We start from the raw sequence: 142,875 nt of genomic DNA on the forward strand, positions 1-142,875 counted from the left end.
AAGCCTAGGAACAGTCCCGATATCTTTTTTTAGAAAAAGTATTCTAAGGTCCATGACAAATATATTGACTTCCAATTTGAATATGAGCAAATACATTGTCATTTTAGGAAGGCTAACAAATGGACATTTGAAATCTGTACCCAACCCCACGGGGGCTAAGGCGATGGGGAGGCAGGAGGAAAGAGCTCTCTGTGGCAACATGAGTCAATTTGGAAATTCCATAGCACCAGAGGGCAAAGAAGCCCCAATTTATGCTGATCCATCAGGAGACTGAGCCGTGCAGGAAAAGATGGGGACCAGATAAGATGGGGACCAGGGTCCCTAGAGCCTCCTCCAGCACAGGACGGAGCAGAGGTTGGAGAGAAAAAACAGATGCAGAGGAGAACTGTGGCTTTCCAGAAACACAGATGGATTTTTATGTCTAACATGGGAACAAGATCGACAATTACAAACAGATTTTAGAAAACCATGAACTGGTTTATAGGGAGTGGGTTCGAACAGAGTTCAAAGAGGAAAATTCGGATTGCTTTCTCTGAGCTGGGCATTGTGGTTCAGAAGAGGTCTGGGGACGCCATCGAGACTCTCTGACACTCCTGGCAGATACAACCCCATGCCATCCAGATGTTTCCAAGTTTCCAAAATAAAATGTTTCCTGAGGAAGGAACTTGGATTCCTTCTTTGAATAAGTCATTTGTACTTCTGAGGTAAGTCCCCCCCCCCATCACTTCTTTCACCGGAGTAGTTGATGGTGCAAAATAAACCCAATGGTTTCTACTGGTTTACCTTAGCTGTATATAGTAATGTATTTATCAACTTCTATTCAATCATATTCTCCAAACGTATAAACAAGAGTTGCAGGCTTCCCGGGTGTCAGTGACTTACTCCTGTAATCTTAGCTACCCAGGAGGCTGAGATCTGAGGATTGTGGTTTGAAGCCAGCCTGGGCAGAAAAGTCCCCATGAGACCCTTATCTACAATAAACCACTCAAAAACTGGAAGTGGCACTATGGCTCAAGTGGTAGAGCGCTAGCCTTGAGCACAAAGAGGCTTAAGAACAGCACCCAAGCCATGAGTTCAAGCCCCACAACCAACACACACACACAAAAAGAGAGAGTTGCAAGCTTTGGATGACTCTTCAGCAAAGAGTGAGTTCACTTAACTACAAAATCAAAGGAAAAATAAAAAAGGACCCCAAAGCTGGGTATGGTAATATACACCCATAATCCCAGCTACTTGAGAAGCAGAGGTAGGAGGATCATGATTCAAGGTCATCCCCAGCAAAAAAATTCAAGGCCATTATCTGCAAAGAAAAAGAGGGAGGGAAGGAGGGAGGGAGGGAGGCAGGGAGGAAGGAAGGATGAAAGGAAGGAAGGAAGGAAGGAAGGAAGGAAGGAAGGAAGGAAGGAAGGAAGGCAGGCAGGCAGGCAAGCAGGCAAAAAGGGCTAGGACTGTGGTTTAAGTGGTAGAGTGCCTGCCTAGCAAGCCTAAGGCCCTGAAGTTAAACCTCCGTACAGCCATAAATGTAAAAACAAAAGGCCCACAATGAATAAGGCCCTCAGAAATCTCTGTCTTCCAGTGGGGAGAGAGGAACCTGGCCTGACCTGTGACAAAGTCCCCTCTTGTAGACACCCACCATCTCAAGCACTATTTTACTAGCCAGCCCCATTTGAGCCCTAGACATTATGATCTAACGTCTGACAAAGAGTTCCTAGTGAGAATTTACTACCTGTAGGAGACAATTTCAAAAGTATGGCAAATTATTTCTCTATATGCAAGTGATTAATCTAAGATACTGCTGGGGACCAGTGGCTCACGCCTATAATCTTGACTACTCAGGAGGCTGAGATTTGAGGATCACAGTTCAAAGCCAGCACAAGCAGGAAAGTCGCCCCGAGATTCTTATCTCTAATAAACCACCAGAAAACTGGAAGTGGTGCTGTGGCTCAAGTGGTAGAGCGCTAGCCTTGAGCTGAAGAGCTGAAGGACAGCGCTCAGGCATAGAGTTCAAGCCCCATGACTGATGAAAAAAATATATATATATGATACCTCTGTCCAAGAAATGATGCAGACAGGGGAGATGCTGCATGAGCTCTTATAGGAAGACAAGGTTGTTTGTAGGCTTGTACTATTACAAGTCTTCACTTGTTTGGGAATGTTTCTCTAAGATTTTTTGGGGGGGTCTGGTCGTGGGGCCTGAACTCTGGGCCTGGGCGCTGTCCCTCAGCTCTTCAGCTCAAGGCTAGCACTCTACCACTTGAGCCACAGAGCCATTTCCAGCTTTTTTTTTTCTTTTTGCTTATGTGGTGCTGAGGAATCGAACCCAGGGCCTCATGCATGCAAGGCAAGCGCTCTACCACTGAGCCACCTTCCCAGCCCTCTAAGAATTTTTTTTAACAAATAAACTTTGCCATGCATAATTTTTTAAACAGTTGCAGGTTTTTAATGGAATATGCCAAGACAGTGTACATTTTGGTTTTACATCCAACATGGCCTGCTTGAGAAAGGAAAGGTGGAAATTTCTAGCAGTTTTTATTTCTGGAGACACAAGAAGAAGATTGTAGCTCAGACCCATCTGCTTGTGAGACATTGTATGATTGTACCTGTGCATACTCCAGCAAAAACAGCAATTCAATCCAAGTGACAAAGGCTGCCATGGACTGCTGTTTGGATTGAACACTTCATGAAGAAACAAGTGGAGGACAGAAGGAAAGCCTGAGTTCTGTGTTCTGTTTGGAAGAAGGGGACCTTTGTCAAATAACACAAATGGACCTGTGAGCAAATGGCCACCTGGGTAAATTCCCTGACCCACGTTGGGCCATTTAAAAATGGCCAGGCTCCAGTGGCTTATACCTATAATCGTAGTTACTCAGGAGGCTGAGGTTTGAGGATTGCAGTTGAAGCAAAGCTTGGGAAGGAAAGTCTAGGAGACTCTATCTCAATTAACCACCAAAAACCTAGAAGTGAAGCTGTGGCTCAGATAGTAGAACACTAGCCCTGAGCTCAGGGATAGGGCCCAGGCCTTGAGTTCAACCTCAGGACTATAATTATGTAAGAGGATTGTGGCTCAGCGCCATCTGCTTGATAGATATTGTATAATTAAATTATAATAAATTTATATAATTAAATTCTCTTTTTCTTTCTCTTTCTCTCTCTCTCTCTCTCTCTCTCTCTCTCTCTCTCACACACACACACACACACACACACACACACACACACACACACACACGCGCACACACACAAGATTCTTAAGCTTTAAAACCACAAAGTCTGAGCTGGGTGCCAGTGGCTCACACCTAGCTACTCAGGAGGCTGAGATCTGAGGATTGCAGTTCAAACCCAGCCCAGGCAGGATACTCCATGGGACTCTTATCTCCAATAAATCACTAGAAAACCAGAAATGGTGCTGTGGCTCAAGTGGTAGAGTGCTAGCCTTGAGCTGAGTTGCTGAGGGACAGAGCTCACGCCCAGAGTTCAAGCCCTGCAACTGACAGAACACAAACACACACACACACACACACACACACACACACACACACACACACACACTGTGAAGTCTGGCCCTGTTAGAAAGAACAGATTTCACAGAGAGAAGGGGACAGGTGAAACAAGAAAACTACCCTGAAAGTCATGACACAGCTCTTGAGATGACTCTCTGGCTGTAATTCTGGACTAAAAACAACAACAACAACAAAAATGAGTTGGGATCCATGAGATACATCTGCCATCTCCAGATTCTCCTCCTTGGTGTCGGCTGAGTTGCTTCAAGTCTGTCTCTAGAGGTGCAACAAATGATGCTGGACAGAAGCAATGGTGTTGTGAGAAGTCACTTCCAGGTATTTTGATATGAGTCATCCAAGTTCTGTGCCTGCCCAGCATACTTTACTGCATACTCTTCTACTGATGGGGTCCCTGACCTACGGAAAGGGAGGGGGAGCTTACCAGTAGAACTTTTCCTCAGGAAGACTTGGCATTCATTACTATTTCCACAGATGATTCTTTCTCAACCAATTGGTTGGCTATCAAAAAACTTTGATGCCGAAGCCAGGCACTGGTGGCTCATGCCTGTAATCCTTGCTACTCAGGAGGCTGAAATCTGAGGATTGCAGTTTGAAGCCAGCCAGGGCAGGAAAATCTGTGAAACTCATCTCCAATTAAGTACCAGAAAATCAGAAGTAGCACTGTGGCTCAAAGTAGTAGAATGCTAGCCTTGAGCAAAAAAGCTCAGGTGCCCAGGCCCTGAGTTCAAGGCCCCCTATAACGAAAACAAACAAAAAACCTTTTATGGGGCTGAGAAGGTGGCTCAGTGGTAGAGCGCTTGCCTTGCATGCATGAGGCCCTGGGTTCAATTCCTCAGCACCACATAAGCAAAAAGAAAAAAGCCGGAAGTGGCGCTGTGGCTCAAGTGGTAGAGCGCTAGCCTTGAGCTGAAGAGCTGAGGGACAGCACCCAGGCCCAGAGTTCAGGCCCCATGATCAGACCCCCCCCCAAAAAAAAACCTTTTATGCTGTGGGGTGCAACTTGATGATAGAGCATTTGCTTGACACGTACAAGGCCTTAGGTTCTACTCCCATCATCAAAAGAAAAAGGAAGGAGAGAGAGAGAGAGAAAGAGAGAGAGAGAGAGAGAGAGAGAGAGAGAGAGAGAGAGAGAGAGAGAGAAAGTAAACATTTGTACAAAACTTCCCAACTAACTTTACAAAAGCACTGAATATGTCAAAACAATGTGCCATTATTTGTGGGATCTCTAATAATTGTAGACCTTTCTGGTTCTGGTTTTCTGTGTGTATATTCCTTGTTACACAGTAATAGTGTCTTCTGCGTATGAATTTTAAAATAGATGCATTAAAAAAATCCTTCTGTAATTCCACCACCTGGAGATAATCACTCTAACACATGGCAGTTTCTCATTTCTAGGGTTTTTTTTTTTCTCACATATCTAAAATATCTGGATGCTAACCAGCTTTTTGTTATGAGAATTGCCTTCTTGCAGAGCTTGCCTGCCTTGATGTTCCATTTTCATTAATAATAGTATTTAAAGCAAGGCTAAAAGCACTTGGGGCAAGTCGTAACGTACTGTTTGAGCAGCCATCAGGCACCAGGAAGGCACTGCATCCGCCTTGCGGGCAATGCTGGATCATTTTATTCTCTTGGTTGCCAGAATTTTGTCTAAACTAGTCCAAGTGCCAAACGATCCCCCTTAGAGTGTTAAATTGCTGCCTGCAAAGGAAAGAAGTGGAAAATAGTTGTCCCTTTCAAGAACACGTCTGCGTTTAGGAGAAAGAAAAAAAAATAAACCAGCAAGAATCACATCCTCAAACATAAAGCAAGAAATCAGTCCCTAGCCTGAAAAACTCAGTACCAATAGACAGCCTCAGAAAGGCCGTGGGTTTGTAATCAACTTTGGAAGTAAGCAGGGAGATGTGGCCCCCAAATGCGGAATGACTCAATATCCAGCAACTCAGATTAAATTGGCTGGTCTTAAATAACAGGAAAGTTGCAACTTAAATTTTAGCCTTGAGGGTTCAGAAGCAACAAGTGTTTTAAAGGAGCAGGCACAGCATGGCGGGGAAACAATGAATATCTAGAAGGGCCTTTGTCATCAAAGGAAGTGAAGGTGGAACCAAAAGGAACTTAATACCTGCTGGGCATTCAGACAGGAGCGGGGTCAATGGTGGGCTCTTGTTTTTCCCTTCCTACCTGTCTTAGTTCATCTCCTGTATCTACAACAAAATGGCCGAGGCTGAGAGGTTTATAAAGAAGGGAAGTGCACTTGATTCATAGTTCTGGAAGTTGAGAAGTCCAAGTCGGGAGGGTTTTTCTTGCCGTATCCTAAGAGCAAAGAAGACAGAGCAACTGTCTAATCTCTTCTCATAAAACTACTAATGCCATCACAGAGCCCCACCCTCACGGCCAAGTTCAATCCTAATTCCTTCCCAAAGGCTCTATTAACATACAAATTTGGAGTAAGTTTCCAACAGAGAAAAATATTTTTGGAAGGGGGGGGTGGGGAGAAACACATGTAAAAACTTAAAAGTACGCTCAAGGTTTTATACTTCTACTTATAATCTTTTCCTCCATCTGTCTCATGTGTACATGTGTCCCTCTTTCTTTTTTGTTTTTTCTTGGTTGTGGTGTAGGAGGGAAGGGTCTCCTAGACTGGTAAGGTCCCAGACTGTGTGAGAAAAACTAAGCCAAGAAATTGACCCTTTACTAAAAACAAAGAGAGGCCGTAAAGGGAGACCTTAAAACGTATTTCACCCGGACCTCAGCCCGATCTCATACCTGCCTAAAGAATGATGCCGGCCGTGTCTCCTCGCGTATCCCCCGTAGCTATCTTTGTAATAAGTCTCCTGTAGCTGTCTTTGTATCAAGGATGCAGGGGCATTTGACATTATGTTTCTGGAATATACAGCCCCCACAAGGAAGAATATCCGCCTGCTTTGTGTGGGGACCCCAAATTCACACGCCAATTCAAACCAAAACGATAGGTTAGTTCAAACAGTGACTATGAGACGGACTGTAACCCCATTGGCCACTGACATAAATATGCAATCTTTGTGTGTGTGTTACAATCCCATTGGCCACCTGCGTGTGGCTAGGCTTGACCACATGGATTTTGCCTTTTAAAAAAGCCTCGCTTGTGGGCCGTTCGGGGTCACAATTTCAGCTCCCGAGTCTGTACTGCGTGGTTGCTGGCCGGTCAGCTATCCACTTCCTCAATGCAGTCATCTTTTTACATGAGGCTGTCTCTGAGTGGTGGGCTCTTTTCCCCGTAACATTGGGGCCTGACCTCTAGGCCTGGGCGCTGTCCCTCAGTTCTTCAGCTCAAGGCTAGCACTCTACACTTGAGCCACAGCGCCACTTCCCGCTTTTTCTGCTTATGTGCTGAGGAATCAAACCCAGGGCCTCATGCATGCAAGGCTCTACCACTGAGCCACCTTCCCAACCCTCCCTCTTTCTTTTGTCCCAACCTCTTTTCTAGTCATGGATCTCTCTCGGATGGGAGGCTAAATCCCAGCAAATAAACACTGCATATATGCATGGAGCTTCCTTCAACCCCTACCCCTGCTTTGCTGTGCACAAGTCCTGTGGTCCCTGCTGGTTCTGCCCCACAGTCTATCTCCCCATTCCCTCTCAAGAGTCCCTGTAGAGCAGCATGCAGAGAAGACAGATGTCTTAAGACAAATCTGGAAGCAAATAAACCTTCTCCCCAGCTTTAGTCCATCATCTGGGGTAAAAGCAGCATGAGTCCATGCCCTCAGATACCTTTGTTCAAATACATCCATTCTCTTTTCCACTGAGGATGTTGGTGATGAGAACAGTAAGGGCCCCATTCTTCCCAGTGCAAGCTTCAATACCACAGGCGATGATGTGCCACTGGCTGGATATAAACTTGAAGTCACGCCTGCAAGTCACACAGTTGCCTCTCCACACACACCCTTGAAAGCATTTCTGCATTTGAATGTTAGCTATCTTCTGTTTTAAGAGAGACATGGGTCAGGCGCCGGTGGCTCACGCCTGTAATCCTAGTTACTCAGGCTGAGATCTGAGGATCCCAGCTCAAAGCCAGTCCAGACAGGATAGTCCATGAGATTTTTATCTCCAATAAACCACCAGAAAACCAGAAGTGGCACTGTGGCTCAAGTGGTAGAGCACTTGCTTTGAGCTGAAAAGCTGAGGGACAGCGCCCAGGCCCAGAGTTCAAGACCCACTACTGACAAAAGAGAGGGGGTGGGGGTAATTTATCAAAATGAACTCCAGGAAATGGAAACCAGGGGTTGTTTTCTTTGTTGCTGCTCTTGTTTTGTTTTTCTCTTGTTTATGCATTTTTATTTGGGAGGTATTTGTTCATTTGTCTTTGGGAGAGTAACGGGAGCACAGAAATGGAGGGACAAAGGATGAGCAAATGTCGGGTGGTACTCACTAGACACTATGTTGAAAAGGAACTATACAATTTGTGTATGGAAACAGGAAGGAAAAATAGAGAGATGGAGGAAAGGGGTAATAGTGTCCAAAAAGAAATGTACTCTTTACCTGGCTTACATAACAGTAACCCCTCTATGCATTGTCTTTATAATAACAATTAAAAAATTTAAAAACTGAACAAGGAAGGGGAGATAAGAAAGACCAAGAGAGTGTACAAACAGGATCAAAGTGCATTATATGCATGTATGGGAAGAAACCCCCATATAATTAATCTACTGAATGGAAGGGAGGGAGGGAGAGACAGAGAGAAGTCAAGTTTGGTGGCACACATCTGTAATCCCAGATATTCAGGAGGCTGAGGCAGGAAGAGCGTCAACCTTGGCTACACAGGGAGATTGTCACCTAAGAAGGGAATGATTTGGACTGTTCATTGGCGATATAGCTTTTTTTCTAATTTTATTTCTAGTCTTTCTTCAAACTGTGACATTGAGTAACATAATATCTCTCACCTTCCCTTTGTCTCAGCTCAGCCACCACACCTGGCTGAATCTTCTAAAGAACAGCAAACGTGTGGCAGAGTGCGAGTCCTCACAAACAGCATGCTGAATTTGGCACTGAGTCGAACTTTCTCTTCCTGGCTTATATGTGTGTTAGTAACACTTTCAATTAATTGGTACTTTCTTTAAAAAAAAATCCAAACAGAATCAAATATAAGGAAAAACCCCGAACTGAATGTTTTAGTTTAAAAAAAAAAGAAGTATTCTCACAACGTTAGCTGATATCACAAGAAGACAAAATGTCACTGTGCCAGGAAGGCAGCCCACTGGTGTGAAGCAGAGTTCATTAAGGTCTCATCCTCAATCAATGACTTCCATTGGAGTGATTTTAGTTTTACTTTGTTTGGGTTTTGTGGGAATTTTAGTAAAGAATAATTACTCAAATGATTACTCAGCCAGGAAACCCAAATCAATAGGTGGGCTAAGGGCAGCACAGGTCTCTGGTGTGGGTACTTGGAACAAGTTCTCAAATGTGGGGAGCTGCGGCTATGGTCTGCCCACTGCATCTGGCCTAGAATGCTCTTGACACTCAGAGTCAAGCACAGGTTTGGGAAATCCACTCATCTCCCATTTTGTCCAGTGACCTCACATTCCCCTACCTCCCAAAGCCAGTGGAGTTCAGTCAGCAGGAGAAGTGACAGCAGGGCAGATGTGTCCTGACCCCAGCCTGGCCCCCTCTGGCACTGGGGAAAACCATAGTTCACAAATCAATGTGGTGGAGGAAGACCTGGCTTGGAACCTTAACTCTGCCACTATTAACTATGTGATTTCTGGAACTAATCTGCTTTGCTCCCCCACAAAAAGTACCTGTACCGGTTAGGGTCCCTTGATCGCAAGCAACAGAATCTAGATCTAAGTAAATGAAGACCCAAGTAATGAGGAAAGGGGTAGGTAAGGAGGGAGGAAGAAAGGGAGAGAGGGAAGAGAAAGATTAGTGAGCGGATGAGTCAGCTGATAGAAGCAGGGCCGGCAGCTCTGAGATGTAAGGCCCAGGAGCTCGGAGGAATGGTTTGCATCAGTTAGCCCAGTTCTTCACTCTTCCCTGCTTCAAGGCCCTTTGCCACAGGACTTTGCAGCAATGCAGGAGAGGGTTGCCTTCCCAGCCCAGAACTGGATTCCGCATGGGAGTTGTTTCAGCCAATGGGATGGCAGCAGATGTGATACAAGTGGAGGCTCAAAAGGCTCTGCATTGGAACTTACTTGCACCTCTGCCTTTGCGATGAAAGGCTGTGCTCAGATGGACCAACTAGAGGATGAGAAGCACAAATAGCAAGTCCAGCAAAGAAATTACAGTACAACCATGTAAGGCAATGCTTTTACACACACACACACACACACACACACACACACACACACACACACACACACACACACCATCACCACCACCACCACCACACTAATTCAGTATCTACCTTCTCATTGTCCATGTGGGCACCTATTTGCTTGAAAGAGTTCTTTAACCAGAGGATAGTGGTCTGCCCTCTGCCCCTAGGCACAAGTAGCCTGGGCTGGTTGAAGAGTTAACTCCCACAGGAGTTCCCAACCGATGGCTGTGTGCTCCCTTGAGCCCTCTGGGGAACCAGGGTACTTCTGTGACCCCGAGTTCACAACTAAGACGGAGTCCCACTTGTCTGCAGTGGGAAAGAACACATTTATTCCATACCCTTCATGGGCAGTCTCCCCTTCCCCATCTCACTCTTTCATTCCTCTGATGGCACCCCCATGGTGGCTTTCCCAATAAGCCTGGTACACACAAATCTTCATTTTCAAGACCTGCTTTTGAAGGAACCCAACCAAAGACAGCCTAGGTCACCCGAGGAAGGGACACACAAGCCAGGATCACATTCTTTTACATTTAAACTTAGTCCCCTACCATAAAAAGGGCTTCCCCGCTCTTCACAGTGAGCACCAGCATCCGGTGGGGCTTTTGTGACCATGGAGCGTGTATTGAAAGTCCAGGCAACTGGAGTGACATCTGAGGAGCTGGAGCAAGAAGAACAGGCAGAAGCAGGCAGGGCTCAGGGAAGGGTGGCCCAGGAATGCTCAGTCACAAGACGTGAGCCAGAGAAGCTAAGTCTCAACATAGATCAGTGTGCAAGTTCATCCTTAGAAAACACAGCCCTTCCAAACTCCATCAAACAGGACTTCAGCGCCTTCAGGCTTTCTTTTGCGCAAGCACAACCAGCTCTCGTTCACCTGTTCTCTCAGTGAATGGGCCATTCCTGCAGAGAGGACTTTATCATCTCAGTTCTCCTTATGGAGCCCCGCAGTGAGCCTGCTTCCCATCAAAGCTTTCCACCCTTTCCTATACCACCTCCTCCAGGAATGCTGAAAGCAAGCCCAAATGCCCATCAAAATCTCCCTAGATTTTCTATACACTTTGTGTGTGTGTGTGTGTGTGTGTGTGTGTGTGTGTGTGTGTGTGTGTGTGTGTGTGTGTGTGTGTTTCTTATCACCGGAAATGTGGCTGGTGGGCACAAAAGTTGATATCTCACATCCAACTCTCACCTCCTTGGCACTAACCCTAGAGGCAAATGTATACCCCTCCTCTATAGAGCCCGGATGAATCAAGATGTGTTGGTGACCTCTTTCTTTTCTTTTCTTTTTTTGTCAGTTGTGGAGCTTGAACTCAGGGCCTGGGCATTCACCCTGGCTCTCTTTTGTCAAGACTAGTGCTCTACCACTTTGAGCCACAGCTCCATTTCTGGTGTTCTGAGTGATTTATTGGAGATAAGAGTCTCATAGACTCTCCTGCCCAGGCTGGCTTTAAACCAGGATCCTCAGACCTTAGCCTCCTGGGTAGCTAGGATTACAGGTGTGAGCCACCAGTGCCAGGCTAAAGGTAACATCTTCATGAGGCTCCTCCTTTGCCAACTGCAATTCACAGAGCTTAATTATATTTCATTTCAAGTCATTACAGCATTTACCTAACAATGTGGCGACAATCAGTAACAAGGATACATTCTTAATTTGATTATAAATGAGTTTGTGAGAGACAGCCAGACACAGAAAAATAACTTGAGGGAATTGTTATTTTTTTTAGAACAATGCTGTCTCTTTCTCATACTTTGAGTCACAAAAGGGACATCCTGAATTCAAGATAGAGGGGCCATAGTTGGAACTTGTGCTCTTAAATACTACCTCTTTCAGTTCAGCAGACATCTGGTTATTGATCCTGTGCTGTGCCCAGCCTCCACCTCCACACGCCAGAGGCTATGTAATGGCAGACTTTCTGGGAGCTTTGTGTGGCAGTATCTGTGTTGTTGTTTGTGCTGGTACTGGGGCTTGGACTCAAGGCCAAGACACTCTCCCTTAGATTGTTTCTGCTCAAGGCTGGTGCTCTACCCCTTGAACCACACCTCTGCTTCCACAAAGAATTCTCTATATAGAATACTACTTCTAGGAATTTATCATCCAAATGTATTTTCATATCACAAAGAAGGGTTATAGCAAGTAATTCACTTATGGATTACAATGTGCATATTATTTTATATGACAGCATTATACTAGGTAAGAATAGGAAATAATTCAATCTGTAGTGAAAGAGATATTTTGACATTGCTAAACCAGTATGTCCAGAAAAAAACAAAGAAAGCAGAAGAAATACCACAATGTAGTCACACAGTGGACTGGGCCACCACTGTAAAGGAATGAAACTGCTTTCTGGATAGTGTGGATAGAAACTTCTTAGAGGAGAATAACTGGGAATGCATTGTTGTTATCTGCAAAATGAAAGAAACACTGGAAGAAACAGAGCAAATAAAATAGATGGGTATGGGGACCACAATAATGCTTCCCAAGGCACAATTGTGTTTGATTGAATGGTTTGATTGTTGAATCATGTGAGTATTTTTATTGATTAATCTTAATGGCAGCATGGTGTTTCACAAAAAGACATTTTCAGCACATGGAAAGTTATAAGAAATTTAGGCTGTTTCCTATTCCTTCTTATCATAAACAATATTGCTACCAATATCTTTTTTTTTTTTTTTTTTTTTGGGTCCGGTCATGGGGCCTGAACTCTGGGCCTGGGCGCTGTCCCTCAGCTCTTCAGCTCAAGGCTAGCGCTCTACCACTTGAGCCACAGCGCCACTTCCGGCTTTTTCTTTTTGCTTATGTGGTGCTGGGGAATCGAACCCAGGGCCTCTGGCATGCAAGGCATGTGCTCTACCACTGAGCCACCTTCCCAGCCCTGCTACCAATATCTTTATAGTAAAGCTTTACCGGCTTCATTCATCACTATAGGATAAGGTCATAAAAACAGAATTTATACATGAATAGAGATATTTTCTTGGAAGGCTTTTTGTCTCTTTCTTTCTCTTTTATTCCCCTCCCCACCCCCTCTTGTCATGGGGCTTGAACTCAGGGCCTGGGCACTGTCCTGCAGCTTTTTGCTCAAGGCTAGTCCTCTACCACTTTGAGCCACAGCTTCACTTGTGGTTTCCTAGTTGTTAATTGGAGATAAGCATCTCAGAGACTTTTCTGCCCAGGCTGGCTTATGGACCACAATCCTCAGATCTCAGACTCCTGAGTAGCTAGGATTACAGGCATGAAACATCAGTACTTGGCATTTCTTTTCTTCATTGTACTGAGGATTAAACCCAGGATTTTATACCTGTGAGGTAAGTGCTCTCTCACACCTGAGCTATGCCCTAGCACTCAAGGCTCTGTGTGTGTGTGTGCGCACACACACACACACACACACACACACACACACACACACACACACACACACACATGTGCACAAATGTATGAATCAAGCTCCAGAGAATCTGTATCCATTTTGGTGATTTTTTTTAAGTTTACTTATATATAACCCTTACAAACCTGGAGAAATGAACCACTTTCAAAAAGCACAATTCAAATATCAAAAGTAATTTAAAAGAAATTATTAAAAATCTCAGCCAGGTGCCTGTGGCTCACACCTGTAATCCTAGCTACTCAGAAGGATGAGATCTGAGGATCATAATTCAAAGCCAGCCCGGGCAAGAAAGTCCATGAGACTCTTATCTCCAATAAACCACTAGAAAACCGGAAGTGGCACCGTGGCTTAAGCGGTAGAGCGCTCGCCTTGAGCTGAAGAGCTGAGGGACAGCGCCCAAGCCCACAGTTCAAGCCCATGACCGGAAAAAAAAAATCTGATCTTCCTCATAAGCCCTGAGCTGTTTCTCGTCCACACACAGCAGACACACTGACAGATAATCTGAGTAGGATGGCAAGATCAGAGTAGGGGAGTTGGATTACTAAATTAATGCAAGGTTGGCAGTCCCAGCTTGATCCACCAATGCAATCCTCTCATTTTGCCACCTAGTATCTCTGCAATGTTAGTCTGAGTTGATAATAATAATGGAGTGGATAATGGAATGTGATTTTTGAGTGCTCTGGTTTCAAGGTGGTTTGCTCCCTAGGGACTCACATGTTGGAAATGTGATCCTCTGTGGTGATATTACAAGGTGATGAAGCTTTAAAAGTTGGAGCCAGGCAGGGTACCAGTGGCTCAAGCCTGTAACCTTAGCTACTCAGAAGGCTGAGATCTGCAGATTGCAGTTCAAAGCCAGCCGGGTCAGGAATGTCCACGAGACTCTTATCTCCAATTACCACCAAAAAACCAGAAGTGGTGCTGTGGCTCAAAGTGGTAGAGCATTAGCCTTGAGAAGAGAGAGCCAGGGCCAGTGCCCAGGCCCTGAGTTCAAACTCCACAACCAACAAAATAAAGGAAAGGGGGGTAGATGGAGCCTGTCAGGAGGTCTTAGGTCATTTGAGGCATGTCCTTGGAGGGGACTGACATGGTTCTCTTGGTATCCTGGCTTGCATTGTCTTCCTACCTCCTTCACACATATGCTCCCATCATGATAACACCCACCATTAGAACCTCGCTAAAGCTGAGCCGATGTCAGTACTGTTCCTATAAACCTCCAACACTATAAGCTAAATTGATCTCTTTTCTTTATAAAAAAAAAATACCCAGCTCAGGTACACTGTTACAGTAACAGAAATCTTAATAATGGTAAGGCATTCCAATTTAATATTTTCAATATACCACACTTATTGAAGCTCATGACATAGGTTTTCCATGGTTTCTCAGGTAGTGTGATCCCCAGTTGTCCACAGGGCTCCCTGCTTGCTAATCCATCGTGTGTTGGTTCTTCTCCCTCCTTATCTCTCTTTTTTTTTTTTTTTTTGTCGGTCGTGAGGCTTGAACTCTGGGCCTGGGCGCTGTCCCTCAGCTCTTCAGCTCAAGGCGAGCGCTCTACCACTTGAGCTACAGCGCCACTTCCGGTTTTATGGTGGTTTATTGGAGATAGGAGTCTCATGGTCTCTCCTGCCCGGGCTGGCTTTGAACCGCGATCCTCAGATCTCAGCCTCCTGAGTAGCTAGGATTACAGGCGTGAGCCACCAGCGCCCGGCTCCCTCCTTATCTCTTATCTAACCTACTTGTATCTCCTAGAACCATCTCCCAATTAACTGCCTGCACTCAGGTTTGTCTTGGAATCTTCTGGGAAACCTGAACTCAGACACTTGAACCCCGCACCCATGTGATAACGCAGAGAATGACACGAAAGCATCAGAGAAAGTTCCTAGTGTCTACCCTCCATACGCATAAAAGAATGGGTACAGTCTAGGAAGGGTAAAATCTTGAAGTTGCTAAGCTTAATGGTACACATCTATAAAGTGTGTGTATGTAGGAGAATCACAGTCCCAGGCTATCCCTGAACAAAAGTATGAGGCCCTATCAGAAAAAGAAAGGGCAGGGGGCATGCTTCAAGGGGTAGGGCACCTGCCTGGCAGATGGAAGGTCCTGAGTTCAAATCCTATTATTGCCATGAAATAAGTAACTCTTTGCATGAAAGTTGATAGGCATGCACAAAGCCTTTGAAAGAACCTTCCAAAGAGTGTGCCCCGGTGTTGTAACTAGTCACCCCATGAGCACCTTCTCCACATAACAGAACCTTCTGCCTCCACATTGGGAGGCTGCCATGTCCAAACTGTAGCCCTTCCCTGAAAGGAATTTAGCAAGTGGGGGCTTCTGTCCCTGGTCATGATGAGGAGATGTCAGAAGAGCAACAGAAGAGTAGGTTATTTCCATCTAGAGAGAAAGAGCAGGAGACACCCACCCAAAAAAAGGCCTTTCAGGTCATCTCCCCAGGAATTTTAATCTAGATGTGTTCTCCTCAGCGGACACAGGCTTTTCTGCTGCAACAAGCCGGGTGCCATAGCTTATGAAAGTCTCAAGTTCTCTTGAAGCACAGAAAGATCTAAAGAGGTGGAGTCCAGATTCTAACCTGTCAATAATGGGTGAGGGGTTGGTTAGCAGGGGGAGGTGGGGTGTCTATTAACCTTTCCCTCTTCTGCCACAATTCCCCAGGTCCAATTCTGCACAGAGCTTGCAAGCTGGGCCTTTGGATTTGCAGCTTCAACCTTTAGCCCTAAGGACCAGGGAGGTCGAGGCACTTGAAGTCGGAGACTGTCGGAAATAAAACAGAAGACTCTGGAGGGGGATTGTCCATGAACAAGCAAAGAACATGACAGCAGTGGTCAGCGCAGACCTTGAGTGAGGGCCACAGGATAGAAGCTTTGTGCAGGGCCAGCTGGCCTCCCCCTCCCCACCCCCATCCCCTTCATCCTCAACTTCCTCCTCCTCCAGCTGCACTTAAGGCCCACCTTGCTCTGTAGGAGCCTCTCCTGCAGCGCGGGCTTGCAGCGTGTGCCTGGGCCTGAGCACCTGCAGAAAACAGGACAATCTGACCTGCATGGGCGATTTGGATGCGGAACCACAGCGGGACGTCGAGGGTCCTGCTCTGTCGAGAAACTTGCCGCAGTTGACACCTGGCCTCTAAGTTCCCTTTCACACCTGGATGCCAGGGCTTAGAAACCTGCAAGTGGATGGGACAGGGGTCTGGACTGCAGCCAGGGAGCGGAGCCAGGAGCCGATCCTCGCGCTGGGGCTGGGAGGCCGTGGGGGGATTGGAGGGGACTCAGGGGGCGGAGTTGAGCAGGGGGCGGGACGAAGAGCCTGGAGCTGGGTCCGAGGCTGTGGGATGAACTACGGGAACGAGTCTCCAACTCCAGGTAGAGAGGGGCGAGGCGAAGCCAGGCGCAGGGCAGCGCTGAGCCGGGCGGGGTGGGGGGGAAAAACAGGGACCGGCACGCGCGCGCACGCGGCGCCTCTGCAAATACAAACCCAGGTCCCCAAGGTGGAGACCTAGCGGCCCGGCCCGATCCCACCCACCCCGCGACCCTCACGACCATCGGGGCTTCGGGGTGCACAGAGAGGAGCCCCCTTCTCCCTCTCCGGGGACAGGTAAGTGCTCAGATCCGCGCGATCGCGCTGGAGACGCGGCGGTTGGGGCGGGGGACGTCCCCCTAACGAAGGGGCTGCGACGCCCGCTTTTTCTTACACGGAGGCGATCGGGGCTGCTTCGCCCTCCGCGCAACCCCCCCCCCCCCCGCCTGCTATTCTCAGTCTGTGCAGGCTGTCTCGAGACACGCGGGGAGACACCCCACCTCCTGGGTCCCTCCTGGACCCTCAGGGGTTTGGGGACCTCGGACTGGCTGGCAGGGGCCGCCCGACGCAGAGAGGTGAGCAGAAAGAGGCAAACACCTCTGGGGAGACTCCTGCGCCCCCTTGTCCTTCCCCCACCCACCCCACTACCCCCCCCCCCCCGTAGATTTCTCCCGGTCGGGAAGTCCTGCAGGCTTGTCCAGCACGGAATTCTGATCTGATGTCTGTTCCCGCCAGGGCGGCGCCTCCCAAGTCCGCGCGTCCGCGCCGGGTAATTCGCAAGGGAAAAGAGGGGAGCGGAAAGGGACTGCGCCCCCAGTCACAGGCGGGGAGCACGCCCTGCAAAAATAGGGGCGCCCGGCGTCTCCCTGAAACGTGCGCCCTTTCGTCTTGGTTGGGGGAATGGAGAGATGATGCGGGGCGCAAATGTAGAGCTGGACAGGACACCCGCTCCTCTGTCTGTCCCGAACTGAACAGGCTGAAGAGACTGGGCCTTGTGTGAGACCGAGAGGCAATCCGGAGGGAGGACGTTCTCAGCGTGTAGACACCCCTGAAATTTGAACCACACCAGCCTCTGCAGGTGTGATGACAGATGGGGAAGGTAGCTCGTGGCTAGTAGGATGGCCCCCATGCCAGGCCACTCAGTAGTGCCTGGTACCTCCTGAGAGCTAATACTTCAGAGACTTCGTTTCCTCTCGCGTGGACATCTGGGGGCACTAACAATATAAAGGCCTCCTTGAGCAATTGAAGGACAGTCTGCCCTTCAACTCTGGGGACTTGGATGATCTCTCACCTCACCCCTATCCTTAGGGATGTTTTAGGTTCAGCTAGGTCTTAGAGCTGCCCTACCCCCAGACAGAACTTCCCCAGGATGCAGGGGTGGGGAGGCAGAACCTCTGGAAGATGGAAGGCCTCCACTGGCTGGGCAGCTATCAGGGAGGTCAGGGTTGGAAACGCTAAGATGCCCATGAAGAATATTCCTCTTTGCCCCTTTCCCCGTTCTCATTTCAGTGCTGCCTCTCTCTCTCTCCTCTCTCTCTCTCTCTCTCTCTCTCTCTCTCTCTCTCTCTCTCTCTCTCTCTCTCTCTCTCTCTCTCTCTGTCTCTCTCTCTCACACACACACACACAATCTCACACACATACAATATCTCATGCACACCCAATCTCACACACATACAATCTCATACACAATCTCACACACATACATAAACACACACACATATACACATATATACCACAAGCCCTCCTTTGGTGGGGGGGGGGTCTCCCATCAGTTTTCCAAGACTGTTCCCCACAGCTGGCTCAGGCTTCCATGGCAGTCACAATGTCACACCATAAATTGGCCAGGATGAAGGTCTTTCCCTCCAACACAAGGCAGGGATCCCTCTATCCCAGCCAAACCATGGACTTGGAAATCACAGAAACCATTTTCATGTGGCCAGCCTGAGTCATCCTGCTCTCCCCAAGTCTCTGTCTTCCTGCAAACCACATTCCTGCTGCCCAGTCCTGGCCCTGGCATAGAGCTGGGACTAAATAGGAGTTTGTCCAAGGATGAATAGGGATCCCCTCAGGGATGCCAAGGGTGGAGGGGGCTGAGCGATAGCATGCTCTTGCTTCTCCCTGGTTGTTTGGGAACCCACTCTGGAAGGAATCCTTTGTGTCCTTACCTTGTCCCCCACTATTCTGCATCTGCTTCCCCATCCCCTTTCCCAGTGCTCCACTCAGAGCCAACCCTGACTAAGAGACACCATGCCTTGCCACCAAGGTCTGTGTCCTCTGGAAGTGGTGGCTGCTCTGGTTGGAAACTGGAGAGATGCCACCAGCTAGTCTCCAACGTGCTGTCTATTGCTTGCATCTCCTTCCAGGATTCAGGATGGTATGTCAACTCTCCCCAAGGATGTGAGCATGATGCTAGGTGCTTTCTGACCCTGTAGAGAAGATCTGGACACCCCCAGCTCAGAGGAAGATCCCAACTCATCCCCCTCACGCAGCTCTACCTGCAAGCATCACCATGGCAGCCCAGAATGGAAACACTAGTTTGGCCCCCAGCTTTCATCCAACCCAAGATCAGGCAACCTCACTCCCCCTCAACTTCAGTTATGGCGATTATGATCTCCCTCTGGATGAAGATGAAGACATGACCAAGACCCGGACCTTCTTCGCAGCCAAGATTGTCATCGGTGTGGCCCTGGCAGGCATCATGCTCATCTGTGGCATTGGCAACTTTGTCTTTATCGCTGCCCTTGCCCGCTATAAGAAGTTGCGCAACCTCACCAACCTGCTCATCGCTAACCTGGCCATCTCCGACTTCCTGGTGGCCATTGTCTGCTGCCCCTTCGAGATGGACTATTATGTGGTGCGCCAGCTCTCCTGGGAGCACGGCCATGTGCTCTGTGCCTCTGTCAACTACCTGCGCACCGTCTCCCTCTACGTCTCCACCAATGCCCTGCTGGCCATCGCTATTGACAGGTGAGGACCTTGGACAGGGATCAAAGGACCTGAGCCAAATGGGATGTCTTCTCTGCAGCCGTGACAGGCAGGCATGACTAATGGTCTGTGGAAGGGTGAGAGGGGACTGATTCTGCAGCTGTGTTCTGTCCCCTAGACGTGGGAAGGTAGAAGCCTCCTGAGCGCCCTTTCCCGTCTCTGGCTCTAGCCATGGCTTCAGACGCAGGCAAGTCCATGACAGTGTATGGGATTAGACACAAAGGCTGAAGCAGAGAGCGAGGTAACTGTTCTTTCAAAGTCATGGGAGAGTCCACTAAGGCAGCTTCTTTTCAAGGCCATCTATACCAAGCTTTTCCTATAGCCAGACTGAGGTGCAGAATGCTTCCAAGGCCTTGAAAATCTGTTCATTCGGGCTGGGAAGGTGGCTCAGAGGTAAAGTGCTTGCCTTGCATGCCAGAGGCCCTGGGTTCGATTCCTTAGCACCACATAAGCAAAAAGCAAAAAAAAAAAAAAAAAAAAGAAAATCTGTTCATTCCTCTTACCAATGAAACCCTCCCATCCCAGGTGACCAGGTGACTTTCGTCTCTTCCTTAGCTTCATTTAAAAAAAAAAAAAAAAGGAATCATGCAGTAGGTAATCTTGTTTCCAGTGACTTTTTGTACTGATGATTTTAAAACAAGAAGCAAGATTTGTTGACAGAAATGAAGAAAGGATATGCTTGCTTTTGCTTTTTTTTAAATATACATCTGTGTGCTCATTTGCATGCATTTGCATGTGATGTTCCAGAAGTCCTTCCTCTATTATAAATTTATTTTTTTAATGTATAATAGCAGCTAGTGACAAGTTCTATGCACCTTTCATTTATGTCGGTGGCTGCAGGCCAGCAGCAGGTCATCTGTGACTCTGAGGGGGACAGTTAGTGTCACATACTCTTGGTTACTGGCCCCTCTTTAGAGCTGTGCTGGAATTCATTTTGATAATGTGTTTCATCATCTTTTGTCCTCTCTGTCCTCTTCATTCTCAGCACTGTTTAGGTTCATTGTCCTTTTTAATCAACCACTTAATTAGTTCTCAGCTCCGGTAATAAAATACGCGTATTGGTACAAGATAAATCTCCCTTTTTATAGCATGATACCTGCAAGGAAAAGCAATTTTATTACAACCCACAGGCGCTACAGCTCAGAAGCCAGCATTTATGAACTTACCAACTGACTATCTTTCCTGGGGAAGATAACACAACGTCTCCTTTGAGACACTGATACCTAGTCCCATTCTTGGGCCCTACCTCCCCTGCTGAATAGGAATACCTTGGGCTGGGTCCCAGGTAGGTGAATTGTGATGAGATTCTGTCAGTGATTCTGCTGTTAGCTAAAGTGAGAGTGCTCCCTCTTTTCATCTCTTGTCCTGTTATAAGCCTAGTGGATTTTGCCTTGTTGTTGTAACACTGGAGTTTCTCGGGATGCAATCACCAGACAACAGACAGCACAACAGACAACAGAGTTGCTGCTTTTTTTTTTAACCCCAAACCAACTCTGCCTCACGCAGCACCACCACTCTCCTTGTGAGCCACCAGAAATGACTATTACCTCTGCCTTTAATAAATACTATCCTCTCCCCCCACCCCTTAAGTTCTAAGCCAATTGAAAAATAAGCCAAATGGCTGGAAAGATGGCAGACCTTCACCTTTGCCCTGCCAATGCTGATGTGGGAAAATGGGGCTTTCCTCTGGAAGACTACTTCATGCTCAGCCCCAGAATTAGCTAGGCATGCACACCCTGTGAGAAGTATAGTCCAGCCTGTGCACTTCTATTTGCTTCTTGGCCAAGTTATACCTGTTCTGTTACATAGAAACCTAATAGGGCCAACTAGTGTTATCCCTGTTAATGTAGGCAGGGAATAGGTGGGTTCCTGCAGAAGAGGTGTTCAAAAAAAATTAAATTATAGAAAGTCAAAGAAACCATGACTTTGAGTTATTAGTCACTTTTCTCATTGCTATGACCAAATACTTAATCAAAACAAATATTTGTGTGTATGTATGTATGCATGTATCTATCTATAGACATCAATTTATAGATATCTATCTATAGATATCTATCTTCAGATATCTATCTCTATATCTATCTCTATATCTAGATATAGAGATAGAGAGATACTTAGTTCCATGGGCCTACACCAAGCATCATGGCAGCTGAAACATGTGGTGAAAGAGTTTCTTTATGGTGGACAGGAAGTACAGAAAGGGAATACAGGATAGACTGGGAAGAATATACCCATAAGGACCTGCTCTCACCCAGACATACTGCCTCCAGCTATACCCTGCCTCCCAAAGACAGGACCAGAACCTAAAAGTTCCATAATTTCCCAAAAGTGAGGCACCAGCTAGGGACCAAGTGTTTAAAATATGAGCCTGTGGTGTATAAGGACATTTTATAATCAAGAAACACATTAAAACAGATAGGTGGTAATAAGACTATGCAGATGTCTCTCTTGCCAGCGAATGAGTCATGGGAAGTGCAAGCAAAGTGCTAGAGCCACCCCATGACTTAGAACTTGACAAACATCCTGACAGACTGCCAATAAAGTTGTTACGGATCCCCATTTCATACTTGCAGAAACCAAGCCCCATGAGCATAAGGGATTAATCTAAGTGCACAGCTTGGATCATCTTTCTGAATACATCCTAGGCCAGTGTTCCTTTCTTTCTGATTTAACTGATGACAACTCTGAATTTTGGGAACATCATACAGAGTGTGGAAGATGCTATTATGTGCCAAAGAATTTGAATTCAAGAGAATGTGGAATTTCCTCTGGCATTCCCTAGGAAGATAGTGTGCATGACGGGAGCAGACTGAGAGGAAGCTAGAAAATTCGGACTTTGTCTTGAATCGTGTGAGAACTGTGCATTATCTAAAGACCTGGGATAAGTAGAATAATGACTCCAAGGATAACTAATGGCCCAAGCCTGTATATATGTTATATTAAGTGCCAAAGGGGAAATAAAGCAACAGGTGAAATGAAAGTTGCTAATCAGCTGATCCTAAAGCAGAGCAGTGATACTGTTTAACTTAGGTGAGACTAATGTGATCACAAAGATTCTTAACTAGAAAAGGGAGCAGCTACTATCAGAGTGACACAAAATGAGGAAGATTACACTGGGCATTATTGACTTTCAACAAGTTATGTGCCAAGAAATATAAGCAGCCTTAGAAAAAGGGGGTTAAGGGGAAGGAAAGCTGGGTAAAAGAAATGCTCAGAGCACCAGGCACCAGTGGCTCACGCCTGTAATCCTAGCTACTCCAGAGGCTGAGATCTGAGGACTGCAGTTCAAAGCCTGCTCAGGCAGGAAAGTCCATGAGACTTACCTCTTAATTAAACACTAGAAAACCATTAAGTGCTGCTATGGCTCAAAGTGGTAGAGTGCTAGCTTTAGTGAAAAAGCTCAAGGACAGAGTCCAGGCCCTGAGTTCAAGCCCCATGACAAAAAAAAAAAGCCCTCAGAGATTCTCCAGGGCATCTAGTTCACAGGTTTATAAGACCTGTGAAATCATTTGATACTTGACAGGACATATACATAATGCTTCTCATCAGCATATCTACCTGTATTTATAACTTGGCATAGCCCATAATGATGTTACAAATATCCAATGGCCTATGGCAGGAAAAGAAAGGTTCACCATCCCAGCTTTAGAGCCTCCAGAAAGGAATGCGGCCCAGCCAACATCTTAATTTTAGCCCAGCGAACCCATGTCAGACGTCTGATCTCTGAAACTATAAGATAATAATTTGTGTCATTTTAAGCCATTATGTTTGTAGTCATTTGTTACAGAGGCAACATGATCATCCCAGAGAGACAGTGATTAGGAAATAGCCCTGCCCCAGTCCAGGATGAGCCAGTACATTTGTCTCCCTCTTCAGCATCATCGTAAAGATGAGCTCATTCTCATAGCACTCTGACCTTTTCTTTCCTGGGCAGTGTGGGTCATTGAAAGAACATGGGTGATGCCTTGTGGTGTTGAGATGACTTCATACACCTTCTCATTGGAGTGTGAGACATCCCAGGGAGGTGAACATAAAAGCTTTGTATCAAGAGCCTTGATTCTGGTATCCGCATAATCATAGGACTGGGCAGAATACTTACTTCCCATAAGAGTCCTGACTTTTACCACACACCACTCTTACCTTTCAGCCACCTAGTTGAAGGCAGAGAAAGCCCTAGCTTACTATATGAAAAAAAAATGTCCTCCTCTTCCCCAGGTTGGGGGAGGGGGAGGTGTCCAGACCACCTTCACTTCTAAACCATGAGAACACAGAGCTTTGAGAGAATTTGTTCTCAGGCAGAATGACAAGATTGGAAAACAAAGGATGACCATTCATAGCAGATCCTGTATGTTTATGAACTGATAGCAAGCATTATCATCTATAAATTCACAGACACCCTGTGAGGTGTCATTTTATTGAAGGATTGCACTTGAGGAGATGAATCTCAGAGAGATGAAATCATTTGTCCCCAGCCCCCAAAGTCAATCAGGAGAAATGTCAAAATCTATTCAACCTGTGTGCCCTCAAATGCCAAATGAGATTGCTGTAAGGAGATGTAGGTAGGTGAATCTGGGTAGTGGGTACATGCAAATTCACTGCACCATTTCTGGGTGTGTGTGCGTGCATGTGTGTGTGTGTGTGTGTGTGTGTGTGTGTATTCAGGCTCGGTTACAACTAATTTGTACATTATGGATGTGCACTTGCTGAGCATGTGAAAGGCCCTGATTCAATCGCCAGCGTTGCAGGGGGGAGGGGGGGGGGAAATCATGTTTCCAAGTATTGATCATCATTGCCGTTGGCTTTCCTCTTCCTCCAGATACCTGGCCATCGTTCACCCCTTGAAACCACGGATGAATTATCAAACGGCCTCGTTCCTGATTGCCCTGGTCTGGGTGATATCTATCCTCATCGCCATCCCATCTGCCTATTTCACCACAGAAACCGTCCTTGTTATTGTCAAGAGCCAGGAGAAGATTTTCTGCGGCCAGATCTGGCCAGTGGACCAGCAGCTCTATTATAAGTCCTACTTCCTCTTTATCTTCGGCCTGGAGTTTGTGGGTCCGGTGGTCACCATGACCCTGTGCTATGCCAGGATCTCCCAGGAGCTGTGGTTCAAGGCAGTCCCAGGCTTCCAGACCGAGCAGATCCGCAAGCGGCTGCGCTGCCGCCGGAAGACGGTCCTGGTGCTTATGTGCATCCTCACGGCCTACGTGCTGTGCTGGGCACCCTTCTATGGCTTCACCATCGTGCGAGACTTCTTCCCTGCCGTGTTCGTGAAGGAGAAGCACTACCTCACTGCCTTCTACGTGGTCGAGTGCATCGCCATGAGCAACAGCATGATCAACACCGTGTGCTTCGTCACCGTCAAGAACAACACCATGAAGTACTTCAAGAAGATGCTGCTGCTGCACTGGCAGCCCTCCCAGCATGGAAGCAAGTCCAGTGCCGAGCTGGACCTCAAAACCAGCGTGGTGCCTGCCACCGAGGAGGTGGACTGTATCAGGTTGAAGTGATCTGCGTGAACTCACAAGTCAGTCTTCAGAGCATCACCTGCCATCCACCTAGCTCACAAGTTTCATGGGGAAAGGCAATTCATTCAAGTCTTCAAAGATCCCGATGCTTGTGTGCCATTCCATGCAGAAGCTTAGATGCAAACCACAGCCACTGGTTACTGATATCTGCACAACATCTACTGAGTTGAGACTGAACGCAAGAGACAGCAACTGACATGGACCAAATGCTTGCCTACTATAGACAAACCACACCTGTGAGATCGCTCAGAGATGACAGAAGCTGGCCTTTACTGACTGCTCATTACCTGCAGACACATTGAAAAGCAAAACAAAATGGCGGGCGCTCATGAAGAGTCACCAAGCTATCACTTACATATCTCATATCTGGAAACAAACCACAAGTGGTTAGCGGAACTTGAACTCCGAGTTCTCTCATTCTGTGATCTTATCAGCATGAGAATGACAAATGGCTATGGAAAGAGGCACCTACACCCAATTGAAATGGAAGGATAGGTTCATCAGGATAGAGTTTACAGCCTCATAGCAAGAGAGGTCAAGACAGCACATTGACCTTCCTACCCAGCTCCTATTATCTCCTGAGATATCCTCCAGGACTAGGGCTTGCAGAAAAGTTTTTCTTGCAACCAAGCCACGCCTGCTATGCCTATCTACAATAGGATGATTTCAAAGGAGAGGAAATATTATCATTCTATTGGATGAAGATGGGCAAGGCTGAGACAAGACCCACCTCCAGGTCCCAACACTTCAATGCAAAGGATTTCAGGAGCTCTGTGGTCAGAGAGTAATGGGACAAAGAAAGGAATGGGGTTGACACTGGCAGTAACGAACATAGTCTCTATGGCCATCTTGCTGAGACTTGAACCATTGCCTAAATCACACTTCTTTAATAAAAAGAGCTCTACTTGGAATCCAGTCCTGACTCTGGGGACTCGTGTGACCAAGATGTCTCCTCTCTGTGTGACTCAGTTTTCCTTAAATGAAATGAAGATAATGAAAGCATCTGCTTTTCCTGACTGATAGGACTATCGAGAGAGCATTGTGGTTATAATGTGTGATTTTCAATTGTGCATAAGAATGGATAACTGATACAGACGTTTGTTTGGAGGGTTTGTATCTCCATTTCTCATGCAAGAATCTTTGGGGCAGAGAGCCCTGAATTCTTTACACAGGAACCTATCTAGTGTGTTTTGGTTTTGGGGTTTTTTTTTTAATTCCTCTCTTCAAGCTCCAGAACCAACACACACACACACACACACACACACACACACACACACACACACACACACACACACACACACACACACACACACACATACACTCCTCCCCCAGGAAATAATTTTTTTTAAAAAGTGATGTCAGGCTCTCAGCATCCTCCTAGTCTTCAAGATGTTGACAGTCTTTCTGACCTGCTGTCATCAGCCCTCTCTATGGCTACATAAATATCATTTCTGAATCCATTTGTATTATTACACATCAGGGAGAGGGGCAAGAAGGGGTTTTATCTTCATTTCATCCTGTTTGCAGCAGAGACTGTGCAAATCCATCTGCATTTGGTCCACTTCTAACTTTTAGTAGAGAAAGAGTTATTTAGTTGTTTGCTGGTGTGAGTTTTAAATTGTTTGTTGATTTGTTTCTCTAACAGGTTTACCCCAGAAAATGCAAATTCACACAGGATGCTAGTAGCTCATGTCTGTAACCCTAACTACTTAGGAGGCTGGGAGTTGAGGATCAAGGTTCCAAGCCAACCTGGGTAGAAAAATGCCAGGAAACTCTTATTTCCAATTAACCAGCAAAGAGCCAGAAGTAGAGAAGTGGCTCAAGTGTAAAACACCAGCCTTGATTTAAAAGCCAAGCAAGAGCTAAGGCCCTGAGTTTAAGCTCCAGTACTGGTATTTTTTAAAAATACAAACATTAGTCTACACAAAATTGTTTATAAATTCTGATTTTAACAGAACTGTATCTTGCATCCCAAAGCCAAACAAAGAAGCATTTTGGGTCCTGTACATTTTTACAAATATAATCATTTTGCTGTTATAAATATTCTGATTATCCTGTTCTTTTCCTAATAAGAAAGTTCCTTGCCAGGCACTGGTGGCTCACACCTGTAATCCTAGCTAATCAGGAGACTGAGATCTGAGGACCGTGGTTTAAAGCCAGTTGGAGCAGGAACGTCTGTAAGACTCTTTTTTTTTTTTTTTTTTTTGGGGGGGTCCGGTGGTGGGGCCTGAACTCTGGGCCTGGACGCTGTCCCTCAGCTCTTCAGCTCAAGGCTAGTGTTCTACCATTTGAGCCACAGCGCCACTTCCGGCTTTTTTCTTTTTGCTTATGTGGTGCTGAGGAATCGAACCCAGGGCTTCAGGCATGCAAGGCAAGTGCTTTACCACTGAGCTACCTTCCCAGCCCCAGCGTCTGTAAGACTCTTATCTCCAATTAACACCAGAAAACCAGAAGTAGCACTGTGGCTCAAGTGGTAGAGTACTCACCTTGAGCTGAAGAGCTCAGGGACAGTGCCCAGACCCAGAGTTCAAGACCCACAACCAACAAAAAAATATCCTTAAGAGTAGATCAAGTGTGTTGGAGCCATGGTGCAGTGGGTAGAGCGCTAGACAATGAACAAAAGTGTCAGGTACTGAGTTTGAGTCCCACTCTCAGACCTAAAAAAAAGGAAAAGAGTAGACAAAGAACCAGTTGCGTGGGCTGGAAAGGTGGCTCAGTGGTAGAGTGCTTGCCTTGCATGCCTGAGGCCCTGGGTTCGATTCCTCAGCACCACATATGCAAAAAGAAAAAAGCCGAAGTGGCGCTGTGGCTCAAGTGGTAGAGCGCTAGCCTTGAGTTGAAGAGCTGAGGGACAGCACCCATGCCCAGAGTTCAGGCCCCACGACCGGACCCAAAAAAAAAAAAAAAAAAGAACCAGTTGCGTCTGTTAACCAAATTCATCTGCATTTTATCATAAAATGTATCATCTTCCTTTCATGTAAATTCAGCTGAAAAAAAACTCTTGTTTAAAAAAACTCTTGTAAATAGTATCAATGAGTATTTGTGATTTTTTTCAAGTGAATAAATATGTTAGGTTATCAAATGGAAAATTAACATATAGAATCTTAATCACAGTGTTCAAGTGGTTCTCTGCTAATTGTAGTATGTTTAGATAGAAATGAAGTAACAGCCATCTAAACAGCTCAACCATGAAACAGAAGGAGCTTACCAAAGTTATTTTTAGAATAGTGATGGTGTATAGCAACATCCGGCTCCTGACAGTGACTTTTTTCAAGCTTATCTCTTTGTCCTGTACTCTTGTGTGCAAGTAACCAAGGAACCATTGTACTATGTCAATGTCATCCCTTCATTTTAAAACCATGTTGTTTGTTTAACATAAACTGCTGTTTGCATGGAGATTATTCATTCCTCTAACTGGAATTAAGCTAATAAATTAACTGCAGTGTGTTCACGTTTTTTCCCCCTCAAGACTAATTAATAGAAAGCTTAAGATACTTTTACTAGACAAATGTTCTATCACTTGAGTCATGCCCTTAAAGCTACTTTTAACATGCTAATAATGCTTATACCTACTATTGTATATTGAAAATTAATCTAATTTAGAAAAAAAAAAAAACAGATTCCTTGGCCCGAATAGGAGAAAAAAATGACTCTGTAATGAAGCTATTCAGGATTTTTTTCTCAGTCCCCAACAATTAAAATAAGTTGCTTCTCAAATTGGAGAAATCTAGAGACATCCCTTCAGGCATGAAAACCAACTCCAAGGAAGAAAATGACAATTGGGAGATGATTAGAAAAGTTAAGTATGCTTCTGCCAGAAAATGATGGATCTAAAACACATCCTCCCAATTAAACTATTATCTGTCCCTTAGGCTCACGATGACACAGGGACACACACACACACACACACACACACACACACACACACACACACACACACACACCAGAATACCAACCAGGTCAGGCCTTTAAGAACATATAACTCACTGGGCAATGGTAGCTCATGCCTTGTAATCCTAGCTACTCAGGAGACTGAGATCTGAGGATTGCAGTTCAAAGCCACCCCGGGCAGGAAAGTCTATGAGACTCTTATCTCCAATTAACCACCAGAAAACCGGAAGTGGCACTGTGGTTCAAGTGGTAGAGCGTTCACTTTGAGCTGAAGAGCTGAGGGACAGTACCCAGGCCTAGAGTTCAAGGCCCACAACACACACACACACACACACACACACACACACACACACACACACACACACACACACACACACACACACACACACACACACACAAAACCAGAAGTGCAGCTGTGGCTCAATTGGTAGAGCCCTAGCCTTGAGCACAAAGAGGATTAGGGGCAGCGCCCAAGCTCTGAGTTCAAGCTCCACAACTGCAAAAATAAAAAAGAACAGATAGCTCATATAATCCCCTCCTTTCTTGGGTGAGACCTGAATTCCAAGGGAGGAAATGGCTTATTTGAGTGACTAACTAACACTTTCTGAGGCCAAAATAATTGCTCTTGAGATGTTCCTTTCAGGCAAGTGAGTACCACTCAGTGACTATACACCTGAATCCAAAGGAGCACTCCCTCATTAAGAATGCTTAAAGACCCACTGAAGTGGTATCTGGCCTCACAGGAGTCTTAAACTGTGAGTCAAAAACCTTTCCTCTCTCTATCAAGTGTACATCCCACCCAAAGAGCCTTGCGACCCAGCTGCAGGATCCCAGAGGAACTAAAGATAATCACACCAGGACCAATCTACAGCTCCTCCCTGCTGGCCCAAGAAACAAATAAGCCTGGGGTCAGGTAGGTTAGTAGATTGTGATGAGAGGCAAAGCAGCCCCAGAAAAAGCAGATGGTGGGAGAAGGAGTTTGTTTGAATTCAAAGTCAGGAGGTCTAGGCCACCCAAGATAGAGAGTACAATCCTCACCCAGGTTACTGCAGGCTGGCCTAAGCAGTGGTCATTCTTCCTGTTTCTCTGGAACTCAATGCCTCTAGTCACGAGGCCATCTCCTTCCTGAGGTATCCCCACCAGGGACATGTCATTTCCTGGATTTCTGGGGCTCTCTTGAAGAAAAGCGTGAGCTCAACTTCTGCTTCTATTCGTTCCTTGGCAGAAATTTGGATAGCTAGCGTAAGAGGGACCTGGATACAGAAACCCTTGTGTGTACAGTGGTGCCACTAGAAGGAAGGGCCATACTCTTATCCAATAAACCTTTTGCTGACCTCCATCATCTTTCTCAAACCTGTGCTCAAAGAAACCCAGGCTGTGTGCCAGCAGAGAGAAACATGGAATTCTACAGTAAATGGTTTTATTTCCTTCTAGCTTGTCCAATGGCAGGAATGTGAGCACAATAATGGCCAGAGATCCTCCACTGATCCTACAAATGACTGACTAGGTCATCAGCCTGCAGTATCTTATTGCCTCTCTTTATCACTAGGCCATGGAATATGACAGCGGTTTTGAATGCAACATTAGTACTTTGCTCATGTACAACAAACTAAGGAGTTGGGGTTGTTGTACTAGAACTTAGGAAAAAATATGATCAGGAATGTAGGCAGGGATATGCCTCCAAGGAGTAGGAGGTCATGAGCTCAATCTTAATGAATCATGCTGAGTAAGCATTTAAGAATTTCTGTTACATTATTATTATTATTATTATTATTATTATCATCATCATCATCATCATCATCATCATCATTGACATCCCTTTCTAGCTTGCTGGGGCTCTCTTGAAGAGCAATATAAGCCAACTTCTTTTTTGTTTTTTGTCAGTTGTGAGGCTTGAACTCAGGGCCTGGGTATTGTCCCAATCATAGTGCTCTACCACTTTAGCCACAGCTCCACTTCCAGTTTTCTGGTGGTTAATTGGAGAAAAGGTCTCACAGACTTTCCTGCTCAGACTGTCTTTGAACTGCAGTCTCAGCCTCCTGAGTAGCAAGGATTATAAGTGTGAGCCACCAGTGCCCAACATGAGCCAAGTTCTGGCTCTATTTTTTTTCCTAGCACAAACTTAGATAATTAGGAATAAAAAGTACTTTGAGCCGGGTGCTGGTGGCTCATCTCTGTAATCCTAGCTACTCAGGAGACTGAGATCTAAGGATCGCAGCTCAAAGCCAGCCCAGGCAGGAACATCCATGAGACTCTTATCTCCAATTAACCACCAGAAAACAGGAAATGGCACTGTGGCTCAAGTGGTAGAGCGCTAGCCTTGAGCTAAAGAGCTGAGGGACAGCGCCCAGGCCCAGAGTTCAAGAACCATGACCGACTGAAAAAAAAAAAAAAAAAAAGTACTTTGATACAGAAACAAAAACAAAAAAATGAAAGTGACCAGTTGCTAATTCCATGGCTCAGGTGGTAGAGTGCCATCCTGGGATCAAAAGCATCAGACAAATCCCGAGTTCAAATCTTGGTCTCTCGCCCCTCTCCCTTCCACCCCCTCCTCAAAAAAAAAAAAAAAAAAAAAAGAGAAAACTTAACTGTGAATGAAAATTGGTTGAGAATTAGATTGATTCTAATCTCTTTGAGTTCAAACCTTGTTTGTCATAAGCCATCACTCTGGACAATAGTTGAATTAAACCATATGGTCTGAGATTTAAATTGGCCAACCTATCACTTCTTACAGTATCCTTGCCACCCCTCCTTCCTACCCAAGTCTGCCACTTTGATGTACACTGAAGCCCCTAGGAAAGGAAGGTCTGTGATGGCCATGCACGCGTTCTAACCAAACCACAGCCCACACTTTCTGGGAAGCATATGTCTTAGCAGAACAGTTCTTTACCCCCATTTCAAAGCCTGAAAGCTACAGGCTCATCTGCTCTACAGTGTTGCTACAATTAGAAGAAAACCACTCATTCTCTCATCCCGACTAGAAAAGAGAATAGCCCTTGGCTAAGGCTAATTGAGCCTTTATGTGGCAATTTCAAAGCTTTTCAAAGAGGAGGGGAGGACTTTGCAGAGCCCAGGGAACAGTTATTAAGAGGCAATGTTAGTTCTTCCTTCCCCCAGCCCCAGGGTGCACAACATGAGCCAGAGGATGGAGACAAAAAAGAAAGAAGAGATCATTCATATAAAGTGTGAAGTTCAACTCCACTGAGAAAATGTGGTCTTGAAAATTATGAGGCATGAAGGAAAATGTTATTCTGCCTCCTGTGGGTTTTGAATGTCTCTGACAATTACCACTGGTTGGAGACTGGGGGGGGGGGGGGGGGGGAGAGAGAGAGAGAGAGAGAGAGAGAGAGAGAGAGAGAGAGAGAGAGAGAGAGAGAGAGAGAGAGAGAGAGAGCACCTGATTCAGCTTCACTCACTGGAAATCATGAAAGATGAAGAGCCTTGCTTGAAGGCAGATTTGGAGAAGACTTGGTAGAAAGAGCTTAGCTTAGGCTCCACTGAAGGAATTCACAGTTTCAAAAGCACTCTCTGTCATTGCCTGCTACAATGCTCAGATTTTAGAACAGACTCACTCCTCCTCAACTGATTAATCATGCCTGGTTACAGAGCCCTAAATCACCTCTCTACTATCCCATTATCCAGAGACCTCCATACCTCTGCCCTTCATAGAAGAATGTCTCCTAGAGGTTTCAGCCCCAGCACAATGACAGTGGCATAGACCCAGAAAACCCAGCCACAGTTGGAGGCTTGATCCCCGGGCCCTGCTCCTGTATGGCCCCCACTTATTCACTTTCCTTCTGCCTCTGCAACCTGCATCCCCACTGCCTCAGCAAACCAAACCACCATGTTAGGTCCCCATTGTCTTTACTCTTTCTTCCATGAGACAGTCATGGTCTTAGTAAGAAATGAATTCCGCCAGGGCTCGTGGCTCATCCCTGTAATCCTAGCTACTCAGGAGGCTGAGATCTCAGGACTGCAGTTCAAAGCCAGCCTGGGCAAGAAAGACCATGAGGCTCTTATTGCCAACGAACCATCAGAAAGACAGAAGTAGCGCTATGGCTCAAGTGGTAGAGTGCTATCCTGGAGCAAATAAAAGTTAAAGGACAGCACCCAGGTCCTGAGATGAAGGCCCAGGACACACACACACACACACACACACACACACACACACACACACACACACACACACACACACACACACACACACCCTCAATTGGATCAAATGAAAGACCTGAACGAAGGTACTTTTCCTGGTGGTGTGGGTGGGCTTCAAGGAACCAACAAGGAATGATCTGGCTTCCAAAGATAGTAGCAGAGGCCAGTATTACTGCCCTTGGGACTGAGCAGAAGGAGTGGGGGAGGTACAGGGGTCACCCTGCATGGATAGACCACCATTAAAGCAAGTAATGGAACATATTTCTCTCCCTCCATCTGCCCTCCAGTCTTAATAATTCTCCTTGGTCAAAACGAACCAGATTTCCTCTGGGGAAAATCAGGGAAAGGCAGAGAATGAATCTGAGTGGGGAGAGAGGTGGCAAAGAGCAAGCAACCCTTCCCTTGGGGCGGGCCCTTCATTTCATCTCTGCCAAGCCCAGACTCCGGCTTTCTGGCCTCCCGATGGAGAAGGTTCTCAGGAATCTTCCTGAGATGTCCATCCAGTCTCATGATGTCCAGAGAACACGTTGTTATGCCAGCTACTTAGGTGTGTGTGCGTTACACATTCCATTCCTAGGAGTGGGGAGATGGACCAGAATGGGGTTTTCTGGCACTTCTCCAATGGCAGGGGTTATGGAGAAGTTATGGAGAAAGGATAGAGAGCTCCTGTCTCCCTCCCCCCAACCCAGGGGAGGATCTCAGGGGAGACTCGGGCAGACGAGAAAGGAAAGGGAAGAACGCAGGAATCCTCAATTGCTAGGTACAGAAGGGAAGGAGATGATCCCTCCTCTCCTTACAGATGGTTCCCAACACGGAGTTGAATGGCTCTGGCAGCTCTGATAGGAAGAGCCACAGCCAAGACCACAAAACAACACCCATCAAGCTCACACCTCTCATCAGTCTAGGCTGCCAGTCCCCACTTAGACTCATATAATGACGCAGACCTCAGTGAGTGCTCCTGTGCCTGCTCCTTGTATTCTTACCTCCTTCCTTTTTTTGCAGGTTTATTTATGTCATCCCTATCACTCCTTGTTATCCCATAGTCCCAATTTCATGTTCATTGCCAATTTAGTGACTTATAAAAATATGGTTGCCATAACGACTCGGGAAAAAAAAATCACAGGCAGGCTGCAATATGGAGCAGTTGGCATGTCCTCCCTTGAAAAGACAGCCTAGTAAACGAAGGGGATGGGTTTCTTGTATGTTAACATTGAGACTCAGGCACCAGACCCAACTCACTTACCATGCCAAGACCATGTATTGGCGCATAATAACCTTCTGGCTGTTCTTCTGAAAATGGTGGAATAAGTTTCAAATACTCATACATACACAGGCAAAATGTACCATTTGCAAGAATCTTTTCACCATGTCTCTGTGTGTTAAAACATCACACACAGGCTGGATTCTGGTGGCTCCTGCCTGTAATGGCTAGCTGCTATGGGCAGCTGATATCTGAGGATTGCAGTTTGAAGCCAGACTAAGCAGGAAAGTCCCTGAGACTCTTATCTCCAATTACCCATCAAAAAGCCAGAAGTGATTCTGTAGCTCAAGTGGTAGAGAGCTAGCCTTGAGCAAAACAGCTCAGGAACAGTGCCCAGTCCCTGAGTTCAAGCCCCAGGACTAAAACACACACACACACACACACACACACACACACACACACACACACACACACACACACACACACACAAATCATGTTCAAGCTGAGTGTGGTGGCGCATGCTTCCAGCACTAAGGAGGCTGAAAGCAGGAGGATCCTGAGCTTGAAGTCAGTCTAGGCTGTATCATGAGATCCTACCTCAAAAACCAACCAACCAAACACAAAACATCTCCAGTATATCTTAAATGTATGCATTTTTTAAAAAAAAACATGACATGAACCCTACGCTATCTGAGTCTAAAATATATCTCTTGCTAGTAAGTTTAGAGTCTGTCATGAAAAATCACTTTTAAAAATCCCCAAGTAGCTGAGTGCTGGTGGCTCTTGCCTGTAATCCTAGCTACTCAGGAGGCTGAGATCTGAGGATTGTGGTTCAAAGTCAGCCCAGGAATGGAAAGTCTGTGAGACTCATCTCCAATTAACCAGAATTGGTGCAGTAGCTCCAAGTGGTAGAGTGCTAGCCTTGAGCTGAAGAACTCAGAGACAGTACCCAGGCTCCAAATTCAAGTCCCAAGCTATGAAGAAGAAGAAAGAAGGAGGAGGAGGAGGAGGAGGAGGAGGAGGAGGAGGAGGAGGAGGAGGAGGAGGAGGAGGAGGAGGAGGAGGAGGAGGAGGAGGAGGAGGAGGAGGAGGAGGAGGAGGAGGAGGAGGAGGAGGAGGAGGAGGAGGAGGAAGAGGAAGAAGAAGAAGAAGAAGAAGAAGAAGAAGAAGAAGAAGAAGAAGAAGAAGAAGAAGAAGAAGAAGAAGAAGAAGAAGAAGAAGAAGAAGAAGAAGAAGAAGAAGAAGAAGAAGAAGAGAGGAGGAGGAAGAAGAGGAGGAGGAGGAGGAGGAAGAGGAGGAAGAAAGATAGAAAAGACTATGCCAGAAAGATATATTTTCAGAAACACCCAGATTCTATCAGGGTTTGCTGCTGGTTTTGTACATTCTCCAAACTTGGACAACTACATAATGAAATCTACCCACCCTGAAAAAATCATAGAGAATAACTTTACTACTCTAAAAATTCTCTGTGTTCCATCTATTAATCCCTCCTTCCCTCTCTCTGGGTCCTGGGATTCACTGATCTTCTTACTGTCTCCATCTTCTTACTGTCTCCATTCCAGAATGTCATGTAATTACACTCCTACAGTATGGTGGATTTTCTGCTGGGACTATACTTCAGTGGCAGAGCGCTTCCCTAGCATATAAGAAGTGGTGAGTAAAAAGGCTTTTCAAATTATCTTCTCTCTGTTATAAGAAATTATAGGCTGGGAAGTTGGCTCAGTGGCAGAGCGCTTGCCTTGCATGCCCGAGGCCCTGGGTTTGATTCCTCAGCACCACATAAGCAAAAAGAAAAAAGCCGGAAGTGGCGCTGTGGCTCAAGTGGTAGAGCGCTAGCCTTGAGCTGAAGAGCTGAGGGACAGCGCCCAGGCCCAGAGTTCAGGCCCCACGACCGGACCCAAAAAAAAAAAAAAAAGAAAGAAATTATACAAATCCAATACACTATTTACCTAGTTTTCTCCAACAATAACGTTTCTTAAATTTTTATTTATTTTTTTTGGCAGTACTGGGGTTTAAACTCAGGGCCTTGTGCTTGCTAGGTTGGCACTCTATCATTGAGCCACACCTCCAGCCCTTATTGCCCTTGTTATTTTTTTTAAATGCTGGTCCTAGGGTTTGAACTCAAGGCTTGAGCACTGTTCCTGAGGTCTTTGGCTTGAGGCTAGCGTTCTACAACTTGAGCCACAGCTCTACTTCCTGTTTTGTTGTTTGTTTTTTTTTTTTTTTTTTTTGGTAGTTTTTATTGGAGACAAGAGCCTCATGGAATGTGCCTGCTCAGGCTGGCTTCAAACCTCGATCCTCAGAGTTCAACCTCTTAAGAAGCACCAGGCAGGAAGTGCTGTAATTTTTAAGATAATGTTTGTTTTTGCCTGGAATGCTTGTACCATGAACCATCTGTGATGCTTCCCACCCTAGCTAGGATGACAGGTGTACCTCAACACACCTAGCTTTTTCTATCAAGATGGTGATCTCACAAACGTTCCCTGCCCCAGGCTGGCCTAAGGGTTTGGACCCTCCTCATCTCAGTCTCCTGCAACACAGTGTCAGATGCTGGCATGTATGCTATTAGGATCCCTCAGACCTCATGGAAGCCTCCTTGTGTCTCTGGCACCAGATTTCTGCATCAGAGCCAGGAGCACCTTGTCATGGTCACGCTGGAGTTTCTGATTACATGCAATGCTACAGGGGCCAGGGGCCACAGACACAAACATGGCCTTCTGCATGCAACCTGCCTCCCTGGTCTAACACAGTCTTGTCCAAATACATCCTTGACTTTGTGCTCCCAGACTAAGCAGTATCTTATTAGATCACATTAGTCCCTTTTAATTCAAAGAGAGTCATCATTTGGCACTGCTGTCCTGGGAGAAGATCTGGTGCTCACATTTGCACCCTGTTCCAATTCCCAATCTCCTTGCAGTGAGTTTCGACTGTGCCAACCTCCTCGCCCATCCTCCATCAACCTCATTGATTTCCCCTCCATGTTTGCTTCTGGACTTCCCACCCCTTTGCATCCTTATGTCATTTATCAATTCTAGTCACCGCCTCTGCACTGTCTTCCCAGAAGAGGTTTCTAAAATTGCAGCATTTGTCTTATTTATAAAGGGAAATGGTATAACTCATCTTTAAGTTAGACCTTTTTTTTAAAAGAAATTTACCAGAAAAATATTCACTGAACTCCTGGCCTATGATCCAATAAGGAGTGCATTTTCTACAATGTATTCAATATTCTCACCCCCCAACTCCTCTGGGCTCCCCGACCCCAAAGCAGGTGGCCTTGGGTAACCCCTGATGCTTTTGCTTTTTGTTTTGTACCATTTCATTTTGTATTTTATCAGATACTGTTTATGTTCTGGAAGTTATTACTGTGGAGACCAGTCTCATCTAATTCATTTTTCCTTTTCATGGCTCATTAAAAATTAGTTCTTTCACTGGGCATCAGTGGCTCACATCTGTAAGCCTAGCTACGCAAGAGGCTGAGATCTTAGGATTGCGGGTCAAAGCCAGCCCAGGCAGAAAAGTCCCCATGAGACTCTTTTTTTTTTTTTTTGGTCGGTCGTGGGGCTTGAACTCTGGGCCTGGGCGCTGTCCCTCAGCTCTTCAGCTCAAGGCGAGCGCTCTACCACTTGAGCTACAGTGCCACTTCCGGTTTTCTGGTGGTTTATTGGAGATGGGAGTCTCGCGGTCTTTCCTGCCCGGGCTGGCTTTGAACCACGATCCTCAGATCTCAGCCTCCTGAGTAGCTAGGATTACAGGCGTGAGCCACCAGCGCCCGGCCCCATGAGACTCTTATCTCAAATTAATCACCAGAAAACCAGAAGTGGTGCTGTGGCTCAACGTGGTAGAGCACTAGCCTTGAGCAAAAGGAGCTCAAGAACAGTGCCCCAGCCCTGAGTTCAAACCCCACAACTGACAAAAAAAAAACTAGCTAATTTTTATGACTGTCACAGAATACAACGAACACCCTTAACTTGGATATGTCACAAACATCTTTTCTCAAACTACCTGTATGATTTGCTTCAATGGTTTCATAATCCCCATGAGTTTCTTCTAAGATGCTTTCCACCAGATGTAATTTTTAAAGTGCATTTTAATGTTGCCACTTCCTTGCTTCCAGCAGATGAGAGAAGTCTTAGAGAGTAATACGTGGCTTCCCATCATTCACCCCCAAATCTTAACAGACAGCTAGGATTATAGGTGTAAGCCACCATGCTTAGTTTTATTTTTTAATAGGAAAGAGAACTTTAAAGTAAACACTCAGGGACTCCCCTGGGGAGAAGCAGCAGAGGAAGGACAGAAGGCAGGACCCACTCCACCACATTACAGAAATAGTCTAAGAACACACCAGGTGCTGCTGGCCACGATTCCTCTCAGAGCTCTGCTTACCCAGGCCCCCAGACCTTTGCAGGCCCTTCTAAAGAAGGATCATTGCCTACATCTCTAACAATGCCTCTGGATGATCTGAAACCCTCTCCTGCTTGTCATTCGGAACCAAATATTTGACAAAGCCCAGATGGAGATGCACAGAGGTGAAGTCTGCAGAATTCAGGCTGCGCTTTGAGCACCCTCCTCCAGACTAACATGAAATGGGACCAAGGTACATCCTTGCCTGATGACAGTCATGCTGCAGAGGCTTGCGGTCATTTTCCCATTTTCCAGGGCTGCCATCACAAAGTGCCACAAACCAGGTGCCTTAACACAACAAGAACTTGCTCATAGTCCTGGAGGCTGGAAGTGGAAATGGAGGTGTGAGGTCCCCCTGAGACCCACTGAGATGCTCAGGGAGGGTCCTTCCTCTGTGGGTGCTGGTTGTGTTGATCCTTGGTGCTCCTGGACTTAAGATGCGTCACTCCATCCTCTGTCATCTCCCTCTGTACCTCTCTCTTCTTACAAGGACATCTGTCACATCAGATTAAACCCATCCTATTCTCGTATGACCTCCTATCTAACTACATCTGTGATCACCAGATTTCAAATACAGTCATATGTTTATTCTTTATTGGGGCTGGAGGGGGGGAGGGCAAGGGGACTCAGTACTGAGATTTGAACTCACAGCCTTCCACTTGCTAGGCAGTTGCTCTACGACTTGAGCCATTTGGGATCTCACAGTTCACCTGGATCAGACTCAGACCACAATCTTTTCACAAGCTTCAAATCTCCCACACAGCTTGGATTACAGGTGTCTAGACCTCAGTTATTGTTTGAGATAGGGATTCACCTTTTTCTTTTTTCTAGGCTGGCCTCGAACTGGGATCCTCCTTACCTCCACCTCCTGAGTAGCTGGGATATAGGTTTGAGTCACTAAAACCAACTTGTTAAATTCCAAGTGGTAGAACTTCAGTCTAGATTGTGATTCAACCCATAATTAGTGGTTGGAGGTGTGACTAAGGCCTCTCCAAAATTTTACATTTTATATGTCTATACATGGGACAATCAACCAGAAGGACAAAAAAAAAAAAAAAAAAAGCAAGAAGTGATTCCTGTGAGGCACACAGCTATGTCTCATGGCTATCCTTAGAAACATGTTGACTGGAGATATGTTCCTTACTTCCGGGTCTGCTGTCAGGCAGAGGGAAAGAGAGAGAGAGAGAGAGAGAGAGAGAGAGAGAGAGAGAGAGAGAGAGCAGGGTTCTAGGCTGCTGTGAAGGCAGAATGCAAGTCAGAATGTGCAAGTGCAAACCTACTACGGAAAAGGCCCCACTTAACCTGAAGAAATGATGGATGTTCGTGAGCTCAGTGACTCTACACCATCTCCAGAATCAACAAAATACTCCATTGTTTCCTGACAAGTGTTCCTGGTAAGTGCCTTGGGTGGCTTCTTTTGTGTGTGTGTGCTAATCCTGGGGCTCCAGCTCAGGACCTAGACACTGTCCCTGAGCTTCTTTTTGCACAAGGCTAGCACTCTAGCACTTGAGCCACAGCACCACTTCTGGCTTTTTCTGTGTGTGGGATACTGAGGAATCAAACCCAGGGCTTCATGCATGCTGGGCAAGCACTCTACCACTAAGCCACATTGCCAGCCTGTGGGTGACCTCTGAAATGCACAGGGTTGGGTGAAGTCCCTTGAAAGCTGAGAGTGGGATGGGTGTCAGGTACTTGTGATTTATTGAGGGGGACTCTGGAGAGCAGGGATGAGAGGGGTGGGAAGGAGCCGAGCAAGGCCGTGGTTGCAGCTGACCCACAGGGAGGGTGCACTGGAGTTGCACTGCAGAGATGTGGAGGCACTGTGAGCCCCAGTAAATGGGAGAGACCTGCCCTTCCATGGTCTGTCCACACCATTCAGCTAGTCGAGGACACCCAGGGTAACATTCGTACAAGGGAGAATCAAGAAAAATTGTCAAGTTCAAGTGAATGCTTGTGTTGACTGGCAATTTGAAATACAATGACAATTTTTGTTTCTTCAGTCCTGCGGCTTGAACTCAAAGCTTGGGTGATATCTCTGAACTTTTTTGCTCAAGGCTTGTGTTCTACCAGTTGAGCCACACCTCCACCTTTGGCTTTTGGGTGGTTAATTGGTATGGACTTTCTTGCTCCATCTAGCTCGGAACAGCCATCCTCAGATTGCAGCCTCCATAGCTAGGATTATAGGCCTGAACACCAGTGCCCCCACATCAGCCAATTTTTAAAATAAGAAGAAGAGGAGTCCACATTCTACCCTTTAAGGAAATATCCAGGAAGAAAGAACTTTTAAAAAAATAATTTGCCTTGGATCTCTGTCATGATTCAGTGATCAACCGAGTATGACTTGCCCCAAATGAAAAAGCACTTTTCCCTGACAGCGCTCAGCCTTCTTAGTGAGTCAAGCGCGGATGGAACCCAATGTGCTGTGGAAATCACACTTGAACTGCTCACAGTTTGAGTAATTGCTCAAACTCAGAAAGGTGTTTCTCCAAGCATCCTGATAGATAGGGTTGATAAAGAATGTGAAGAGCTTTGTGGACACAGCTGAGAGAGAGGTGTGAGAGAGCTGAAGAGAAAGAACAATTCAAGCTTTCTGCACAAGAATGTTGTCATTGTCTTCTGGGGCTTTGGGAACACGGTGCAAACTGATGAAAGGGACGCAGGAGGAAAGGGGTCCCAGCAACGTGGAGAAAGAACATGTCCAGCAGTGGATGGGAGGGTAAGGTCAGAACTTCTACCCATCCCAGAAAGAGAGGAAGCTGACCAGGAAATGAGGTCCTCACTGGGTGATGATGTAGGAGAAGGTCAGGGGGCTGCCTCTTAGGTGGGTACCCCAAAAGCTGAGCCTAAGCCAGGGATTTGCATATATGCCAAGTGTGATGTGATACTAGGAAGTGATACCAGAAGCACTGGGAAGTGGTACTAAAGTAATATGGATGGCAGGAAGAAATAAGAGGAGTCTGGTAACTGGGGCCCAATCTTGCAGGGCAATTCTGGGAACTGGTGTAGAACACAGTAAGAGGTAACCCACCAAGGCCCTTCTCTTCATAGTTGAATTTTTGTGTGTATGCCAGTTATGGGACTTGAACTCAGGGCCTGAGTGCTGTCCCTGACTTCTTTTTTTTTTTTTTTTAACTCAAGATTAGTGCTCTACCACCTGAACCACCACACCTCTGCCTCTGGCTTTTTGGAGATTACATGGAGATAAGAGTCTCTTAGGTTTGTCTGCCTTTGAACTGTGATCCTCAGATCTCAGCCTCCTGAGTAGCTAGGATTACAGGTGTAAGTCACCAGTGCCTGGCTCTTGAATCATAAGAGAACACTGGATTTTGTCCATTTTCTATATTTATTAAAGTGATAGTGAAGTTTATTGTATTCGTTGATTTTTTTCATTAATAAACCAAACTTATATCCCACTTGGTTACAGTACACCATCATCAGCATCAAATACCTTTGGTCATATGGGCTGTACATATGACAGTGGTATGACAAGATTACATTGCCTGGTAATGCTGTAGTGATCTTAGTTTGTATAAGCATATTCTAAGATCTTCAATAGTAACTCATCCTCTAACAAGACATTCTGCAGAATTTATGGCCACTATTAAGCAATGCCTGACTTTCATGTGTACATACACATACATATATGCTTTTGTATTCTGATGGCTTTTGTTTGAAGGTGTTTTGTTAGGGATTTTTGTATCTCTATTGATGAGTTACTAGTCTACAGTTTTCTTGTGATGCATAGGTCTGGTTTTAAGATCAGCATGATACTAGCATCTGTGAATGCATTGGGAATTCTTATTCTCTTCCTCTTTCTCCTTCTTGATAGTATTGGGGTTTGAACTCAGGGCTTTTATACTTCCTAGGTAAGTGCTTGACCATTTGAGCTATGGTTTTCTATTTTAGAGATAAGTTTGTGATGAATGATTAGTAATTTTTTTACATATTTAGTTTTAAAATGCCAAAGAGTTCCAGGATGATAGTTATTTGGGGAGTGTATCACTGATCGGGTAGTTTTGTTATGGGTCTGTTCAGATTTTCTGTTTCTCCAAGAGTATATTTCAGTAGTTTGTTTCTTTCTAGAACTTTGTGTGCTTTATGTTATTTAGCTCTCTAGCTTCCAGCTGTTTGATTATTCCCTTACAGATCTTTTTATATCTGCAAATGTGGTCATGGTAATGATGTTCTCTCTTTCCTTCATGACTTTAGCAATTTAAATCCTCTTGCCTTTTTTATAGTTACTCTAGATAAAAGCTTGACAGTTTACTTGATCTTTTTAAAAAAACTAAACTTTCAGTTTTGTGGGGCTGGAGGCATGGCTCAAGGGGTAGACGACAACTTTTTTTTTTTTTTTTTTGTCGGTCGTGGGGCTTGAACTCTGGGCCTGGGCGCTGTCCCTCAGCTCTTCAGCTCAAGGCGAGCTCTCTACCACTTGAGCTACAGCGCCACTTCCGGTTTTCTGGTGGTTTATTGGAGATAGGAGTCTCATGGTCTTTCTTGCCCGGGCTGGCTTTGAACCGCGATCCTCAGATCTCAGCCTCCTGAGTAGCTAGGATTACAGGCGTGAGCCACCAGCGCCTGGCTATTAGACGACAACTTTTGAGGGCAAGTGTCAGACCCTGAGTTCAAGTCTCCATCCTGGAAGAAAAAACAACCAAACTTTCAGTGTTGCTAATTTTCTCTCGGGTTCTTTTTTTTTTTTTTTTGGTGGGGGGGGTCTGGTCATGGGGCCTGAACTCTGGGCCTGGGCGCTGTCCCTCAGCTCTTCAGCTCAAGGCTAGCGCTCTACCACTTGAGCCACAGCACCACTTCCAGCTTTTTTCTTTTTGCTTATGTGGTGCTGAGGAATCGAACCCAGGGCCTCATGCATGCAAGGCAAGCGCTCTACCACTGAGCCACCCTCCCAGCCCTCTCGGGTTCTTTTATTGTTTCATTCATTTCTTTTCTCTTTCCGTGTGTGTGTGTGTGTGTGTGTGTGTGTGTGTGTGTGTGTGTGTGTGTGTGTGTGTGTGTGTGTGTGTGTGTGTGTGTGTGTGTGTGTGTGTGTGTGTGTGTGTGTGTGTGTGTGTGTGTGTGTGTGTGTGTGTGTGTGTGTGTGTGTGTGTAGGTAGAAGGATGGAGAGTTTAAGGCCAGCCTGAGCTACATAGTGACTTCAGGGCCTAGCCAGCCTACATAATAAGGCTCTATAGCAGGAAATAAGGGTGAGAGGAAGGCGGGAGGAAGGAAGTAAGGGATGGAGGAGGAAGGGAGGGAAGGAAATAAGGAAGGAAGGAAGGAAGGAAGGAAGGAAGGAAGGAAGGAAGGAAGGAAGGAAGGAAGGAAGGAAGGAAGGAAGGAAGGAAGGAAGGAAGGAAGGAAATGTAGCTCAAGTACAGAGTACCTGTCTACCACGTCCAAGGCCTTGAGCTCAGATCTCAGTACCAACAAAAATAAAAAGCAATGGACACAAGAGGTTTTTCTTTGTTGTTATTTTTAATGTACTATGTCATTTGTTTCTTTTGTATTTTTTTCAAAGAAAGAGACATCCAGGCACCAATGGCTTATGCCTACTAATCCTAGCTTCTGAGGAAGCTTAAATCTGAGGATTGTGGTTCTAAACCTGCCTGAGCAAGAAAGTCAGTGAGATTCTCTAATTAACTGTCAAAACAAACAAACAAAAAACCACCAAAAAGCCAGAAGTGGAGCTGTGGCTCAAGTGGAAGAGCACTAGCCTTGAGCAAAAAAATTCCAGGACAGCACCCAAGCCTTGAGTTCAAGCCCCAGGATAGGCATAAGGAAAAAGAAAAATACCCTCATTCTTCCCATGCACTTTAGTCATCAATCAAAGAACCACACATGTACAATCTGCATATCTGCTCTTAATTCTGTTGCCTTGTTTACTAATTTTTAAATTACTGGGGCTGGGCATGTGGCTTAGTGGTAGAGTGCTTGCCTAGCACCCATGAAGCCCTGGGTTCAGTTCCTCAGTACCACATAAACAGAAAAGGCTGGAAGTAGCACTGTGGCTCAAGTAGTAGAGTGCTAGCCTTGAACAAAAGAAGCTCAGGGACAGGGCCCAGGCTCTGAGACTGATGAAAAATAATTAATTAAATAAAATTACTACCAAGGTTGCCAGTTGGCTGATCTTTATGGAACAAATATTTGATACCCAGAACATAGTTTGTTAAAAAAGGACACATGCTGCTGCTTCTCCTTTATTTGCAGTAGACATGTTTACTAGAACCCTTCCATGGTGATCAATGGTGTTTCAGTATCATTATGAATTCATATTCCAAAATAATTGTTATTTTTCAATTCATTGCAGTTATTACTCTTATTGATATTCAAAGTGTCCTGTCTTTGGGAGCCTCTCCTGGCTGGGTCTGAGTCATTCTGACAAGGTTCTGCTGCATTTTTCTTTATACTTTCCTTGCAGTCAGTAGAGTGTGTTTGCAGTGACAGGTTATAGCCCTTAATTAGATAAAAATTCCACAAGGTTTGACTGGTAGCCGTGGTGAGTTTGGTGTGCACAGCCAGTTGTGTAACAGCTCAGAGGCAAGGAGGCCCAGAGCCAAGGCTACCGCCCCACCCATAATGAAAGCATCTAGAAGGTGCTAGGAAAAGCGTACACACAGATCAGGCCATAGGATAGATGGGGTTGGGGAAAAGGAGATTGACAACAGCTATTACTTATGAAAACTTAAGTGTGTCAGAATGAGTGCTTTATAAGCATTAACTTATTTAATCTTTACAGTAATTATATGGGTAAGTACTGTATTTTTTTTGGGGGGTCCTGTCGTGGGGCCTGAACTCTGGGCCTGGGTACTGTCCCTCAGCTCTTCAGCTCAAGGCTAGTGCTCTACCACTTGAGCCACAGCGCCACTTCTGGCTTTTTTTTCTTTTTGCTTATGTGGTGCTGAGGAATCGAACCCAGGGCCTCATGCATACAAGGCAAGCGCTCTACCACTGAGCCACCTTCCCAGCCCAGTACTGTATTTTTTTTTATCCCTCCTTTTACAACTGTGGAAACTGAAACACAGAAAGGTAATTAACCTGACCAAGGCCACATAGCCAAATAGTGTAAGAGAATGGAATTGGCCTCAGATACTTACCCAGCCAAAGCAAACAAGATCATTCACCCCTGGTTGGTTTGTTAGGGTTTCTGAGGGGTCCCAGAACCTGTTGGGACTCTGAGCAAAGCCATGAAATACTCAGCCAGCATTCCATTCCAGCTGACCTTGGGGTACCCAAGGTAAGCAAACTCAACCAAGGTTAAACTCCATTCCCTCCCCTTTTGTTCCTAAGAGCACCCCCAACATCCTGCCTCACCTTGCCCTCTCTTCCCCATCCCTCTCCATTGCCTTGCCTTGTCTGGAATGTTTATGCCAGTTCCTTCCCTTGCAGCCCTGAGAAATTTGTTTTCCACACCAGAGATCCAGCATTGCAAATATTTTCTCTTGAACGATTACCAAGTGCTAGGAGCTGGAAAAGTGCTTTGTATATTTTCTCTTTTATTCCTATTTCATTCACCCAGGAAGAGACTGAAAGAGGTCACAACACTAGTAAATGATGAACCAGGATCCACGTTCATCTCCCTCCCTCCTGATCCATTGCTGCCCCCTACTGGACCTAGGGCAGCACTGCCTCCTCACTGGATGGGGCATTTTACCTAAGCTTTTGGAACTCAGGGCATGGGAATAAGGAGGGTTTTCCATTCTCTAAAGGGATGGAAAGCAGAGAGAACAGGACGGTAGTTACTGTTCTCTAAGACACTCCAAGGTCCCTCAAATTTCACCAGCCAGAAATACATCTAGCTAGGCACTGATGGCTCACACCTGTAATTCTGGCTTCTCAGGAAGCTGAGATCTGAGGATCGCAGTTCAAAGCCAGCAGGAAAGTCTGTAAGACTCTTATTTCCAATTAATTACCAAAAAGCTAGATGTGAATCTGGGGCTCAAGTGGTAGAGTGCTAACCTCGAGCAAAAAAGCTTAGGGACAGTACTCAGGTCCTGAGTTCAAGCTCCAGGACTAGCACACGTGCGCGCGCGCGCACACACACACACACACACACACACACACACACACACACACACGCCAGGCAGCAGCATCTCACACCTGTAATCATAGCTATTTCAGAGGCTGTGATCAGGTTGGATCAAGGTATGCCCAGGCATACACAAGACCCCTTCTCAACCAAAGCACAGCAGGGTGGCTATCACCTGTCATCTTACCTGCATGTGAAGCTGAGATGGGGGTGGGGGGGGACTGCCATTCAAAATTAGGTATACAAGGACCCCCTGAGCCAGTAGGACTTACACAGGCTGAGAGAGAGCTGGAAAAAAGAAGAGCAATCAAGCAGAAAAATGTCGCACACTAGGGCCAGATGAGGGCAGACAGGAACAAAAGAGGAATGGACCCCATGAGAATATGGCTGAGTCTGGGGGTGAGCCACCTCGTGATGGCCTTAGAACCTACATTAACAAATCTGAACTTTAACCTACGTGCTGGCATACAGACAGGCCCCTCTGGCCTTTAAAATGTGGCACATATCTATAATCCTAGCACTTGGGAGGCAGAGACAGTAGAATTAGGAATTTGAGACCAGCCTGAGCTGCACAGTGAAACCTTACCTTAAATAAAAACACTCCCCCTTCTCCCATTAAGAACAAACACACAGTACCCAGAATTTAATGTTTATTTGTGTAGTAGGAACATTCAGGTATATAAATAGGGTAAATACTTTCCAATGTACAGTATAACACACTCTTACACTGCATTGAAAAAGAAGCTGTGTGCGCTGCTCAGCACTGATCAGAAAAATACAGAGAAAGATCAGCGTGTGGCAAACACCGATTTAGTGAAACACCAAGTTAGGGAGATGGCACAGCAAAAGGGCCCAAGGACAGGCCCATCTGGGGAGACCAGAATGGCAGAACTCCACAATCCCAGGTCGCCCACAACAGCCTCTTCACCTGGCCCGTTGGTGAGAAAACACCCGAATCCCTCACATCCCTCCACACGGAAAAGGGGCAGAGAAATCACCCATCACCCAGGGGAAGGCCTGGCCTGTGTTTATCATGGTGACCACTGCTTTTGGGGGGGGAAGGTATTATGCATCAATAAAAAATTAAAGTTTGGTATCAGCATCAACCCTCAGAAGATAATCCACAAGCTTCTAATCTGCCAACATGGGATTTTGGTGCTGTTTCTTGGTCCCCCCCCCACCCCCTGGTTCACATGAGATTTGGACCAGTGAACACTCAGCTGGCCTCAGTGAGTCTAGCTTGGGCTGTGGGACTCCTTGGTCCCCTCCTCTGACCCTGATCCTTCAACCCGCTGCCGCCAATCTGCCCCTCTGGTTTCTCAGGCCTTCACTGGACAACAAATTGCTGCCTCTAATCTCTGACTTGCTCTCTTGCCTCCAAGTCCTTTGGTTTTGGGGGGCCCTGATGCCTGCTCAGCTCATTTCCTTTGTAGTCAGCCCCACACACCCAGTGTGACAGACACAGAGACAGGTCAAAGCTCCGTGAACAGAGGAGTTACAAGAAGCAGTACAGAGAAACACCTGTGCACATTGTGCCTACTAAAAAATCATTGTGAACCCCAAAAGTGCTCTGGTGGCCAAGGCCAGTGACGGCTGTGTGGAGGAATGCCGAAATTTCACACGGGACACATACCAGGTGATGAAACCTTCATGGTGCAGGGCACCCATGGGCAGCACTGCAGGGCCAGCCCAGTCTCATGTCCAGTGTGGTGCCACTGTGCTGCTTTCCCATCTCCAGATAAAGGATGGTGTGGGTACACTGGGTGCCAAGCAAGGAAGTGCCAGGACTGGCAAACACAGATCCAGAAGGGCAAGAGTAAGTCCAGAGCAAGGCCAGGCTGAGGATCCCACAGCAGCTGCTTACTAAAATCGTCCACAGCCACCTTTTCTTGACTCACGTCCTTACTGCTATCTTCTAAAGTAACTGAAAGTCAGACCAGTAGTTCTTAAGTTACTGGTGTTCCAACTGGCCTAAGAATTCATGGGTTGTTAGCTCAAGGAAGAATCCTCCTATATCTATCAATAGATCTAGATATATATCCCCAGGTCCCCTGTTTCAATTTAGCCAACTGAGTTATAAATGAATGGCCTATTATTCACCCTTCACTCAACAATCACCCATTTCATCTTTGCTGACCTGGAACTGGACAGACTTCACATCATCTGTCCTCCATGGGCACCTGTTCTGACCTGTTCACATGCTGAAGAATAGAACACTAGCCAGTCAGACTACAGTGCAGGGTTGTGGGCAGAGCTTCTAGGCTTCTGGTTGGTGCAATCCTTTTAGAGTAGGTCTGTTCTTGGCATCTGAAAACATTCACCTGTAGGGGAAGCTGCTGGTTCCTGAGCTATGCTAGGAGTGATCCTTGGTGCATTGGGGAGGGGGTGGGAGGAGGGTGTTTTTAGTTTATCCTAAGAGTCACAGGCGGCCCTCACTGACCACAAGGTAGAGGCATCACACAAGAGAGGAAGCAATCTGTTTCCTGTGGGTAGTCCAGGCCATAGGCACAGGAAGTGGGCAAGACTTAGCTTAGCACCTCCCCCTGGAAGAAAATTTCCCAGCATCCTCCTGCCTTCTTCCCTTTCGAAAGGCTGGCCTAGAGGTGGATGGTTTCTCTTGGGACACTATGGTGGCTTTCTAGCTGTGAACACTGAGGGCTGTGTGCAGGGTATTGGCAGTGTGGCAGCTGAGACCCAGTATCTGGCATTGCACCAGTGTGGGTGAAACTACCAGCTGAGAGCAATAAAAGTATCAAACCATTTATTGAGTGCTTACTATGTGCCAGACATTGTGCTAAACGTCTCCATTATGTCATGAAGTGCTCATGCCCAGCTGAGACACACGTGGAAGGTGACAGTAGCCTTGTAACCCATCCAGACCTACAGCTAAGCCTGAAGTCTGATTTCTTGACCATTGCTTTTAGCCTCCTTCCTAGGACCTCACTTTCCTCATCTTTAAAATACGGATGATATCCCATATCAAAGATGTTTTCCAGATTAAAAAGGGTACCATATGCAAACCCTTAGCACTGTGCCTGGCACATATTAAGCACTATATGATTACAGTCACTACTGAACACATTGCTGGTATCTCATTGGTTAGAGAACAGCAGATAAAGATCCTGCAGACACATCTGAAGGAGGGATGGAGGCTTCAAATAGCCAATGCGTTTGAAACTCACTGGCCATAAAACTCCAGAGTTCACATATTCTGGCTATTATCACAAACCATCCACATCTAAAAACCTACACTGTATGTTCCTATAAACTGCTCACAACACTAAGAGTTTGCACCAGCTGCTCTTTGGAGTCCTGTGCTCCAAATAGGCCAACAATCCACCCAGCGCTTACCATCTTGTGATGCTTCTATATGACAGTGACCTGGACATATTCCCTCCTACTGGCCTTTCCTCCCCATCCTGACCTGTGAAGAGCAGGCACCTCTTAAAGTGAAATCATCCCCTCACCTCCACTCCCACATATAAGTGCATGTGCAAAAAAAGTACTCAGATGTCTTTTGTCTTTCAGAGGAACTCACAACAGTGCCCAGGATATTAACGACATATGGAGAGGTTACAGCAGAGGTTATAGAGGAACACAGCCATTGCACTAGTCTTCTATCCAGTGTGTCCTCGAGTCATTCACACCCTCCCCAACCCAGTTGTATCAACAGCACAGATAGACTTGAGACTGCCAGGGACTCACTCAGCTCCAGAGATCCATGGGAATCAGGCTCCTGTCAACCCAGCTGCTCGCCTAGATCCAACCACAGGGCCTGTGTAGTTTCCCTCAAAATATACTCTGGAAAGCTAGATGTCAGTGGCTCAGCCAGTAATCCTAGTAATCAGGAGGCTGAGATCTGAGGATTGGGATTCGAAATCAGCCTGGGTAGAATAGTTCCTGTGAGACTGTCATCTCCTATTAACCACTCAAAAATTGGCTCAAGTGGTAGAGCACTAGCCTTGAGCACAGACAGGCTCAGAGACAGTACCCAGGCCCTTAGTTAAAGCCCTACAACCAACTATATATATATATATATATATATATATATATATATATATATATATATATATATATATATATATTACATCTATGCAGACACATATGTACGTATATGTATATATGCATATATATTTCTGGAAATTTCGTGCGTAATACAGGTTGTTGGGAGGAGCCCAGTGGTGGTAGAACACATTAAAAATAATTTAAGTCTATCTGTATAAGGTTCAAAGTTACATTTCACCCTTCTGAAGAGAGACTCATTCACATATTTTATAGAACTTCATTTTAAATATGGTGAAACCTGAGTGACTTTGAGACTCAGAATTTGGGACAAGCAAAACCAATAAACATTAAGGAAGAGCCAGCAGCTCTAGCGGGAGTCTCTTTCAGACGGAGAATGCAGATGTGCACTTTCTGATGCTGGAAGTGGTTTAGAGGGGAAGACCTGATGTCTTGAGTGAACAGCCATGAGCAGATCTCACCAGGGCACACCCAGGCTCCTCCTGCTTCCATGACCAGCTCTGGTCTCTGAGACCCCTTTGTTCATCTCCAACTCAGCTAACAGCAACTGAAGATCCAACCTGGCTGACTCCTGAGCTGAGGAAACGCCACAGCACTCTGGGTGGGAGTGGGGTAGAGAAACCATCTGTCCCTGTGTAGGGGTGAAGCGGCATGAGCCCTGATCACCTCACCGCCCTGGGAAAGCTCTCTCCTGAGTAAGGTGCTCATGGCTCTCACTGGAGGTATCTAAGAAGGCTGTTAAGAATGAATGGGTATTGGGAAGGTGGCTTAGTGGTAGAGTGCTTGCCTAGCATACATGAAGTCCTGGGTTCGATTACTCAGTACCACATACACAGAACAAGCCAGAAGTGGTGCTGTGGCTCAAATGGTAGAGTGCTAGACTTGAGCAAAAGAAGTTCAGGGACAGTGTCCAGGGCCTGAGTTCAAGCCCCAGGACTGGCAAAAAAAAAAAAAAAGAATGAAAACTGGAAAACAAATCAAAGTCTCTAAAGCAGGACCACCCCACATATCTGAAAACACAAGTAGGAAACAATACAGTGCATGAAGTAGACGACTAAATTCATGACAAAAGAGGGCACAAGGTTTCAGTCATATTTTATTTCTGAACAAAAGAAAAAAGGTATGTGGGGGGGGGGGGGGGCAGGGGGTCCCTAAAGGAAGTTATGCAGATTATTAAGGTCTGCATGGGTGCATGTTAAGTCTCTGGGATCTGGTCTGCAAATGGGAGCAACACTGCTCTGCCGACACAAGGTGGCGCTGCTCTCCTGTCTACTTGACTAGCAAATTATTCCTTCCTTCAGCAGAAAGCATTCCAGACCAAAAAATAAATAAAATCCACGCTGCCTCTCTTACCTCTTACTGGCAGCTTTAGTTTCTCAAAATGCCTTGCCAGCAACCACTTCCACAAGAGATCACAAGTCTCAGCAGCTGCTGCTAGACTCTTCCATCCTAAAAGCTGAGGATGTCTGCGGCTGGATCCCAGCAGACCTGTTCTCAAGGATCCCACCACATGGAGGTGCAGGCACACATCTGGGTCAAGTTGTCAGCAAATTAGTCTCACAGCTAATCACTGTTTAAGGATTCTTACTGAGACACTGACTCATGAAAGACGCAGTAGGGTTCCCCACATGACAATTCCCCTAGGAGCTTCAAGTCACAGAAGTTTGCTCTGCAGGATCATGGACTACCGGAATTAAAAGACAACCCAGATGCTGGTGGCTCATGCCTGTAATCCTAGCAACTCAGGAGGCTGAGATCTGAGGATCACGGATCAAAGCTAGCCCAGGCAGGAAAGTCCATGAGATTCTGACCTCCAATTAACCACCAGAAAACCAGAAGTGGTGCTGTTGCTCAAGTGGTAGAGTGCTTGCCTTGAGCTCAATAGCACAGGGACAGTGCCCAGGCCCAGAGTTCAAGCCCCATGACCAACCAAAAAAAAAAAAAAGCCCAGAAAACGGGGAACCTGAAAAGGATGCTTCCTCCCAGGCCAAACTGAAACACTTGACAATAGTGTTACATATGTTTTAAGGGACGCTAGACCTGAAAAGCAAAGCTATGAGGCAAAAATGAAAGTAAAGGCTCAGAGGAAAAGAAGCTGCTTCATTTCATACCCATGCAGGAATGATGCAGGGATGGGAAAACCAGAGTCCTGCTAGGCTCTGCCCTCTCTCCTCAGGCTGAGCTGACTACAAGCTTTCAAGGAGGCTAACTTAAAAATACCACAAAGCAGCGCTTGGCCAAGGTGCTCAATCAAGTCCCTATACCTTCACTGTCCATGGGAACAACTGTGGCATGGTGATTGAACATGTTTGGGCACCACATTCTCTCTCCCATACTCAGCTGTTCATTGGACAGACAAAGAATGAGTCTGTGTTTCCAAGCCAACTGCCCGCTATGATCAGGAAGGAAGGAAAATAAATCACAGCTTCCACAAACAACATAAACGGTCCCCCAGTAAGATACAAACTACATTTAAACTAGTCACATTATATAAAAAGTATACATTTAATTTTCACAATAACCAAGCCTCTTCTAAGGTTGGGTTGGCCAAAGTTTTAAGCAGGATTTGTAGATTCGATGAAGAAGTCATGGTATAACTGAAATTCACTGTAAGAAATAAATGACTTTTTTAAAACAAAACACACAGACATGTACTTGCCTCAAGAGTAATATACACAAAACACAGCAGCGACATGAATGTTCAGGCAAAGGGTGCGTGAACAAAAAGCCCCCTGCTCCTTGCCTCCTGGGAGAGCCCCCAGGAAGACTTCAGCAGCAGCAAGTCTACAGCACGAATGCAAACGACCTCCAGCCTCATCCCTGAAAGATGCAGTTCACTGGACCGCCCTCCAGGAGACAGAGGAGCCTAAATCATGGGAAAGGGCTTGGGTACAGTGCATTCTTACTGCATACCTTTGAAATATTACAGTGTCTTTTTCTCCAGACTATTATAAATACTTCTTTCTGAAAACAATAAAATCTGGAACGTTCTTTCGGTCTGTGATGAAAGAAGATGAAATCATACTAATAAGGCGGAGCTTATGCACCCTGTACAGGATTTCAGGGTGGACAGTACTCGTCTGCTTACTAATCTTCCATTCCTCTGGCCTATAGGAGGCAGCCTTCCCTAGCTTCCCAGAGAAGCCCTGGTAGAAGCTGCTGAATGCAGCGAATTCATGGAAAGCCAGCACAGGTGTGAGAGCCCCAGAACAGGTGGAACACAGATGAATATCCACTCTAATACAATGAATGCGGGTTCAAACCACCAAGCAGACACCCTGAGCTAGGCAACAATCTTACAGGTTGCTCAATGATTGTTTTAAAAAATCCAAAGCATTTTTACCTCCGTGACTTCTTTCCAACTCAGAGAGATAGTTGACTAATTCAAATCATGAACACATACACTGTATATACAGGGGTTTTTTTTTTAACCCACAAATAAAAAACACCCTACCAAAAAAAAAAAAAGAAAAGAAAAGAAAGAAAGAAAGAAAGAAAGAAAGAAAGAAAGAAAGAAAGAAAGAAAGAAAGAAAGAAAGAAAGAAAGAAAGAAAGAAAGGTGAGTTGAAGCTTGTTGTCTAAGTCACAGCAGTTGGGCTTGCCTTGGAGACCTGCCCCTCACTCAGTCCTGCCCCTGCTCTGCTGGCCTGGATGGCCCCTACTCGTCCTCAGTGGTGGCTGTCAGAATCCCCTTGTCGGTCAGGTGAGACTTGAGTGTGTTGAAGATGTGGAGCTGCTGGTCTGGCCGCAAGGTGAGGAACTGCTGGATCAGTTTACTGGGGTTAGGGCCCCTGCAACAGAACATGAAGAAACAGCCTTGAGCAGGGTCCAGATGCTTCAAGGCCCCGATTATCCAAGCAGTTACTCTAATCTCTGGATTCTCTACTAGAAAAGGGAAGAAGGGGACAGCAAAAACTCATAAGCAGTAACAACAAAAACTACCACATTCAATATTTAAGATGGGTTTCACTTGAATTTACATGCAGATAAAATCCTAGAATTGCATCATACTTAAAAACATCTACCAAGTTGGGTCAGGTAGAAAAAGTTATACCTGATAAAACTGGCAATGTACACATTAACAAATGTGGCCATCAGATACTGGCAATCAAAGCGATCCATGATGCCTCCATGTCCAGGAATGGTATTGGCAAAGTCCTATTGGAGACAGAGGAAGAAGTCAGCCTGGGCTCAGTCAATGACAGAATCCCAACCAGTTAGGGTGTCCACTGCTGTGCTAGTAGCTGAAGGGAATACAAAGAAACACTGAAGCAAAGGCTAAGGCTATAGCAGGACATGAACTTAATAAGTTACAGACTGTTCTAAAGAAACAAAACTTAATCAACTGTAAACCAATCACTGGATTTTCTTGGAAACAATGTACTTTTGTACATTTAGTACTTGAGTCAAGAAGAATCCACATAGCCTGGTGCTATGAAGTGGTGGTGGCAAATGGGGTGTGATACAGAGAGGGGAGAAAAGCAGACAATAAGATGAGAGGCACAAAAGAGGAAAATCCTACTTTGATTTTAAAGGCTCTTTTAAATCCACTTGCGAAGAACCCTCCAAAGGGACCAATGAGCGAGGCAAATGTGGACAGGGCGATGCTGTGAATCTGGAAGGGGTACATCCGGACTGTTTTCTGAAGAGAAAAAGTAAAGTAAAAGTTAAGATGTGTACAAATCCGATTTTATTATGTTAACAGAAATAACTTTTCCTTGTTTTGGTTTTTTCAGACAGGGTCTTGTTAGCTGCCCAGGCTGGACTTGAATTCACTATGTAGTTTAGGCTACCCTCAGCCTCCCAAATGCTCTGAGTACAGGAACATAAATCACTATGCGTGCTTGAGAAATAACTCTTGGGGGCTGAGAAGGTGGCTCAGTGGTAGAGTTCTTGCCTTGCATGCATGAGGCTCTGGTTTCTATTCCTCAGCATTACATACGCAAAAAAAGCCGGAAGTGGCACTGTGGCTCAAGTGGTAGAGCGCTAGTCTTGAGCTGAAGAGCTGAGGGACAGCACCCAGGCCCAGAGTTCAGGCCCCATGATTGACCCAAAAAAAAAAAAAAAAAAAAAGGACTGACCTCTCTTTTTCTCGTTATTTTTGTTTTCAGCAGTACTGGGGTTGAACTCAAAGCTTGTGCATGCTTGGCAGAAGCTCTATCACTTGAGCTATGTCCCCAGCCCCAGAATTTTATTTAACTTTGTGCTGCTACTGAGGCTTGAAGTCAAGAACTCATGTTCACTTGGCATTCCTACTGGCAGCTGGCATTCTGCCACTTGGGTCATACTTTCAGCCTGGCTTTTTACTGGCTAATTGAGGCAAAGTCCAGTCTGACTTTTTGCTGGCTAATTAGAGATGGAATCTCATAGTTTTTCTGGGCTAGCTTTTTAAACTCAATCTCCTGAGTCATTAGGATTATAGGTGTGAGCCATCAGTGCCCAGCCAGCCCTGGAATTTAAGTGGTTGTTTGTTAAAAATTAAGGGCAATGTGGAATATGAAATACTCTAAGTACTAATGATTTTTTTGTGTTCTCTAACACTAAAATCCATTGGTCTTCATGCATTCTAAGTGAAACAATGAATTGATAATTTAGAGAATGGCTTACTAGGTTATACAAATCACCCAAATGTAGACATGTTTCATTATTCAATGTCAAAATATCACTGGCAGAAATCAGAACTGCATGCAAGTACCAGCAAACTGACAAGCTCACAGTGGTAGATACATGCTTCCCAAAACTCTAATTTTCATGTGAAAGTCAAATTTTATCATTGGTAACAACTGCTGTCAGTCATTTTCCTTGAAGTGATAGATTGCTTCATTATTGTCAAGAAAAATGTCAAAACTAGTTCATTCTTTCAAATAAAAATTATATTCCCAGAGAAAAGCAGCTAGTTCTATTCGCAACTGAAATGCCTACATATTCTTTTCCTTTGAGAACACACTATACATCAGCATTTGGCAGAAAGGTTTCCTGCATACTTCCCATTTTAGTACAGAGTATTAAAATGGCATGTATGCAAGGGTCAAGAGTTAATAAAAGCCAGACACTGGTGGCTCATGCCTGTAATCCTAACTATTGAGGCTGAGATTTGAGGATCACGGTTCAAAGCCAGCCCAGGCAGGAAAGTCCGTAAGACTTTTATCTCCAATACACTCCTCAAAAATGGCCAGAAGTGGCACTGTGGCTCAAGTGATAGAGCGCTAGCCTTGAGCATAGAAAGGCTCAGGGACAGCACCTAGGCCCTGAGTTCAAGTCCCATGACCAGCAAAAAACAAAAAAAGAGAGTTACCTTACTTATGTAACTGTAACCCCTCTGTACATCACCTTGACATTAATTTTTATAGTGATTTCATCAAGGACATTCACAGGAGTGCTTGTATGCAGAGGGAGGGGAGGATGCCATGAAACAAGCACTGTCCTGATGGTCCAGGTGGTACCAGGGCCTCAGCTCACATATAGTGCCACACTTTCACCCACGGCTGCTTCTGTATCATCACAATATTGTCATGAAACAGCAGGAGCCTCATGGATTCCTCTAAAGGGATCTCAAGGCTCTCTAGGAACCACAAATACACTTCACAAAGCACTGGCTTAAATGATGTAAAGTGGTAAAAAGCTCATTCTACCTTCACCGTGACCTGCTTGAACAATTTTCTTCCACTCCAAGGGTGACAGCTTTGGGAGGGAGGAAGCCAGTGTTTAGGAGGGTAAGTAGCAGTGGAGGGGGGTTGCTCTTTGCAGTCACTATCCCACCTCTTTACCCTATGTGAGTGACACATACCCAGCCAATGACCGACTGGATCACCCCAGGAATGTTGTACTCCTGTAGGCGGAATAGGTCAGAGGGCTCACAGTCCACGGTAAAGCTGTTGGTGTCATTGTTGTACTCCACAGGACAGACGAAGCATCTGTATCCAGACATCACATAGGACAGCTGAAGATGAAGAACAGAAAGGCTGACAAAACAAGACAAGTTGCTGCCAGCCAGCCAGAAGGGCTGGCACCAGCCAAGCTCACTGCAACCTATGTGCTACATCATCAAAACATGTGTATTTTACTTGAGTTTTTTTTTTAATAAAAGCCACTCGTGTCTACCAGTCTCACACATATATACCTAAACACAGAAACTTCCAAAGAATCTAGGAAAAACCTGAAGGAATTTGACAAAGAACAGTAAGAGTCCCAGCCCATTCTGCTGAGCATCTCTAAACTCACTGACAACTGGAGAAGGCCATGGGGAATGGCACAATGAAAGGCAGTCAGCCTTCTTCCTGAAGGAAGAAGTCTAGACAGCAATAAAGTCATGGAGGTTAGCACTAAGGAGGGGCAGGCAGACAACACCAGAAGCAGAAAAGAGTATCCTTGTAAGAGCTGGTCCACCTCTAAGTGGGTCACAGCGAGAAAAATCTAGGCTGGAGTAGCATCTTTCACTTCACTCACTCTCCGAGGCCATTCACCCTGATCTTGAAATACTAAAGTCTGGAACAAGAATACTACCTGCTGAGTGTCACCATCTCTAGGCATGACAGGGTCTACAAAGTACACACAGCCACTGTTCCTCAACTTACTTGAAAACTGGTAGGTAAGGAACACTGGAGCTGTTGTGACAGTTATGGAATGTGCTAGGTTCCTGCCCCTCTTTGGAGCAAGGCAACCACTTAGCAGGACAGTGTCCCTAGCATGGGGGACATCTCTTGCCCTGCATAGGTCTTTGAAAATGCTGCAAGGCCTCTGTCCACTTCCCCACCAGCCTAGAACCACCACCTACCAAAAGGCCAAACACTACAGTAGCAAAGAAGCCCCCGATGAAGCCTTCCCAGGTCTTCTTCGGCGAGAGCTGTGGACAGAGGGAATGTTGTTAGCACAGGCAGTTTCAGTAGCTCTGGTTTTGAAAGCTGATTACTTTCATGTCTATCATTAAGCTTCCATTCTAAATTCCCCCCAAATACAGCTTCCTGTTCCTCATGTTATACCTTTCAATCTCCTTTGTTTCAAATGGTCGTGTTTTTTTTTTTTAATTGTAAAACTACATAATAACCTACTGGTAACACTCAAATACAGATCAAAAAGCCCCAAAATAGTCTTGCTTTGTTAGATTTCTTGTACCATTAACAGTTGTCAGTATTTTCCTTTGGCTTTCCTTTCTTTCTTCCTTTCTTTTTTTATCTTTTCTTTCTTTATTACATGGCCCAGGCTGGTCTGGAATTTCCAGTCTTCCTGCTCAGTCTGACTGTTGGGATTATAGGTATGTACCCACCACAGCTGGCTTTTCCTTTGACTTTTCTTTATAATCAACATACTCTCAGTCTGCCCCAAGAATGAGATGAAGACATATGGACATAGTTCCTCTGTCAGGCTGACCTACTGAAACAGAAAACATTCCCTTCACTTGTGGTGGTCCACGTTAAGGTGATTCACGTACCTTGATGAGTGGGGTCCGACCAAAGAAAAAGCCAAACATATAGGCCATGATGTCATTACAGATGACGCAAGAAATGGGAACAATAAACCTAGGAAATAAGTCGAAGTAAGGATCAACTCTACCAAGTCATTAATACCTCAGAAGTCTACCAGGCTATGCCATTCACAAATTGCAATACAAAAAAAGAAGTCAGCCGGATGCCGGTGGCTCACGCCTGTAATCCTAGCTACTCAGGAGGCTGAGATCTGAGGATTACGGTTCAAAGCCAGCCTGGGCAGGAAAGTCTGTGAAACTCTTATCTCCAATAAACCACCAGGAAACCGTAAGTGGTGCTGTAGCTCAAGCGGTAGAGCGCTCGCCTTGAGCTGAAGAGCTGAGGAACAACGCTCAGGCCCAGAGTTCAAGGCCCACGACCAACCAAAAAAAAAAAAGTCTCAGTGTTCTTACAGCCCAGTAATGAATACATTAAAAAGAAAAAAATATGTCAAGAAAGCAATATTCTGTGGCTGACATACTGCAGCATTCATACAGTTGTTCTGAATGACTACTGGATAAATGGAAGTGACATTTTACAAATGTCCTCTGCTGTTTTCCTATGCATGTGGCATATTTTGGGGCTTAATTAGAGATAAGATAAACTATAAAAGGATAATAAACTATAAAAGGAAGAAAATGTTAAATGTCCTTTCTATTGCTATCTCCATTTCCAAGAATATATACCAGGGCTGGGAAGGTGGCTCAGTGGTAGAGCGCCTGCCTTGCATGCAAGAGGCCCTGGGTTCAATTCCTCAGCACTACATAAGCAAAAAAGAAAAAAGCCGGAAGTGGCGCTGTGGCTCAAGTGGTAGAGCACTAGCCTTGAGCTGAAGAGCTGAGGGACAACACCCAGGCCCAGAGTTCAGGCGCCACAACCGGATCCCCCCAAAAAATTTAGAAGATAAAAAAGAATATATATCAAATCATTCCTAATATTTCTTCTTCTAGTAGTTACTTCCTCACTTCTAACTAATGTATTTTATACATTATTCTCTGTTATAACTTACCTTTTCCACTGTTTGTTTTTTTTAGTCAGTAATGGGACCTGAACTCTGGGCCTGGGTGCTGTCCCTCAGCTCTTCAGCTTAAGGCTAGTGCTCTACCACTTGAGCCACAGCGCCACATCTGGCTTTTTCTACTTACGTGGTACTGAGGAATCAAAGCCAGGGCCTCATGCATACAAGGCGAGCACTTTACCCCTGAGCCACCTTCCCAGCCCCTTTCCACTGTTTCTTATAAACACTAGTATGCCTTTTTTTTCTTAGGATGACCTGGGGAGAAAAAATCTATATCTAGCTACATTTTTCCTTGCCATTCCCCCATTAATCTGATTTCCCCACTTGTACCAGCTCACTTCTCTCCTCACCCTCTAACACTTTCTAAAATTCTATTACAGTTTAACACCTTAAACATAAATCTTGACTTCCTGGCCCAACAATTGCAGACAGTATTTTCTAATTTCTTATCTGAGGAAGGGATTTAGAGAATCTATACCTTTCTCACCTAATTTACCTCCCAACCCCTGTACTATCTAGGTTCTATAATTGTGACTATGTCCTCATTAGAAATTTTAATATTAATCAAGTTATTAACTTGTCCCTAAATGTGAGCACTCTAAACATGTCACTCGTAAGAAATACCTAACATGGCTAGGCACTGGTGGCTCATACCCATAATCCTAGCTATTCAGAATGCTGAGATCTAAGGATTGTAGTTTGAAGCTTGACTAAACTTCCAATTAATCAAATTATTAATTTGTTCCTAAATGTGAGGACTTTAAACATGTCACTCTTAAGAAATACCTAACAGGGATGGACACTGGTGGCTCATACCTATAATCCTAGCTATTCAGGAGGTTGAGATCTAAGGATTGCAGTTCAAAGCTAGATCAAGCAGGAAAGTCTCCAAGCATGAAACTCTCCAATTAACCACCAAAAGAGCCAGAAATGGATCTGTATCCCAAGTGGTAGAGTGCTAGCTCTGAACAACAAAAAAAAAAAAATGTATTTAGTAGCCATGTATTATCCTACTTAGTAGCCATGTATTATTCTTTTACACACTGCCAAATTCTATTTACTAATACTTTAATTAGAATGGTTTTTTATTGTAAAAATAGTGTACAGAGGTGTTACAGTAACATGAGTAAGATAATGAGTACATTTCCTATCGAGCATTGTTACCTCCTCTGTTTTTCCCCTACCATCCCTTCCCTCTCACCTCCCTAATAGAATGATTTATAAATCACCAAAAAAGAAATCAGATTCTCACTCCTTTCTTGCTCCTTCTCAGCTTTGGTATGAGAGTTAAACACTCATCTGTTAATCCACTTAGTCCCATTTATTTTTCCAGATGTGAAATTTACAATTTTTAAAGCTCTTTTCTAAATTACTGCACTACCCAAATTTGCTTCTTTGTATATTTTAGCACTCACAACTGGCTAAGAAAGCATGAACATTTCCTCTAGAGTTTTAAATGTTGCCATATAGTTATACTGGAGTTTAGGCCCTGACAGGCCACATTAGGCATCACCTGGTAATGTACTCAAATTCTCAGGCCCACTCCAGACCTACTGAATCAGCCATTTGTACTGTAACTACCCTGAGGGGATTCTGATGGGCTGAAGGTAAAAAGTACTAACTTGAAAGGTAAGGCAGGGGTTCTAACCCTACATGTGAGAAACACCCACACAATTAAAGGGGAAATTATCCCATTTGCATCACTCACCAGATCATTCCTTCAAACAGGTTGTGGATAACAAGATGTGACTGGGTTACAACAATCAGTAATGTTACATGGGTCCAGCCAAACTACAAAAGAAGAAAAATAAACTCTCTCTAAAGTAACTTCAAAGATCAAACGAATAAACAGAAGATCAAAGAGAATAAATAGCTGGGCTCTGATGGCTCACACCTGCAATCCTAGCTACTCAGGAGACTGAGATCTGAGGATCACGGTCCAAAGCCAGTCCAGGCAGGAAAGTCTGTGAGATTCATCCCCAATTAACCACCAGAAAACTGGAAGTGGTGCTGTGGCTTAGTGGTAGAACGATAGCCTTGAGCAAAAGGAGCTCAGGGACAGTGCCCAGGCCCAGAGTTCAAGCCCAAATAGAATACTGCTAAGAAATAGGAAACAGTATTTTTGTACATGACTTAATGAAAATGAAAAGGTACAAATCAGGCTTCCAAAAGGAATGCTTTGTAACATTACTCCCATCACCAATAAAAGCAGAACAATATAGTCCACTAGAGAGTGAGTTCTTTAATGCTCTGAAGCCTGTATATTTTCAATTTTCCTAGTGTTTACTGAGTTCTTGAGATACTCAGAGAAATGTTCTCAAGTTGAGAAAGAGAATGACCAGAAAGGAAATGATGAATCAGACAAGAGTATCTATCGACAATGATTGACATTGTAGCTTATGCATTACCTTTCAGAGGTTTTGTGGAGAGATTGGACTTGGCATGAGTTAAGTAACAGTGGCTGGGTCTATGTGGATACAGAGCCACCAACCTAAATTAAATGGGCACTCTTCCTTCCTGATCTAGATGCTACAGAACACAGCATAGGCCAAGAGTTCATTTTCTGTTTTTGTCAGTCCTGGGGCTTGAACTGAGGGCCTGGGTGCTGTCCCTGAGCTTTTGTGCTCAAGGCCAGTGCTCTACCACTTTGAGCCACAGCCCCACTTTTGGTTTTCTGGTGGTTAATAGGAGATGAGTCTCACAGACTTTCCTTCCTGGGTTGGCTTTGAACCAAGATCCTCAGATCTTAGCCTCCTGAGTAGTTAGGATTATAGGCGTGAGCCACCAGTGCTCAGCTAGGCCAAGGGTTTGTTGCCACAAACTATTCAGTTTCTACAGATCTTCAAGTAAATTAAGTATCTGGACAGGACCATGCACTGGTATCTCACACCTGTAATCCTTAGCTACTCAGGAGTCTGAAATTTAAAGATCGTGGTTCAAAGCCAGCCCAGGTAGGACAAGTCCAGGAGACTCTTATCTCCAATTAACCACCTAAAAATAATAATAATAATAAAAGCCAGGAACAGAGCTGTAGCTCAAGTGGCAGAGTGCTAACCTTGAGCCAAAGAAGCTCAGAGACAGTGCCCATACCTAGAATTCAAACCACTAGTGCACATGTGTGGGCACATGCATACATAGTACACACACACACACACACACACACACACACACACACACACACACACACACACACACACACACACACACACCACTTACCATGTAGAACTGCAGTCGATAATGTTTCTTGACCAGACTCAGTACAAACATGCAGAATCCTAGATGGAGAAGCAGAAAGGGTAAAACAATTCACACTCTGCCCTTCCTTTCTGTCATTTCTTTAAACTGTGTTAAGTAATCTGACTAATGCCTTTGCAACTGTTAACTGTACATAATTTCAAAGCCCAGAGAAGAACTAGTCATCTAGATAAGCAGTCAGAAGGAGAAACTACTGCAACAGCACAGCTGTTTCTGCTCCAGACTACAAAGGGGCTAGTACAGACTCAGAAAGATCACTAAGTTCCTAGCCCTCCGAGGTTGAAGTCTTTTCAAACTCAAATCTGCTACCATTTCCACCCCAGTGCAGTCCCTCTCAAGGATGTTGCTAAGATGACTCCAATAAAGAGGGCCCAGGTCTAGATGATTCTTTTCTAGTCACACTCAATCTTTACCAACAACAGTCAGGACAAGGCCATGCTCAAGCCTAGGTGGCTCAGACAGCCAATCCCATAAGTTCATACTATACTCTCCTAGTCTACTGTTTCTCTTAATAAAGAGCTGCTCACTAAGAAAGAGCTATAATGTGAGGTGCTGATGGCTGAAGCCTATAATTCTAGCTACTCAATAGGCTGAGATCTGAGGATAGCAGTACAAAGCCAGCCCTGCAAGAAAACCTGTGAGACTCATACCTCCACTTAACTATTGGAAAACCATAAGTGGCACTGTGTCTCAAAGTGGTAGAACCCTAGCCCTAAGGAAAAAGAGCTCAGGGTCAGTGCTTACACCTCAAATTCAAGTCCCACAACTGACAAGGGGGCGGGGAGGGAAGGGAAATGAGGGGAGAGGAGGGGAGGGGGAAGGGGAGAGGGAAGGGGAAGGGGAAGGGGAAGGAAAAGGGGAGGGGAAAGGAGAAGGGGAGAGGGAAGGGGAGAGGGAAGGGGAAGGGGAGGGAAGAGAAGGGAGAAAGCTGTCAAGCTCACTCTCTGACTTGGTCAGAGTTAACATCAGAAAACTAACCAAGGAATTTCTCAACTTCTGAAAAGTCAGATTAAAAACAATAACAATGAGCTGGTAAAACACTTATTGCATACCTGTGAGATAGAGAGTAAAGGAAATGAACCGGTGGTATTTGCTGAGAATCCGCAAAGGCTCCTCTCTCTGGACCAGAGTGAAAAAGTAATCCGTCACTGTCTCACCATAGAAGAAATAGTTTACACACAGGAGAAAGTACCTGGAAATGAAGACAAGGCAGTGTGTGGGAGCACATGCATGCTCCTCTATAAGGCCCTCAGAAATTCTGAGGAGGAAAGAGAAACAGCCCACCTTGCCTCAAGCCCCCGTAACAGCTTGCAGATGGACTAGCAAACTAGTTTTCTGCTTCCACTCTGACATCATTGCTCTAAAAGATTGTCTTGAGTTGGCACCTGTCATTCACTCACCCTTTAACAAATATGGGACTCAGTTGTTGCCCCTATTGTGGTATTTCCCAACCTAACCTCAGAACTCTCCAAAATGTGCTTTGTCCTGTCTCCCTGGACTCATTTCCACTCTTCCCAAAGGAACTTTCAACTCCTACTTAAAAAAAAAAAACAAAAAACCATGCAGCTGGACATGATGACTCAAGCCTGTAATCCTAACTATTTGGGAAGTGGAGTAGATTACCATTCAAGGCCAGCCATGGTGAGAAAAGATCACAAGATTTTATCTTAACCAACAGTTAGAAGTAGATATGTGCCTCTCCTCCCTGCTCTGGTAGAAGCACGATGGCTGGATGCTGTGCTGTGTCATCCCAGTGAAATGGAGGAAGACTAGGAAGATGACAATCCAGGCAGGGTCAGGCATAAAGTAAGACCCTATCTGGAAAATAACTGTAAAAGGAGCTGGAAGAAGTGGTACAAGAGGTAGAGCACTTACCTAGCAAGCATGAGGCCCTCTCCAAACAAAAAAAAAAAAGTTCACTCTGGCTTTGCCACTAACTGCTCTGCTTTGCCTCTTCCTTATCTGGAACATCCTCTTCACATCCTCTTTTGCTTGTTCAAATAGCATTTTCTCCAAAACAAAACTTTGCCTCTCACATGCTATCTATAGCAAGTAGTACTTGTTCATTTTACTAGGTGATTACCTGGACTCCATCTCATGGTATCACCCTCCCAGAAGCCTGGCTTGTCTGTACTCTTTCACTAGTACAAAGTCTGCATATAATGCTTCCTCTCCTCCACTACAGTTCAGTGACAGGAGAATCTGGGCATCATACTCCACAGGGGGACCAGGCAGGGTCATCCCCTCCCTCAGTAAGGATCCTGGGGAGAAGAGAGAGCTTCTTCCTCCTGCTCTTTTTTTTTCCTTTTTTTTTTTTTAAATTGTGAAGTTGAAAAAAAAAAAAAAAACAGTGAGTTTACTTTTTGTCAATGGCAAAAGACTTGCAGTGGAAAGTGAGTACAACTAAGTGTCAGGCCTCCTGAGTACATTATTAATAATTCAAATCACAGTTCTAGAACAGCCATGAAAGAAACCTAGGGCCACTTTAGGTGCATCTGGAGGCTAGGAGGCAGCCTATGCCATTAAGTGATAGGGAAGCATTGTGGGAAGGGTATGACTAGCCTAAGTATGAGCATGTCTGCTCCCTTGCTCATGATCAAGGCACTGGGGCACCCAACACTACCGTCCAGCTCACTACATCATAAATCAATCCCTGTGTGTCAGAACGGTGGGACAAAAAGATCGGCATTTGCCGGGCACCAGTGGCTCAAGCCTGTAATCCTAGCTACTCAGGAGGCTGAGATCTGAGGATCGCAGTTCAAAGCCAGCCCGGGCAGGAAAGTCCATGAGACTCTTATCTCCACTAGAAAACCGGAAGTGGCGCTGTGGCTCAAGCGGTAGAGCGCTCGCCTTGAGCTGAAGAGCTGAAGGACAGCGTCCAAGCCCAGAGTTCAAGCCCCACGACCGACCAAAAAAAAAAAAAAAAGATCTGCCTTTGTCTCAAATCTTCTCAGCATTGTACAATGCTCTGCTCAGATGTCACATGAGAACAGGGTGGCCAACAAAGCAAAGTTTCAGGTCAGGAAGGGGTCTTGGGCACTGTCTGCACCACAGTTTTTTATTTCGCTTCTGTTGAGTCCTGGAGGGGCCCAGATCCCATGCTTTCAGTCCCATCCTGCCCACACTGGATGCCAAGGAATGAGAGCTCCATCCAATATCACAGACCCATGAAGCCTCAACCTGTCTGTTTTATCGATGAGCAAGCCAAGTTCCAGAAAACATCAGCACCAGAACCTGACAACCCAAGACAACTCTAGTAGGATGATGGGCTACTATAGCATGAAAAATACACTCCTCTAGAAGACATTGGTGATGGAGGAGGATAAACCCTAGCCCTTCCCCAGGATTCTAATCAATCCTACTATCAAGGCAAATCTGACCACAGACATAGCCCATCTGTTTTCTTCTGAGGCCTAGTGAAGATTCCCCAGTAGTTGCTACAGACACCACATAGTCTGGCCTATGAAAACTCAGGCTCAAAGGTGCTGAGCAAGTCTATCACTATCACCCAACCTCCATCCACCATTACTGTAAATAGTTGCCACATGACACATCAAGTCAAGAAAGATGATGCCCTGTGGGGCCAGACAGCTTACCAACTGAGGGTCCTGAACCAGGGCAGGTCATAGGAGTGGTAGACATTATAGCCGATAGTGATAATCTCATGGAAACACTTAATCTGAACACACATCACCTGTAAGGCAGAAGAATTAGAGCACTCTTGTGGAAAGAGAAACTAGTAGATCACAGGTCTTCAAGAAAAACTGCTTAAGAAAAACAAATTCAGTCTTGCAATGATTCTTATCTCCTCTTCTTTCCTTTTTAATATCATCCTACACAGCAAATGTACCCCTTTATGTCACAAGGAACAGATAATCTCTCTCATGATAAAATGCACAGTCCTGATGTGTTGATTAACTTTATTCTAGAACCATCCAGCACTCAACTAATCCCTTTTGACTTTTGGCTATAAATATGTGAAAGGCCTCAACTGCTTTGCTCAGCATTCAGCTGTTGTCATGTAGTCCTGTCCCTCACACTGGGAAGAATAAAAACAGCTGTGGACTGTGGCTTCTCAATGAGGGCTCACTAAGCCCATGAGAGAGGCCCCAGGAAAACAAGAAACAAAACCAGAAGTCACACGAAGACACAGACAGGACCATAGTTTAATCAAATATCTGTAATTATAGATTCAATCTGAAAAAGAGGCATCTTTAACCATAAGCAAATAAATGCCAGTGATACTCCAGTTGGCTACCAACAGGTAAGAGGTCACAGATGGTCTGAGAGAGATGTGTCCTGAAGAGCCTGGAGTCCCACTGATTCCCCAAACCAACCTGACAACTGGCACTGATGACAACCCATCCAGCAGAAAACGCTTAAAAGGCATGCAAGTGGCACTTACAATCATCATTAACACCATTGGTCCCAGGTAAATGATTATGAAGAAAAATGCAATCATGGCCAAAGTCAGGATGCCTCTCACCCACCAGTTCTTCCATCTAGGTGAGAGAGTAGCATAAAGAGAAAAACAGTAGTTAGGGACCCCGAAAGAAATGAAGAACAAACCCAAAGGAAATAGCTCTCTTGGAGGCTGGAGGGCTCTCAACTCTCAGTCCTTTCCAGAGCCTCTCCTTTACCATGACAGAGGCACTATATCACATGCTGGCTGGAGTGGGACCAGTAGCACCAATGCCTCTCTATAACCAAACTCAGCATGTAGCCCATCGCTCAAAGAAAAATATACCCAGCTTATGTGTCAGGAAAAAGTACCAGGGGAAAACAAAAGCAGGGAAAGTAGTGTTCCTGGTCATCTCTAACTGAAGAAAAAAAGTTTAGATAATATTTTTCCTGCAGGAGAATTCATTATCACACTGACAATAGTCTTACAACAGCTATCACAAAATAGGGAGAAGGCACGGAAATAAGGATTTACTGAACTCATCCAACCCTCGATACAACTGCTTAAATTTTTCAGTTTATTTTAAACAAGTTTTCCTTCAAATGGCATTTTTTCTAATTGACACATACATAGGACTTTACCTATTTTACTGAGGAAATGAAAACATCAGCCACACAGCTCACAAATGCTGTAGCTGAGAATTGAGGGGTGTGGCTCCAGACTCAAAATCCATACCCACTGTGTATACAGCCTCACAAAGGGTCGACTAGGAGGCATACACAGAAACACTTTCAAATAATGCTTTGGGGTCTTCTAACTTGTGTTTCTCATTCATTACACAGCTAGTGTTAGAAGGAACAGCTTCTCAAGAGCTAATTCACCTAAGTGATATGTTTCCAAGTTCTTCCTGGATAACTAAAAGAACAGTTCACCGTGGATGTATATGCAAATGGTAAAATCCAGCCTTGAACCAGAAACCCTACCCCAAGTCATCCCTGGCTCTTGGACCCTAAGCCAGGTTATTTACCTTGAAGACAAGTTGGAAAGGGCCCTGTTGAGGACCTCTGGGGTATCATCTATGGAGGTTGGTGGAGGAGCTGGCTCTGTTCGGCCCTCACTGTCTGATGCAGTCTCTCCATCAATCTTTGCTTCTGATTCTGACTCCTACATGGCAGAAACAGAGAAGAGGATAAAATTAAAAATGTCAAATAATGGGCTGGAAAGGTGGCTCAGTGGTAATGACTTGCATGCATGAGGTCCTGGGTTCGATTCCTCAGCACCACATAAGTAGAAAAAGCCAGAAGTGGTGCTGTGGCTCAAGTGGTAGAGTGCTAGCCTTGAGCTGAAGAGCTGAGGGACAGCGCCCAGGCCCAGAGTTCAGGCCCCACAACCAACAATCAATCAATCAATTAATCAAATAAGCTGAGAAGTGTGTACCTGTCACCTATCTGTGTGAAACACTCCAAACCTGGCCTGGCACAGTCAGGTGATGAAACAGAGGATTCAGCACTCTAATTGAGCTACAAATTAACAGGATTTTTTTTTGGGGGGGTGGGGTCATGGGGCTTGAACTCAGGGTCTAGAGCTCTTTTACTCAAGGCTATCGCTCTACCACTTTGAGCCACAGCTCTACTTCCAGTTTTTGAGTGGTTAATTGGAGCTAAGAGTTCCCAGGGGACTTTTTCTGCTGGGGCTGACTTCGAACTGCAATGCCCAGATCTCAGCCTCCTGAGTAGCTAGGATTACAGGCATGAGTGACCCATGCCTAGCTTCACAGGATTTTTTGTAGTGTATTCTAGTCTTTTAAATTCTTTGTGTTACTAGTACTTTATAAACAAATATATTCTCCAAGCTTAGGTGCACCTAACCAACAGACCTCTCTTTCAGCACTACCCACAATGGAGACTTTTTCATAAATGTCTCCCTGATTGACCATACACTCCCTAAAAATGGAACCATGGTATCTTGTTCTCATTTCCCCATGCCTAGTCCACAGCAAAATGTTTACTAATGGGGGGCGGGGGGGGGGGGGAGAAAAGGAGTGGTAGGGCAAAAGGAATTAATTCTATGCATGCTAAAAAGCAACTCAGCCCTCAAGGAAGGCCTTTTTCTAAATGTATAACTTCGATAAGACACTAACATAGAAGGCCTTAGTACAACAGTTAGTTTGGTAAAGCCTGTGGAAAGAGCCTCACTAGGAAGGAAAAAGCCACAGCTGAGCCAGATGGCTCTGACAAGGTGTCCTCACCTTCTGAAAGGGCCTGTTAAGGGCCCTCCTCAACAACCATAGGAATTACCTTGGGGGTGAGGGGAACAGGACCAGGGAACCTAGGGCCTTGCACATGTTAGGCTAGTATGCGGCACTAAGCTCCACCCCCATTCCTTGAAGAGGGATAACCAAACTTCACTCAGGGCTGTGTCCTACTCCACCACCCTAGAAGTTCTGAAACACAGCCACACCCCCAGAATTGCCTCTCTCTATATGAAATAAAGACCAGACATTCAGAACAGCTTTTCATTCTTGAAATATTTACCCTCATACCCCACTGACAAAAACAAATAATACAGGGTAATGTTTCCCAATATCTAGTCTGATGGCTAAACCTTAGGACCCTGTAAAGCACCCACGGATGTGCTTTAAAGAGCATCTTTGAAGTCCTTAGCACAGCCTGAGCACAGCAGGGGAAAGGGCATATTCGCTCACAACAGAAAAGGCCCAGCACAAGGTTATTTTTAACTTATCCATCCTGTTGTCAAGGAGACAAGTCCTCAGGCAGGGAAGGGCAAGAACACAGCCTGACGTTTGGGGGTGGGAGGAAACAGCTCCAGCTTCATGCTAAGATTTTCTCTGAATTTTCCAAGGACCTTTTATGAACTGTGAGCCCACCTCCACGTCCCCCAACTTGATTCCACATAAACACATACACATCTTGAATGAAGCACTCCTTTTTTAATACATGTCAGAGTGACTGAGACAAGACTAAGAAATAAAGAGCCCTGAGGAAAGTCTGAAAGATTCATTCCTTAGGTTTTTACCTGTCCTTAAGTGAGTCACCTGCCCTCATCCACTCCTGAATAAGCCAGAGGCACCTGCTGAGCCAAAGATCCACACTTAAACACACCCCCTCCTTCCCACAGATGAGACAGACCAAACAGGCTTAAAGAGTGAATCCCTGTGAAGAGAAAGGAGGGAAGAAAGGCAAGTCAGCCAGTTCTCCCGCTCCTGATCTCCACCCCAACAGATGGTGCAGGCCAGGGGAACAGAAAACTCCAGAGAACCTGGAGACCTGTAGGTTTTGGCTCCTCCCCAGTCCATGGGCAAAGGCTAGGTAAAGGAAGCGGAGCATTGGCAACAGCTTCTACAGTGGGCCTAAAGTGAGATCAAAGCCCAAAGTCCAGGAGTCCCATGTTAGGTCCAGCCACTCTCCCCCACAGGCCAAACACTGACATGTCTTCCCATGGCAGTACATCTCCAGCCATCCTTAAGGGTACAGACAGTGGCCTTGGATTAAAATCAGAGAGTTGGGTGCAAGAAGAGGGAAATGTATGAATCTTTAAAAGTCTCACATCACATTAGTTTAGTCTCTGATGCTGAGGCCTGGTGTAGTTTATAGCTTTTAGCTGTTCTTGTCAGGATGATTACAAGGCATTGTCTGCCTGGAGGGGGAGTTTAACCTTCTGTCATAAGATGTTTATTAGTGAAGCCCAAGGTGACTATAAATTGACTACAGGAGAGAATGACTCAAATCAAAGGACACAGATGCAAATTGTGAGGGCTAGGTATCTAACTTTTATCTTGCTTTTAGTTAATTTACAGGTCCTCCCCAAAAAACAGCTTAAAGAAGGAGGCTGTGAGCTGGAACCCAAGTTCCTGCCTGTAAGAAAAATGGTCCATTCTGGACCCCAAATCAGAGAAACTGAACATATCCATCAGTTTGCTGTTTCAGTGGATGGCAGGACAAGCAGAGGACTAAGCCAGCTTCCTGCAGGCAGCAAGCAGCCAGTCCAAGAAGTAGGACCCAGAGACAGCTCTGATGCTCATCATATTTAGAGTACAAGCTCTTTTCTCCAGTCTTCCTAGTGGGGCAGGTATTATGGAGGTTGGGTTGGAGGCAGTCAGATGCAATAAGGGTAGAAATCTGTATCTGTCCCGTCCCACTTCTCAGTAACCTAAGCACACAAGAACATTAAATACCTACCCCAGGCAACCTGGGCACCCTATCCTAATTACTTTAGCTCAACATTTGCCTTGCTGGCTTTCCTTTTCACAGTCAGTCTCAGCTCAAAAAACACTGAGAGCTAATGTGTGAAGTGGTGTCTGACACATGAAGGCTATACTGCTCTGTGGAGTGGTGGGAGGAAATACCAGCACTTCCTTCTACTTATCCTCATTTTCCTTCCCTTCTCTGCTTTGTAATACACACATCAGTGCACATATATACCTTTATAGGTATCTGTAAAGTGGGCACATGGTAAAACAAAATATAGTTGTCTGCCATGGTGATTTCTCACTGTACTGAGCGTGCCTGGAACATAGCAAGCAAAGATTTGCTGAACAATGAGGTAATGAGCTAATTTATTCTTTAGGGCCTATCACAGACCCAAGTACCCAGACTGCATTGAGAGTTTCACAGCACCCCTTTCAACTCCTAGCTTGCAGCCCTGATCCTGCTTCTCTTGCTTCTTTAGGCTCAGCCTTGGCAGTGGAAGGGGATGGCTGGCTGGTAGGAGGCCCAGCTCTGGAGCCAGCACCGAGTAGCTAGAAAAGGTCACCTTGCCTAGACTGTCTCAGCTCTGCTCCCAGGACCCTTCCTTCTTCCTTCCTTTCCAATTCACAAAACCCAGCAAATACTGAGCAAGGCAGGCCTTCTCAGATCCCAACTGAAGCAAGCCCCATCCTCCCATAGTTCCTGAGCCATTCCCAAGGGGATAGTGATGCTGGTGTAAACAGGAAACAGCGCTTGCTCTAAAAGGAAGGGGGAAAAAAAAGCTCCTGCTGAGGCGCCCTTCCTTTTGGTTCCCAGAAATGCTATCCTTTAAGGAAAGGCAGAGAGGCAATTAAGAGTGATAGCACATGGAAAAAGGTACCAAAAGCCATCAGAACTTTTTGAGAAGCTCATATTCAAAAAGCTTCTAGCTCTGGGCTGGGAAGGTGGCTCAGTGGTAGAGTGCTTGCCTTGCATGCATGAGGCCCTGGGTTCAATTCCTCAGCACCGCATAAGCAAAAAGAAAAAAGCCAGAAGTGGCGCTGTGGCTCAAGTGGTAGAGCGCTAGCCTTGAGCTGAAGAGCTGAGGGACAGCGCCCAGGCCCAGAGTTCAGGCCCCACGATCGGACCAAAAAAAAAAAAAAAAAAAAGCTTCTAGCTCACTTCCCCTGACTCATCACTGAAGAAATGAGGGGGAGGAAGGGACTGGAGACAATGATGACACAGGGTGGGACAGAGGACAATATGTGGAGTGTTTTGGGCTCTGGAAAGGCCTCTGGAAAAGGACCTTGCTCAGCCTACTGTAGCCTGTATGTACCATAGTTCCACTATTACTCTCTGGGTGGAAATCATGCCATATTTCTTTCCACTCATTCTTGGGTCTAATGATGTCCTAAATGTCTGCCCTGACTTACAAAAGCAGCAGCCACCCACAAAACAGTATATTGGAAATGAACTTTACAACTTTGGGGGGGGGGGAGTGAGGGAGGTGGGGAGGGAAGGGATAGTGGGAGAACAACAAAGGAAGGGGCAACAACGCTCAACAAGAAATGTACTTATTACCTTACTCATGTAACTGTAACCCCCCTATACAGCATCTTCACAATAAAATAAAAAGCAGCAGCCATTTGAAGCTCTCTTTGTGACACCACAAATGACCATGGACAGACCTTTTTTTTTTTTTTTTTTAAGTATGGCTGTGGTCAGAGTTGGACTGAAGTCCTTAGCATTGTGATATGTGGCCTCTAAGTAGGTAGAACTTAACTTGCCCCACTTTTCACTTTTTTGCCACATGCCAACTCCATTTTGTATCCACACAACTGTAGATATTAATATTCCCTTCATGTGTGCCTAGTAGGAGCTCAAACCTGGGGAAAGGAAATAAGCGGTACTCTCCATCAGAATCTTATCCTTGTTCCCTCCATCTTGTTCACTGACTGGTTATGCTCCCAAACCAGCTCACCCTTCACACATTTCACTGACGGACTCTAACTTAAAACTATTTTTGCACTGCTTTATATGCAAATTACAAACCTTTTCTTGGAACAAAGACATCAGTCTAAGGATAACCTTTATGCTAAATACCAAGCCTGCCAACTTAAGCCTAGTGGCCAGCTCTCCAGGCAATCAACTATAACTCTCCAGCTTAAGATAGATCCCTGGGAGAGAAATTGCCAGAGAAGAGAGAGTCCTTAGGAATCACTAAGAACTCTTGTATCTCTAAAATGAATAGGCCAATTAAATTTCCATCTGAGGTTTTGTTGAACTCAAGGCCTGGGTGCTTTTTTGCCCAAGGCTAGCACTCTACCACTTGAGTCACAGTGCCACTTCCGGTTTTCTGGTGGTTTACTGGAGATAAGAGTCTAACGAACTTTCCTGCCTGGGCTGGCTTTGAACCTCTTTTCTTTTCTTTTCTTTTTTTTGCCCAGTCCTGGGGCTTGAACTCAGGGCTTGGGCACTGTCCCTGAACTTCTTTTGTTCAAGACTAGCGCTCTACCACTTGAGCCACAGCACCACTTCCGGCTTTTTTCTTTTTGCTTATGTGATGCTGAGGAATCGAACCCAGGGCCTCAGGCATGCAAGGCAAGCGCTCTACCACTGAGGCATCTTCCCAGCCCCACTGGCTTTTTCTGTGTATGTGGCACTGAGGAATCAAACCCAGGGCTTCATGCATACTAGGCAAGCACTCTACAACTGAGCCACATTCCCAGCCTCTGGCTTTGAACCTCGATCCTCAGATCTCAGCCTCCTGAGTAGCTAGGATTACAGGCGTGAGCCACCAGCACCCAGCTCAAAATTACAAATGTTTGAGATGAAAATTATAGTTACCTCGATTTGATCATTACATACTACATATAAGTAGTATAAATTTATACAATCATATCAATTAAAAGGGGGGAGGGTGGGGCTGGGAAGGTGGCTCAGTGGTAGAGTGCTTGCCTTGCATGCCTGACCCTGGGTTCAATTCCTTAGCACCACATAAGCAAAAGGAAAAAAGCCGGAAGTGGCGCTGTGGCTCAAGTGGTAGAGCACTAGCCTTGAGCTGAAGAGTTGAGGGACACTGCTCAGGCCCAAAGTTCAAGCCCCATGACTGACCAAAAAGAGGGGGAGGGGGCGGAGGGAATCTATCTGAAATCCATCTTTTAAGAATGTGAGGCTTTCTGATTCAAATACTTGCCATTTTACTGGTACAAAAGCCCAGCACAAAAGTCGATCTTATATCCTAAGCCAAGAATTTAGAAAGAATCTGTCCATCTTCCAACACTCTATTTGGACATTAACACATCTGACATTAAACATCTGTTTACTAAAAGAACAAGCATAAACTATTATCAAAAACAGCCTCCAGAAATACCCATCACAACCACACAGTTCTATGCTCCTCCTGTCATCCAGAATAACAGGAAAGACAACAAAAGTTAGAAGTCCTGCTGGGATCCAATAGGTCCTCCTACCATCAGAACCCTAGTCAGGAATTAGGAAAAATGAATTTTCAGCTTTATTAGAAAAGGAAGCTTTTCATCAGCTTCCTCTTCATTAGAACTAGATTTTCCCTAATTAGGTAGTATGTCAACTACTGCCAAAAGACCTAGTAAGATGTAAAAAAGAAAGCTACCTGCAGTCTCAAAACTAGGTTCATGCATGCCACCTAGACCTCCGCCAGGAAGGGGACCCAGGAGTAGCTGCTGGGTTCTTTATGTACAAGCCCCTAATCTTAAATGGCCACCCAGTATCTGCTTCAGAGTCACCCAAAGATTAGTAGAAAAAAAAAATAGAAGCTGAGCGCCAGTGGCTCACTCCTGTAATCCTAGCTACTCAGGAGGCTGAGCTCTGAGGATCGTGGTTCAAAGCCAGCCTTGGGCAGGAAAGTCTGTGAGACTCTTATCTCCAATAAACCACTCGAAAACCGGAAGTGGTGCTGTGGCTCAAGTGGTAGAGTGCTAACCTGGGTAGACACGAAAGTGATGTCCTTAATGTCTCACCTACCCTGTCCCTATAGAAAGGAAAGTACATTTGACTGTGTTGGAATAGTACATTGTCACTCGTGTGGTATTTCTGGTTCAGGAACAACAGTCATAGAAACAAATACCAATCAAATAGTTTCTAATATTTCTCCCTTAGGAACATGGAATTAACAGTGTTCTCTATCCCAAACTTTTAAATTTATTGCAGAAGGAATTGTGAAAGCACCAATGTAGAATGGGCTTTCCCCTGAGAGGGAAATACTGGTGGGTTTGAACTCAGGGACTCATGCTTGCTAGGCAGGCACTCGACCACTTGAGCCACTTCTTTGGTGGACAGCTGGAGATAAGAATCTCATGGATTTGTCTGCCTAGGCTGGCTTCAGATGACAATCCTCAGATCTCAGCCTCCTGAGTAGCATTTATTCATTTTTCTTCTGTCTTCTTGTGTATTTACCTGGGATATGTATCTTCTGCATGCTTTATCAATGTATCATCTTAACTTCATCTAAGTCACTGATGATCAGGGTGAATAGGAAACAACTGGGGAACTGAGGAGTGGAGCTTGGCTCAAGTGTTAGAATGCTAGCCTTGAGCAAAAAAGTTCAGGGAGAGCATCCTGAAATCAAGCTCCAGAATAGGCACAAATATATGTGGGTATATGTACATACATGTGTGTGTGTGTGTGTGTGTGTGTGTACACACACACACAAGTATATACACATGTATCTGTATACACAGAAATATCTACTACATAATGCATATATATGGGTCTGGTACTGAGGGAAAAGTTAAGATTAAATATAAATGTTGATGTCATTGATATAAGATTACTCATTAAAACCAAGATGCTGGGCTGAGAGGATGGCTCGGTAGCAGAATGCTTGCCTTGCATGCATGAGGCCCTGGGTTCCACTCCTCAGCACCACATAAGTGGAAAAAATCAGAAGTGGCGCTGCGAGTTAAGTGTTAGAGCGCTACCCTTGAGCTCAAGAGCTGAGGGACAGTGCTCAGGCCCAGAGTTCAAGCCCCACGACCAACCGAAAAAAAAAAAAAAAAACAAGAAGCTGGAAACGTTAGACATCTTCATTGTTAAGAATTAACTTTTGTTTGTAGGGAAAACCTCAACTGACCTGCAGAGAATATAGTTTGAAAACCACTGCATGAGCACAGATGGGATGAGAATGCCTGTAATCCCAGCTATGTACTTGGAAATATCAGATAGGAGGATTCCAAGTTCAAGGCCAGCCTGGGTAACAGAGCAAAACCTTCTTCTCAAAAGAGAAAACAAAAACAAAGAAAAGCCCTATATGACGCCACCATAAATTTCTGGTAATCAGTCATTACCACTCCTGAATGCATGAGATAGGAGGATCATCGGAGTATTAAATTCCTATCATGCCCTCTCCCCACCACAACATCCATCCACCTGCTCAGAAATTTGGCTGGGTTCTCATTCTGCTATGAAAACAAAGCATTTGCACACTCTACCTACATTTCACTAGCTTAATTGTTAATAGTCTTAGAGCCTGAAAATACTTGAGTCAATGTCCTGGAGACTAGTTAAATATAAAATTATGCAGATTATATTATAACCAGAAACAACTGAAAAATTCTAGTGAAATGGTCCAGGTTCTTTTTCAATATAATAATGATAACAGTAATAATAATACCCTATAGGGTAGATAGATCTTATTACTGATAATAAGATCTTACTTTGTTTTGTTTTAGGTTTTTATTTGTTTTGGGTTTTTTTGTTGGTCATGGGGCTTGAACTCTGGGCCTGGTTTTTGTTTTTTTCTTCCCCTCAAGTCCAGCATTCTACCACTTTGAGCCACAGCACCACTTCCTTTTTATCTTTTTTGTTGTTGTTGTAGCAATGAAGTTTGAACTTAGAGCCTTGGGCTTGCTAGCCAGGTGCTCTATCCTGAACCATACTGCCAGATCAGTAATAAACTCTTTAAGAGAAGTGATACAGTTGGTTCAGTCCAAGTGTCTGGTCCTGTCCCTCATCTTGTCTGAAGTCCTGTCCTGCTATGGATCCCAAAATTCCTGTGTTGAAATCCTAACCCCAAAGTGATAGTATGAGGTAGGTTTATGGAAGATGACTAGGACCCTTGTAAGAGGGATTTGAGAGACTCTTCTTCTTACTATGAGAAGCTATCTGTGAACCAGGTCCTCTCCAGACACCTACTCTGCTGATGCCTTGATCTTAGACTTCCAGCTTCCAGAAATGAGAAATAAATCTCCATTGTTTTGTTGTTGTTGTTGTTGTTGTTGTTGTTGTGCTGGTTCTGGGGCTTGAACTCAGGGACTAGCAGTTTCCTTAACTTTTTTTTTTTTTGTCAGTCATAGGGCTTGAACTCTGGACCTAAGCACTGTACTTCAGCTCTTCAGCTCAAGGCAAGCACTCTACCACTTGAGCCACAGAACCACTTTGGGTTTTCTGGTGGTTAATTGGAGAAAAGAGTCTGGTGGACTTTCCTGCCAAGGTTGGCTTTGAACTGTGGTCCTCAGATCTGAGCCTCCTCAGTAGTTAGGATTACAGGCATGAGCCACCAGTGCCTGGCTCCTGACTTCTTTTTGCTCAAGGCTAGGGATCTACCACTTGAGCCGCAGCTCCACTTTTGGCTTTTTTTTAAGGAGTTTTAGTGGAGATAAGAATCTCACAGGCTGGGGCTGAGAAGGTGGCTCAGTGGTAGAGTACTTGCCTTGCATGCATGAGGCCCTGGGTTTGATTCCTCAGCACCACATAAGCAAAAAGAAAAAAGCCAGAAGTGGAGCTGTGGCTCAAGTGGTAGAGCGCTAGCCTTGAGCTGAAGAGCTGAGGGACAGCGCCCAGGCCCAGAGTTCAGGCCCCACGACCGGACCCAAAAAAAAAAAAAGAATCTCACAGGCTGGGAATGTGGCTTAGTGGTAGAGTACTTGCCTAACATGCATGAAGCCCTGAGTTCAGTTCCTCAGTACTACATAAACAGAAAAGGCCAGAAGTGGGGCTGTGGCTCAAGTGGTAGAGTGCTAGACTTGAGCAAAAGAAGTTCTAGGACAAGTGCCCAGACACTGAGTTCAAGCCTCAGGACTGGCAAAAACAAAAACAAAAACAAAAAGAAAATCTCACAGACTCTCCTCCTGGGCTGGCTTTGAGCTGTGATCTTCCTGAGTAGCTGGGATTACCGGCATAAGCCATCGGTGTCCTGCAAATTTCTATTGTTTCAAAGCACTCAAATTGTGATAATGTTTGAGCAGTCCCAGAAGGCTAGTACACCATCTTCACACCCACTTTATCTCTTCTGATGAAGTTCCCACAGATGCTATCTGTACCTCCAGAGAGCACTTTCTCTGTACCTTCAGAGAACATTTTCAATAACTGCAATTTCAACACTATCCCAAGTAGGAACTGCCTATTCATCTTTGTTTACCTTGAGAGCTCAGTAAGTTGTTTTGTTTTGTTTTGTTCATAAGGCCTGAACTCTGGGCCTGGGCACTGTCTCTGAGCTCTTCAGCTCAAGGCTAGCGCTCTACCACTTGAGCGGCTTCCAGTTTTCTGGTGGTTAATTGGAAATAAGAGTCTCGGGGCTAGGAAGGTGGCTCAGTGGTAGAGTGCTTGCCTTGCATGCATGAGACCCTGGGTTCGATTCCTCAGCACCACATAAGAAGAAAAAGCCAGAAGTGGAGCTGTGGCTCAAGTGGTAGAGTGCTAGCCTTGAGCTGAAGAGCTCAGGGACAGTGCCCAGGCCCAGAGTTCAGGCCCCAGGACTGGCAAAAAAAAAAAAAAAAAAAAGAGTCTCATGGATTTTCCAGCCTGGGCTGGCTTTGAACCATGATCCTCAGATCTCAGCCTCCTGAGTAGCTAGGATTACAGGTGTGAGCCACCAGCAGCCAACTTCTTTTCCTTTTTGTTTTAATAAATCAAATTCATTAACATCTTTCTGCAAGGCCTAGAACATTGGTTTGCCAGCATTTGTGTGCAAAAAGCAACTAATGTTCACTCTCCTAGATGATAAGGTTTGGGAGGAGGGAGCAGCACATGAGGCACCACAGAATCCAGGGTAGTAATGAGCTGTACTTTCCAACACTAATGTATCCCCGGGAATAATGAATAAGTAGGCAAAATGAAGCCTTTTGGAGTTTGATCTTGCCTTAGAGAATGCTCAGGTCTTTACATTTCCACTTATTTCCTTTGAATAATGGGAGATACTACAGAAACATCTCTCTGAATCTGAGCCAACTGTTAGCTTCTGAGCCCTTTCATACGTTAACTCCTACCTTCATATTGAAAAACACCAAGCCAAGTATGGTGGTGAGCACCTACAATCCCACCTACAGTGGGAAGATCATTTGAATACATGTGTTCATGACCCTACTAAGCAATATCATGAGGCCAACTCAAAAAAAAAAGAAGCATCCGTTTCATTCTTTGTAACATCTCTAGAGCCTGACACTATTATGTATTTGCCCATCTCCCTATCAGATCATGAACTCCATGTAGATGAGACTTGGTTTATTCATTGCCATATCCCCATGGCTGATAACTGCCTTAAGAATCCTTCCAAATTGCCTCTCCTCCAAAGAATTCTATCAGGAGTGAAAAATCCAGAAGGTCAAGGCTCTTCAAGCTAAGCCTGAGCTAAACATTAAAAGTCAGCAAACATTTCAAAGCCTGAAACAGTCTCTTGTCTCAGAGTAGAAATTCCTGGGAGCATGGGCTGTGGGACATCAGGCCCAGCCATTTACATCACATCTGCTCCAGGAGGTTCTGGCAGGAGTACTGATGTCCCAACCAGAAGAGCTTAAGGATGCAGAAAAGATCGGCACTTAGGCCTAAATTTGGGGCGAGCAGAAATCTCTCGGCAGGCAAAGCCTACAGGCATGGGAAGGCAAATCAGCATACTACTTTGTTTTATTACAAATGTGGGGAGTTGTATACATGTGTCACTTGTCACATCTGATTCTATCTATGATCTGCAAAGTTTCACAGAGTCCAGCAGATGAAGGCATGGAAGTTTCCAAGCCATACAACACAGCAGAATACTGTTATCTCAGTCATATTCACAAAAACAGAAAACAGAAATATTCTCGATTTTTAAGAATGGCAAGGTCAAGGTCACTAAATCCACATTACTTAATGAATACCGATCTTGTACACACATTAAGGGGGACTGTAAACAAAATAACCTAAACTCTTTCAGATGCAAAAACACTAAAACTACAAATTGAGAACATTTTAACAGGAAACAAGATGGGTAAGTCCTTATCTAATGAAAGTCCTTATAAGAGAGTGTTGTCTGTGGAACAAATTCTCCATCAGAAGTTCTCAAAATAGTCACTCCCCTGGCAGCACATTTTCTACAGACCACTAGGTGCAAATTAAAATTTCTCTATTCAGAGAATTCTGTGGAACAGAAAGGAGATAAAATGGCAATTGTTCAAGAGAAAGCTGGGTGTTTGGCTGACATCCCTGTAAGATAACAAAGCTCACATGACTCTTGTTCTCCCAAAATGACAGGAGAGAACAGATATCAACCCACCAAATTGTAGGGAGAAATCTACCCAAAGTAGCTAAATGATCAGCAATGAAGAAGGCTCATAGAGACCCCCAGCTACCCTCACACTCTACATACCATAGGACGCTTATCGACCTACAGGTGAACAACTAGAGGAGAGTCATGATCTATGCCTTCAGAGCTGAGTCCATGGAACAAAAATCAGACACTATCGGAACTCTGGCCAGTCAGCTGAGACACACCTATTTCTCAACCATATCCTTTGATTATTTTTCCACCAAATGCCTCTAACTTGGAAGGCTATCCTCTGAGCTGTATTTACAAATAACTGACTCCTTTTTCCCAGGGAGAACAGCCTCTGTAAGCTGTTAAGCAAACCATGGCATCAGCACCAGGTCTTCAGGCAGTACATCTGGGTTTTCATCCCAACCCTAAGGTACCTCACACCTTCACCAAGTAACTGCTGGAACATCTAGGAAATACACACTTCTGCTGGGAAGCCAGAAAGAGAACTACCTGCAGGATAATTTGTATCCTAGGAGATCTTGTTAAAGCGGAGCCGCTTGTGGTTCTGGCCTCAGAGCATTCCCACATAATTTCTTAAAAATTCAAGATTATCACTTCAGATAACAGTTACAACTGTTTTATTGAGAGGCTAAAAAGATTTAAAAAAAAAAAAAAAAGCTTAGGCAATGAGAGACATAGAGCTGAGGGCTTGGTGTTTCTCTCTTTTATAAAGGTGAGGATGGGCTTATGGAGGAGGCACTGAGATGAAGCCACTGCATACTTATCTTCCGTGTACCAACACTTACATAATTCTAAGGCCCGCTGCTCTTCTGGGCTCTACAGAGGAACAGTCAGTGGGCTATTCCTGTACCCAATACCCTTAGCCATCTCCAAACCTGCACACAGTGCACCCCTCCTTCTTATTCAGCCCCACTGCCTGATCTCATCTCTCTAGGTGCTTATTTTCTCCCAGCTTTTCTTCTTTATTGCCTCTCATCTGATCTCCTACCAGGGTTTGTTTGGAAATATTGTTTGGGTTGTTTGTTTGTTCTTTAGGAAAAGTATTGTTTTGGTTTCTCGTTCTGCATTGCTTTGGGTTGTTTTTTTTTTTTTTTTTTGGGGGGGGGTCCGGTCGTGGGCCTGAACTCTGGGCCTTGGCGCTGTCCCTCAGCTCTTCAGCTCAAGGCTAGTGCTCTACCACTTGAGCCACAGCGACACTTATGGCTTTTTTCTTTTTGCTTATGTGGTGCTGAGGAATCAAACCCAGAGCCTCAGGTATGCAAGGCAAGCGCTCTACCACTGAGCCACCTTCCCAGCCCTGCTTTGGGTTTTTTTGTTGTTTTGTTTTTCAGACAGGTCATCACAATGTAGTATAAGCTGGATTCAAACTAGAGATCCTCCTGCTTCAACCTCCCAAGTACTAGGATTATAGCATGTACTATTATGCCCTACTTTTATTAGATTTTTAGTAAGCATCCTCAGGCTTTTGGAAGTCTTCAGAGATTGCTAGTTGTCCCCCAATATTCATTCTTCTACTGTAATAGGTTATATGCTTATGACCACCCAGAAGGAACGCTTTCCAACTTCCCTTGAAGCTAAGCACAGGACACATGGCTGAGTTCTAGCAAACAGAATGTAAGCAGAAATAGTTTTTTGTTTTAAGCAAAATGTTTTGATTACTAGGAGTGCTAGGAATAAAACGTAGCACCTCACCCGTGGAAGGCAAATAGTCTACTAGTAAGCCATGTTCCCAGCCCTCAAACAAGTGCATTTCTACGAAGTGTCTCACAAGAGAAGAGCAGTCCTCTTCCATCCCTAATACCTGCTTACTGAAATATGGATGTGTAGAAGCCATATACTCAGAATGGGAAAACAAAGACAGAGAAACCTGCATCTTTCACATTTGAAACTGCTGGAATATCAACCTCCAGACATCTTTTACAAGAGAAAAACACACTTTGTCTTGTTTATGATCTTTAGCTTTTAATCAGCTGCATATAAAGAAGGAATGGACTTATGTTTGGCATGGAAGCCTGAGATTTTGTTGCAATATTTAATGAAACAGATTATAAACACATCGTACTAGTTTTTTTATAGAGGAATCAAGGCTTGAAAGTACAAATAAGAGCTTAGCAAAATCCATAAAACAGCAAATACATATATAAGAGTTTACTGTTCAAAACATTTAGATCCATCAACTTCCAAAATGACAGCCTCTTCCATAGAATAAATCCCAAGTTGCTGTGAGAAGCACACATAATGGGATTAAACTATGTCTTCTACTTATTCTTCTTGACATTTCCATGGCATATGACATGAATCTTCCTCATTCTCAAAACATTCTAGGCTTGGCAGCACACTACTTACTCTTCCTGACTCCTTCCCTGGTCTCCTACCTTGACCTGGACTCCTTTTCCTCCTCACTCACCCACCACCAAACACAAGCACTACCCAGCGTGCATTTTTAGCTCCTGTCTTGAGGCCACAAGCCAAAGCCTAGAATTCACATGTGCCACTCACTGATCAAGAGGAACCATTTCTACCCTTCACCACCTCACAAACCAAACCAAGAAAAAAAAAAATAGTAACAGTGTTGAAACTGCCTGCTCCTGTGTTGTAACATCAGCTTGCTCTCCCTAAACTCAAAATCTCCTGTTGAAAAAAAGGCAGATAGGACCTCAATATCCCATGGAAGTAGGTGTCAATGAGTAAGTAAGGAATGAAACTATGGTCTTTTTCTTTTTTTAATTGGTTGTAGGGCTTGAACTCTGGGCCTGGGCTCTGGCCCTGAGCTCTTCAGCTCAAGGCTAGCACTCTACCACTTGAGACACAGCACTCCTGGTTTCTGAGTGGTTTACTGGAAATGAGAGTCTCATGGACTTTCCTGTCCCGGCTGGCTTTGAACTGCGATCACAGCCACCTGAGTAGCTAGGATTACAGGTGTGAGCCAGAGGTGCATGGCTAAAACTGTGGTCTTTTTTTTTTTTAATTCTTGTCTTATTTTTATTTATTTTGTTAATTATTGAACTCAAGGTCCCAAGTTCCAAACCTAGTAACAAACACTAAAGATAAAGAGGGAGTAAGAGAGGGGAGGGGAATTTGCACTGACTGAGGGAGCTAGGAGTGTTTGCTGACCACTGAAACCACAGGACAGTGAGGATACAGCTCAGAGAGCCACCCACTGAGAAGGATGTCCAGTATCCATGACAGTTGTCCCCTAAATGTCAGGGATCCAAGAATTGTGAGTGTTCAGGTCCCAGAGGCTCTTTTAAAAACTCAGCAGAGCCGGTGTCTCATGCTTGTAATCCTAGCTACACAGGAGACTGAGGTTTGAGGATCATAGTTCAAAGCCAGCCAGGGCAGTAAGGCCCATGAAACTCTTATCTCCAATTAACCACCAGAAAATTGGAGGTGGAGCTGTGGCCTACAGTGGTAGAGCACTAGCCTTGAGCAAAAGAGCTCAGGAACAATGCCCAGGCACTTGAGTTCAAGTCCCATAACTGACCAAAAATAAAAATATATATTAAAAAATGTAAAAAAAAAAAAAAAAAAAAACCACTCAGCAAAGTCTCCAGAGAAACCCCAAAATGGCCCTGAGGGGACCCTAATTCAAAGGAGCTGATGCCATGAACAGCATGAAGAAAGGACTTCTGATCTTGACGGGCAGGTCCTTCACAGATAACAGCACTCTAGAGCACCAGAGCCTGGCATGGGGGATGCCTCTGATGAGAAGCAGACAGGAGGAAGGAGGCCTCAGAGGGTGCCCTTTCCTCCCTTCAAATGCCACACCAGTCACTGCCTGGTTAACATACTGAAGTTTAACTTTCTTTAGAAGGCCATGCAATTTTGCAGGCCCATGCCACCCCTATTGTTGGGCAAACAATCTAAGGACAAAGATCAGTGATTGGCACAGAGAGCTGGCCAACAGGGATAATGTGGGAGCACTTCACTAGCTCCCCTAACCAAAAAGCCACCATGTGACAAGACTTGGAAGGCAGAGACTCTGCTCAATGCCAGGAACAAATCAGTATTCGTTCAACAAGACCCTGACAAAACTAACAGTTGGGAGTTAGTGTCTATGTCTGTCCCTTTTCCAAACCAGAAGAATGGCTGGCTGTACTTAATCACTCACATAGCCTCCAGGACCAGTCAAGACCTGAAAGTTGTCATAGCACATGTAAGTGCCAAGCTGTGTGGATGATTTTTATACTCCATTTATGTGATTCTAAAAATGATTCCAAAGGGTGAAAATTGTGATATTAACCAAAACTGTTTCCAATGGTTTAAAGAATTGTTATTTGCAGTGAAAATTTTTACAAGATTCATTTTAAAAGAATTCTTCGCCAAAATCAGAGCCAGTGGCTCCCGCCTGTAATCCTAGCTACTCAGGAGGCTGAGATCTGAGAATCAAGGTTCAAAGCCAGCCCGGGCAGGAAAGTCCGTGAAACTCTTTTTTTTTTTTTTTTTTTTGGTCCGGTCATGGGGCCTGAACTCTGGGCCTGGGTGCTGTCCCTCAGCTCTTCAGCTCAAGGCTAGCACTCTACCACTTGAGCCACAGCGCCACTTCCGGCTTTTTTCTTTTTGCTTATTGGTGCTGAGGAATCGAACCCAGGGTCTCATGCATGCAAGGCAAGCGCTCTACCACTGAGCTACCTTCCCAGCCCCAGTCCGTGAAACTCTTATCTCCAATAAACCACCAGAAAACAGGAAGTGGTGCTGTAGCTCAAGTGGTAGAGTGCTCTCCTTGAGCTGAGGGACAGAGCTTGGGCCCAGAATTCAAGCCCCACGACAGACAAAAAAAAAAAAAAATTCTTCGCCAAGCAGTGGTGGCTCACACCTGTAATCCTACCTACTCAAGAGACTGAAATCTGAAAATCGTGGTTCAAAGCCAGCCAGGGCAATAAAGTCCCCTTGAGACTCTTAGCTGCAGTTAATCACTCAAAAACAGGAAGTGGAGCTGTGGCTCAAAATAGCCTTGAGCAAAAGAGCTCAGGGACAGCATCCTGGACCTGAGTTCAAGCCCCACAACCAACAAAACAAAAAAGAAAAAAGAATTTCTCAGCTGAGTGTTGACCCTGTCTCTAAAACAAAAAAGTCTAAGGATACAGTTCAGTGGTAGAACACAAGTTTAACCATGGGTTTGATCCTCATCATGGCAGAAACAAAAAGCCAACGAAGAAACAAACAGAAAGAAATCTTGGAAAAGCGGAGCACCAGTGGCTCACACCTGTAATGCTAGCTACTTAGGAGGCTGAGATCTGAGGATTGCAGTTCAAAGCCAGGCCAGGCAGGAAAGTCAGTGAGACTCTTATCTCCAATAAACCACTAGAAAACCAGAAGTGGCACTGTGGCTCGTGGTAGAGCGCTCGCCTTGAGCTGAAGAGCTGAGGGACAGCGTTCAGGCCCAGAGTTCAAGCCTCACGACCAACAAAAAGAAAGAAAGAGGGGGGGAGGGAGGGAGGAAAGGAGAGAGGGAGGGAGGGAGGGAGGGAGGGAAGAAATCATGGAAAATTGAAAATCTTCATGAGCACTAACAAGTGGCCTTGCTCAGAGCCACATACTATGTGGAGTAAGAGAAGGTTCTGAAGTATGGAGAATGACCAACAGGTGCTAGAAGAAATGATTCTAGATCACTGTCAGGCCCTCTCATAGCTTAGCATGTTCTTTCCCTAGGCAACACTCTTTAGTAAAGGCAGTAAATGATTAGCCCCTACCCCTTTTACATGAGAGGACACTCCTTTGGGACAGGTATGATTATATTAGGCAGCAAGATCCCCAAAACTTCCCAGGCTATAAAAGTTCACCTAAGACAACAGCCGGCACTTCTCCTTTGTGAGAAGGGGTCTTGCTGGTCCCTTTGCTGGTAATAACCCTTTTCTTTGTTCTTTGTACCTGAATGTCTGTGTGGTTTTGTGGCAAAATCCAATTTACTTTGACTTTCACCAAAGGGCATGTCTTCCAGGCAGCTGCTCAGCTACTGGGAACCACATCTTGTTCTCTCCCATCTTATGCTCTCCTGGGAGTTCCATTCAAGGATGCCCCTTGTGACCACTCCTAAGGAAAGGGTTCAAATCACCAGCCATACCAAAAAGATTTTTTCCACTGATTCAACATACTTACTTGAAACTGTTTTTATATTCAATATTCTAAAAGATGTATTTTGCAATTTTTCTGATTCATACCTACATAAGAAAAACAGGTAATATTTTGGTTTTTTTATTTCAAAATTAATCAATGCAGAGGGTTTTGGGTTTTTTTTTCTTTGTTTATTTGTACTGGTGATGCTGGTAGTGTTTACTGATTTTGGTAAGTGATCTGCTGTATCTCCAATGCAATGCAGAGGCTTTTAAAATCTATGAATTCTATATACTTGAAGGCAGTATTATATAACATGAGAGGAAAAAAAGAGACAAAATTAGAAGCGTATCATACTATTAACCTATCTGCACCTAAACAGCTATGTAAGCTTGAGCAAGAAAGTTAAACTCAGCTGAGCACTGGTGGCTCATGCCTGGACAAGCTACTCGGGAGGCTGAGATCTGAGGATTGCGGTTTGAAGCCACCCCAGGCAGGAAAGTCCATAGGACTCTTATATCCAATACTACCTGACAAAAAGCTGAAAGGAAAGCCATAGCTCAAGTAGTAGAGTATGAGCCTTGAGCAAAATTACTCAGACAGAGCTCAGGCCCTGAGTTCAAGCCCTATAACCAGCATATAAAACAAAGAAAAAGAAATAAAGTTAAATTCTCTGGGCTGTGGTTTATTCTTCTCTAAAAATAATAATCTCTTAGGTTCCTTCTAGTCCTAGCATTTAACAGGAGCAATTTAACGTGCGTGTGTGTGCGTGTGTGTGTGTGTGTGTGTGTGTGTGTGTGTGTGTGTGTGTGTGTGTGTGTGTGTGTGTGTGTGTGTGTGTGTGTGTGTGTGTGTGTGTGTGTGTGTGTGTGTGTGTGTGTGTGTGTGTGTGTGTGTGTGTGTGTGTGTGTGTGTGTGTGTGTGTGTATTCAGGACCTGGGTGCTGTCCCTGAGCTTTTCTTTTGCCCAAGGCTAGCAAACTACTACTTAAGCCACAGCTCTACTTCCAGCTTTTTTTGGCAGTTAACTGAAGAGTCTCACAGGCTTTCCTAGCCAGGCTGGCTTAGAACCTCAATCCTCAGATCTCAGCCTCCTGAGTAGCTAGGATTATAGGCTATCAGCACTTGGCTTCAATGTTAAATAAAGAAGAAGAAAAGAAAAGGAAAAAGAAAAAGAAAAAATGCACTTCATCTAAAAAAAAGCACTATATATATATATGCATATATGTATATATGTAATTTATTTTTGTGGGTCTAAAGGTTTGAACCCAGGGCCTAGGCATTGTCCCTGAGCTTTTTTGCTCAAGGCTAGCACTCTATCACTTAAGAGCCTCAGTGTCAACATCCAGTTTTGTGGTGGTTAATTGGAGATAAGAGTCTCAAGGACTTCCAGGCCCAGGCTGGCATTTAACTGTGATCCACAGATCTCAGCCTCCGGAGTAGCTAGGATTACAGTCAAGAGCCACCAATACCCAGGTATAATTCTTTTTTTTTTTTTTTTTGGGGGGGGGGGTCCGGTCGTGGGGCCTGAATCTGGGCCTAGGCGCTGTCCCTCAGCTCTTCAGCTCAATGAAAGCACTCTACCACTTGAGCCACAGTGCCACTTCTGGCTTTTTTTTTTCTTTTTGCTTATGTGGTGCTGAGGAATTGAAACCAGGGCTTCATGCATGCAAGGCAAGCACTCTACCATTGAGCCACCTTCCCAGCCCCCCAGGTATAATTCTTTTTTTTTTTTCTTTTTTTTGTGTTTTTTGGGTCCGGTCGTGGGGCCTGAACTCTGGGCCTGGGCACTGTCCCTCAGCTCTTCAGCTCAAGGCCAGCACTCTACCACTTGAGCTACAGCACCACTTCCGGCTTTTTTCTTTTTGCTTATGTGGTGCTGAGGAATCAAACCCAGGGCCTCATGCATGCAAGGCAAGCGATCTACCACTGAGCCACCTTCCCAGCCTATTTACCAGTCTTAAAGTGTACTACAGTTAGTGCTACATAAGAAGGTAATTGCAAAAAGCAATGCCCAATCATCCTTTGAATAATTAAGGCCTGTCATCTGAATACCAAAAAATTCATCAAGAAAATGAACTGAAGACATCACAGAAAGCCAAGCACTTTCTATAAAACTTTCCTTAAAAGGTAATGAATATGAAATTACTCCTAACAGTTACAACTTGACCAATGAATCATCATCTTCCTACAAAAATCTATCTCAAGCCAGGTGCTGGTGGCTCACGCCTGTAATTCTAGCTACTCAAGGAGACTGAGATCTGAGGATCACAGTTCAAAGCCAGCAGAGGCAGGAAAGACGGTGAGACCACCAGAAAACCGGAAGTGGTGCTGTAGCTCAAGTGGTACAGCGCTGGCCTTGAGCTAAAGAGCTGAGGGACAGGGCCCAGGCCTAGAGTTTAAGCCCCATGACCAATTAAAAAAAAAAATCTATTTCAACCAGCAGCAACAATCACTGACGTGGTATTACAATGTAATATACGCTGCCTTAGGTGTATAAAGTGCATAGAATCCACGCAAATGCCCTATGAAGCACATTTATATTTTCTCAGTTTGTAACTTATATTTACATTTATATTTATTTATATATTTTTGGGGGGTAGGGGTTAGGTCGTAGGGCTTGACCTCTGAGTCTGGGCACTGTCCGGGCTCTTCAGCTCAAGGCCAGCATTCTACCACTTGAACCACAATGCCACTTCCAGTTTTCTGGTGGTTAATTGGAGATAAGAGTCTCATAGACTTTCCTACAGGGGCTGGCTTTGAACTGCAATCCTCAGATCTTAGCCTCCTGAGTAGCTAGGATTACAGCATGAGACACCAGTGCCCAGCATATATTTATATTTACTTATATTTGCATATCAGTTAACATTTATATTTCCCAGTTTAGGAGTCCCTAAACTTATACAAATGATCTGCTCAAGGCTATACAGCTAGTATGAGGCAGGGCCCAGGACTAAAAAGGACCTTATAAACACTTAAGTCCCTGATCTTAATCAGTGTCTTCAGTCAAAATTTAAATTTTTTCTACTTGGGTGTCATCATACACACTTGTATAGCTTTCTGGAAGTGGTAGGTGAGTTTTTAGTTCTTGTTTTTGTTTGTTTTTTTTTGGTCCAGTCATGGCGCCTGAACTCTGGACCTGGGTGCTGTCCCTCAGCTCTTCAGCTCAAGGCTAGCGCTCTACCACTTGAGCCACAGCACCACTTCCGGCTTTTTCCTTATGTGGTACTGAGGAATCAAACCCAGGGCCTCAGACATGCAAGGCAAGCGCTCTACCACTGAGCCACCTTCCCAGCCCCCAAGTTTTTAGTTTTGTTTTGTTTTTTTGGGTCCAGTCGTGGGGCCTGAACTCTGGGCCTGGGCACTGTCCCTCAGCTCTTCAGCTCAAGGCTAGTGCTCTACCACTTCAGCCACAGTGCCACTTCTGGCTTTTTTTCTTTTTGCTTATGTGGTGCTGGGGAATCAGGCATGCAAGGCAAGAGCTTACCACTGAGCCACCTTCCCAGCCCCCCCCAAGTTTTTAGTTTTTTAGTGCAACCTGAGCTACACAGCGAGACTGTCTCAAAAAAATAAGCAAATTTTCCTATGATGTCATTTACTCTCTCTCCATACTGGTTTCATCAATTCACTATAGAAGTCTTCAAAGATATAAACCTCTAATATTCTATTTTGTGTGTGTGTGTGATTTTCAGCTTTCTTGCCTAGTCAGGCTTTGAACCCCAATCCTCAGATTTCAAAGTAGCTAAGATTACAGGTATTAGCCATTGGCACTCAGCTGAAGCTGAAATATTAATAGTACCTCAGCATCTAACCTTCTATTTAACTTCATGGCAAAAAAAAAAATCTAAAATACCCATCAAATTAAGTTTTAATGATATGGAGGATCTATTTTGTTGCTGGTGTATTTTTAATTGGGTTTTTTTTTGGGGGGGGCAGTTTTGTAGTGCTGGGGGTGGAACATAGGGCCTCATTAATGACAATTCACTGTTTTACCTCTAAGTTACAACACCCCCTCTGCCAATCTTTTGGTCCAGATTCATCCTTTTGTTTCCTAAATGTCACTGGAAAAACATGGCTAAGCAAGAAGACAATCCCTCCTAAAGCTTAAATTCCAAGTTTCTTAGTTTGGCAACTCTGCTGCGTCCGTTGGGACTTTAAAATTATAAGCACAGATCCCAGAAGAGAACATTTCCTTTATTAGCAACTGGCTTTAAAAATTCCTTCCTAAGATGCTAAATATAACAAAAATAGCTCTTGACTTTCATAAGTAAATACATTTTCCAGATTATTTTGATGTTAGTGATTGTCTATGAACAAAGCAGTTTTGTCACATCAGTCAAGTAACTGTTAACACTTTGAGTAATCTTTCAAATTTGTCCTAGCACTTTTAAAGAATTGACCTGAAGCCACGTGCCAGTGGCTCATGCCTGTAATCAATCCTACCTACTCAGGAGGCTAAGATCTGAGAATCATGGCTCAAAGCCAGCCTGGGCAGGAAAGTCCATGAGACTCTCATCTCCAATTAACCACCAGAAAACGGGAAGTGGCACTGTGGCTGAAGTGGTAGAGCACTCACCTTAAGCTGAAGAGCTGAGGGACAGTGCCCAGGCCCAGAGTTCAAGCCCCACGACCAAAAAAGGAACTGACCTGAGAATTTTCTCTGGATTCTTCTACTATGAAGTAAGCTAATTCTCATTTCACAATTTATTTCCCTAAGAAGTCATAACAATTCAATGGAACAGCTATTTCTAATGTTTTTAGATAGTAACACAAGGATATTGACAAAGCCAGAATCATGGGGATAGATTTTTCTCCAAAACAGGAAACATAAGTCTGATTTCTTTTTAAAATTATGCATGCGTAAGTTCATCAAAGGCAAATAATGTATTTCACAATTTTTTAATGTACCCTTACTAAAAATCACATACATGACAATTTAGATATACTAAATATACTAAATAAGAGAGTAAAGGACTGACTGCCTTGTTTTGAGCTTAATGGCCCACAAGAGACTAACAAAATGGATAGTTGCTATATTTTAGGAACAGCCTGCACCTAGCAGAACTCACAAACAGGCATCCTTTGGTTGTATAGGTGGTTTAAGTGCAGATGTATTAAGGCACCTTTGGCTGGACAGCTCCTCATGCCCTCCCTACCTAAAACACGGATAGCAAAGTAAAAATCTGTCTGCTTTAAGACAAGTGAGAATAAGTGAGGTCATTCTGTTCAAAGCACAGTATATGCATAAATGAAATATTTTGATGAAACCCCTTTAAAAAATAACATATACTTTAAAAAACAAACAAACAAGACTGTACCCTAGCACCGGTGGATCATGCCTGTAATCCTAGCTACTCAGGAGGCTGAGATCTAAAGGATCACAGTTCAAAGCCAGCCTGGGCAGGAAAGTCTGTGAAATTCTTTTTTTTTTTTTTTTGGGGGTCCGGTCGTGGGGCTTGAACTCTGGACCTGGGCACTGTCCCTCAGCTCTTCAGCTCAAGGCTAGCGCTCTACCACTTGAGCCACAGCGCCACTTCCGGCTTTTTTCTTTTTGCTTATGTGGTGCTGAGGAATCAAACCCAGGGCCTTGAGCATGCAAGGCAAGCGCTCTACCACTGAGCCACCTTCCTACCTTCCCAGCCCCCATCTGTGAAATTCTTTTTTTTTTTTTTCTTTTTTTTTTTTTTGTTTTTGGGTCCAGTCGTGGGGCCTGAACTCTTGGGCCTGGGCGCTGTCCCTCAGCTCTTCAGCTCAAGGCTAGAGCTCTACCACTTCAGCCACAGTGCCACTTCCAGTTTTTTTCTTTTTGCTTATGTGGTGCTGAGGAATCGAACCCAGGGCCTCAGGCATGCAAGGCAAGCGCTCTACCACTGAGCCACCTTCCCAGCCCTGTGAAATTCTTATATCCAATAAACCACCAGAAAACCGGAAGTGGCACTGTGGCTCAAGTGGTAGAGTGCTCTCGAGCTAAAGAGCTGAGGGACGGTGCTCAGGCCCAGAGTTCAAGCCCCACGACCGACCAAAAAAAAAAAAAAAGACTGTAAAACAGGTCCTGTGGAGTGGGGATATTAGAGAGAGGGCAAATAGAGAGACTGAAAGAAGGTGAATACAGTTGCTTTATGTACATGTGTAAAATGGAATAAAGCTCAAGATTGGTTTGGGAAGAAGGGCAGGAGGATGAAGGAGAGTGATGGAGGGAACACGTGTGATCAAGGTATTGTGTTAACAGACATGTTAAAGCCACGCACCGGTGGCTCACGCCTGTAAACCTAGCTATTCAGGAGGCTGAGATCTGAGGATCGAGATTCAAAGCCAGCCCTGGCAGGAAAGTCCGTGAGACTCTTATCTCCAATAAAACTACTAGAAAGCTGGAAGTGGCACTGTGGCTCAAGCAGTAGAGCACAGGGACAGTGCCTAAGCCCACAACCCACCAAAAACAAAACAAAAAACAGACATGTTAAAACATACAACTAACCCATGCAAATTAAACAATGTAGAAAAAAATCAACTGACACTTAATCTTTGGGGAATGGACCCAAAGAATTAGGTGATGAAGGTAAAAGCTATCTCATAAACTCATGGCTGTTAGTATTTTGCTTTGTTTGCTATGTATAATTTGTGGGTGTGTATGGGTATGTGTAGGTGTATGAGGGTATGGGTACCGGGCCTGCTGCTATCCTGAGCTTTTTTTTTTTTCCTCAAAGCTAACATTCTACCATTTGAGCTATGCTCCACTTCACATTTTTTGGAGGTAAAAGTCTCACAGACTCCTGCTCAGGCTGGCCTGGAGCATCAATGCTCAGATCTCAACCTCCTAAGTAGCTAGGATTACAGACATAAGCCACCAGCATCACCTGCGGTGTCTAATTATGAATAGCTTAAAGAAAAAAAAGTAACCAGGTGCCAGTGACTCGTGCCTGTAATCCTAGCTACTCAGGAGGCTGAGATCTGAGGATCATGGTTCAAAGCCGGCCTGGGCAGGAAAGTTCATGAGACTCATCTCCACTTAACCACCAGAAAACCAGAAGTGGTACTGTGGCTCAAATGGTAGAGTACTTGAGCTGAAGAGCTCAGAGACAGTGCCCAGGCCCAGAGTGCAAGCCCCACAATGCACAAAAAAAAAAAAAAAGTTTAGCCCACCAGCTATCAATTGTCCTTTCTCCTCAACTTTTTGATCCACAGAGTCTAACAAGAAGTATGATCTCACCCTAACATGATCTACCATGGTTAGATCTTCAAACATCTGATTACTCATCAGTCATATGCAGGGTTGAGTAGAGATCTCCCAGGCCAGACCAGAATATTCCAACAGGAGGCTTAGAGACTTCAAAATACCTCATCCTTGCAAGGAACTCTAACCTGTACCTAGCTCTAAATATAAACCTATTGTAAAACATTCTGAAAATCAGTATGTGCAGTTCCCCTTGGATGATCCACTGTCAAAAGCAGTAACAGGGGCTGGGAAGATGGCTCAGTGGTAGAGCGCTTGCCTTGCATGCATGAGGCCCTGGGTTTGATTCCCCAGCACCACATAAGAAAAAAAGCTGGAAGTGGCACTATAGCTCAAGTGGTAGAGCGCTAGCTTTGAGCTGAAGAGCTGAGGGACAGCGCCCAGGCCCAGAGTTCAGGCCCCACGACCGGACCCAAAAAAAAAAAAAAGCAGTAACAAAAAGTTGCTTAAAATCCCATTATCAAAGAATTGCACTCATTACCTTGCCCATGTAATTGTAACCCCTCTGTACGGTATTTTCACAATAAAAAATTAAAAAATAAAAAATAAAAAAATCCCATTATCAGGGGCTAGGAATATGGCTTAGTGGTCACAGTGCTTGCCTACCATGCATGAAGCCCTGGGTTCCATTCCTCAGTATCACATAAACAGAAAAAGCCAGAAATGGCTCTGTGGCTCAAGTGGTAGAGCACTAACCTGAAGCAAAAGCAGCACAGGGACAGTGCCCAGGCCCAGAGTTCAAGCCCCAGGACTGGCAAAAATTAATTAATTAATTAAATTCCCATTATCAGCCACAGGCAGGTAGCTCAGGCCTAAAACCCTCACTACTCAGGAGTCTGAGATCTAAGGGTCATGGTGTGAAGCTAAGCAGGAAAGCCATGAGACTTATCTCCAGTTAACCACCTAAAAGCCAAAAGTAGATCTGTGACTCAAGTGGTAGAGTGCTAGCCTTGAGGGGGGAAAAAAGCTCAGAGACAGACAGCACCCATGCCTTGAGTTCAAGCTCCAGGACCAGCAGGCACACAGACACACAGGCCCACACAGGTATACACACACACACACACACACACACACAATCACACACACACACACACACACACACACACACACACACACACACACACACACACACACACACACACACACACAATCCCTCCTTGTAAAACTGCTCTGGGGACATCCTGTACCACATTTTGTGCTTGCTTCCTTCCTGAGTCTCCCTAGCACCCTTTAAATAGTAATCAAAAGAAACAGACTTCAGAAGCAGGTGCTGGGGGCCTGGTATAAGGCAATCGGGATTGGTGGGGAAAGATGATCCTAAGCTCCAGCAAACCATTAATCAAGTGACAACGTGATGAGCCATCCTCCAATGTCCCAGACAAGACATTCTGACTGTTAACGGAAATCTTTGTATTTCTTGTAAGAACATGTAGGCCAAAGATAGCAGGTTGGCAACTTCAGAGTTAATGAGTCTCCATCATTCCGGCCCAGGCTCTGCCTGTTTATTCAACACAACACTGCGTGTTGAATTTTCAAATACGCTGCTCCTGGGCCACTGCTAACTCGAAAAGCACAAAAACTATCACAAAGCGCCAAACCCTTAATGACGGCATTCCATGCCCACAGTAAACTAAAAACACAAACGTTGCACTTCAACCAAAGCGGTGCACGCCCCCCACCCCCATCATAACTGGCTGTGTCCCTAACAAGATGGCCTCCTTACCTTCATCACACACACACACACACACACACACACACACACACACACACACACACACGCCATACCCACACCTGGCACAGGAATCAAGCCCACCATTGGGAGAAAGATCCTCCAACACCTGCTGACTAACGGGGTGGTTCACTCTGTGAGTCCAGAAACCTCTCTGATCACACCCAGCGGATTTAACTTCCAAGAAGGGGCTCAAATCTCCCAGGAGACAAATCTAATGCCTTGATCCCCCGAGCCCCCAAATAATAAGAACCATCACAGCAATAATCACAACGATCACAATGGCATTTTAAGCGCGTGGTCCCGAGTCGTACTCAGAGGCGTACTGAGGCGTCACACTCAGGTCCACACAGGGTGATGGGTGGTAGGTGGGGGGCCGCCCCGCCCTAGCGCACGCCATCCCAGGGCGCTCCTTCCCCGCCGCCCCCCATGTCATTTCAACCCCGTCCCAGAGCGTATCCGCCGCCCGGGAACTGCGGAACCCCGGCCCCCCAAGACCCCGCCGGGCCCCCCCGCGCGGCGCCACTGTGGCCGCGACCCGCGGTTGGAGGGCGAGGCCCGCCCGCAGCACGCGCCCCCGCGGCCCCCCACCCGGGCCCGGGCCGCGCCCACCTTGTCCTCCGGAGGTGCGTCGGGCTCGCGGACTACTCTCTGCCTCAACTCCGTCATGCTGGAGACCTCGGCGCGATGTCGCCGCGGGCCGGCAACGCAGCCACCAGAACCGGCGGCTCGGCGCCGGCTCGCGGAGTGCCTCGGCCGGGGCCGAACGGCGCGCGGCTCCGCAGCGGCCCTACCGCCGCCCGGCTGCGGATCTCAGAGCCCGGCCCTGCCCAGAGCCGCCGCCGCCTCCGCCCTCTCACCCCGACACAGCGCTGTACGCTCTCCTCAGCCTCAGCCGCTCGCTCCTCCTCCAGGAAGAGGACTCGGACCTAGCGCGCAGGCGCACGGCCGCCATGTCCGCTCGGGCTATCCGCCAATGGCGCGAATACCAGAGCTAGGCGGGGCGATGGGGGCGGGACGGAGAGAAAAGAAGAGACGCGTATTGGATAATTACGCGAGGAGGGCGGGAAAAGCGTGCGTTTCCGAAAGAGATTAGCCAATGCAAGCTCCCACCAGGTCGCGGGTGGCAGCCGCGAGCTCCCAAGGTCCTGGAGGTTTGTTGAGGGTAAAAGGCGCCACCCAGAGGTCTAGCCTGATGCGTACCTGATGTCTTCATTCGTCAGCTCTTCCTGCACACACTTCAGGAGATTTTGTAGGTCCTAAATTTATTTATTTATTTTTTGTTTTGGTCCAGTTGTGGGGCCTGAACTCTGGGCCTGGGCACTGTCCCTCAGCTCTTTAGTTCAAGGCTAGCGCTCTACCACTTGAGCCACAGCGCCACTTCTGGCTTTTTTCTTTTTTGCTTATGTGGTGCTGAGGAATCAAACCCAGGGCCTCATGCATGCAAGGCTCTACCACTGAGCCACCTTCCCAGCCCCAGGTCCTAAATTTAAAGCTGAGCACCAGTGGCTCACACTTGTAATCCTAACTATTCAGGAGGCTAAGATCTGAGGATCACCGTTAAAACCAGCCCGCGCAGGGGCTGGGAAAGTGGCTCAGTGGTAGAGTGCTTGCCTTGCATGCATGGATTCCTGAGCACCACATAAGCTGGAAGTGGTGCTGTGGCTCAAGTGGTAGAGCACTAGCCTTGAGCTGAAGAGCTGAGGGACAGAGCCCAGGCACAGAGTTCAGGCCCACGACCAAAAAACAAAAAACAAAAAAAAACAGCCCACGCAGGAAAGTCTGTGAGGCTGTTTTTGTTTTGTTTTGTTGCCTGTCCTAGGACTTGAACTCAGGGCCTTCTTGTGCTCAAGACTAGCACTCTCCCACATGAGTCACAGCGCTCCTTACGGTTGTCTCTGTGGTACTGAGGAATCAAATCCAGGGCTTCATGCATTTTAAGCAAGCACTCTACGACTAAGCCACATTCCCATTCCTTCTGTGAGGCTCTTGTGTACAATTACCCACTAAGAGAAGTGGTGTTGTGGTTCAAGTGATAGAGCACCAGATTTAAGCACAAAAGCTCAGGGACAGCGCCCAGGCCTTGAGTTCCAGGCCGAGGACCGGAATCAAAAGAAAAATGAAAGGACAAATGCTGATTCTTTCCCCTCATCTACTTCTTTTAGCCATAGGGTTGTTTACTAGCAGTCTTCCATGGTGATCAATGGAGTTTCAGTATCATTATGAATTCATATATTTTAAAGTAATGGATATTTTTCAAACAATTGTATTTATTACCCTTATTAATGTTCAAAATGCCCTCTCTTTGGAGCTTCACAAAAGACCTAATTAACATGAAGGTATGAAGCCAGGTGGGGGCTCATGCCTGTTATCCCAGTACTTGGAAGGCTGAAAACAGAAGGATCACAAAGGGCTACCAAGACCAGGCTGAGCAATTTAGGTAGATACTGTCTCAAAATCAAACTTAAAATAAGGGGAAGGGAGGATTACAGAAGATCACATAAAGAATGAAACCGAACTTCAGTCTTCCTTGCCTTGCCAGGCTGTGACTGTAATTACTAAGTGATAATTGGAGCTGAGGAATAGGTGTAGTTAATCTCATTGAATACACATATTCCTTGAAAATGAATATGATTTTCATTTTACAAATAAGATCACAATATTTTAACTTTTTAGCATTTCTGGTGTTTCAGGTGCTGGCTTTAGTGATTCTTAGTGTGCTCCTGGGACTTGAACTCAGGACCTAGACACTATCCCTGAGCTTTTTTGTTCAAGACTAGTGCTCTACCACTTAAGCCACAGCTCTCCACTTATAGATTTTTGTTGTGTTTTTTTTTTTTACTTGTTAATTTGGAAATAAGAGGATCATAGACTTTCCTACTCAGGCTGGCTTCAAACTTTGATCCTCAAATCTCAGCCTCCTAAGTAGCTAGGATTTTAGGCGTGAGTCACCAGTGCCCTGCTCTTCCCTATTTCTTTTATTGAGAAATTTTTCATCAACGTTCATCAAACATCTCTCCTACTTCTAAGCAGTGCCTTGAGGCTGTTCTATCTCCTCTCTCCCTCCCCCCTTCACTTTCACTCACTCTGTGTGTGTGTGTGTGTGTGTGTGTGTGTGTGTGTGTGTGTGTGTGTGTGTGTGTGTGTGTTTGTAGGGGGAAGAGAGATTTGGAGGGCTTGAACTCAGGGCCTGGACACTGTCCCTGAATTAGGTTTTTTCTTTTATTTTGGAGTTTTTATTATTGTTCCAGGTTAGTGCTCTATGACCTGAGTTACAGCTCCACTTCTGGCTTTTTGGAGATGAAGAGTCTCATAGACTTCCCTTCTCAGGCTGCCTTTGTACCAAGATCCTCAGATCTCAGCCTCCTAAGAAGCTAAGATTATAGATGTGAACCACTTGTTAGCGGTTCAGCTTTACTTACTATATTTTAATCCAACCATGTGAGATACTTTCAAAGAGAAGTTGCAATTTCCTTTCCACAACTGTAATCTGATCCGTGGGTTTGGGGTAATTACTGAGATTTCTGGAAGGGCCCTATGTATTCATGATTTTTATGACCAGATTCTCAGGTTTTTGCAACGGTGTGTCAAAGGCACAGAAAAACAGATTTGGAAGAGCCTGGAACTCTGAACTTCATCCTATTTAACAACACTGCACAAATACAGAGCTGGGGGTGTAGGCCCTGGGTTCAAGTCCCAAGTACCAGCACACAAAAAAAAGCCAACCAGCTCCCTGAACCAAAGAAGGTTCTGAGGATTTAGGCTAGCAATGTGATCAAACAGCATTTTTTTTTTCTGTCAGTCATGGGGCTTGAACTCTGGGCCTGGGCACTGTCCAGCTCTTCAGCTCAAGGCGAGCGCTCTACCACTTAAGCCACTGCACCACTTCTGATTTTCTGGTGGCAAATTGGAGATAAGAATCTCATGCTGGGAAGGTGGCTCAGTGGTAGAACACTTGCCTTGCATGCTTGAGGCCCTGGGTTCTATTCCTCAGCACCACATAAGCAAAAAGAAAAAAGCCGGAAGTGGCGCTGTGGCTTAAGTGGTAAAGTGCTGGCCTTGTGCTGAAATGCTGAGGGACAGTGCCCAGGCCCAGAGTTCAGGCCCCACGACCGGACCAAAAAAAAAAAAGAATCTCATGCATTTTCCTGCCTGGGATGGCTTTGAACCACAATCCTCAGTTCTCAGCCTCCTGAGTAGCTAGGATTACAGGAATAAGCCACCATCACCCAGCTCAAACAGCATTTATAGAAGAAAAAAAAAAGAACTAGTAAACATCTAACTGGCTTCAGCCTAGTCAGTCAACCAGCAATGTGTCAGCTTAACTGTTTACAGCTTATTAGTTCCTGGGTTACAGGACCATCTGTAACCAATCAAAACTCAATTACTATCATAACATTCTATAATTGTTTGGTCTCTTGGGCCCAGGGCTAGTACCTGGTCCAAATCTGTAGCATCCTACAAAACTTAATACTATCTAAATCAGTTTGTGTTCTTTGCCAGTGAAACCCGAAGTGTACTTGTCAGTGCAGTACGTTAGGCATATCTAAGTTTCAAAACATACTAGATCCTATAGCCTAAGGGGAACAAATGGACTGGTAGCTAGGCAAGGCTGGTGTTCTGGTTGGGGAAATGAGGAGGCTCTGGTGGGGATGCTTATGGAGCCTAAATGAGAGATCGGGGAGGCAAAGTAGGACCTGCAAGATTTTTGGAAGAGTTGGAGGACAAGATATGTAAATTCCTGACCAAAAGGTATTATAAATTCAGTATTTCCTCAACTCACACAAAAGAGCAAGTTGCTCTGAGTCCTCATCATAGGCAGGCAGGAATGTACCTGCTTCTGGTCTCAGGTGTCCTCCCAGACTACACTGGGGTGAGCCAGCCAAAAGGGCCAGGACAAGCACAGCTAAGAGCTGCACAGCCATCTCTAGGCCACTAACCTTGTGTATATGGCAACAGTAGTCTTGTTAGATCACAGGAGAGCTGAAAAATTCCCAACATATGCTAATGCCATATTTGTCCTAATGTCTTAGTGCATAACATTGCGTGTGATGATGGTGTGTGTTGATGCTAGTATAAACCAGCCCACCACATTACCAGTTGTATAAAACAAATCACATGCAATTATGTACAGTATCTAACACATGATAATGGTTATTGGTCTATGTATTTTAAAAGATTTACATGGTCTTTCTTCATGTTTTGTAAGGAGTCCATATGGTTAGAAGCCCATAGCAAGATCTCATATTTGCTAAAATACTGTGTGCGTGTGTGTGTGTGTGTGTGTGTGTGTGTGTGTGTGTGTGTGTGTGTGTGTGTGTGTGTGTGTGTGTGTGTGTGTGTGTGTGTGTGTGTGTGTGTGTGTGTGTGTGTGTGTGTGTGTGTGTGGTTACCAGGGCTTGACTCAGGGCCTTGAGCTCTTACTTGGTTGAGCTCTACCACTTGAGTCAGCTTCAATGTGATAGTTTTTTGGATAATTGGAGATTGAGTCTCCATGAGTCTTCACCCTTGATCCTCCAGGTCTCAGCCTTCTAAGTAGTTAGAATTACAGCTGTGATGGGCTGGGAAGGTGGCTCAGTGGTAAAGTGCTTGCCTTGCATGCATGAGGCCCTGGGTTTGATTCCTCAGTACCACATAAGCAGAAAAAAATTAAAAAAAAAAAAAAAAGAATTACAGCTGTGAGGAGCTAGATCCCAACTATATATTTCCTTTAGGGGGCTGGGAAGGTGGCTCAGTGATAGAGTGCTTGCCTTGCATGCATGAGGCCCTGGGTTCGATTCCTCGGTACCACATAAGCAGAAAAAGCTGGAAGTAGCGCTGTGGCACTAGCCTTGAGCTGAAGAGCTGAGGGACAGTGCCCAGGACCAAAGTTCAGGACCCACAACCCACAAAAAACAACAACAACAAAGTCACTTAGACTTTTTTTTTTTTGAGGGGGTAGTACTAGGTTTTGAACTCAGGCCTCTGGCCTGTTGCGTTATTTTGGAAATGGAGTCTTATACTCTTTTTTTTGGGTGGGGGGTCCAGTTGTTTTTTTTTTCATTTTACTTATGTGGTGCTGAGGAATCAAACCCAGAGCCTCAGGCATGAAAAGCAAGCGCTCTACCACTGAGCCATCTTCCAGCCCCTGGAGATGGAGTCTTGCGAATGTTTTTACCCAAGCTGGCTTTGAACTGAGGTCCTCCAGATCTCAACCTTCTAAGTAGCTGAGATTACAGGTATATGCCACGTTGTAATTTGATGAATAGATATTTGGAAGCATCTATAGCTTTATTCTCTAAAAGTTAAAATTAGAGTAAAATTTTCTTTTCCCCACTGAATAGTAGTATTTTATTAGATGTTATAAGAGATTCTCACAAAACGCACATTGAGAAAGGAGGGAGAGATTGGGGGCTGGGAAGGTGGCTCAGTGGTAGAGAAAGGAGGAAAAGTGTTTAAAGGGGGTGAGATGGTAAACCTGTGTGGGAACATAATGAAATCTACTGTATAACTAAAGCTTTTGATAAGTTACCCTTGTATGCTCCACTGCTGTAAGAGTCCACAACACAAGTCTAAGCAAGCACTCCAGGACTAAATTACATGCCCAGCCCTAATACCAATCTATTTAATCATGTTATTTTCTCAACCTAGAATATTCTTTCTTCCCCTCTACAAACAGCTAGTTTCTCAGGCAAAATACCACTTCAGACCTTCTCCAATCACAGGTCACAGCCATTTTAAACTCATTCCACAGATTCGTGCACATTGTGAGTATGGTATCTGTGGAGTTGGATTGCCATTTTAAATGTCTTCAGCAGGTGGATACATGGAATCCATAAGAGTATACGCCTAGCCCGGGTGAGGCACTGGGACCAATTCTCAGCACCAAAAGGTGTCTGCAAAATGAGTATACCGTGATTTGGTATTAAACACAAATGTTATCAATCAGGTTGTATGTCATGGGATATCTATCTTTTTGAGAGGCACTAATATTCGTTGCACATAGCATAAAATTAAGTGTACTTTAAGCCTTTATATTTACGTAATGATGGTATTTTAAATCCGTATATAGGATTTAAGAGTATTAGGTTAGAGGGACCTGGGCTTTTGCTCAAGGCTGGCACTTGACTGGTTGACCCAAGCCCAGCTCCAGTTGCAGCTTTCTGCTGGTTAATTGGGGGTACGTCTCACAGACTTTCCTACTCCAGCTGACTTCGAACCGCGATATCCTCAGATCTCAGCCTCCAGAGTAGCTAGGATCGCAGAAGCGAGCCACCTGCCCGGCCTCCGAGATAACTCTTAAGGGAACTGAACACCAAAAGAAAATGCAAAAATAAAGTGCGTATTTGAGGCTAGCAGGCGGCGTCTTCCGGTTCGTTTCCGGTTCACTTTCTCTCTCACAGCTGGAAACTGCTAGGAAGTGGGAGGCAGAGGAGGCACCACCAAGCTGGGTCTCTGCGGTCTAGCTACGCCAGCACACTGGACTCAGGCAAGAACGAAGGGGGCAGACCTAGGAACAAGAAGAGAGCGGCTAAACGCCGCGGGACAGGCCTTGGGCCGCTAGCTGAGCGCGCGCCCAGCCCTCAACCTCCAATAGATGTTCGGCAGGGCGGGCCTTGTACGAGCCAGGAATGCGATTGGTCCTGCAGCTCCTCTGCCTAGGAGGTAGGCGGCATCAGCGTGATGACGTTAGCACAGGGCGCAGGGGCGGGAAGCGCGCGTTTGCGGGAGCGGCGGCATTAAACGGTTGCAGGGGCAGCGGCTGGTCGTCGTCTCCCAGCTCTCAGACTCTCGTCTCCGCCGTCTTCGCTCGGAGCCCCGGGAAGCCTAAGCCAGCTAGTCCTCCTCATCTGTGTAGCTGTCGTTGCGGATCCATCATGTTCGAGGCGCGCTTGGTCCAGGGCTCCATCCTGAAGAAGGTGCTGGAGGCGCTCAAGGACCTCATCAACGAGGCCTGCTGGGACATCAGCTCCGGAGGCGTGAACCTCCAGAGCATGGACTCGTCACACGTCTCCTTGGTGCAGCTCACCCTGCGCTCCGAAGGCTTCGACACGTACCGCTGCGACCGCAACCTGGCTATGGGAGTGAACCTCACCAGGTGAGCTCCGGGGCTGGTGGGGTTCCGGGCTCTGGCGCTCCGCCAGGGCCGGCTCTTGGCGGGAGCGCGTCCGACTCGGGCTCCCTTTGGCTGGCGCGGATGATCCGCGCTTTCTCATTGGCGCGGGCTGCTGGGGGCGGAGCTCAGCGGAGCCCGCGGTTCCGAAAAAGCCCGCGCTGGCAACCGCGGGGACCGGCCCTTTCCGCGCCAAAGTCACAAAGCGCGTGGTGGCGGGGGAAAAAGACTGCTTCTGTGTTGTTAGTTCATTAAATGTTTGCGGCCTTGAGAGGCAAACCTTCGTCCGTTTTAGGGCTTTTAATGTGCCCTAATGAGACTGTGCCCCCTTGCCGCCCTATATAGGGTCACTAGATGGTTTCCAACCTTTCGTTTATTAGAGTCACAGTGAGCATCTTAAGATTCTGAACATTTGTAAAAAATTATCCAGGGTAATGGCTTTTCCGTAAGGGAACTATACCACCTGTTTATGAGAAAGCTAGCTGCCACCTGTAATCCAGCACTGGAGGGGCTGAGGCCATGGCCCCTGTAAGCCTGGGCTCCGAGGGAGACCGTGTCTCAGAAACGGAATGTGTAAGGGAGCGGTGTTTCTGGAAAACTTAGGCTACGTGCATATTTACGTGTAGGTTTACTAGTTTCAGCTTTTTTCGCCTTTTTTTTTTTTTTTTTTGTAATACTGGGGTGGGAACTTGGGCTCTTGGGTTTGGTGGCTGAACCATAGCTCCAAATAAGTTTTTAATACCGCAGCCTGATAATTTAGTTTTCCTGCTGAAGAGAATTGGTATTCAGAAAGTACTCTTCACTTATGCCCAAAGATGTAATTGCTGTCTGTATTGTATTTACATTCTACCGCTTGCATTCATTCCCAAATCATAGAACCCATATACACCTCCCCAAAAAAGTATTTGTAACCTTCTCACCAGTTCCTCACAGATTGAAAATGGTCATTTCTAATTGTCTGGAAATCTAGATCTTGAGCAGATGGTGTTGATTTTAAACCTTGTGTTTTGTGTTCTAGCATGTCCAAAATATTAAAATGTGCTGGCAATGAAGACATCATTACCCTAAGGGCTGAAGATAATGCAGACACCTTGGCGCTAGTGTTTGAAGCACCAAGTAAGTGGTACTCTTTTAATGGAGTTGTGATACATAATATGAAAAGCACAGTGTTTCTTAGAATTTTTGGATGGCTATATATTAGCTCTGAACACATGCTTTTCTTCAGTTAACATCTGCTTTCTTTTGGTAGATCAAGAGAAAGTTTCAGACTATGAAATGAAGTTAATGGATTTAGATGTTGAACAGCTTGGAATTCCAGTGAGTATCACTTTCCAATTGAGGGATGTACTTTGCACATATCTTGCATAACTGATAGTTAAGATGTTTTAAAGCCTTAATAGCTTTTTAAAAAAAAATATGGAACACTTCACGAATTTGTGTGTCATCCTTGGGCATCCTCTGTATTGGTCCAATTTTAGTATATGTGCTGCCGAAGTGAGCACACTAGTAGCTTTTTATAGAAGGCTGCTGCATGCATGCTTCAAAATGGGCTTTTAGTAATAGCACTTATTTTACTAAACCAGGATTCTAAAGAAATCACAGAAGACATTGCTTGTTGCCAACTGCCTGTGTCAATTCTTTGTTGTTTTTTGTGAAGTGCTTGTTTAAGAATAATTCTAAAGCTTCATTAGGAGAAACTCATTAAGGCTCTTACTAAAGGTGAGGGGAAACATTGGGATGTTTTAGATGCCTAATATGTCTATTACTTTTAGAAAGCAGATGGATGTGCATGTGCATTTCTGTCATACACTAATGTTCTCTTGATTTAGCTCTGGAGAATGATGGGGATGTTCTTGTTCCTGGATAGTTGAATGTGTTCAGAGATCACAAGACAAAGTAATTAGAAAGTATTACATTGTGAATTACTGCTTATTTGTGGGGGTTGGGGGGGAGGGATAGTACGTACCAGAGCTTATATGCAAAGCCTCACATTTGGCTCAGCTTGCTTGCAGCCGGTATTCTGCTACTTGAGCCATTCCTTCAATCCAGCTTTTGTTGCTGGTTAACTGGAGGTGGGAGTGTTGCAGATCTTCAATTTAGGCTAGCTTTGAACTGAGATCCTCAGGATTTCAGCCTTCTGGGTAGATAGGAGATTATTTGTAGCTGTGAGCCACTTAGATGTTGCATCTTAAAGTGAGAGCACAGATCTATACATTTTCAGCAAATTAGTCTTTTAAAATGTTTCATTTTCTAGGAACAAGAGTACAGCTGTGTGGTAAAGATGCCTTCTGGTGAATTTGCACGTATATGCCGAGACCTCAGTCATATTGGAGATGCTGTTGTAATATCCTGTGCAAAAGATGGAGTGAAATTTTCTGCAAGTGGAGAACTTGGAAATGGAAATATTAAGTTGTCACAAACAAGTAATGTTGATAAAGAGGAGGAAGCTGTAAGTAATATAGTTTTCTATTTAGATAGCTTCTGCAGACCATTAGTACTACTGTTTAGCACTAGCTTATTTGCTAATATTAAATAAAGTTGCATTGTAAGTAATTTGGAAGTTGGAAGACTGCTGAATACTGAAGTGATTTGTCATCTAACTTAAAATGATATCTGAAATGGGAATACAAATTCAGCAGTTCTTTTACAAAACAAAGAACAATAAATTTGTGGATTAAACCCACAGATGTTCTAAGGATAGAATTGAGTAAGCTAGGTGTCTGGCTTTTAGCTTTCTGGAGATAGTCTGCTTCTGCCAAGTGAGTGAGGACAGGATAGAAACTCAGTAGATAATAGGTATGGTTAGGGTTAAAAGTCTAGATAAAAGGCTATACTCCTTAGTTGTTTTTTGTTTTGTTTTTGGTTGGTCGTGAGGCTTGAACTTTGGACCTGGGCACTAGCCCTCAGGTCTTCAGCTCAAGGCCACAGCTCTATACCACTTGAGCCACAGCACTTCCGATTTTCTGAATGGTTTATTGGAGATAAAGAGTCTGACGGACTGCCTGCCCTACCCAGGCTGGCTTTGAACTGCAATCCTCAGATCTCAGCCTCCTGAGTAGCTAGGATTACAGGCATGAGCCATTGACAAGGGCCTAGTCTGCTTAGTTTTATGTGTTCAAAATGGTAGAAAAGCAATACTGATACCTAGTCATGGGCTATAGGAATTTAAATAAGGGGACTCATCACTAACATTTTTTAAGAGTATGTAGAAGCCAGATGCCAGTGTCACATGCCTATAATTCCTGCTACTAAGAAGGCTGAGATCTGAGGGTTAAAGTTGGAAGCCAGCCCAGACAGAAAAATCTGTGGGACTCTTAATCTCCAACTAGTTTCCCCCCAAAAAGCCAGAAATGGAGTTCCGGCTCAAGTGGTTGAGTACTAGCCTTTGAATGCAAAAGCTCAGGGACAGTGCCCCCTGAGTTCATGCCCTAGGACCAATATCAAAAAGTACTCCCTTAAAGTCTGAACTTCATAATATCATTAGGATTAAATAGTGATAGGATCATTAGAATTAAATATAATAACATTCACATTGGTTTAGCACAGTGTATGGGACTTGCTAACAATCAAGGGCTTGAAGGGCAGCTTTTCCATTACACATACTTGATTGCTTGAATACAGTTCATATAGGAAAGAGGCTAATGCTTGTTTTTATTTTCTTCAAAGTTTAATAGCATCCTGCAGTGTAAAGGTTTTTTGTGTGCTTTCTGATGTATATTATGAATTAAATGGAGTGCAACTTTTTAAATCTAATGAATCCTATTTTCTCCTGTAGGTTACCATAGAGATGAATGAGCCTGTTCAGCTAACTTTTGCACTGAGGTATCTGAACTTCTTTACAAAAGCCACTCCACTCTCTCCTACAGTAACACTCAGTATGTCTGCTGATGTACCTCTTGGTAAGATAATATAGTAAGTTTGAACAGTGTTTTTTAGGTAATATATGGGAAACTCCTCAGTAATGAACTGTTTTCTTATCTTTCAGTTGTAGAGTATAAAATTGCTGACATGGGACATTTAAAGTACTATTTGGCTCCCAAGATTGAGGATGAAGAAGGATCTTAGGTGATCATAAAATCCAAGAAAGTAAAAACAGCTTTTGAGAACTGCTTCCGAGACAGCAGCACCTACTGAAGTCTTGTCTGGCACCAAATTTGTATTTGAGTACATATGTAGATACCGCTTTGTAAATAACTATTTTTTGCTCAATTTCTCTACAATTTGTTTAAAAATTAAAATCCAAAGTCAAATCTTGTTAACCTAGAAATACTTTTGCCTTACTTAGAAATACGATAATTTTTGTATAACAAAAGGGTTTTCCAATTTAAATAAAGTTGCCTGAATTTCACATCGCAAGGACAGTGCCTTCATTTGGACCATCATGACCCCTTTTATGTAAATGTAAATTTTTTTCTATTTAGAGTTAAATTGGTGTAAATAAAGAACTAGCAAAATATTTCAAGTACAATAGATGACCAGAGAGTTGGATGAGTTCATTACCAAACGTACTTTGCCATTGTATCTCCAAGTAGAATGAAAAAGGAACATCATATTAAGTGTATTTTGTCATCATAGCAAGATTAACACTTCTAAAGGCACCCAAGTCTCATGAGCTTTATATTGTATGGTTTTAGCCTAGACTTTTATAAGAGTCTTGAATTCAAGAAGCTTTGGTAGATGGACCCAAGAAACTTTTGGGGGTTGTCTTAAGGAGAATGATTGTTTGGGCTTTTTCTCCCTTAAAGAATGGATTAAATTTCAAGGATGTTGAGACCACCCAAGAAAGTGCAAAGGCCTGCATTTATTTAAAAAAAAAATACTGGAAACAATTGCCAGTAAATTCAGTCATCCTTTCTAACAGAATATTTTGTTGGGCGTACTTGATTTGTACTTGGACTGAATTCTAGTTTATTCAGCATTAGAGTTTATTATGATCAGTAGTTACTGTGGCAATCGGTAAGAAAGGGTACTGATTACAGGGGTACTCAACTATACAGATGGCAACCTTTTGAGATGATGTCAATACTTGGTCTAGACTGGTCACCACTCCAAGATTATGCAAAACTCATCCAATTTGATGTAAACTATTGGTCTAGACTGGTCACCACTCCAAGATTATGCAAAACTCATCCAATTTGATGTAAACTATACCTTAAACGATCTTTTCAAAAAGTGCCAGGCATCGGTGGCTGAAATCTGAGGATCGCAGCTAAAAGCCATCCCAGGCAGGAAAGTCCAGGAGACTCATCTCCAATAACCACAAGAAAACCAGAAGTGGCGCTGTGGCTCAAGTGGTAGAGCTCTGGCCTTGGGCTGACCTGACCTTGAGCGCCCTGACCCAGAGCTCAAGCCCCACGACAAACCAAAAAAAAAGTTTTGTGGTTTAAAATATTCCTTCTGGGCAGACGCAGACCTTTTTACCAGGAGAGGGAAAGCACCAGGATTGGAGGCCACGGCAGCAGGGCGCTGACAGCGCAGTGCTTCAGCCTCGGACCTACCCTGCGCCTTGGCCCAGCAGTTAGGGAAGCAACTAGTTAGCAGGGCCTGACTATGATCCAGGTAGATGGGGACCCGAACCCTAGACGAAACAACTCAGACAAGCCCCAACATGCCCCCAAAGACGCCAGGCCACTTCCTGCCACTTACCCAGGAAGTTTACAAGGAGCCGTCGCTTCCGTGACGCAACTTCCGGCGCGCCTCCACCCCACGTGACTTCCTGCAGCAGGCTGCGCTGGCTCCTGCGTCGGCGCGGCAGTTGGGCGGGCGCCGCGGGCGGTGCGTGACATGCATCCCGGGCAGCCTCGGTTGGCAACGGTGAGCGAGTTCCCCGCGCGCGGGCGGCCTGGCACAGCGCTCTGGTAAAGCGGGCGCGCCGCGGGTTGTAGCGGACGCGGCTTCCCCGCCCTCGCCTGCGCTTTCGCCGAAGACAGCCTTGAGGCCGCGGAGTGAAGCGCTGGCCTGCGCAGGCGCCGCTGGCCTCGCCCAGCAGCCAGTGTTGCGTGTGTTACGTCTAAATTCGCGTCGGGTCATTTCCAGTCCCTGGCAACCTCTGGAGACTGGCAGGAAGATAGTGTATGTAAAGGCCCTCCATGCTAGCCACTGTCCCAGGCGCTTGCCCGATGCGTGCGTGTGTGTGTGTGTGTGTGTGTGTGTGTGTGTGCTGGAGCTTGAACTCAGAGCCTGCAGGCGGTCCGTGAGCTTTTGTGCTCAAGGCTAGCACTCTACCACTTGAGCCACAACTCTGCTTCGGGCTTTGCAGTGGGTAACTGGAGGTTAAGAGTCTCACGGACTTTATTGCCTTGAGTGGCTTTGAACTACATTCCTCAGATCTTAGCCTTCTGAGTAGCTAGGATTACAGGCCTGAGTCACTCTGGGTTTACGGTTTGATAATTCCTTGATAGCACTCAGGTGCTGATAATTCGGGCGTTACGTTTGCGCTGGCAAAACCTGGTTGGAAACTTGGACTGATACTTTAAAAATACTTTTACGTTTTGAGTTTTTCCGTTCTTTATAAATTCTTTTTCTTTGCTAAGAAAAAGCATGTCTCCCTCACTGCGATTTTCTTGTTTTGATTTGTGTATATATACAGTCAGTGGCATAGCACTGGCACAGTACGTTAACTTAATGTAAGTCAGGTGTGATTGATTAAATGTCCTAAAAATCTCATACTGGCCTTGAACTTTTTTTTGTTTTGTTTTTTTGGGTCCGGTCATGGGGCCTGAACTCTGGGCCTGGGCGCTGTCCCTCAACTCTTCAGCTCAAGGCTAGCGCTCTACCACTTGAGCCACAGCACCACTTCCGGCTTTTTTCTTTTTGCTTATGTGGTGCTGAGGAATCGAACCCAGGGCCTCTGGCATTCAAGGCATGTGCTCTACCACTGAGCCACCTTCCCAGCCCGGTCTTGAACTTTTTTAAGCTTTAAAGAAGTATGTCATCGTGATCAAAACACTAAAAAATCTACAGCACAGCTTGAAACTTCAAAAAAATTTATAAGGGCTGGCAGTGTGGCTTAGTGTAGATTATTTGGCTAGCATGCCTGAAGTCTTGGGTTCGATTCCCCAGCATCACATATTCAGAAAACTAGAAGTGGTGCTATGGCTCAAGTGGTAGTATTAGCCTTGAGCAAAAGAAGCCCAGGGACAGCACCCAGGCCCTGAGTTCAAACCCCAGCACAGTATGAGTTGTTTCGCTCACTGCTCATGCTCTATCACACAAGCCACAGATCCATTTCTGGCTTTTTTTGTATGTGATTAATTGTGGAGATAAGAGAAACATGGACTTTCCTGCTTGTGCTGGCTTCTAATGGCTATGGGTCAAATCTCAGCCTTGTGAGTAGCTAGAATTACAAACACTAGTTCTTATCTTGAACCCCTTTTAGAAAGCTTATGTATTAGCATTATTTAGACTTTTTTTTTTTTTGGTTGGTTGTGGGGCCTGAATTCGACCTGGGTGCTGTCCCTCAGCTCTTCAGCTCAAGGCTAGCACTCTACCACAGCGCCACTTCCAGCTTTTCCTGTTTATGTGGTGCTGAGGAACCGAACCCAGGGTCTCATGCATGCAAGGCAAGCACTCTACCACTAGCCACCTTCCCAGCCCACTACTTAACTTTTCTTCCTACTTGATTTCTGGACCAGTACATTATTAGCAAAACAGGGACAGGAGCAATTAGCAGGAATTCTTTCATAGTGTTACTGTATAACAACAGTAACAGCTTGCTAATTTTTGGAGTTACTTAGAAAACAGTAGTGCCTGGCGCATAAACAAACTAAATAGTGCCATTATGATGATGTTTATCAAAATTAGATCAAAGAAAAGCCTGTCTTTCTTTTGTTATTTTATGTTGTTCTAATTGAAGTACTCAGTTTTCTCTGTGCTGTCATTGTTTTAAAGTCTTGCTTGTGCTGGACAAGGGAGCTGAAGTTTCATGATTGCTATGAATATTTTTAACAATGACCAGATTTTTATCCAGTGCTTTTTATATAGCTTACACAGTCTAGAAGGTGAAATTGCTTTTAGTAAAGATAGAAAGGGAGGCATAGCTGAAGTTACTAGTATGGTATTCATAGCTAGGAGGTTATACAAATTTACCAGAAACTTTATAGATTCTTTGCATTAAAAGGATAAAGTCAGCTGAGTGTGCTGGTGGATACCACCCATAATCCTAGCCACTCAAATCTGAGATCTTGGGACCATGGTTCAGAACCAGTTAGAGACTTCTCTTCAGTTACCAGTGAAAAACTGAAACTGGAGGTGTGGCTTAAGTGAGAGTGTTAGCTTTGAGTGGAAAAGTAAAAGAGCTTGTCCTGGACCTGAGTTCAGAACAGGTCACTCAAAGTTTGAGACTGACCCATACCGAAAAGTTAGGGAGACCCCTTCTCAAGTCATCACTGGTGTGATGGCACATCCTGTCATCCTAGCTTCAGAGGAGACTTGAAGTGAGAGTACTGCAGTTGCATATCAGCCTTAGAAAAGTCAGGGAAACAGCTTTAATAGAAGAAACCAAGGATGGTCATGGCACATACCTGTCATCCCAGCTATTGTGGGAAATCTAAAATAGGTGGATCACAGTCCAGGAATGTCTCTGGATAAGCAGTGAGACCCTAGCTCAAAATAACTGGCACATAAAAGGTCTAGAGGTGTGCCTTAGTGGTAGAATACTTGCCTAGTTAAGAGATGGTACTGAGTTCAAATCACAGTACTGCCATAAAAAGGTGGGGGGAGCTGTCCCTTGAGAAGAAGCAGGCAAAATACTGAAATGAATGTTCCATTCCTCATGCTTCCTGGCAAACCACAAAGTTGCAAAGAATATATGCTAAGGAGGAGCAGGAAAAAAGTAGCACTATAGTGGAGTTGATAAAAATTCATACTTTGGTGTCAGGTGACCTGGACTAAAGTCTCCACTCTTCCAGCTATTCTGTGTGACTTTGGAGAAATAAGAGGCAGGGAACAATGTTGAAAAATAAACTGAGTGTAGATGTTCCTGAATGTCTTTGGCTGTCATTGTTAGCATTATCTCATTGTTAGCATTAGAATTAAGGAGGTTTTCACTGTTGGCACAGTGAAACCTGAGTTGCAAGATACAGTGTGACAAGGCAGCCAGAATTCCTGAAGTCATTGGCTGTAATATATTATTGTCACCCACAGAAAATAACCATCTTTTTGTTGCAGACAGTAGCTGTGTCATTGTGTTATGATGCCATCTCGTACCAACCTAGCTACTGGAATCCCCAGTAGTAAAGTAAAATACTCAAGGCTTTCCAGCACAGATGATGGCTACATTGACCTTCAGGTAAGTGTAGAAGAGAAATGACAAAACTTCCTGGCTATGTTTTTCTTGAGGCTTTAGTGGGAAGACCTTTCTAGGTGGAAGTCTGGATAATTCTCACTGGGAATTAGAGCAACAAGAAGTCATCTTGGGGCTGGGAAGGTGGCTCAGTGGTAGAGCACTTGCCTTGCATGCATGAGACCCTGGGTTCGATTCCTTAGCACCACATAAGCAAAAAGAAAAAAGGCGGAAGTGGTGCTGTGGCTCAAGTGGTAGAGCGCTAGCCTTGAGCTGAAGAGCTGGGGGACAGCGCCCAGGCCCAGAGTTCAGGCCCCACAACTGGATCCCCCCCCCCAAAAAAAAAGAAGTAATCTCATCTGAGTCCCTTTCGGCTCTATCTTCGAGAAGGGGACATTGGTAGGACAGTTTCAAACCAATTCCAATATCGTCCATTTCCAATTTTTAGTTGTAAAACCAGAGTTTTGTAGCTTTATTTAGTTTAGCTAGAATAAAATTAAATTTTGTTTTAAGTACTATAATTTACACTTTAGTCAAAGTCAGTTCATCTTTTAAGGGAGAAACTAACTGCTAAAGCCAGCAGATTCTGGGAATCTTCCTTCTTTCCTGATGTCCTGAGATCCAATTTATTAAAGGTATTTTTTTTGTGTGTGACAAACAGTAAGTAAAACAATATTAAGATTTTTTTTTTTTTTGTCGGTCATGGGACTTGAACTCTGGGCCTGGGCGCTGTCCTTCAGCTCTTCAGCTCAAGACTAGCGCTCTACCACTTGAGCCACAGTGCTGCTTCCCGTTTTCTGGTGGTTTATTGGAGATAAGAGTCTCACGGACTTTCCTGCCTGGGCTGCCTTTGAACCACAATCCTCAGATCTCAGCCTCCTGAGAAGCTAGGATTATAGGTGTGAGCCACCGGTGCCCAGCTAACAATATTAAGTTTATATCCTATTTGGACCATTTATCAGACAGTAGTAAAGCATCTCCTTTGCCCACTTCCCCATAGAATAGGATATTCTTGGTGGAACTAGAACTAAGGATGAAGTAGCATAAACCTATTCTTTTCAATATAAACAGATCAATACTCTCTGTACTCTCTGGCCCTTTACTTGAAGGAGAGATTAAAAATAGATCTGGGAAGCTTCCTGCCAGTTTTAGCTATGAGCTAAAGAAGGTTTGTCTCTAAGTCTTATATTTAAGTTGAACATGTTCACAAGGCAATGCTTTTCAAAAAAGACTGAGAATGTCTGTTTCTAAACTTTGTATGTTTAACTTTCACTGTCAGAAGTCATTTAGCTTCTTTTCCATAGCCTGATCTCCATAGATCACTACAGGTATCTGTGTGCCAGGCACTTTACCAAATATTTGTCTAATTAATAAATGACCATAGCCAGGCGCTGGTGGCTCACACCTGTAATCCTAGTTACTCAGGAGGCTGAGATCTGAGGATTGCAGTTCAAAGCCAGCCCTGGCAGGAGAGACCGTGAGACTCCTATCTCCAATAAACCACCAGAAAACCGGAAGTGGCGCTGTAGTTCAAGTGGTAGAGTGCTCCCCTTGAGCTGAAGAGCTGAGGGACAGCACTCAGGCCCAGAGTTCAAGCCCCACGACCGACAAAAAAAATAAAAATGACCATAAAGTAGTTTTAGAAGTTTCTCCAGCTATAATGTATGGTCTGTCAAAAGAAAATAGAACCATTGCTTGGATTGTTAGAGGATAGGATAGCTGGAGCTTCTACTGTTGCCTGTTATTTTGCTTTCTCCCCAGAGGTGTATGTGCTTGGTGGTAAGACATACTTTGGGACACTCAAAGCATCAGTTTGGTTAATTATCTTCCTTGCTTTAAGCTGTTTTTTGTCTTTTTTATTTATTGATGTATGTTAGTTGTACAAAGGGTATTTTATTGTCACATTTCCATATATGCATACCAACATATCCCATCCAAATGTGTAGTTTTTTGTTTTTTGGGTTTTTTTTTTGGTAGGTTGTGGGGCTTAAACTCTAGGCTTGGGCGCTGTCCCTGAGCTGTTCAGCTCAAGGCTAGCACTCTGCCACTTGAGCCACAATGCTACTTCTGGTTTTCTTGTGGTTTATTGGAGATAAGAGTCTCACAGAGTTTCCTGCCTGGACTGGCTTTGAACCGTGATCCTCAGATCTCAGCCTCCTGAGTAGCTAGGATTACAGATGTAAGCCACTGCCCGGCTCCCAATGTGTTCTTATGGTTTAATCCTGATATTTACTTAATGATCTTTGTTCTTTTTGTTTTGTTTTGTTTTGGTTTCTCTTCCAGTTTAAGAAAAGCCCGCCTAAGATCCCTTATAAGGCCATTGCACTTGCCACAGTGCTGTTTTTGATTGGAGCTTTTCTCATTATCATAGGCTCCCTCCTGCTGTCGGGCTACATCAGCAAAGGGGTAAGCTAAGAGATATATGGGAATGTGCTGTCAGATCTTTAAAACATAAGCTACAATTCTATTTATATTCCTATCTGGTACAGCAGATTCCAGAAGGAGGAAGAAAAAACAATTTTTAAATTAAGTAGTAGTACAAAAAGGCTACAATTCCATAAAGAAGAAAAATATTTTGTCCTCTGAAAAAATGTTTTTTTTTCTATTGAGCAACATATTTCTCCCATTCCTGTGAGGTGGGTATTAGGCAGGGGAAATTGGCCTGAGATTATTGGGCAGTTTCCTACTGTCAAAGTTTAGAGTAGCAAAGTAGAGCTTGATATCCAGGATGCCTGATGGATAAAGGGCCATAGCTGGAGAAAGCAAGCTGTTATTGTAGCTCTGCAGCAGCACTGACATACTGCTCAGTGTTTGAGGAGGAATAGCAGTCTTGTATAGGTGTGGGGCTACTAAACCTCATAAATTGGTTCCTTCTGATATTGTTTTGGTAGAGTTTTGTTGAGCTTCAAGATTAAATATCCTAGAAACGTAAAATGGTATGTAATGGTTCTTTCTCTCATGTTCTCCCCCCCCCCCAAGTCATGGGGCCTGAACTCTGGGCCTGGGCACTGTCCCTCAGCTCTTCAGCTCAAGGCTAGCACTCTACCACTTGAGTGAGCCACAGCGCCACTTGGGGCTTTTTCTGCTTATGTGGTGCTGAGGAATAGAAAGAATCCAGGGCCTCATGCATGCAAGGCAAGCACTCTACCACTGAGCCACCTTCCCAGCCCTCTCAGATTCTCTCTAGATATACTATATCTTTGGTTGTCTTGAACTGATTCTGATCATAATTCAGACCCATAACATACTTAACAAAACAGTTTATAGTGCATGAGGCCCTGGATTCTTTCTATTCCTCAGCACCACATAAACAGAAAAAGCTGAAAGTGGTGCTATGGTTCAAGTGGTAGAGTGCTAGCCTTGAGCTGAAGAGCTGAGGGACAGCGCCCAGGCCCAGAGTTCAGGCACCACAACTGACCCCTCCCCCCAAAAAAAAATTTAAAGAGACCTATGTATCTAATTAGGGGAAGTTAATTTGTGGTACATCCATTATAACTATAAATATATAAAGAGTTTATAATATGAGTGCTTATTATCAAAGTGACAAGTAGGATTGTGATGTGTTCACAATTGCTTTTTTTTTTTTTGGTCGGTCGTGGGGCTTGAACTCTGGGCTTGGGCGCTGTCCCTCAGCTCTTCAGCTCAAGGCGAGCGCTCTACCACTTGAGTTACAGCGCCACTTCCGGTTTTCTGGTGGTTTATTGGAGATAGGAGTCTCACGGTCTCTCTTGCCCAGGCTGGCTTTGAACCGCGATCCTCAGATCTCAGCCTCCTGAGTAGCTAGGATTACAGGCGTGAGCCACCAGCGCCCGGCTCACAATTGCTTTTTTTGTGTGTATGCCAGTACTAGAACTTGAACTCAGGACCTCACACTTTTGCTTAGTGTTTGATTCAAGGCTGACATTCTACTACTTGAGCCACAGTTCCACTTCTGGCATTTTGCTGGTTAATTGGAGATGAGTCTCAAATTGCCTAGCTTTGAATCATGATCTTCAAATCTCAGCCTCCTGAGCCACCAATGGCCTGGTTTACCATTAAGAACTTTAATAGCGGGCTAGGAAGGTAGCTCAGTGGTAGAGTGCTTGCCTTGCATGCATGAGGCCCTGGGTTCGATTCTGCAGCACCACATAAACAGAAAAAAGCCGGAAGTGGCGCTGTGGGCTCAAGCGGTCGAGCGCTCACCTTGAACTGAAGAGCTGAGGGACAGCGCCTAGGCCCAGAGTTCAGGTCCACGACTGGCCAAAAAAAAAAAAAAGAACTTTAATAGCCAGGTACATCTAGTTGTGAGCCTAGCATTGGCGGTCCATGCCTATAATCCTAGCTACTCAGGAGACTAACTTCTGAGCATCACAGTTGGAAGCTGGGCCAGACAGGCAAGTCCAAGAGACTCTTATCTCCAATCAACCACCGAAAAGCTAAAAGCGGGAAGTGGAGCTGTGATTCAAGTGGTAGAATGCTACCCTTGAGTGCAAAAGCTAACCAAGAGCACAGGCCTCAAGTTCGAGTCCCAAGGCCTAGCAACCCTCCCTCACCCCCCCCCCCAAAAAAAAGGGCCAGATTCTGATGGCCAATAATCCTATCTGCTTAGGAAGCTGAGATCTGAGGGTTGAGGCTCAAAGCCAGCCTGGGCAGGAAAGTCTATGAGACTTTTATCTTCAATTAATCAACAAAAGCCAGATGTGGAGCTGTGGCTTAAATGGTAGAGCACTAGCCTTGAGCAAAAAAGTTCAGAAACGGTACGTGTACACACACACACACACACACACACACACACACACACACACACACACACACACACACACACACACACACACACACACACACACACACACACACACACACACACACACACACACACACACACACACACACACACACACCCACCCCCCCCCCCCCGAAGAAAATAAGTCAGATATCTGTAGATAAGAATAGATGTTTGGGGGGCTGGGAAGGTGGCTCAGTGGTAGAACGCTTGCCTTGTAAGCATGAGGCTTACATGGGTTCGATTCCTCAGCACCACATAAACAGAAAAACCCGGAAGTGGCGCTGTGGTTCCAGTGGTAGAGCGCTAGCCTTGAGCTGAAGAGCTCAGGGACAGTGCCCAGACCCAGAGTTCAGGCCTCATGACCGGCAAAAAAAAAAAAAAAAAGAATAGATGTTTGGGGGCTGGGAAGGTGGCTCAGTGGTAGAGCACTTGCCTTGCATACTCAAGGCCCTGGGTTCGATTCCTCAGCACCACATAAGAAAAAAAAAGCCGGAAATGGCGCTGTGGCTCAAGTGGTAGAGTGCTAGCCTTAAGCTGAAGAGCTGAGGGACAGAGTTCAGGCCCCACGACCGGACCCAAAAAAAAAAAGAATAGATGTTTGTCTAGACACCAATGGCTCATACCTGTAATCCTAGCTACTGAGGAGGCTGAGGTCTGAGGATGGTGGTTTAAAGCCAGCCTGAGCAGGAAAGTCCGTGAGACTCTAATCTCCAATTAATCAGAAAACTGGAAGTGGCACTGTGTCTAGTGGTAGACTGCTTGCCTTGAGCTGAAGAGCTCAGGGACAGCTTCCAGGCCTAGAATTCAAGCCCCACGACTGACTGAAAAGAAAGAATAGGTGTTTGTTGTTCTTTATAATTTTTAGTACTTTGCATTTTATTCACTTTGTAATGAGATGTGGGCTGGTTCAGGTTCAATGTTAGAATGCTTGCCTAACATGTCAAGTCCTACTTTCTATTCCAAACACTGGGGGGTAGGGAGAAGGAGAAAAAGAACCTTCCAGTTTATCATTTAGGCCAAGAGAGATATATACTTTTAATCTTGATAGTCCTACTCCAAGAAAATGTTTAGAACAGTATAATATGCTGATGTGTGGATTGGGTGTAGCTTAAATAGTACTAATGTTTTTCTTCTTCTGCCGCCAGGGGGCAGACCGGGCTGTTCCTGTCTTGATTATTGGCATTCTGGTATTCCTGCCAGGATTTTACCATTTGCGCATCGCCTACTATGCATCCAAAGGCTACCGGGGTTACTCCTATGATGACATCCCAGACTTTGATGACTAGCATTCATCTCAGCCCTGAAGAGAAGAGTCACAATGTGACTGCATCCAGCTTTAAGATATTGAACAGAACTATAGCTAAGCACTGAGGAATTCTGCACTTTGGATATTTAGCAAAACAATAGCCAGATTCTATGAGTCCATCACAAAAATGTTCACTAAGCTTACAGTTAACTAATTAGGACATACTCTGTGCATGTTCTGGCCCTGGCAAAGCTCAAGTTTTTCCACATGAATATGCACAATGAAAGAATAGTAAGGTTAATTGTCCAGTAAAGCAGGAGATTATTCTATAGTGGAAAGTATTACCACTAACACCCTCTTTCGAGTTGAACATCTCTTTTAAATAGTCTTCATTGTTGATTTTTTCTTATAGCAAGTGGAAAAAAATGTGTCTAGTTTCTTATTACTAAGTAAGTTATTTTAAAAATCTTAAATATTATATCTCTGACGTTTATCTCTACTTTCATGTTCTGGTGAGAAAAACCATGGTAAAAATCCATCATTTTTTTTTTCTTATCAACAGTAACCAGGACTTTTTAAAATTGCCAAGTATGTTTTCAGAATGTTCAACACTTTCTTTGATAACCAATCCTTGGCCAACTCTGAACAACCTCATAGGTTGGCAAACATAATTTGGCTTATTCTGTCATGTGGAGATCAAGACATCTTATCATGCCTTTAAGGACTGGACATTTGGCTGTTTCTTAATGAGAAATGTAGATGGGTGATTATTATTTAGAGTTCATAACCCTGTTGCTAACACTTGCTACTATGACATCATTCTGCTAAAGATTGCAATATTTGGCCTACATTCCTGGAAGATTAGATTGCCTTTCCAGTTGTTTCTGTTTCCTAGCTTGCAAAAAAAGTGACTTTCATTCAAGAGAAAATGTCAAAATCCAAATCCTAGACTTAAGTGAACTTGAAGCATGATTTTATGGTATCTTTGATCCTAGTACCAAAGACTTTATTTTTAGGTAACTGATATGAATCACTTTCCAGTGAATGTTGCACTATGAGATTGTGGGCTTGGACAGCTAGAAGCCTCGGCATGCCATTACTGATACTTGGAAGGCTGTGAATAGGACAAGGTTTAAGGGAAGATTAGTTCACTTCTGGCTGTGTTACACTCCAGATATGTACCCAGTATTCCTGGGGAGCCATGCAGGAGGCAGTTGCAATGCAGTATCTCCTGGACTTCAGTAGTCAAGTCTTTGGGCAACTATCTTCAGAGCCATGGTGTTGGTTGAGATCACCAGTGCAGTGAGTGTATATAGGGAAGAAAAGAGGACTTGGAAAACAAAGGACAAAAGAGTGACTCAAAACATCTTTTGGTGCATTTGGTAATGGTAGGAAATCCTGGGACTCTAGTGCTCTGAAGTTCTTAGGCCTTGAAAGTAAAAATGTGAAGTGGCATATAATAATATATACAGTTTTGTTGGGCAGTGCTTGCAAGCTCACACTGGGTGTTTTCAGGCAAACTCAATTACTTTATTTGATAAACAACGCTAATGCTAGTAAGAAAATTCAAAACTGAACAAAAGAGGCTGGGTAACATGCCTGTAACCCTAGCTACTCAGGAGGCTGCGTCTGAGGAATATAGTTCGAAGTCAGCCCAAGCAGGAAAGGCCATAAGACTCACCAATTAGCCACCAGAAAACTAGAAGTGGTACTGTGACTCAAGTGGTAGAATGCTAGCCTTGAGCAGAAAAACTCAGGGACAGCACTCAGGTCATGGAGTTCAAGCTCCATGACCAAAAAAAAAAAAAAAAAAAATTTTGAACAAAAACACATCAAGTGGGAAATGAACATTTGCTCCCATATCTCACTTCCCAAGGTTGTCCAGTAAAGTTCCTTGTGTAACTTTGCAGAAATGTTTATAGTATGTAAACATATATATGTGTGTGTGTGTGTTTATATACTGTAAGCCTCCATCCCAAGTTTTTGTTTTTAAAAGATATATATTTTTTGTTAAAAGTATATATCTTTTAAAAACAAAAACTTGGGATGGAGGCTAGTTACTTAGGCCTGTAATTCTAACTACTCAGGAGGCTGAGATCTGAGAATTGCAGTTAGCCACCCTGGGCAGACAAATCTAAGAGACTTTTTTTTCTTTTGCCAATCCTGTGGCTTGAACTCAGAACCTGGGTACTGTCCCTGAGCTGCTGTTGCTCAAGGCTAGCACTCTACCACTAGCCACAGCGCCACTTCTGGCATTTTCTGTTTATGTGGTACTAAGGAATTGAACCCAGGGCTTCATGCTTGCTAAGCAAGCACTCTACCACTAAGCCACATCCCTGGCCCCTAAGAGATTCTTAATCTCCAGTTAACCAGCAAAATATCAGAAGTAGAGTTATGGCACAAGTGGTAGAGCACCATTCTTGAGCAGAAGGAAGCCGAGTTTAATTCCCAGTATACACACACACACATATACTCACACACAACAAAGGGCCCTCATTGTACAGTTATGTAATTTCTGTCCCCCCCTCCCACCTTTATGTATGTGAGGACTTAAACACATTTTTGTCTTTTATTTCAGTGTTGGGAGTCAAACTCAGGACCTCACACACATATACATATATATATATATATATTTTTTTTTTTTTTTACCACTGAACAATATTCCCCTCCATAGGAACATTCTATGTTTTTCTTCAAAAAACAGTACTGATCTTTGAACCCAGGACCACATGCTTGCTCTACTACTGAGCCATGCTTCTAGTCCTAGCCACATTCTAAGTGTTATTATCCTGTGCATATATGTAGTTTTAGGATCCTGAAACAGTATCCCCTTAAGAATAACTATTGTTCTATTCAAACATATTAGAAATTCCATTTCATTTAGCTTTGCTACAGAAGTATCCTTTTTTGGGGGGTGGGGGGGTGGTCTGGTCATGGGGCCTGAACTCAGGGCCTGGGCACTGTCCCTCAGCTCTTCAGCTCAAGGCTAGCGCTCTACCACTTGAGCCACAGCACCACTTCCGGCTTTTTTCTTTTTGCTTATGTGGTGCTGAGGAATCAAACCCCAAGCCTCATGCATGCAAGACAAGCGCTCTACCACTGAGCCACCTCCCCAACCCTACAGAAGTATCTTTTAGCAGTGTCTCACATCTGTAATTGTAGCTGACAGGCTGAGATGAGACAGGGTCAATGTTCAAGGCCACCCAGGGCAAGAAATTCTTAAGACCCTTTCCCCCATTTCAACCAATAACTAAACACAATGGTAAACCTCTGTGATCTCAGCTACATGGGAGGATCAAGATCGAGACAACTTCAGCAAAATGTGAGACTGTCTCAAAAATAACAGAACAAAACAGTTTGGTAGTATGGGACTCAATTGATAGAGCTGTTAGGAAGCCCAGATTTCCAACTCCAGTACTGCAAAAAGAGAATTATCTGAAGCCAAAATCCAACTTCCTGTAGCTTCTGTGCACTAACAAGTTATATTCTTTGGTGCTATATAGAAAATAACTAAATCTCCAATAATGGTGAAAGTTTCTTTTGTCAGAGGTTGTGCTAAATACTGTCATATTCCATATCATTTAATCTTTGGGAAATGCTTAATTAAGATTTCTAGCAGTAGATGGGTATTTGGGACTCGATTAGATGTGTCTTGAGGCTAAGCAATTAAATGAGGGAGGGGACATGGACAGAAAGAGTAGGGAAGAAAGTCAGTTGACAAAAGTATATTTGCCCCAAAGCAGCACCTTCTGTTTAAAACTGTTGGCTAAATTGGATGCTCCAAATGCATTTGTGGAAACAATTGTGCTTCATGTTAAATCGTTTCCAAGGCTTCAAACCAGCTGTAGCTGCTTCAGCTATTCTGTATGAGGAATCTAGATCCATTACCACTGATCACTTCCATTCTTCTGAGAAGTGGTAAATGCTAGGGGCCCAACAGGAAAAGATGCTGCTTGATGTTTGACATATGTTGAAAAGTATCTGTTCTTTTGCAGTATGGACAGGTGGACTCGTTTCATGTAATTCAGACCTTGCTAAATGGACCCCTTTCAGCTGCCCAGCAGGCCAGGTACTCTCCAAATGGTTGCTGCCTTGTTAGTCAGCTCAGGGTTCACAGTCTACGCCCAGCAGCTAGTATAGAAGAGCCTCGAGTTAGTGTTATGTGCCAGGAGAACCTGGTAAAGGGATCATTGGTGACTCACTGCAACTCCTTGAAGAGCCATTTGCCAGGTCAGCCCTGTGTAGTTGCTAAATTCCTATCTTCAGGCTCCTCTTCTAGGTGTGAATCTAGAAGAGTTTATGTGTTTCATTCGTGATTTACTGCATGGGTGAGAAGAGCACTGGCTCATTAGCCATAAAGTATTGGACAAATTATCTCTGGAGCCTTGATCGCTTTATAAAGTTGGGATAACTAGTTTTTAACCTTAGGGAGTAATTAGAATAAAATGAAACAATTCTAAAGGGGGCTCCTGTGTGCAGAGCCTGGTACATGGTAGGGCATTCAGCAAATGAAGTTTCTGTTGCAAATCACTTGGCATCAAGGGAGCAAGGCCTAGTGTGAGGCAAAGGAGGATGGCAGAGAGCCCATCTGTGGTTCCTGTGGAACCTTCCAAGGTGGAAGAGCCCTAGAGCCAGAAGCAGGAGCTAGCCTAGTCAGGGCTTGCTTCTATAAAGGGATGGGAAGAGACCTAAGGCTTGTGGCCCTTTGCCAGTGTATAGCTGGGTCTGAGTGGCTGTGTGTTCTAGTCTTCAGGCAGAAGGACCATAGAACATCCTGGTGTGTGCAGAGGATTGCAGGCAGGTCTTGTTAATGAGGTACTGGAGAAATATCAGACCTAGAGCATGTTCTTTACTCTGTTCACTGCATACCACCACTAACACCCATGTACACACTTTGCTTCATCCTGTCCATTGCTACTCAGGCTGTAATATGTGGTTCAGCAGCATAGATATTACTTGGGAATTTGTTAGAAATGGAGCATCTTAGGCCTGCCTGGTAAGTCAGAACCTGCATCGTAACAAGTCCAGTGCATTCATTGTGCCTGACTGAGAAAGCTGGTCTGGGTACTCTGTTACCTACTCCATTTCTTCATTCTTGGTCTGGATCTCCTTCAGTAGGAAAGGTATAGTTTCTTCGTGATTTTCATTTACCCTTACTGAAAAAGTCATTGGCAGAGCCCTGCTAAGGAAACTTCACAGAAAGGGCAGGAAAACCATATAGAAAGACTGTTTTTCAGTAGTGAGAAAGACAGGAGTCCCAAAGGGTGGCGAAGGCCCATGGCAGAAAAGGAGCATGCTTGAGTCCCCTAAGGCCAATGGAAGGAGATAATGTGCAGTTTATGGCCCAGTGGGAAGTAGGACAGGCTTTTGTCTCCATTTCTGTGGGCGGCAGACTTGTTACTTTATGAGGTTACCTCTCATTGGAGGTGGTGGCTTTCCTCATACCTGTGACTCGTATTTTCATGCTTTTATCCAGCTCACTAGAAGTGCTCTCAATCTGAGGGGAAAAGTTTCGTGGCCAAGATACTGATCCTCTGAAGGGAGGTTCTCTTAGTAAAATTAATAGTGTCTGTAGAAACTCTACAGAGGTAGGGGCAGCAGCTGAATCACCAGTAGCCTGGAGGGTTTGTGGCCTGGCAGAGTTGAGGGGAACAGTGCCCACAGCTGTACTGGGTATTGAGAAGTAGGAGTGACCAGGAGAAGCCTGGGGCAAGTCAGGCCATTGTCCTCATTTCTATGGTCTGATTTTTTTTTTTTTATTACTGTTTACTGTTCCAGTGCCGGGAAGAACTTAGAGTCTAGGACATGCTAGGCAAATGCTCTTAACACTGAGCCACATCTTCAGCCACATGATTTATAATATTCATAACTTAGTGATGGGGCATTTACTGATAGCAAGATACCAATTTTTCTATGTAGCTATTATAAATAGGATTGTTTCCTTGAAGTCAACATAAACATTGCTGACTTGTATGTTGATTTTGTATCCTGCAACTTTACTGAATTTGTTTAATTCCAATAGTTTGGGGCTTGGGGTTTGTTTGTTTCTAAGGGAAGCAGTCTTTAGGGTTTTCTGTCTCTTAAGATTGTTCCATACGCCATCTATGAATAGGGACCATTTTGCTTCCTTTCTGATTTGGATTCCTTTTTCTTGGCTAATTACAATGGCTAAGACTGATATATAGCAGTGCTAAGAAGGACGTCTTTATCTCATTATGAATCTTAGAGAAAATCTCAACTTTCCCTCATTAAGTACAATATTAACCGTGATTTGTCATATATGGCCTTTATTGTATTGAGGTAATTTTATATCTAATTCCATGAGTTTTACCATAAAAGGTTACTGAATTCTATCAAATGCTTTTCTGCATTTATTAAGGCAGTCATGTTTTTTGTCCTTCATTCTGTTAATGTTCTTCATTCTGTTACCCATTTGCTTATGATAAGCCAGGAATGTGAGAAAATGGCGAGTATTTTTTCATTTAATGGGTAGTTAAATCTAAGTAAGACTAAAAGAGCAACCAGGCATCTGTGGCTCATACCTGTAATCCTGACTACTGAGGAGGCTGAGATGTAAGGATCACAGTTTGAAGCCAGCCTGGGCAGAAAAGTCTATGAGACTTATCGCCAATTAATCACCAAAAATACAGAAATGGAGCTGTATCTCAAGTGATAGCCTGCAAGCCTTGAACAAAAACAACAACAAAACTCAGCAGGCCCAGGACCAACACGCACGCACACACGACTAACAGAAGACTTAACAGCCATGGAATAATGCAAGCTCAAGATTTAGGCTCCTGATCTTCTGAATATTGACTCATCAAGATCTTCTACTGTGCTACTACTCTGGTCATTTCAATCTCCCACCTCCAGCAGTAGGCAAGAAAATAATTTCCAATAGTTTTAACCTTACCAGATTTGTCAATAAAAGAGGTTAACTTCTCAGTGTACAGAGATCAGGACTTGGCAATTTAGAAAAAGCAGGTACCAAGGTACCTGCCATGAGTCTGTGAAGTCACATGAAGATAGTATAGTGGACCTACATTTACTTCCCAAGCCCCAGGTCACTGAACTTGGAGCTAGAAAATACTTTGGGAGAAAATAATCTCTTCATTAAAATAAGTAAACTTAAACATTAACCAAAAAAGTAGACTGCAGAACTTTGAAGTCAGTTTTATCTTGATACAATTAGGTCCTTCACACTTCTTAACTATTATCTTTCACAGCATTAGTCTAACCTTGGTTTTATCTCCAGACTAATTTGAATTTGTATGCTTATTCACCTTGACTCCTACCTTTAAGTTTATCTATGAAATATTTTTGAGCACATTCTTTGGATATAGCACTTTGCTAGACATCAAAAGGGAATTGTAGGGCTGGGAAGGTGGCTCAGTGGTAGAGTGCTTGCCTCGCATGCATGAGGCCCTCCCTGGGTTCGATTCCTCAGCACACATAAGCAGAAAAAGCCGAAAGTGATGCTGTGGCTCAAGTGGTAGAGCACTAGCCTTGAGCTGAAGAGCTGAGAGACAGCGCCCAGGCCCAGAGTTCAGATCCCACAACTGACAAAAGAAAAAAAAAAAGGAATTGTAGGAGATAGAGCACTAGCCAATGAGTGAAAGTGGCCTCAGGTACTGAGGTCAAATTCCAGTCTCAGAGAAAAAGAAACAATAAAAAAGGAATTTTATACCTATCTTCTAGATGTTTGCAACATACATAGGGAGAAACGTTCATATATGAGCTAGCTCAACAAATGTTACACAAATAAATGAGTGATTTTAAAAAATGGTAAGTGAATTGGTCTATAATGTTCTCTGTTAGAGCTAAAGCTGTAACATGGGCCTATGAGCAACAGCAACTTTGGGATGACCCATAGCTGGTAATGGATGTTCTTGTCTGGAGCCCACATCTTGGCATGGGAAGAGTTGGGGGTCAAAGCTGGGCAAATAACACACAATTGGGTGTGCTAAGACTACTGCTTAAAAGTAAGGAGCTATGATGTTTTTCTTTTCTAAATTATCATTTATTTTTTATATTTAGGTCACTTCATTCTTCATGAGAACAATCTTTTCAACATAAAACATTTCATAAGGTCACATAATTTAAAGTAATACAGATGCTTGTAGGGAACACTTAAATTTCAGTTACTGATAAATTGGTAATTCCAAGATTTACCTAAATAAAATAAGGGTCTCACTGTAAGTGGTGGTAAACTGTACAAATGTTTCATAATGTTAAAATTTTATGATGTTCTACAGGAAGATATAACACCTTAGTCTTTCTCAGGGAAAAAGTATTCAATATTATAAATTTAAAGTGTAAATACATATGAGTTCATAAATTTAAAGTATAAATTCATATGAATTAAAGGATCACAAACCATATAATTTCTTTCATGAAAACCATAAAAATTACATACTTTTTGAATATATATATATATATATATAAACAATAAAACCAGTTTTTTTTCCTTTACTAGCAACTTTTGATGCTTTTTTAAGATTTTGGGGGGGCTGGGAAGGTGGCTCAGTGGTAGAGCGCTTGCCTTGCATGCCTGAGGCCCTGGGTTCGATTCCTCAGCACCACATAAGAAAAAAGCCAGGAGTGGCGCTGTGGCTCAAGTGGTAGAGCACTAGCCTTGAGCTGAAGAGCTGAGGGACAGCGCCCAGGTCCAGAGGAAAAAAAAAAAAAGCTGTTGGTCTCCAAAGGGCCTTTTTTATTTTATTTTGGTTGATTGTGGAGCTTGAACTCAGGGCCTAGACACTGCTCTGAGCTTTTCTGCCCAAGACTAGCACCCTACCACTTTGAGACACAGCTCCACTTCTGGTTTTTAGGTGGTTAATTGGAGATAAGAGTTTCATGGCCTTTCCTTCCCCTGATAATCCTGATCTTAGCCTCCTGAGAAGCTAAGATTACAGGCATGAACTACCCACACCTGGCTGTTTGGGCTGTTTATCCTTCCCATTCTGCCTGGATCCCCAATATAGTCTCTGCTAGGACCCATGTTCCCTCCTCCCTCTGAGCCTTCCAGGGAGGGCCTCCGTTCTGCCTAGTCCCCACTACCCACATGCAGATGGGCTGAGGAGCAGCATCTCTTTGCTGCTTGCACCTCCTATCACAGTGCAGGTATCATGCCTGCACTTGATAGACCTTTCCCACATGTGCTGATCCAGCCAAGATGGGGCGTGGGCACATTCACTTTTTAATCCTTGTCTCCCATGGAAGATGCCCATCTTGTTTCTTTTTAAAAGGAAATTGTGTTAGCACTATGTCTAGAAATTAAAAAGCAATATATCTGGGCACAGGTGGCTCATACCTGTAATCCTAGTTATTCAGGAGGTGGAGATATGAAGATTGCAGTTCCAAACTAACCAGAGGAAGGAAAGTCCAAGAGACTCTTATCTCCAATAAATGACTCAGAAAAAAACAGAAGTGGAACTGTGGCTAAAGTGGTAGGGCACTACCCTTGAACAAAAGAAGCTCAGGGATGGGGCTGGGAAGGTGTCTCAGTGGTAGAGCACTTGCCTTGCATGTATGAGGCCCTAGGTTTGATTCCTCAGCACCACATAAGCAAAAAGGAAAAAAAGCCGGAAGTGGTGCTGTGGCTCAAGTGGTAGAGCGCTAGCCTTGAGCTGAAGAGCTGAGGGACAGAGCCCAGGCCCAGAGTTCAGGCCCCACGACCGAACCCAAAAATTAAAAAAAAAAAAATGCCCAGGCCCCAAGTTCAAGCCAAGGAGTATACACACACACACACACACACCCCACACACACAAAATACATCCTCTCACCTCTTTGACAGTCTCTAGAATGTACAAAGACAGACCTGGCAAAGATTAGATCTTGAGATTCAAAATTCTGTAACTGACAATCTGGGGTGAGGCCAAAAGGTGTGGTTGTCTGTTGTCCAGGAAGGAGTTGTATGATGAAATCTCTAGACACAGCTAAGGCTATGGAGCATCTGGGGACAGACAGCTCTGGTTGCTTCTGCTACCTATGTCATTTTCATGACATTGAAAAATAGTAATTTACATATGAAGTTGTACCAAGAAAAATACTCAAACCCCTTATTAATGTCTGATGTGTTGCTCCAGAAAGAAAGCATAGATAAATATATACAAATACTTTTTAAACTCTTCATTGTAGATGTTGGGTGCCAGTGGCTCATACCTGTAGCCCTTGCTATTCAAAAGACTGAGATCTGAAGATCATGGTTGAAAGCCAGTCCAGGCAGCAAAGTCTGTGAAACTCTAATCTCCAATAAACTACTGAAAACAAACAAGTGGAGGTGTGGCTTAAGTGAAAGAGTACTAGCTTTGAGCAAACAGCTCAGGGACAGCATCCTGGCCCTGAGTTCACGTCCCAGTACCAGTAAAAATAAAAACTGAAAAAATGTCTTCATTGTAACAACATAATATATCTAGGAGTGTAGCTCATGCAGTAGTGTTTGCCTAGCAAGCATGTAGCCCTGCGTTTAATCCTCAGTGCTACAAAAAAATCTAAATGTAATATTTACACAAAGCAGAAATATATAGCTTAAATAATTTTCATAAAATGTGAAACTTAAGGACATACTTTCCAAGAAATAGAAAATTAGCATCCTGATCAAATGGAACACCGCCAACATTGTGGTGACAGGTGACAGAGCAGAAGATTATCAAGGAGGACTTGAGAGAAGATTCAGGCATGAGATCATGAAGGCCCTCTGTCCTGGACAAGAATCTAGCCTGTCATCCTCTAAACCTAGTAAACAAGATGGGAAAAAAAGCACGGCTTTCTAGGAAAATGAGAACAGGAAAGCCCTATCACAACTCTTGACAGTGGACAGAAACAGGATTTTGTAAGTAAAGATGAGAAGAAGCATTTATGAAACAGTTTGAGTGCAAGAAAGAAAGCAGAAGAATTGGTGAAGAGATGTTGCCAGTAATAGAAATTTTGCATGGAAGATTAATGTTTGTGGGAGATTAGAGGTCATTGGAGGGGAAAGGGACAATCTAGAGTCTAAGAATGCTGCTTTCAGATGGAACTCAATTCAGAAAAAGATGCTCCATTAACAGAATATTTTTACTTAATATTTCTGTAGGCTTCACTGAAAGGAGACTGCCACATGGTTCAGGCAGAAAACAGTTTATTGGGGGGGCGGGATAACAAACTGCTAGCCCCCATGAGATGGAGATATGCAGAGAGAGGAGAGAGGGAATTTATGGTTGAGAGAGATTTATATAGGGAAAGGCAGAGAGGTGTGACCACAGCAGATAAGGAAGTGATCTCAGAGCCTGGGGAGCCTCTTGGCATGACCAGGGTAGTTCAGGAAGTGACCTCACAGTCTTGGAGCCTTTGCTGACTCACAAGTGATTGACAGCAGATGATTACTGGTTGCAAGCAGGTGATTTCTGGTAAAGCTACTGTGCTGTCTTTCACAAAGAGGCAGAGGGATGAGGGCTGTTCTCCGAGGCAGACCTAGCAATTTCATCCTTATTCCTAATATGTATTTGAGCATTTAGAAATTGAATGGTCTATTTTTGCAGTGTTCGAATTGAACTCAGGACCTTATGCATGCTAGGCAAATGCTATACCACTGAGTTACACTCCAAGCCCAAAATAAGTTTTTTTGTTTGTTTGTTTTGTTTTTAAATGAGAAAAAGCCGGTGCTGGTGGCTCATGCCCATAATCCTAGCTGCTCAGGAGACTGAGATCTGAGGATCACAGTTCAAAGCCAGCTTGGGCAGGAAAGTCTGTGAGACTCTTATCTCCAATTAATCACCAGAAAGCCAAAAGTGGCACTGTGGCTAAAGTGGTAGAGCGCTCGCCTTGAGCTGAGGGACAGCTCCCAGGCCCAGAGTTGAAGCCCCACAACCAACCAAGGGGGGATGGGGGAAAGAAAGAGAGAGAGAGAAAGAGAGACAGAAAGAGAGAGAGAGAGAGAATGTATATTGCTGAAATTGACTCAGAAAGAAAAGGAAATAGAATTATTAAGATAGGTCAACTCTGGTGGCTAGGAAAAGGGTTAGCCAAGTCTTATTCTGAACTGGTGGTGTAACTCAGTGTTACAGTGGTTGCCTTTGAGATTTATCTCTAGCACTGAAAAAAAAAAATTCTTCTCCAAATATTTAAACCTAGTTAGGCAATATTGAGGAAAATTTCTGCTGAACCTTGAAGAAAGACTGAAGGTGGTTTTTATATTGTAGAATCTAAAGCATTTGTTTTACAAGCCTCATATAACCTCCATACCAAAGTTTGTACAAACAAATGTAAAAGCAAACTGTGTGCTGGGCCCCAGTGATTTACACCTATGATTCTAGCTACTCATTGGCTGAAATCTGAGGCTCACAGTTAGAGACCAGCTTGGGTAGAAAAGTCTTGGAGAATCTGATCTCCAATTAACTAGTAAAATGCTCAACTGGAGAAGTGGCTCAAGTAACAGAGTGCCAGCCATGAGCAAAAAGCCAAGCAAGAGTACAAGCATGAGTTCAAGACCTAGTACAAAAACAAAAAAAAAAGAAGAAAAAGAAAAAAATGCACATACTAAACTCATTTGTAAGCATTGACTTTAAAATTGTAAATATTAGCTGGGTACTTGTGGCTCACACCTGTAATCCTAACTACTCAGGAGTCTGAGATCTGGGGCTTGTTGTTCAAGGCCAACCTGGGTGGGAAAGTTCATGAGATACTTATCTTTAACTAACCAACAGAAAACTGGAAGTGGCACTGTAATCAAAGTGATAGAGCCCTAGTCTTGAGTGGAAAAAGCTCAAGGACAACATGTAGGCCTGAACTTAAACCCATGATTGACAAAAAGAAAAAAGATTGTAAATATCATCAGAAGATAAAGCAAGTGCAAATTAAAATGGTCAAAGAAGATATAAAATTCTACTGTGCAAGTCATTATTGTAATAGAGAAACCACATGATTGTCTTAATAGATGCCCCCTAAAAGACATTAGATAAAATCCAACATCTATTTCTAGTTTAATTTTTTTTTTTTTTTTTTTTTTTTTGTCGGTTGTGGGGCTTGAACTCTGGGCCTGGGTTCTGTCCCTCAGCTCTTCAGCTCAAGGCGAGCGCTCTACCACTTGAGCTACAGCGCCACTTCCAGTTTTCTGGTGGTTTTATTGGAGATAGGAGTCTCACGGTCTTTCCTGCCCGGGCTGGCTTTGAACCGCGATCCTCAGATCTCAGCCTCCTGAGTAGCTAGGATTACAGGCGTGAGCCACCAGCGCCCGGCTTCTAGTTTAATATTTTAAAAAATCATTGACACTGATTAAGAGTATACTAAAAAAACAGACATGTTGTACAACTACTTAATAATAATAAAATACATTACAACCTTAACCAACTTTAAATAGATGGACATTACCCATCATTTAGACTGAAGAAATAATAGCAAATACAACGATAAAATACCAGTTATATTTCCAGTAAAATTAGCAACAAGGTAAAAAGTGCTAGCATTGGTTATTCTGGTAAAGGCAAAACAGACATGATTTTCACTCCACACACCAAGTTTGAAAGAAATAAAGCTTTCTAACATGTATGTGGTTTTTTTTTTTTTTTTTTTGGATCCAGTTGTGGGGCCTGAACTCTGGGCCTGGGCGCTGTCCCTCAGCTCTTCAGCTCAAGGCTAGCGCTCTACCACTTGAGCCACAGCGCCATTTCCCGCTTTTTTCTTTTTGCTTATGTGGTACTGAGGAATAGAACCCAGGGCCTCAGGCATGCAAGGCAAGCGCTCTACCACTGAGCCACCTTCCCAGCCCTCTGTGTATTTCTTTTTCCTTTAAAAAATGCCATTGACAGGCTAGGAAGGTAGCTCAGTGGTAGAGTGCTTGCCTTGCATGCCTGAGGCCCTGGGTTTGATTCCTCAGAACCACATAAGCAGAAAAGGCCAGAAGTGGCGCTTTGGCTCAAGTGGTAGAGTGCTAGCCTTGAGCTGAAGAGCTGAGGGACAGCGCCCAGGCCCAGAGTTCAGACCCCATGACTGATCAAAAAAAATTCCATTGAATTTCTACCATGAATCAGCATTCTCCCTGGTGATGGAAATTTACTCTTGGTCATTTAGAGTATTCCCCCTCCACACAGCATTCCCATTATCACTTGGAGGCAGTGTTAAGGGCTCCAGAGAAGAGAAGCATCTGGTTCTAGAGTGTTCACTCTGGCATTGCTAAAACAGTCTGTCTCCTCTAATCTTTAGGTGTCAGTACATACTGCTACTGGGTTCTTTGTTCTCAGTTGTGAATTTTCTTTTTCTTTCCTTCCTTCCTTCCTTCCTTCCTTCCTTCCTTCCTTCCTTCCTTCCTTCCTTCCTTCCTTCCTTTCTTTCTTTCTTTCTTTCTTTCTTTCTTTCTTTCTTTCTTTCTTTCTTTCTTTCTTTCTTTTTCTTTCTTTCTTTCTTTCTTTCTTTCTATATTTTTTGGGGTCTGGTCATGGGGCCTGAACTCTGGGCCTGGGTGCTGTCCCCCAGCTCTTCAGCTCAAGGCTAGTGCTCTACCACTTGAGCCACAGTGCCACTTCTGGCTTTTTTCTTTTTGCTTATGTGGTGCTGAGGAATTGAACCCAGGGCCTCATGCATGCAAGGCAAGCACTCTACCACTGAGCCACCTTCCCAGCCCATGGGATTCATATTTTTGATGTGTGCACTGTTCAGTGAGTTCCATTTGTCATTTGTGCCCTTGCATATTGTGACATCTAGAAATGCTGCTGTTTGCAACACATAGTTCAGGAACCAGCTTTGTTGCTTAATCATCATTGTCCCAAAATCTGATAACGACTTTACAACTTCCTTTTCCTTCACATTCTGCTGTGTCACCTTGCCTTGAGTCAGTGGGCACACAACACTGCAGCCTCCGCCAAACCAAGAGAGAAACAGTCCTAAGGTCCCAGAAAATAGTGGAAATGAAAATGTTATCAGCTAACATAACAAGTTTCACTCTTGCTACAGAAATGAGAAGTATAAAATCAGCTAGGAAAGAAAAAATGAGAGACAAGCTGTGATTTGTAAGTAAGTGATTGAGCAAAATCAGAAAAAAACACTAAAGCAGTTAGAACTATTATAATAAGAGAATGGCTATTATAATAAAGATAGGGCTCAAGTGATAGAATACCTGCTTAGCAAGTGTAAGGCCCCGGAGTTCAAAGCTCAGAACTACCAAGCAAACAAAAAAGTTAGGAGGCTGGATTGCTAGAACGAACACCAAAATTTAGATTATTTCTAGTATAGTAGAATAAATGTTTTAAATATATAAATATTTATGTTTAAATAAGTCATAATGAAAGACTAATGGGACTGGAAAGGTGGCTCAGTGGTAGTGTGCTTGCCTAGCATGCCTGAAGCCCTGGGTTCAATTCCTCAGTACCACATACACAGAAAAGGCCAGAAGTGGTGTTGTGGCTAAAGTGGTAGAGTGCTAGCCTTGAGCAAAAGAAGCTCAGGGACAGTGTCTAGGCCCTGAGTTCAAGCCCCAGGATTGGCAAAAAAAGAAAGAAAGAAAGAAAGAAAGAAAGAAAGAAAGAAAGAAAGAAAGAAAGAAAGAAAGAAAGAAAGAAAGAAAGAAAGAAAGAAAATACTAATGAGACAATAGTAAATGTTTCATTCACCAAAACTACAAGCCAAAATGCTTGGTCATTAAATTAAAAAGTTACTGAAGACAGGAGACAGTGGCTCACACCTGTAATCCTAGCTACTCAGGAGGCTGAGATCTGAGGATCACGGTTCAAAGCCAGCCTGGACAGGAAAGTCTGTGACACTCTTATCTCCAATAAACCATCAGAAAACTGGAAGTGGTGCTGTGGCTCAAGTGGTAGAGCACTAACCTTGAGCTGAAGAGCTGAAGGACAGTGCCCAGGCCCAGAGTTCAAGCCCCAAACCAAAAAGAAAATGACAAACCAAAAAAAAAAAAAAAAGTTAATGAACATATTTGAAGAAAATCATAAAACTTTACTATATGAAAACTTATTAAATCTCAATAGCATAAAGAAATGTAAGCTAACCTATAAATCAATTCCACTCTAATCAAAAGCACATAGAAAGCTGGGTGCTGGTAACTCATGTCTGTAATGTCTATATAATGACTAGGGGGAAGAGGATGGAGGTGTCTGAGATCTGAGGGTAAAGGTTTGAAGCCAGCCCACTCAAGAAAGTCCCTAAGACGTAATCTCCTATTAACCAGCATAAAGCCAGAAGTAGAGCTTGGCTCAAGTGATAGAGTTCCAGTCTTGAGCAAAAAAAAGCTCATGGACAGCACCCAGGCCCTGAGTTTAAGCCCTAGGCCTTGAGTTTAAGCCCTAATACAGCACACAAAAAAATCTTATAGACATCACATAGTAGAAGGGACTTGACAAAAGCAATTCTTAAAGCTAGCCAGAAAAAAATCTCCAAGGAGACTTTTGAGGGAATTTTTTACCTTTGTTGATATTAAATGGCATTGTAAAGCTGTAGTAGTTAAATGTAGTTAAAGGCTGATGCGTAGGCATCGGCCTCCCCTGTTACAGCCCCCATCTCTCATTTCCTAACTGTCAGAGGACCAATAAAGCACACTAATATATTAGAAGCATGAATCACCAGTGCTTGCTGGGAGTATGTGTTCTCAGAGTGCTAACCAATACTGCAGAAAAAGGGCTGCGTGCTGTGTCAGGACTGCTTGTACAATCCATAGGTGAATCATTTCAGACTTCAAAATAGCGGCAGAGCATTAAGCATTCTAAGCATATTTCTCGTGTGCCACACAGGCCGCACACTCATGATGCGCCTGGGGTTGTGTATAATTGAGGTGTTGACATTCTCCCTTTTCTCCTGAGTCGACTTCTTTCTTATCTACCTCAGATTACAGGTCCCCAGACTCTGAAGTTGAGGTCTGTGGTCTACTGGTGATGTCATTTCTCAGATGTCTCCTTATTCCTGATTCAGATTTATTTTTCTTCTTAATTCTTACCACTATCTGTCACAGTATAGCTAGCTTATTTGCCTTATGTATATGTATCCCTCTACTGTTTATTCATTGTTTGCCTGTCAGCCATAACTAAGTAAATATTTATTTATTTATTTATGTTTTGTTGGTTGTGGGACTTGAACTCTGGGCTTGGGCACTATCCCTGAACTCTTCAGCTCAAGGCAACCACTCTACCACTTGAGCCACAGAGCCACTTCCAGTTTTCTGGTGGTTTATTGGAGATAAGAGTCTCACAGACTTTCCTGCCAGGGCTAGCTTTGAACTGTGATCCTCAGATCTCAGTCTCCTAAATAGCTAGGATTACAGGGCTAAGCCACCAACGCCCGGCTAAGTAAATATTTATTGGGAGACTAAATAAATGAATTTAAAGAATATCAATCAAAAGCTGGGCGCTGGTGGCTCATGCCTGTAATCCTAGCTACTCAGGAGGCTGAGATCTGAGGATAGTGGTTCAAAGCCAGGCTAGGCAGCAAATTCCGTGAGACTCTTATCTTCAATAAACCACTAGAAAACTGGAATTGGGGAGCTGCGAAGGTGGCTCATCGGTAGAGTGCATGCCTTGCAAGCATGAGGCCCTGGGTTCAATTCCTCAGCACCACATAAACAGAAAAAGCCGGAAGTGCGCTGTGGCTCCAGTGGTAGAGCGCTAGTTTTGAGCTGAAGAGCTGAGGGACAATGCCCAGACCCAGAGTTCAGGCCCCATGACCGGCAAAAAAAAAAAAGAAAAAGAAAACTGGAATTGGTACTGTGGCTCAAGTGGTAGAGCACTCACCTTGAGCTGAAGAGCTCAGGGACGGGGACAGTGCCCAAGCCCAGAGTTCAAGCCCCACGACCGACAAAAAAAGAAAAAAAAAAAACAATCAAGCCAGTAATGGGCGGCTCATGCCTGTAATCCTGGCTACTCAGGATGCTGAGATCTAGGGATCATGGTTCAAAGCCAGCCCAGGCAGGAAAATCCATGAGACTCTCACCTCCAATAAACTGCTTCCACGAAAAAGCTGAAAGTGGAGCTCTGGCTCAAGTGGTAGAGTGCTAGCTTTAAGCAAAAGAACCTCAGATAGTGCCAGGCCCTGAGTTCAAGCTAGACCAGTACAAAGGGTGGGGGGGGGGGGGCGGGTAGAGGAAGAGGAGGAAAGAAAATCAGAAAATATATAGGAGGCATCTACGCAGTGGCTGGTCCATCCTCACAACAGTTATTTCAAAGTAGCCTGTCCAGTCACTACAACACGCCATCTGTGGGTACAGTAATGGCAGACAACAGTATCTGCCTCAAAACACTCCTTGTCCATAAAGGAGTTTGGTGCTTGAGGTGCCCTTGAAACCCTGGCCACAGTTCTGAAATATGATCTCTCAGGATATCATGAGACTGGAACCTTATAAGGAAAATATTTCTTCTCCCTCCCCCCCCTTCTCTTCCCCCTCTCCTCCTTCTCCTCTTCCTTCTTTTTTTTTTTTTTTTTGCCAGTCCTGGGGCTTGAACTCAGGGCCTGCGGGCTGTCCCTGAGTTTCTTTTACTGAAGGCTAGCACTCTATCACTTGAGCCACAGCGCCACTTCTGGCCTTTTCTGTTTATGTGGTACTGTGTAATCGAACCCAGGACTTTATGCATGCTAGGCAAACACTCTACCACTAAGCCACCTTCCCAGCCCACTTCTTCATTTTTTATTCTCCAGATCAAACTCAGTGCCCCATACATACTAAGCAAATGCTCTACCACATATCCATACCAGCAGCCTTTTTTCATTTAATTTTATTTGTGTGTGTGTGTGTGTGTGTGTGTGTGTGTGTGTGTGTGTGTGTGTGTGTGTGTGTGTGTGTGTGTGTGTGTGTGTGTGTGTGTGTGTGTGTGTGTGTGTGTGTGTGTGTGTGTGTGTGTTGGTCCAAGGGTTTGAACTCAGGGCTATCCCTGAGCTTTTGTGCTCAAGGAAGGCCAGTGCTCTACCACTTGAGCTTGAGCCACACCTCCATTTCTGAGGCTTTTTTTGTGATTAATTGGAAATAAGAGTTTTGTTGACTTTCCTGCCCAGGCAGGCTTTGAACCGTGACCCTCAGTCTCTGCCTCCTGAGTAGCTGGGATTATAGGCAGGAGTCACCAGCTCGTGGCTTTCTTTCTCATTTTCTTTTTTTTTTGTCGGTCATGGGGCTTGAACTCTGGGCCTGGGCGCTGTCCCTCAGCTCTTCAGCTCAAGGCTAGCGCTCTACCACTTGAGCTACAGTGCCACTTCCGTTTTTCTGGTGGTTTTATTGGAGATAGGAGTCTCACGGTCTCTCTTGCCCGGGCTGGCTTTGAACCACGATCCTCAGATCTCAGCCTCCTGAGTAGCTAGGATTACAGGCGTGAGCCACCAGCGCCCCGCCTTTCTCATTTTCTAACTCAACTTTACTGAGATAATTTATGTATTGCAAAATGTACATATTTTAATATAGCACAAGATGCATTTAGATACATGAACATTCCACATGCTTTTTGTGTGTGTAGTGGGGCTAGCAATTGAATTCAGGGCCTCATACAGAGGAACAGCCTTAGCCCCCGACTTAACTTTTCTTACCTGTAGTAAAAAAGCTATGTAATATTGAACATAAGTATCTTAGCCATTTTATTTTTTTTATTTTTTTGGGTCTGGTCGTGGGGCCTGAACTCTGGGCCTGGGCGCTGTCCCTCAGCTCTTCAGCTCAAGGCTAGCACTCTACCACTTGAGCCACAGAGCCACTTCCGGCTTTTTTCTTTTTGCTTATGTGGTGCTAAGGAATCGAACCCAGGGCCTCAGGTATGCAAGGCAAGCGCTCTACCACTGAGCCACCTTCCCAGCCCATCTTAGCCATTTTAAATGTACAAAAGAGCAGTGTTAAGTGAATTCACAATGTTGTACAAGAGATTTCTAGAACTTTTTCATCTTGTAAAACAAGCTCTCTACTCAATACTATTTCCCTCTTCCCCCTTCCCTAGGGGAGATTCTTTTTGTTTCACCTTCATAAATGGAGCACTAAAGATATTTAAAGAACTCCTTAAAATGATCTCAAAATAGGGCCACTTCCATGAAAATCCAACAAATCAGAGTGTAGATTTAAAACACACACACACGCACACACACACGCACACACACACACATACACACACACACACACACACACACACACACACACACACACACACACAACGTGGGATGCAGAGAAATTGGGGACTCTTACACTTGAATAGACCTTCATCCAGGGTTCAAATAACATGACCTGGATTTTCTCCTCATTTGACAAGCATCCATCGCCTCCAGATGTTGCCTACCTTCCAGACAGCCTGAGGGCAGTACCAATGGTTCCAGACTGCATTCTTGGTCGCTCACAGACTTCTCTTCCTGGAGCTTCCAAGGAGTCTTTTATTTTCTCTGGAAACCCAAGCAAATGCCTATTCAAGTCTCTGCTCAAACCATTTGGGTTTCCTGGCCACCATGGCCAGGCAATGAGTGAACCTCAGTAACTCTGCTGCCTCGCCTCTAGCTCCCATTTCATCAGACTGTGCAAGGAGGCTGGCACTAGATCTTCAGAATGTTCAAGTTCATCTTCATGGCCAAAAAGAACAAAGGTTCTCCCATACCTGCCCCAGGGGGAACAGGGCCAGACCATGAAAATGTTACCTCCAATTAACCACCAAAAATCTAGAAATAAAGCTATGGTTCAAGTGATAGAGCACTAGCTTTGAGTAAAAGAAGCTCAGGGACAGTACGCAGGCCCTTAGATCAAGCCCCAGGATCAGTACACACACACACACACACACACACACACACATACACACACCTCCTCAGGGGCCAAGTACCAGTAGTTCATGCCTATAATCCTAGTTACTTGGTAATCTGCGACCTGGAAGTCTCAGATTCAGGTTGAAAGCCAGCCTGGTCAGGAAAATATGAGAGACTCCATTTCCCATTAATCAGCAAAAAGATGGGCTGGAGGTATGGCCCAAATGGTAGAGTACCAGCATGTACAAGAAAGCAGAGCAGGGCTGGGAAGATGGCTCAGTGGTAGAGCGCTTGCCTTGCATGCATGAGGCCCTGGGTTCGATTCCTCAGCACCACATAAGCAAAATGAAAAAAGCCAGAAGTGGCGCTGTGGCTCAAGTGGTAGAGCACTAGCCTTGAGCTGAAGAGCTGAGGGACAGCGCCCAGGCCCAGAGTTCAGGCCCCACGACTGGACCCAAAAAAAAAAAAAAAAAAGAAAGCAGAGCAAGTGCAAGAGCCTGAGTTCAAGCCCTGGTACTGATACAAATAACACACATGCCTACATACACACACACGTAGACATATACACAAAACAAAAACCATCCTCAGGTACTAAGCTTGATGGTGCATGTGTTTACAATCCCAGCATTTGGGAGACAGAAGGGTAGAAGAATCACAAGTGAGGGGCCAACCTGGACTACATTACAAGACTGAAAAATTTTAAAAGGGCCAGATATGAACTACGGTGGTACCACACTTTGCTAGTATACATCCTTAGCACTATTATCATCATTATCATCAACATCATCATCATCATCATCTAAAATAAAAATTAAAACATCCCTACAATTGGACTCACAGGACCTCTGCAGCCTGCTACCTTCTCTCCTGCTATTTCTTAGCCTGGTCTCTAATTCATTGTCTCTGCAATTACCTCTAGATTATTGACCTCCTTTCCTCTGACTCCTGGATTTTGGCAGTGATTAAGCTGCTTTTAAAAATGTCACAGGCCAGGCACCAGTGGCTCACACTTGTAATCCTAGCTATTCAGGAGGCTAAGATTTGAGGATCAAGGTTCAAAGCAAGCCCGGGCAGGAAAGTCCATGAGACTATTGCCAAAATAGCCACTGGAAATCGGGAAGTGGCGCTGTGGATTAAGGGGTAGAGCACTAGTCTTGAGCAGAAGAGCTCAGGGACAGCACCCAAGCCCAGAGTTTAAGTCCCATGACCAACAACAAAAAAAGGAAAATATCATAGAGCTACACCTGATGAGTTATCTCTAAGGAGTATTCTATGCACTGTAGATGTTCCTAACACAGAGTGGTAAAGGGCCAAGTTCTATTGACTGTGCAGGCCAAATATGAGGCTCTTTTGCCTCCTTAAATGAGGAAACAGGAGCATGAATGAGTCAGTGCATTCTTGTGTTTACTTTCTGGCCTCATTTCCTGTAGCAGGACCCAGAAAAACCTTCATATCAGCATACATAGGACAAGTTGCTCTAATGAACTCAGAGACTAGACCTAGTGCTTTCTGAGTTTGAAACTATCATAGAACAGCAGCAACACAAACACTATCCCTACTTTGCTGATCTAAATTCTCAAATTTTAGTGTTTATTTTTCCATACTCTTTTTTTTCCTCTTTCTTTTTCTTTATTTTTTCTTTCTTTTTTTTTCCCCCATCGGTCGTGGGGCTTGAACTCTGGGCCTGGGCGCTATCCCTCAGCTCTTCAACTCAAGGCCAGTGCTCTACCACTTTAGCCACAGTGCCACTTCCACCTTTTTGTGCTTATGTGGTGCTGAGGAAACAAACCCAGGGGCTCATGCATGCAAGGCAAGCACTCTACCACTGAGCCACCTTCCCAGCCCTCTTTTTATTTTTATTTTTATTTTTTTAATGTCGGTTATGGGGCTTGAACTCTGGGCCTAGTGCTGTCCCTGAACTCTTCAGCTCAAGGCTAGCACTCTACCACTTGAGCCACAGCACCACTTTTGACCTTTTCTGTTTATGTGCTACTGAGGAATCGAACCCGGGGATTCATGCATGCTAGGCAAGCACTCTCCCACTAGGCCACATTCCCAGCCCCACACTTTTTTTTCTATCCAGCTTGTACCTTTTCTTTTTGGTTGGTTGTAGGCTTGAACTCTGGGCCTGGGTGCTATCCCTGCACTCTTCAGCTCTACGACTTGAGCCACAGCGCCTCTTCTGGTTTTCGGGTGGTTAATTGTAGATAAGACTCTCACAAACTTTCCTGCCCAGGCTGGCTTTGAACTGCGATCCTCAGATCTCAGCCTCCTGA

The 142,875-nt window shown here is 44.5% G+C and overlaps 4 protein-coding genes and 1 pseudogene across 9 annotated transcripts; 3 read left to right on the forward strand and 2 right to left on the reverse strand.

The window, feature by feature from the left end:
- The first annotated feature begins 16,531 nt into the window (after positions 1–16,531).
- Prokr2 (prokineticin receptor 2) lies at positions 16,532–27,221 on the forward strand. Of its 3 annotated transcripts, none has more exons than XM_070007734.1 (3): positions 16,532–16,552; positions 18,851–19,454; positions 24,289–27,221. In XM_070007734.1, the coding sequence occupies exons 2-3, from the start codon at positions 18,997–18,999 to the stop codon at positions 24,983–24,985; spliced, it is 1,155 nt and encodes a 384-aa protein (XP_069863835.1). In that variant the 5' UTR covers positions 16,532–16,552; positions 18,851–18,996; the 3' UTR covers positions 24,986–27,221. The 3 variants fall into 3 exon arrangements, with proteins under 3 accessions (XP_069863835.1, XP_069863833.1, XP_069863834.1); XM_070007732.1 differs by having other exon boundaries at positions 16,539–16,784; XM_070007733.1 differs by lacking the exon at positions 16,532–16,552 and adding an exon at positions 16,983–17,062.
- Positions 27,222–51,776: 24,555 nt separating this feature from the next.
- Cds2 (CDP-diacylglycerol synthase 2) lies at positions 51,777–97,451 on the reverse strand. Its single transcript, XM_070006816.1, has 13 exons — positions 97,159–97,451; positions 68,863–68,999; positions 67,839–67,935; positions 67,030–67,127; positions 64,486–64,625; positions 63,395–63,453; positions 61,887–61,969; positions 59,127–59,214; positions 58,473–58,541; positions 57,486–57,638; positions 55,221–55,340; positions 54,753–54,856; positions 51,777–54,489 (listed from the first exon to the last, which is right to left on the reverse strand). The coding sequence occupies exons 1-13, from the start codon at positions 97,213–97,215 to the stop codon at positions 54,357–54,359; spliced, it is 1,338 nt and encodes a 445-aa protein (XP_069862917.1). The 5' UTR covers positions 97,216–97,451; the 3' UTR covers positions 51,777–54,356.
- Positions 97,452–104,237: 6,786 nt separating this feature from the next.
- Pcna (proliferating cell nuclear antigen) lies at positions 104,238–108,994 on the forward strand. Its single transcript, XM_070006817.1, has 6 exons — positions 104,238–104,623; positions 105,657–105,754; positions 105,888–105,955; positions 106,893–107,087; positions 108,414–108,537; positions 108,624–108,994. The coding sequence occupies exons 1-6, from the start codon at positions 104,403–104,405 to the stop codon at positions 108,701–108,703; spliced, it is 786 nt and encodes a 261-aa protein (XP_069862918.1). The 5' UTR covers positions 104,238–104,402; the 3' UTR covers positions 108,704–108,994.
- Positions 106,049–106,140, reverse strand: LOC138817438 (U6 spliceosomal RNA; annotated as a pseudogene).
- Positions 108,995–110,347: 1,353 nt separating the features above from the next.
- Tmem230 (transmembrane protein 230) lies at positions 110,348–120,661 on the forward strand. Of its 4 annotated transcripts, none has more exons than XM_070006820.1 (4): positions 110,348–110,452; positions 113,807–113,927; positions 116,205–116,327; positions 119,832–120,661. In XM_070006820.1, exons 2-4 carry the CDS (start codon positions 113,829–113,831, stop codon positions 119,970–119,972), a joined length of 363 nt encoding a protein of 120 aa, XP_069862921.1. In that variant the 5' UTR covers positions 110,348–110,452; positions 113,807–113,828; the 3' UTR covers positions 119,973–120,661. The 4 variants fall into 4 exon arrangements, with proteins under 4 accessions (XP_069862921.1, XP_069862920.1, XP_069862922.1 ...); XM_070006819.1 differs by lacking the exon at positions 110,348–110,452 and adding an exon at positions 110,460–110,710; XM_070006821.1 differs by lacking the exon at positions 110,348–110,452 and adding an exon at positions 110,460–110,710 and having other exon boundaries at positions 113,811–113,927.
- Positions 120,662–142,875: the final 22,214 nt, after the last annotated feature.

This window comes from Dipodomys merriami, unplaced genomic scaffold (genome assembly GCF_024711535.1).
Source record: "Dipodomys merriami isolate MVZ:Mamm:240054 unplaced genomic scaffold, mDipMer1.0.p SCAF_7, whole genome shotgun sequence".
NCBI classification, from domain to species: domain Eukaryota; kingdom Metazoa; phylum Chordata; class Mammalia; order Rodentia; family Heteromyidae; genus Dipodomys; species Dipodomys merriami.

Excerpts from the sequence above, each read along its gene's own strand:
- Prokr2 (XM_070007734.1), top strand. The coding sequence starts at position 18,997 with ATGGCAGCCCAGAATGGAAACACTAGTTTGGCCCCCAGCTTTCATCCA. Across the intron at positions 19,455-24,288 it reads CTGGCCATCGCTATTGACAG|ATACCTGGCCATCGTTCACC; the intron begins GTGAGGACCTTG and ends CTCTTCCTCCAG.
- Pcna (XM_070006817.1), top strand. The coding sequence starts at position 104,403 with ATGTTCGAGGCGCGCTTGGTCCAGGGCTCCATCCTGAAGAAGGTGCTG. Across the intron at positions 104,624-105,656 it reads ATGGGAGTGAACCTCACCAG|CATGTCCAAAATATTAAAAT; the intron begins GTGAGCTCCGGG and ends TTTGTGTTCTAG. Across the intron at positions 105,956-106,892 it reads TTGAACAGCTTGGAATTCCA|GAACAAGAGTACAGCTGTGT; the intron begins GTGAGTATCACT and ends TTCATTTTCTAG.
- Cds2 (XM_070006816.1), bottom strand. The coding sequence starts at position 97,215 with ATGACGGAGTTGAGGCAGAGAGTAGTCCGCGAGCCCGACGCACCTCCG. Across the intron at positions 67,936-68,862 it reads CTTTCCAACTTGTCTTCAAG|ATGGAAGAACTGGTGGGTGA; the intron begins GTAAATAACCTG and ends TCTCTCACCTAG. Across the intron at positions 59,215-61,886 it reads CTGTTTGAAGGAATGATCTG|GTTTATTGTTCCCATTTCTT; the intron begins GTGAGTGATGCA and ends CTTATTTCCTAG.
- Tmem230 (XM_070006818.1), top strand. The coding sequence starts at position 113,905 with ATGATGGCTACATTGACCTTCAG. Across the intron at positions 114,557-116,204 it reads TGAGATCCAATTTATTAAAG|TTTAAGAAAAGCCCGCCTAA; the intron begins GTATTTTTTTTG and ends TTTCTCTTCCAG. Across the intron at positions 116,328-119,831 it reads CGGGCTACATCAGCAAAGGG|GGGGCAGACCGGGCTGTTCC; the intron begins GTAAGCTAAGAG and ends TTCTGCCGCCAG.